Source organism: Danio aesculapii, chromosome 5, assembly GCF_903798145.1.
Source record: "Danio aesculapii chromosome 5, fDanAes4.1, whole genome shotgun sequence".
Taxonomy (NCBI): domain Eukaryota; kingdom Metazoa; phylum Chordata; class Actinopteri; order Cypriniformes; family Danionidae; genus Danio; species Danio aesculapii.
Window position 1 is genome coordinate 27956614 of NC_079439.1, and position 144179 is coordinate 28100792.

Genomic DNA, 144179 nt, shown 5'->3' on the forward strand with positions numbered 1-144179 from the left:
TCAGGTAAATAATTAAAGGGGTTTAAATAAATTTGTGCAGCAAATGGTGTCCTGGCCAAAGTCCCTCAATCGGTCCTTATGATCATGGCCTCCCAATCATCCCCATCCACTGAATTTGCTCTATCACTGTCTCTCCACTTCACCAATATCTGGTGTGTGGTGAGCGCACTGGCGCCATTGCCTTGTAGCTGCCGTCGCATCATCCCAGTGGATGCTGCACACTGGTGGTGGTGTGGCGAGAAGCCCCTCATGATTGTGAAGAGCTTTGAGTGTATGGCCCTTCACAATAAATGCGCTATATAAATACACATTACATTCCATTACATTATATAAAGGTTTTCTGTCACTGTTTGTTTAGCCTTCATTAATGCATTCCGTGTAAAGCTGCACAATTGAACATTAAAAGATCGGGATCTCAATTCAAACCCGCGCAACATGAATGATAAATGATAATGATTTGCATGTTTATTAATCCTTCAAAGCGCTGCATTCAAATCTGCTTATGATCGAGAGAGATTCCGGTTTTACACTTTTTCAGTTTGTTACAAACAATTAAATAACACAGAAGTACTGGAATAACAGTTTATAGTTCAGATATTAACACTGATGTTTATGGTAATTGCCATTTACTGGAACTTGCACTGGTGAATGTTGTAGCAATTACATTGTGTAACCAATGGGTGGTGACAAACAACCATCAAAATGATGTCACTGAATAGGTTTTCATAAATGATCCACCTATAATGAAACATAAAGCTTTATGTGTGAATTGTTGAATCATTAACAGAAAATAAATATGATATGTTGTACAAGATGTTAGATTTCGGTATTTAGCATTATCAGCAACAGTAGCAAAGATCCTTTTTCATATTAAATATTTTCCTTTTTATCAGCTGGTTCTTTCTTGATTTTTATTTTGATTAAAATTACAAGTTCTGTTTGTTAAAACTAATGGTTTGTGCAGTAATATTTTTGTATAAATGGAAAGCAAATGACCTTTGTCTCCTCCTTTTTTGCTGATTCGAAAAATGGTCCGATCCGTGACTCAAAAACAGTAGTGTGATCTGAACCGTTAGATTTGTGATCTGTTACACCACTAGTTTTAATGAGTTTCAAGTGACCAGTTGTGTTTGCACTTCATGAAGACCCTTCACTTTTACTTGAGTCCAATCCCAATTCTGTAATGACTACTGCAGATGACGTACGTCATACGAGATGACAGATGACTTAACGACCGTTTTTAATTCTGTTCATGAATAAATAAATAATATATATACACTCACTGGTCACTTTATTAGGTACATCTGTCCAACTGCCTGCTAACGCAGTTCTAATCAGCCAATCACAAAGCAGCAAAATAAAAAGCATTTAGGCATGTAGACATGGTCAAGACAGCATTAAATGGGGAAGAAAGGTGATTTAAGTGACTTTTAATGTGATATGACTGTTGGCGCCAGATGGGCTGGTCTGAGTATTTCAGAAACTGCTGATCTACTGGGATTTTCACACAGAGATCAGAGGAGAATGGCCAGACTCGTATGCAGAAGAGCATCTCTGAATGCACAACACGTCAAACCTTGAGGCGGATGGGCTACAGCAGCAGAAGACCACACAGGGTGCCACTCCTGTCAGCTAAGAACAGGAAACTGAGGCTACAATTTGCACAAGCTCACCAAAATTGGACAATAAAATATTTTAAAAACGTAACCTGGTCTGATGAGTCTCGATTTCTGCTGCGACAATCCGATGGTAGGGTAAGAATTTAGCATCAACAAAATAAAAGCATGGATCTACCCTGCCTTGTATCAACGGTTCAGGCTGGTGGTGTTGGTGTAATGGTGTGGGGGATATTTTCTTGCCACACTACAATATGTACCAATTGGTCCATTAGTACCAATTGAGCATCAAGTCAGACCATGTCCATCCCTTTATGACCACCCTTCTTCTCATGGCTACTTTCAACAGGATAGCGCACCATGTCATAAAGTGCAAATCATCTCAGACTGGTTTATTGAACATGACAATGAGTTCACTGTACTCAAATGGCCTCCACAGTCACCAGGTCTCAATCTAATTGAGCACCTTTGGGATGTGGTGGAACGGAAGATTCGCATCATGGATGTGCAGCTGACAAATCTGCAGCAACTGCGTGAAGCTATCATTGTGGACCAAAATTTCTGAGGAATATTTCCAGTACATTGCTGAATCTATGCTACGAAGGATTAAGCCAGTTATCAAGGCAAAACGAGGTCCAACCCGGTACTAGTTAGGTGTACTGTACCTAATTAAGTGGCGGTGAGTGTACACACACACACACACACACACACACACACACACACACACACACACACTCACATCTACATACATGCATTTTCAATTAAGAGTGTGCAGGACTATGATCACTTTAATAAAGAGTGATATACAGTATAGGTTGATTAAAACTGAAACCAGCAAAAAACTATACTTTTCCTTCTTTTTTTCTTTTTCACCTTGATATTTTCTCCTCATATCTTATTTGTCATTACAGCATCCTCATTTAAGGTTCCGGAGCAGTCTCTGGGGTGCTTGTCTCTTCTGTGAATTCTTGGTTTATTAATATATCATTTCTCCCTGTCTCACTCTTTACAGGTTCCTTGAGCACCATAAAAATCCATTTCTGTGTGGCCAGATAAGAATCCACACACCTTTTCCCACCTTGCTCCTCATACACGAAACAGACAAGACTAAATGGAATACAAATCAATTCAAGTGTCAACGACAATTGAATTCCTGCATTTATGGTGTGCAAAACTGAAACTCATTCCCTATAAACTCTACAGCAGTTTTTGCCACTGGAGGGGAAACGGAAAGAGATAAAGATGAAAAGTGCTCTTTTGAAAAAGAGCAATGTCCTCCCATTTTCCCCCAGAGCTGACGTGATTCCCCAAGTCCAAAAAAAGAACAAAGGGTCAACTTTTCTGTAATCACCTCTTTTCCCCCTCCAGATTGCATGACCTCTGAGGCTCACACAAAATCTGAGCAAAACCTGAAAATCCCCAAGGTAACAGAGGCAGAGATCTAAATAAGAAATAACCTTGGATTCGAAGGTAATTGGGTGCCCTTTAAATTCTCTTATCTGGAAGGAGGATGTGTGTGTGAACACTCAGATAATGTGGTAACCGGACTAATGACTGCTTTGGAGGTCTGGGATATTTCAATGGCTCAATGTAGTTGGGTAAAAGGTAACCATACAAGCAGAGCATGAGTGGGCCCTGGAGAGGCTTACCCACAGAACTTTGGGAATGGTGTTCAACTGGAACAAGGAGAGAGAGAACCAAAAGTTAGAAACTGCTAAACTTTATTCAAATTAGCGTGATATTGGAGATGGGTCTAATTGCTATTTTAATTTGCTGTACACATTCTTATATGAGAATAGATTTGAAAAGATGATTTCAACTACCAACAAAACAAGTCTGTCAACATTATCATATACAGATATATACATTCATCGTCATCGTTTATTAGGTACACCTTCTACTACTGGTTGGTCCCCCTTTTGCCTTCAGAACTGCCTTAATCCTTTGTGGCATAGATTGTACAAGGTACTGGAAATATTCCTCAGAGATTTTGGTCCATATTGACATGATAGCGTCATGTAGTTGCTGCAGATTTGTCGGCTGCACATCAATGATGCGAATCCACCACATCTTAAAGATGCTCTATTGGATTGAGATCTGGTGATTGTGGAGGCCATTTGAGTACAGTGAACTCATTGCCAAGATGGTTCAAGAAACCATTCTGAGGTTGTTCGCGCTTTATGACATGGCGCATTATCCTGCTGGAAGTAGCCATCAGAAGATGGGTACACTGTGGTCATGAAGTGTGAATTGTAGCCTCAGTTTCCTGTTCTTAGCTGACAGGAGTGATATCTATTTTGGTCTTCTGCTGCTGTAGCCCATCTGCCTCAAGGTTCGACGTGTTGTGCTTTCAGAAATGCTCTTCTGCATACCTCGGTTGTAACAAGTGGTTGTTTGAGTTACTGCTGCCTTTCTATCTGCTCAAACCAGTCTGGCCATTCTCCTCTAACCTCACTGGATATTTTCTCTTCTTTTGACCATTCTCTGTAAACTCTAGAGATGGTTGTGTGTGAAAATCCCTGTATATCAGCAGTTTCTGAAATACTCAGACCAACCAGTCTGGCACCAACAACCATGCCACGTTAAAACTCACTTAAATCACCTTTCTTTCCCATTTTGATGCTAGGTTTACTGCAGCAGATCGTCTTGACCATGTCTACATACCTAAATGCATTGAGTTGCTGCCATGTGATTGGCTGATTAGAACTTAATGAGCAGTTGGATAGGTGTACCTAATGAAGTGGCCGGTGAGTATATACAGTATTTGAAATACTCATGAATTCTCATGAAAGTGGTTACAGGGTTTATAGAAATAGAGTGTCAGGTTTTAAACAGTGGCTCAAGACAAAAAAAAAGATAAATTCGAGTGCTCAGTCTGTTCAAGAGCATAATATATCTAAACTAAATTTATTCTAAACTCAGGCACTGGTGAAAGAAATCAGTTTATATGAGCTCTCTGACTAGGGAAACAACATCTTTACTATATCAAGCTGTTTCTTTGCTTTTTTTAATGGTGGGTGCTACACATGTTTGGTTTGAGCAATGGTGATTGGGCAGAATGAGAGTGTGCTCTTTCAATTGGCTAGCAAACTTGTCACACAAAGAGAATAGTCAGGCAATTTCTCATGGGTGCCTATTTGTGCTATATTTATCTGGCATTATTATCGCATTCTTAATTAGAGATATAAATGGGTAGTGGTAATAATTACTTAAAAGGTGAGGATAAATGTTAGTAATATATTACAGCACATGCATGCAGTAATATATAAACTCAAAAATAGTCTGTTTTACTGAACTGAAATCGTGTGAATGTATCGGGGATCCTCAACAGGGAGCCTGTAACTCTTAGGGGGTCTGTGATGGCACTGCAGGGGGTCTGCCAATTATCCTTTGATATATAAATACAATTTTGTTCAACGAAAAGAGAAGCTGACAAAGTCTAAATGTAATTGTAAATGATCCCCTGACATATTTAACTCAAATTAGAATGCAATTTCCACATACTGTACAGAACGCTGCACACTTTACTACAGTAGTTCAATGTATGGTTCAACGTACAGTAAGCTGCTCATTTACTTTACACATGCATCAAAACATGGCCTTGAGGTGATTTCTTCCACACCACTGGACACATAACATGAAGCAAAGAACACCAGAAGGAATGTAACGTCCCTGCAGACACTGAGAACAGCACAAAGCACACAATTTACTCACAGCTTCTGAGCTGCTTTTAGCTAAAAAGCTAACAAATTAGCATAATAACCACTATTACAATCTACAATTAAGCTAATAATAAATAATTTCATTCTCAGCTGAAAAAACAAACAAAACATCTCTATTCATGCATTCCAACTGCTTTCCTCCATCCAAAAGAACACAAAAAGGAGAAGCAGGTAGTTTACTTATCATCATGTAATTACACTGAGCCACAGGTCGAGGTAAGTGACCTGCAATAAACACTCGTGAATCCCTGCACCAACAACAACAGAAGCATCAGGGTGTGTGCATGTGTATGTGTGTGTGTGTAGGTCCCTGTACAGCGGGTGCGCTGTACACACAGAGAGAACTTTAATAGGTTTACCAAAAGAAATGAAAAGCAACAGAGGGTCAGGTGTTCATTCACCTTTCCAACCCTCACGAGGAGCGACAGAAAGCGTAAATTGAGCACAGTGAGGCTGCCACCTCCAGCAGAGCTCTTTCCAACACTGTAATAAAAAAAATCCTCACACACACATTCATATACATGCAATACACTACATGGCAAGGTGACACGGACACATAAAGCTGACATTATGATTTTGAAAGTGATTTTGCAGTATGAAATGTTTCTTTTAGAAATTCTGTGCTGTTGTTGTTTTAGTTTATAATTTTATTTCATATAAAGAATCAAAAGAAGGGTGACACGGTGGCTCAGTGGTTAGCACTGTTGCCTCGCAGCAAAAAGGTCGCTAGTTTGATTCCTGGCTGGGTCAGTTGGCATGTCTGTGTGGAGTTTGCATCTTCTCTGAGTGGTCCAAAGGTGAAACCAGAGCTGAAAATAAATACTAATATAGCGGGAGTCAAGAAAAGTGAGGAAAATGACAAAAGCCAATCAAAACCAGAAAATCTGCTGAGGTTTTCACTTGTTCATAGTGTTTTGAAAACTAAATGTTTGCACCTTGACTTTTTAGTCTGATTTAGAATCAGATCTTAAAATTATCTCTTCCCTGCTTATTTCAATATCATTATATAAATTAATTATTTTTAAAAATAGCTAATTAGTGGGCAACGCAGTGGTGCAGTAGGTAGTGCTGTCGCCTCACAGCAAGAAGATTGCTGGTTCGAGCCTGTGCTGGGTCCGTTGGCGTTTCTGTATGGAGTTTGCATGTTCTCCCTGCGTTTGCGTGGGTTTCCTCCGGGTGCTCCGGTTTCCCCCCACAGTCCAAAGACATGCGGTACAGGTGAATTGGGTAGGCTAAATTGTCCGTAGTGTATGTATGTGTGCGAATGAGTGTGGGTTTCCCAATAATGGGTTGCAGCTGGAAGGGCATCCGCTGCGTAAAAACATATGCTGGATCAGTTGGCGGTTCATTCAGCTGTGGCAACCCCAGATTAATAAAGGGATAACGCCGAAATGAAAATGAATGAATGAATGAATGGATGAATGAAATAGCTAATTAAAACAGCATTTTACTATGGAAATCTTATATCGTAAGAAATATCATTATCGTAATACTCAACAATATTGCCTATTTTCCAGTTTCAAGCAATCCTTTATAGTGCTTCCCATAGGTTTGAAATATACTTGCAGTGAAAGCCGGATTGAAACACATCCTGGTTAACACATGGTTAACTACATGTGACACAAAAAATTATGCGTTTAGGTTTAGGTTGCTTTATTGGCAAGACATTTAGAACAGTATTGCCAAAGCGTTTTAAATGTGTATAAAATATGCAATATATTACATCATCAAATTAATAACATATACAGCAAATGAGAAATAAATTACAGGAAAAATGTATAAAAACAGATTATATCTCTAAAATTGATATTTATTAATAATTAAATAATAATTAGAATAAAAGGTGTAATTATTTAAATAAAACAAATGAGTTGACCGACCATTTCTAATGGTGTACATATATTTTGCCACCAGTTTGATGTCATTCCATCCTCTCCGAGTAACCAGTAAAGTTTTTTAATCATTTAGATTAAAGAATCTGATATTTACTTTTTGTCTCGTGGCTGTGCGTGCAGTCAGCAGTGAAGCCAAGCAGAAAGAAGTCTTTAATAAAAGAGTAATGCAAAAACGCAACAACTTGCGAAAGCAAAAGTAACTCCCAGAGATTTTAGGATGCAGGTCGCCGGATGCAGTTTAAGCCTCAAAATGGTGCATCTCTGAGGTTTTATTGTTGTTGACAGTTCTCGTGCACACACAATGAGCAGTACTAAATTTGTAGGGCGAGAGAAGATTTTTCTACTGGTTATTCAAACGCGGATGTTTGATTACATTTGGTGGATTTTTTTTTTTTAAAAGCCATCAAATATACTTGGGCAGCCGTTGATATACCTGGAGTGAAGTTTATGTATGGGAAGTACTGCAATTTTGAAAAAAGCCATTACTGTCATAATGTTTTGTGCGCGTATGTGGTTATCAAAACATTTATCATTCATTCTTTTCCCTTTGGCTTAGTCTCAATTTCAGAGGTCGCCACAGCAGAATGAATCACCAACTATTCCAGCATATGTTTTACACAGCGGATGCCCTTCCAGCTGCAGCCCAGTACTGAGAAACACCCACACGCACACTACGGACAATTTAGTTTATTCAATTCATCTATAAACCATGTCTTTGAACTATGGGGGAAACCGGAGCACCCAGAGGAAACCCACGCCAAACACTGGGAGAACATGTAAACCCCACACAGAAATGCCAACCTTCCTGCTGTGAGGCGACAGTGCTAACCACTAAGCCACCATGCCGCCCCTTCAAAACATTTATAAAATTCATAAAACCGTTATACTACCTAACAGCAACCAAATGTTTTGACTTTCCACGTTTTCCTCTCACTTCTATTTGATTCTATTTACAGTATACTGTTGTACACATTAGAAATGCTCTCCCAAATGATTTCTCACAAAGGCTGATACCATGCATTTTGGGGGCTGTCAATGTTGTGCCAGTCTTCAGCGTCTCAGGAGAACTAAGAAGATTGAAATATTCAGCATTCGAGAGAGCGGTTATATCGGACTATAAATCCATCACATCTATTCACGGGAGAAGGAGAAGGTCACACATTCAGGGCTGAATCCCCTCAGTGCATCAGCCCAGCAAACCCAATGAATAGAAACCTATTAGCATATGCATACTGTATTACTACTGAGACTGCAGTGAGATGAAGGACAAATAATGCATGAGGTGCCGCTGTTTCCATGATAAAACACATCACTGAATTATAGAAAACAGCAAATTTAAGCAGTCAAATGTATTTAGAATATGATATGAGACACGGGATTTAGAATCTGTGGTGCTAAGATGAGCTCTGATCTAATGGAATTCAGAAGCATTCATTCACAGGCTTATAATCAAACTATAGAGCGCATACAACTCTTTGTAAAGGACTGCATATGAAGACAAACTGTTTCGAAATGGAGTTTTCATTTAGCACACTCTAATGCCATTAAAACTCTAAGGGAGAAATATGCCGGATAATTATAAGGCAAAGCCGCCTTGCTAAACGAAAGGTGCTGGATGGACCATCAAACCTTTACATTTGACTTGGGGATAATTGAGGCTGATGCTATCGTTTTTTTAAATGGACTTCACAAAAGAGCTCAGATCTGGTGAGCAGCGGGCTGAAATTGTATGGTTCAGAAGCACATCATCAATCTGGAGGTGTCTTAAAGCAAACACCACAGACCTATAATGCAACATAAGGAAAATCACTTTTTTTTTATGAAAATAAAAAAAAACATATCTTTGTAGCTATAATCAGCACTGTAAGAAAAAAATCTAACTGCCTTAAATTTTATATCAAATCAAACAATCTTTTCTAGCTATCTTAACTTAATATAGTGAGTTAAATTTTGTTTAACTTAAAAAATAAGTTCAAACCAGACTGTAAAAGATATGAATGTAGTATCTGTGACGTCACCCATAGGTTTCTGAAGAATGCAAGAGAAGCTACAAGTAGGCGCGGCCAACCGTCGTCATTTTGTTCTCGCATCATCCACCGACCGGAGGATACCAAACAAGAGCAAAGAGGCGAAGCATGAGCGGAGCTACAGATGCCTGCTAGCATTTTTCTTAGACAGGATTTCTTTGGGAGACACGCTTAATACTTTATCACCTCATTTGTGTTCTGACTACATGTGCTTGGTTTTATACTACGTATATCAATATATCAAAGTGTTTAGACTTTTAAAAACACTGTTGTAATACATTGAGCCACTAAGCATTAATATTATGACGTTTTTGTACAGGAGGAAAACGTGAATTACTTCCAAACACTTAAAATATAGTCTGTGTTAGTAAATGCAAGACTATTTATGAAATTCAGGCATAACACATGACAACCCTTGAGATGACTGTTCTAGAGCCTACAGCTAATCTACCTGTCAGATTGTGGAGTGCATCCAAGTTCAAAAGAAAATTATAAATGATAAATTAATTTAAATAACACAAATATATTTATAGAGATGGTTTATAAGTATGTAATTTTACTCACCAGGGAAATGGAGGCCACTTGAATGGTCTGTGAGCACAATTAAGAGCACATAGCATGCCATCTGATAATTGTAAGAAATAATTCCAAAACAACTGTGTAAAGCCACATAAAACAAAACAAAAATGCGATGTGAGTTCAGTGGCTAATCAGCCGGAATCAGCTGAGGTGATGTGATGGCGACTAGCGAGACCTACAGTAGCTGTCATTCAAGTGGCCACGCCACTAATTATGCAGACTTAATTCAACTAAATAAAAATTAAACAGATGAGTTATAAAAAAATTCACCCCCTCACGGTTGTCATGAAGGGTATTATCAGCTATTTGAACCAAAACTGTTCTTTGTACCAGGCTGTAAACTCTATTATGGAGCCAGGACTAGCAGAATTTTGATGAATTGCAGTTTCAGTTACTTCCGTATTTGCTTCACGAGGGAGAGCAGGAGGTTGCTGCTTGGTTGAAACCTGATTGAATTATTAAAATAAGTTAAAGTAACATAAAAGCTTTTGTTGCAATGTCATTTTGTTATATTATTTTTTACAGTGAGTATGTCAGGATTCTGACACTGCATGTCAGGATAGCCTTATGAGAAGCATGTCTTTTATTAAATGAAGAAAAGATTCACGCAGCATCTCCTACCGCAGCAAATTTTGTTTTTACTGTTGATATTTGGCGAAGTGGAAGGAAGTGGCAATTTTGTTCAATTTGACTCGTTGGATAGAAACGCTGCTTCATTCGCACAGCTTTGATGCAATAATCCAGATTTGCACATAAAGTTAATTAGCATTTTTGGATGGAAAACAGTCCCTGGCTGCGCTTTGGCAGTGCGTGCTTCCGCTTGATGCCGGCACACAAGGTCCGGACGTGTTCTGAATGTCTGCTCTTGTACTAGTGTGTTTGTTGTTTCGGTCACGGCATGGTGTTTCGCTTTTAGCGCTCCAGTCTAGTCGGTTTCGGTTGGCGCTGGGATCGGAACAGGCATGTTGCATGTGTGAGTGCACGGTGAGTGTTTTCATTTATCGTGTGCTCGTGTCTTGCATTCGGTTTATGTTGGTGTTGTCTAAGGACGTGGCTCGGTGTTTACATTGTGGCTGCGTGCTTTAGTGTTGTCTCATGTGAACACGTGGTTAATGAGTTCTCTCATTGGCTGTGTGTTCTAGTCTTGTTTTATGCGAGCACATGGCTTGTCTTGTTTCTTTGTGTCATGTGCTCTCCTGTCTTTTGTCTAGTCCTACCCTCCTTGTTAGCCCATTATTAGTTTATGTTCACCTGTTTGTTTGTTAATTATTTCTGCTTATAGTCTCCCCATGTTTGCTGTCTTGTGCCAGATCAACAACAGTGACAGTGTATGTTTTTCCTCTGAATTTAAAAACTCTACCAAAACACACTTATAATAATTTGCACATTGCCCTACACAACATAAATATTTCTGTTTTAACATATAGTAGATGAATGTATAGTTAAACAGTTGAAAGTATACAAGCAAATAAAAAAGAAACAAAGAGAGAGAGAACTTGCATATATGAGAGAGAGAGGGTAAATGAGACAGATTTCACTAACAGGTCCATGTTTCCCCCTGTCATGAAGGCTAATTTACAGAACGTCCACAGACTCTCCTCCACTTTGAAGCATGAAATTCAGGGCCATCCATGCTATAAATTGCAGGGCTCTAATGAGAGCAAAAAGAGGCTCCCCAGACACTGGCTATCAGAGAACAGCCATTTCACATAGCACTCTAATACCAAGACTGAGCAGAGGCCATGCTGGTCTGCTACCCCTTCGGAAATAATATGTGGATAAATAATATAACTTGGGAAGATAAAGCCATATAGACCTCCTACAAGTGAGTACAACTTAAAAGTCTTGGTGCTGTCTTTCAATGTCGATGTTATGAATTGAATTTGATATCATGTTGGAAAATGTGTTATATTTTGGGAGGATAGATGAATTGATAGGTTGTTGGATGAATGGATCTGTATTTAAGTCAAAAAAGGATGGAAAAAGTAAGTGAAACTCTGGCACGGCTTGTCCAAAATTCAAATAAGGAAATGAGATTGGATGTGTTTTAAGTACTAACAAATCTGGTCATCTTAGTAAAGACAGTGTTTACAACCGTGACATTTAACACTTATCATAATCTTGGCCATTGAAAGCTTTAATAGAGTTCAGATCGGTAAAGTCTAGATCGGATACGCGGCCAGCAGAAAGTGCGGTATGTAGATCAATTATAGTAGCATTTTTTTATGACACTGTATAACAATAATTTATATTTTACAGTACTGTGACGGTTGGGTTTAGGGTTTGGGGTGGGGGTAGGCATTAAAAAATACTATTTATTGGGTAATTTAATAGATAGCATAAATAATACTCAATACAAATACTGTTTTTATGTTACTGTGACAGTTAAGTTTAGGGTTGGGGTGGGTGTAGGAGTTAATAAAATACAATAAATGGGAAATTTAATAAATAATAAAAATTATTTAATTAATTAACATCCGGCAGCAACCATACCCGATCTAGCAACAACCGTTCAGATCTTTTGCCCTCAGTCTCAAGGTCTGAATTTGAGAGGAATCTAATAGCTTAAAAGGCACATTACAGAGACGTTGTAAAAGGATACTGTACGATTGCCAGAGACCTTAATTAATCCATAGATCTCTGTCTACAAATGTGGTTAATTTTGTTTCTATAGCCTATACCGTAATGCTGTGCCTCCAGAGGGGACATTCTGAGAAGACCATTCAAGAAACACAACAGGCAATCCTGAAGGAAGCGAGTTAGAAATCAAGGTTAACAACAAAAGACTTCAATACTGAAGTCGTCTTTGTTTACGTTTCCACAAACCACTGAACAATGGCATTCATGAAAAGAAGACCACTGCTGTCTAAGAAAATATTAAGACATCGTTCATGTTTTCCCAAAACCACAACGTTTGTTCCACAACACTTCTGGTGAACTGTTATTAAATTGGAAAAATCCTGGAGGAGCATTATGATTTAGGACTGTCTTTCTGCCTTAGAGTCTGGACCCTTAGCTATAAAAAGTAAGTGTATTAGTACAATTTACAGGAGAATGTTACAATGGTAGTTCATGACTTCATGCTACATTAAGGCTATATGATGCAACAAAACAAAGACCAAATCACACACAACTATACCAACACAATAATTTTTGACAAGAATTAGACTATTGGAAGAAAATTCATAGTTATTAATTATGTTTGGGTGCAGTGGGTAGCACGAACGCCTCACAGCAAGAAAGTCACTGGTTTGAGCCACGGCTGGGTCAGTTGGCATTAATGTGTGGAGTTTGCATGTTCTCCCCCTGTTGCCGTGGGTTTCCTCCGGGTGCTCTGGTTTCCCCCACAAGTCCAAAGACATGCGCTATAGGTAAATTGAATTGAATAGTTTGGTCATAGACAGTCAATGCAGAAATACAGATGATTTCACAAACTTCTCACTAGTGGTGGAGAAGAAGTTGGAGATTTTGTCACTAGAATAACAACTTTTCAGACCCCTTAGTAACTTTATTCCAAAATAGTGACTATAAACTTTTAGAACAAAGTTTTACAAATGCCAGTAAAACTGAAGCCCTTCTGGGGTGCGTTTCCCAAACAACTACATAACTCGCAGCTGACCTTTATAGTACGATGCATCGGTTTGGAAAGAACGATGTAGTGACGAGTGTTTCCCAAAACCCGTAGTTTCTCTGTCGCAGATCCATCGTTTGAACCACGTTAGTTATAATGTAAAACGCCCAAAACGGGGAGGAGTAACTTCTTTAGAGAAGAAGCCTATAATTTCTTTGTGCAAATTGTATTGTTTTACATGCACACGCATTTAAAAAAAAATCCAATATTAGTTTTGCTAAAAAAACATGCACTCATTTTCCATATTAATTGAAATATATGTAAATGGAAGACATAGGGCCTATGTTTACTTTACAAATATTATTGAGAATATTCCATGTCCTATTCTAGAACATAAAATCACTTACAAAAGCTAACATGTAGTCTAATATCATATATAAATCATATAAATAAATAAATAAATAAATAAATAAATAAATAAATAATGAGGCTATTTATTAAGAAATGAAATTTATATTTATTATTTATTAGGAAATGAAAAAATCCTACTTTAAAAACAATATTAATAATATTAATGATGATGATGATTATTATTATTATTATGATTAGGTAGGACATTGTTTATTTATTTTTATATTTTTTAATAAGTCTACTTTTACAATTTGACAGATGAAAACTACTGCAGAAATGTCCATGTCATATACAGAACAGATACTTAATAGAAAACCCACAATAAATTAAAAGCAGTAACATATGCTATGTTTTTTGTTTTCCCAAGCTTTGGAGACGATTACTTAAATTAAATAGCTTTCGTCATAAGGCTGTGTTCAAAATCACATCAATGTTTTCAAAGTGCACTGCGAAAGGAGCACAATTGTAAACATGAAGATCACTCAAACTGAACTGTAAAAATACTTTGAAAGCAAATTACACCTAAGAGAGATGACTTTAATGCTTTATTATTTTTAATCATGCCAAGTTTAAATGTTAAAATGTTCTAAATGAATAGGGCATAGGGGATAAGTGAGAATAGAACACAGCCAGGAACTATGTTTCTAACTACAGCTCCAGAGGTGTAATTGCAAGTGCACAAGTTTGCGAATGTTCATTGGAACGATGGATTTGAGAAACAGCAATTCAACGAACTATGGTTGTAACAGCACAACTTGCAACCTTAGTTGGCTAACGATGTTTTTGGGAAACGCACCCCTGGTTGGCTCTAAGTCTGTTTTATGTAAAGCTCAATCTTTTACCCTGTTCATTGATAACTCCCCAGTCATTTTCTCAAACCATGTAATAAGTCTTGGGGTTATACCTTTTTTGGTTTCACATGTTAGTAATATCTCACGTTCTGCCTTTTTTCATTTGCATAACATCGTAAAACTTTGCTCTTCACTATCTCAACAAAGTACTGAAGTGCTTGTTCATGCTTTAGTTACATCACGGATTGATTACTGAAACTCTCTTCTATTTGATAAGCAACTTCATAGACTACAGTTAATTCAGAACTCAGCAGCTACGATAGCTACCTCCTCGTGTGCTTCTGATCACATAACTCCAATTCTCTTTCACCTGCTCTGGCTCCCTGTTCACTATCGTATACAATACAAAATCCTCCTTATAACATACAAAGCTCTTCATAACTTGGCACCTCACTATCTTTCTGATCTTCTTCATTTGTACACTCCTGTGCGCTCACAGAGATCATCTTCTGCTGAATTGTATGAACTTTAAGATGAATGAATTAATTATTATTATTAATTATTATTATTATTATTATTATTATTATTATTATTATTATTATTATTATTATTATTATTATTATTATTATTATTATTATGAATAATTGAATTAATTGAACTTTAAGATGAAGTCATTTGGTGGTACGGCTTTTAGTTGTAAAGCACCAAAGTTATGGAACTCCTTGCCTTTGCACATTCGCCAGGTGGACAGTAATTTCAATTTTAAATCTCAGATAAAAACGTTTGTTTAGGATAGCTTTTAATGATTTGCTGGTTTAATATCATGTTGATTGTTTTTTTACTGCTTGTATTTTTATGATGTCCATGAGTGCTTTAAAAGGCACCAATAAATAAAAGGTATTATTGTTATTATTATTATTATTATTATTATTATTATTATTATTATTATTATTATTATTATTATTAAAGTATTGCGAGCATAAGGTATTGCTTTCAGAGTACAGTCACATCTCTTCCTGCGTCAGCTCTGTTCAGTGAATGTCAACTTCAGCACGTTCTGTTGACCGCAGCACTGCTTCACACAGACATGAATGAGCTGTGCATGTGTAGGATGTATTATTCACAGAACAATGATACATCTGCTTCTCCTTTGTATTGAATTGAAACAATTTAATTTGACAGTTTATTCTTTTCTTGCACGTACAGTATATTACTCACAATAGCAGAGCTTTGTTGAAATACAAGAAATAAAGTTTCTTTATTACCATATCTACACCGTGTTTGGACAACAACAAACTTGATTGAACTGACACACATACACTGAAGTTTTAAAAACACCAATTTCTTGCTAACATTTGAGCGCTGTTTCTTAAACACTGCTGGTTGGCCATTGTGTTCACATGCTCAACAGAAATGACTGGCTGTGAAGGTCATCAGTTCACTACTGTCCACCAAGCGCAAACACACATACATAAACACTGTTTTAAAGTGGCATTGATCAGCTGGTTATTAGCTGACATATGAGAGATCCGCTGATGGATCAACTGATCTACGCGGCTTTGAAATGCTCCATGTCCATGTATCTGTATTTGCACTCAGTGAACAGTGCTGATGAAGAGTGGTGGACGATAACATTCACGGCAAATCACAGTCATTTCTGTTGAGCACGTGAACACAATGGCCAATAAGTGGTGTTTAAAAACGACACTCAAACGTTATCGGTAAATGGAAGTTTTTTAAATTTTACTATTAATTGGTACTAAAGACGACACTTTTGACAACACCATGCAAATATAAATACCACTTTAATAAACACATATGATACAACCAGATACAAAAATATGCAAATTTATCCATGGGGTCATCTAGCAACATTAGCTACTTTTCAAGCAGAGTTTCCATTAAAAACAATTGTAAACACTGTTTCTCGCATTCATTCACACTACAAAAGTAGTGAAACGCTAAAATCATTTGTCCCAAAAAATGTTGGAAATTATGCAGTGGTTAAAATTCATAACCAGATTTTTGTATTCCCAAAGGCAATTTTTGTGATTTAAGGGTTTAAGGGTTTAGTGTAAAATTGTTTTAAGTGGTGGGGGAAATGAGCTAATTAAAGGGAAGTTCTTTACATTTGTTTCATTAGCAAAAATGGCTAAAAAAGGGAAATACACATGAATAGAGTAATAAGGACTTTTCATACTATTAAAAATATTCAAGCTTGTCAAAGCACTTCGAGTACAAATTGAATGTATACTAGTGAAAAGGCAACATCAAATTATGATATTGTAAAAGGTTTCACCTTGCGTAGTGGATTGACAGCTTTTCAAAAACAGTGCAGGCAGGCAGTGGCAAAAACCAAAAATAAACAAAAGTGTATTGAACAACAGATGCTACTGATGATACCTGCCTCTCCAGTGAGATCGAAATAAGAGCAGGCATCAATCTCTACCCATCTGAGAGCAGAATCCCAAATATGCCACAAAAATGTGGAGGATCAAAGAACACTGGGAAAGGAAGTACAAGAGAAACCCCCTTTTAATCTCTTGGCTTCTCCCGCTCTTCACCATCTGCTGGAGCTGCAGTGCTCACTGTGAATGCCAGAGGCATCCATGTAAGCTCAGCTTAGAAGTGAGAGAGGAAGTGTGGATGGTGCAGAGGAAGTAGAAGTAGAAGAGGACAGCCATTTGCAAACTGGAAAAGTGTATGCTGGTATCACTGTTGAAGAGTATATACGGTACACATATTTACATATACAGTACATACATATATACACAAGGTTGGACAATGAAACAGAAATACCTGGTTTTAGACCACAATAATTCATTAGTATGGTGTAGGTCCTCCTTTTGCGGCCAATACAGCATCAGTTTGTCTTGAGAGAGACACATACAAGTCCTTCACAGTGGCCAGAAGGACTTTGAGCCATTCTTCTGGCAGAAAAGTGGCCAGTTAATCACGTTTCGCTGGTTCAGAAAAATGTTTCCTGACTCGCTCCTCCAACAACCCCAAAGTGGCTCAATAACATTTAGATCTGATACTTGTGCAGGTCAGGGGAGATGTACAACTTCAATTTCATGTACATCAAACCGCTATATCAGCAGTCTTGTTGTGGTGCATTATCATCTGGATACAACGTTTGAGCCATGGTCCTCCAAAATGGTTCAGTAGTCCTTGGAAGTGTCATCTAGCACAAGTATTGAGTCTAGGGAATGTTTGTGTCCACCCTTTGTTTTACTCTGGCAATGCAACAGACCGGGTGGTATGCTTCTTTGGGGCTTCTCCACACCGTAACTCTCCCAGATGTGAAAAAAATGAAGGTGGACCCATCAGAGAACACATGTTTCACATAGTACACAGCTTAAGATTTTTGCTGCTGGCATTATTGAAACTGGCATTTGGCATTGGCATGAGTGACCAAAGGTTTATCTATAGCAGCCCAGCCATGCATATTGACCCTGTAGAGCTCCCGATCAACATTTTAGGTGGAAACAGGAGAGTTAAGGTGCACATCTAATTCTGCAGTAAGTTGTGGTTTTATGGTGTTTGCATTAAATCCGAGTTAGCACTTGGATTAGCACATTTCTTTCAGACAGCTTCCTCTTGCGTCCACAGTTCGTTCTACTTGAAGTTACTCTGATATTACCCTGGACACCGTGGCTCTTAATACATCACAAATAAATTGCTGTCTTGGTCACAGTGAGACACACCAACAATTTGTCCTCTTTTGAACTACGATATGTCACCCATGGTGTTGTGTGTATTGTGATATTGTAATATATACATATGGCTTCAGAAAACTTAATTCATATCATGTATAAGTAGTATAAATTACTTTTTTATATATATATTTTTTTAAATCCCCTTTCACATAAGAGCAATTACAACATCCTGCTAAACTTCTCGTTTTGAAATACAGGTTTAGCAATTCAAGAGAGTGAGTAGAGGATTTTCATTCCTGGATGAAATATTCCTTTAATCTGACATTTTGACAGATGCTTGGTTTTTTTGTAACATATAACTGGTCCATATTTAAAGTTGGATTGTTACATCAGCTTCCTCCTAAATTTTTCCTTTCAATGAGTACGAATGTGAAAGACATAACTTGACACTCGAAACATGATGCATCCGGCATAGTGAGGGCAAGCAAGTAAGAATCAGTGAAACTCCCAGGGTTGCGCATGTGAAAACATTACACATATTGCAGTAACCATAACAAGCTATGTCATGCCATCCTAATCATGTCAAGACCGAGAAATCAAGTGTCACAGATCTGAAACCCCCTGACTGACAGATACTTATTCATTTCAGTTTGATGCCTCTCGTTTCTAGCACCATTTTTGACAGGAAAAGAAATTAAAACAGGGAAAGACCCAAGATGTCCTTTTTTCTCCCACACACCCCTAAAAATGTTCATTCCTCAAATGGAAAGCTCAGTCGTTTCTCCTCTTCATCTTGCCCGTGTTGCCACGACCACAATGGAACGAGGTAATTGGGGTCGCATCACTTGTCGTAGAGTTTAATTATTTCCTGATCCACTTCCTGAATTTTAAAAAGCAGCACTAAGAGAACATCTGGACCAGAGACCGGGGAGTCGTGTGGTAAAGACTGCTGGGAGAATTGTTTGTAGTGGAAGCTGCGAGGGATTTGCAGCATATGGGAACGGATTATTAGTGCAGCAGTGGGAGACTGTTGAATTAATGCCACCCTACAAGGTCACACAAGAGTGTATTCATATGAAAATCATGCCAGAGTTTTTATTCAACTCTTTTCTTACTATCAGAGGCATTAAAAGGTCAAAGATGGAGATTTTAGGGAAGATAATTGAGGGAGGGAAAGAAAAACAAGAACACAGTGATGAAAAAGTTGAAGAAATCAAGAATTTTTCTTCAGAAAGCTACTTTGACAACTGCTTAAGAGAAAGAATAACTTGAACAAATTGGAGGTCTGAACCTGGCTGAAAACCATTTAAGTTGGAAACCGCTGTGTCTCAAGCCATCTGTGAACGTTTAAATGAGAGTGAATTGCGTTACAATACAGGGGACATTTAAAAACCATTTGGAAGGACGTGACGAACAGCTTTGACACAGAAAACACATTAAGCCTGAAGTTTAAAATTCATAATTCACTGCAAAATAGACTCATACGTCTGGGTTTATTCCACAGTTTTCCATTCCAGGTTATTTACTTCTATTCCGCCACAGAAATGAAGCGCAGTCTCTGTAATAGCTGAAGGGAAAACAGTCTGAGCGCTCAAAATCGCTTCAACTCTTCTCGCCATCAACCTTCTCATCTGAAAAAAAAAACTGTACCTCAGAAAACTGTGGGGTAAAGAAAACATAAGGTGGTCAGACCTTCAAGTCATTTCACATGTGGGAGGAAACGGCAGCAGTTTGATCAGAGCTTCAATACAATGCATCTGGCTTACAGCATGCTACACAGCTGGCCTTAATGGGCTCCACAACATTATTCACCGATATGTCACGGGTTATGCTCATAAAAGCCTCAGGCTTGCTGACTGCCTCCAGGGATGTTTGGAAGGGATGCGTGTAATGCTTTCGGCTGCTGCAGACAGCCTTGGAGACTTCACTTACAGTCCCATCCTATCTGACGGCTCCTCTGAGCTTTCGATGCATATTTGCTCAAAGGACTGCACTCTTGCCCTGTTTATGCAGCATGGTTTATTCAAACTATGACACTGCCTCCAATGGGGTGACAGGGGTTGAATATTGTAAAGAAGAAAATAGCTGCAGTCTAGGAATTAATGCTATGAACCATGGAAAGAAGGGCTCAGAATATGATAGAGAAAATAACTGGTGACAAAGACAACGTATAAAAAGATGAAATTCACGACTGGGAAAGAAAGACATTTATATATTAACGTAATGATTATATCATGAGGTCTGTGAAAATGATCTTAAATAAAGATTTTATCGGCACACATGTTAAAGCTAATATAGAGCTTCTAATCATGGCAGATAAAAGAAAGGAACTCCTTTATCACATATGCTGCACATCAAACAACAAAATGATCCATGGAATCTTTCAATTATCAGATGGACACAGAATGTGAATGTTCTATTTCTATACAGCAAGCAAGAGCAAGTTTTTCAATTGAAGAGTTTACATTCATTTTCTCCTGTTTGAGATTGCAAAACAATGCTTTTCATTAGCCCTATAGTGTGAAAATTTTACTATTTTACGTATTGTGTGATAAGTAGTTAATTTGAACACATTCATACAATTTTATTCATATGAAAATGCATATATCTTTTTTTAAAACAGGTCTAACCCTAACCCTGTCCCTCATTGGGGTTGAACAAATTGTACTAAAATGTATGAATGAGATCATACAAATGAATACAAAATAGCCACTAAATCAAAAAGTTGATCAGGTAGAATAAAAAATTTCAAGAAGAGCACATGATATGATTGATCGCGGCTAGTCTCTCATCTGCAATCATTGATAAACCAATCAGATTAAACCTACAATAAATAGCCCATTTCACCTTACTTCCCTTATCTTCGTTTTTGAAGAATACCCCAATCCACCCCATCTCCCCCTTTACCAAGGGGAGCTCTCGAGAACTACCTGATCTCGGACCCTCTTATTTGCTAATTGACCAGGCGGGAGCCCTGGGCTCAACTATATCTGAGCTCAGGGTTCTCTCCCAGGACTGCATGCCAAACCTGCTCTTAATATCAAGCAATATAAGTGTGAAATATATATATATAAAACTTGTTAACACTTTATTTTAAGGTGTCCTTGTTATCCGTGTATTATCCAATTTGTGTTTTACAATTTTGGGAAAGCAGTGTGAACATTTTGTAATACATATTTACAGTATATATCTACTGTAGTATAAAACATATTTTAATATATTTAATTTCTTGTTGGTTTTTGTAAAGAATTTTAGTTGAGGAAAGGGAGATAAAATGCTCAATTTCAGTTCAACAGAAAGAACTGAAATGCAGTGTTGGGCAAGCTACTTGAAAAATGTAGTGAGCTAAGCTATTAGCTACTCTACTTAAAATGTTAGCTTAACTACACTTAAAGCTACCCTCTGTGAAATGTAGCAAGCTAAGCTAAAAGCTACTTGGCAAAAGTAGCTTAGCTACATCTAAACTATCGTTTTCAATTTTCATTTTTAAATCGAAGCAACCTAAATCCAAGTCAATCATATCTTAGTGATCGAAAAAACTGTCAGTGAAACATATAAGGCATAACTGTTCGGTTCAGTTATTTACTGCAAATAATATGTTGTACCAAACAGAAACAAATTATAGTATATAACGGCAAAAACAAAAAATACAATAAAACGAGGTGTTACACATTTAAAATACTATAGTAATTTATAGTAAAGATAAATATTAGGAATAAGCATTATATTAGATTGTATATTTACAACCCTTAATTAATAAATTACGCTACATAATGTAGTAGTAACTATCATGGACTAACAGTAATTACCATAGTATACTTTAGCCTTTACTACAGTAAACTATATATAATTCCACTCCCTCAGTCATCTTTCCATCAAGCAAATTTCTCGTGTTAGCCTAATTGATTAGCAACGTCAACGACCAGAGCGAGAGGTGGCAGTAACGCACCAAAAAGTTTGTTGCCAACCACTGTAAAACAGAAAGAATAAGGAATCATCATTTTCACAATTGTATGGATTTACTTTCATCCGCTAAATGTCGGTGCTGTCACTTATTGATCCACGATCGGCAAGTGTAGCTTATGTGGACGCTATACTGCGCTACTTGACTGAAATAATAGCTTCACTACTGAAAAGCTATTGGATTTATAAAGTAGCGATGCTACCGCCACGCTACTGAGAAATGTAGTTAAGCTAGTAGCGTCACTACTTGTAGCAACGCTACTGCCCAAGACTGAGAGCTACATTACTAACTTTAACCCTAAAATTACAAGCCGGGTTTCTAATTTGGTCCTAACATGAAGTAAATCTTTTCAAAAGTTCACAAAAAAAAAAAAATACCAAACGCAATTTAGTTTTGTTTTTTCGCATAAAGTTGTTTCAGTGGCTTACTGTAGTATTGGTAACCTAGTAATCAAAGGTAAACAAAGCAAGCATAAACAGCTGATTAATCACATACAGTTGAAGTCAGAATTATTATCCCCCTTTTTATTTTTTCCCCAATTTCTGTTTAATGGAGAGAAGATTTTTTTCAACACATTTCTAAACATAATAGTTTTAATAACTCATTACTAATAACTGATTTATTTTATCTTTGCCATGATGACAGTAAATAATATTTGACTTGATATTTTTGAAGACACTTCTATACAGCTTAAAGTGACATTTAAAGGCTTAACTAGGTTAATTAGGTTAATTAGGCAGGTTAGGGTAATTAGGCAAGTTATTGTATAATGCTGGTTTGTTCTGTAGACTATCGAAAAAAAATTAGCTTTAAGGGGCTAATAATTTTGACCTTAAAATGGATTTAAAAAAAATTTAAAACTGATTTTATTCTAGCCGCAATAAAAAAAAGACTTTCTCAAGAAGAAGAAATATTACCAGACATACTGTGAAAATTGCCTTGCTCTCTTAAACATCATTTGGGAAATATTTAAAAAAGAAAAAAAAAGTCAAAGGGGGGCTAATAATTCTGACTTCAACTGTATGTGTAAAGTCCAAAAACACCTCAATCGTGGTGAAAATCGATTCAAAATTTTACATTTACATACAGTAACTCATTTCTCATGTGATATTTCAAAATGTGCACAAACACAGGGTGATGAAAACCCACCCACTCATTTTTTAAATACAGTAACTACATTTACAAATCAAAAATACTAACTTTTATTATAAATATCATTCTTTCATTCTTGATGGTTATCACTTGTTTTTCCCCAGCTCCAACCATTTCACTACTCTGTATATTGTCCCTTTATATCTGCCATCTCTCCCTTCTCAAACTCTCTTGTCGGCTTTGTGAGTTTGAGTTAGAAAGCTTCTGATCGGGAAGCTTTCCCAAACAATCTTTCAAGCGTACAGGGAGCAAACTGAGCTATGTTGCTCTAAGACTTGTGAATTGGCAACTGGCCTCTGGAACACACACAGACAGAAAAGTGAAGATATTAGCCTGGCCGTAAAACAATATTTCTCTCAATAATGCCAGGAGAATGAGTTCACAAGGCTGACTTTTACATAATTCAAAAGCTAAGCACTAGATGCAGGATTCATAAGCCATGCTACAATCGATTGTGCTGCATTTATATTTAGCAAACAATACAGCATTTTATAAAGGAAACTGTTCACCCAAACATAAAAAACTGTATTATTATTTACTCACTTTTATGTTGTTCCAAGCCCTTTTTTTCAAATCGAATCAAAATGTTTTTAACAATGCATAAAAGTTCTCCATGAACTAAAATAAAGCGCTATCAAAGTTTGAAACATTCTCAGGTATACGATGTAGCGAATTAAGCTCATAAAATTTTTAATATTAATAATGAAATAATAACAAGATATCATTTAATTATAAATATTTGGGTTGACATTATAATTAATGGTAGCCGAACTAAAATTACATTAAATTGAACTGCTCGTCTGTTGGAGCCTACAATTTATTGTCTAATAATTCAAAAGACCAAGTAATTTCCTGGTCTGGAAAAATAACTGATCTTACTATATTAACGGATTAGTACAACCTGTTGCTTTATCTCTGAGTTCAAGTAACTTGTTCTGTATGTAAAGACAAGCGATCCGCGTGAGCTCAAACGTTTAACATTGCAATCAAAAAGATATCAACACATCTATTTCTACATTTAGAGAGAAAGATCTTCCTCCATTCCTTACAAAAAAGTATAAGTACACTGTAAAAAAATGCTGGGTTTCACACTCATGTTGTCCAAACACAAATCGATTAAGTAAACCATTTTTACAAATTTAAATGGATTGAACATAAAACAAAAAGTTGCCCAGAGAAAACCTTAAGAATTGTGTTGTTTCAACTCATTTTAAATAAGTAGTAGTAAATAAGGTCGGGCCGATAGACGAAGCCATCGTGCCTATTCATGCCAGAGTCCTGCTGAAAAAATGATTGACATGTGTTAATTATGTGTGTAACTTTTATTTATTTATTTATGATTTGTTTATGGGCAAAGTGTCACAATAATAAGATACGGGTAAGGATCCAAAGATGCAAGTAAAAAGTTTATTTGACACAGTCAAAATAACCAGACAGGACAGGGAAAAATGAGTGAGAGAACGAGGGGTAAGGGTGGTAGCAACCGGGAGACAGACAGACGAAATCAGGTTCAGCAGACACTCCTCACAGTCCTGAGCACAGACAGACATACATGAGCAAACACAACGAACTGACAAGGAAACATAGAACTGTTGCCCAGATATAGACACACTAATGAACCTCAGCTGTCGGGCTAATCAAAACAGCTGAGTACCGGCATGACACGTGACCATAACAAATACACGTGGACAACCAAAACAAAACAAACCCACGTGACAAAACAGACACTCCGGAAAGCGCACAAACCTGCAACCGTGACACAAAGACCATGCGGGTCAGGTAGTTGAAACGGTAGGCTACAATTAATTATTCATTAATAAATCATTTTTCGTTATTGTGAAAAGTGATATACAAGTAAACTTGAATTGAATTGAATTGAATTAAATGGAATGACTGCCCACAGAACAAGGCTCACAATTACGTTGATATAATACTCATTTATATTTACTCAATTAGTAGATGCTTTTAGCTAAGTGACTTAGAAATGACAATAAAAGATGCATTTCAAACCATCAGAGTGGTGAGTGGTTTGTCATGCCCACTAACCTGTGTGAAGCACACTCAGAATTGCAGAGTTTTCTAAGAAGCATAGGGTGCTTATAAGAAGGTTTCAGGTGCATACAGAGGGGAAAATAGTGTGTCATCTACAGGTGTTTTGTCAAGCCCACTCATGTGCACAAAGTACACCAAGATTTGCACAATGTTTTATTGAAACATAGAGTGTTGATAAGAAAGTGTCTGGTGCATATGGAGTGGAGAGAGTGTGTCCTACAGGTGATTCAGAAACAGAAACATCAACACGATCTCACAGCAATTCTTAACTTTTTGATTTAGTGGCTAATGAATTCATATGATCTCATTCGTACAATTTAGTATGATTTGCTCATGATGGTTGGGTTTAGGGGCAGGGTTTGGTACCACGCTTTTCAAAATCGTACATTTTCTTACGACTGAACTCGCACAAATTCGTACGAATTAGCCACTTAACTGACAATAGTTACATTTACGCACAATAGTTAGGTTTCCAGATTAGATCAGGCTGAAATGGAGTGTTGAGAAGAAATTGTTGTGCATATGGAGAGGAGAGAGTGTGTCCTACAGGTGATTCAGAAACAGAAATATAGAGTGTTTATAGGAAAGTATCTGGTGCATACAGAGAGGAGAGAGTGTGCCCTACAGGTGATTCAGAAACAGAAATATAGAGTGTTTATAGGAAAGTATCTGGTGCATACGGAGAGGAGAGAGTGTGTCCTACAGGTGATTCAGAAACAGAAATATAGAGTGTTTATAGGAAAGTATCTGGTGCATACGGAGAGGAGAGAGTGTGTCCTACAGGTGATTCAGAAACAGAAATATAGAGTGTTTATAGGAAAGTATCTGGTGCATACAGAGAGGAGAGAGTGTGTCCTACAGGTGATTCAGAAACAGAAATATAGAGTGTTTATAGGAAAGTATCTGGTGCATACGGAGAGGAGAGAGTGTGTCCTACAGGTGATTCAGAAACAGAAATATAGAGTGTTTATAGGAAAGTATTGAATTTAAAATCTTTAAAACCTTAAAATTTAAAACCTTCTCTTTGTGTATAAAGCCCTACATGGCCTAGGCCCCCACTATTTATCTCAACTGATTGTGGCCTACACTCCTTCCAGACACTTGTATTCTGCTGATCAGTTTCTATTAAAAGTCCCAAAGACCCAGCTCAAAAACAAGGGCGAACGTGCATTCGCTAACTGGTCCTCGCCTTTGGAATGCGCTGCCGCCTGAATTAAAAATGGCTTTGTCACTGCAAATTCTGAATTAAAAACTCTTCTATTTTCTAGGTTGTTTGAAGTATAATTCCCTCCTCGGTGGAGGCCAATGGTCTCGTTTTTAATCTTGTTAACTGTGGTAGCATCTTTTAATTTTTTTTAGAAGTAACGTTTACGCACAACAGTTACGTTTCCTGATGACATCAGGCTAAAAACATGGAGTGTTGATAAGAAAGTATATGGTGGATATGGAGAGGAGAGAGTGTGTCCTACAGGTGGTTTAGAAACAGAAACATGGAGTGTTGATAGGAAAGTATCTGGTGCATATATACGGAGAGGAGAGAGTGTGTCCTACAGGTGAATTGTCACTCACTCCTCTGGGGGTGTGGAGCAAACTTGATCCATTATCCAAGTCCATAATCATATATATTTTTGTTATGTTTTTAAGACTTATATTTGTTCCTTTGTCTCCAACTTTAAAGGAGCTTATGAGACTCTAATTGAAGAAAGACCAATCATTTGAGTCACTGCAATTTCAGATATTATCAAACATTTAATATTTATAATACAACTGTATCCTAATAAACACTAATTAATCTTAATAATCTTAAATAATACTCATTTAAAATGTGAAGAAGAGTAAGAGATGACAGCCTTTTTAAATAATTCCCACCGTCACTTTGATATCGGGCTAATAATTTTGATACAGACTGGTATTCGCTCCTATAATAACTGACACACTTGCAAGTCCATAAAATCTGTCCTAGATGTGTTCTCTACATGTATTCCTTAGCACCAATAAGGCTGCTGGCAGACAATATTATGATTCATGGTCTGATTCTGAAAACACATGCGCATTTTCCCATTCCTCCATTCTAATTTAGCATGCCTCAGTAAAAGTCACAATGCATTTAATCAGTGTTGAAGTAACATACTTTCCATTGGCTTGCCTGTAAAGAAGAAAACGGTGTGCAGGTGAACCAGAGGATTTGGCTAAAATATCCTACATTGGGAACACGGTCAGCTTGACAGAAGCTTAAATAGTCTTCCAACCCTAGAAAGCAAGAGTCATTTCCTGTGGCAGCGAGACAGATGAGGTGTCTAACATGCTCTCAGAGTGTTCATCTTTCTGTTTGCATGTCTGTCTTTCAGCAAAGGGCAAGATCCCTAATTTTCTTTTAGGTCTGATATTAAGCACCATCAAGGGCAACTATCAATCCTTGCAAAAGTTTTAATTTTTTTTTTATTTAAGGATAAAATGATTAATTATGTCCAGTGAACACTTAAAAAGCCTTTGACATTCAATAGATCTAAAACTGCAAACTGTCCTTTTTGGTCTTCTATTTCTTAACAACAATTATAGAACATGTGCCCTCACTTAACATCTTCTAAACTTCTAAACACCACAAAAACCTATTAGCCTTTGATAAAGGTCACATTTCATTCCCAATTCTGATCATTCACTTCATGGTTTACTTCCACTAATGAAACTGAGTAAGATGGGTCAGTCATTTCAGTAACTCTACAAGTGCAGGTAGTATCAAACATTTTATTTTCATGATATGAGCTAAATTGAGTTTAATATAAACAATTTAATATAAATAAACTCTTAAATAATATGACTGCAACACTGTACTTATTTTGCGGTGAAATATAAAATATGTAGGATTTATAATTACACTTCTTTCTTTTTTTGTATATATTTAAACTGTTATTAAAGGGCCATGAAAGTCCCAAACACGTTTTTGGGAGGTTTAAGGATACTAGGATTTTTCGATTTTTAAATCAGACGCATTATAGAAACCTGCTGAGATGGGAGTTTCATGACATTTTAAAGCTCCCAGTAAAATTGAATTATTTTTTTTTAGATCTTAGTATCATTAAAAGATATAGCGTGCAACAAAACAGTGACAAAATTCATGTTTGGAAGATACAAACCCGATATCAACATCCAAAGCTTGCAGTTAGTCACTTCCACCTAAATGTTATGTACTGTAATGTATGTAATGTGTATTTATATAGCGCTATTATTGTGTATGGCCATACACCCAAAGTGCTTCACAATCATGAGTGGGCGGACTATCCACACCACCCCCAGTGTGCAGCATCCACTTAGATGATGCAACGGCAGCCACAGGACAATGGCGCCAGTGTGCTCACCACACACCAGCTATAGGTGGAGGGGGGAGAAAGCAATAGAATCAATTTGGTGGATGGGGCCATGATGGAGGGAATTTAGCCAGGACATTCAGGTTACAAGTGCCATGGGATTTTAAATGACCACAGAGAGTCAGGACCTCGGTTTAACATCTCATCTGAAAGAAATAGATCAATGCTTTTTTTGATGTCACCTCATACTTTAGTTTCTCATCAAATCTTGACCAATCATATAGAGCATAGTGTCTGACATGTCCCGCCAGGCATGGGACGATAACCGCTTTCAAGGTATACCACCGCTTGGAAAAGTCAAGGTTTTAAAACCGCCAAAATTTTCTGTAATACTGTTCCTAAGGTATGTGTAAGATTTTTTTTATTTACATTTTTTATGACAACAGTATCTTCAGCAGAAAAAATATCCAAAGATGCCATTTTAAATAGAGTATATGCGGAAGGACTTTTAATTTGTCAGCAACCTGGGTTAAGTGCTTCCGGTGAACTGTATGCTATTACAAAATCGGCGCGTTTAGGGTCTGTTTTCTTTAAAAGCTAGCGATCTCCACTGACTGAGTTATATCCGATATATAAAGTGGGTCTCAGATTGTACAAGAAGCACTGCATTAAATTACATTTTCCCATCATGACTATAAAATATTAACATTTATTTTACCTCAGTATATTCAATGGAGCTTCTGTGCTAGCCTGCCAATCCTGACAGGACCGTGCTAGTAAATGGCTTTTTATCTCGTTTTACGCTTGAGCAACTAAATGAATACCAAAGTCTATTTAACTGATTGTATTTTAATTACATTACAACATCGATGCTGTAAAAGGAACCGTATAAAATGGAAAAAAAGTCACATTAACCGCTCACCGGAAGTTTATCAGTATAGGAAGAAACACTAGCTCTACATATACCCAATTGTAAAGAAATCTGTGTTTTTGAAACTAATGAAGACAGCAGAAGTCAATGATTCATTTGATTTATTTAGCCTGACATGTTTACTGCTCCAAAATGTTTTAAATCTTTCAAAAATAAAATATATTGTGTTCAAAGGGGGGAAAGTTTTAGTTTTTTCCCCAGACATTTAAAAAGAATATATTTTAGAGCGGTAATCACAATATCGTGATAATTTTATCCAAGGTTATCATATCGTCAAAATCTTATACCGGCCCATGCCTATGTCCCGCCCCCTTCAAGGCACTTCTTATATACTTTTCATTTGCTGCTCTTAAGCTCAACTGCTTAAGGTTTTATTAAAAAAAGGTGAGGGGCTACTCTTTGTTCCATACTTTCCTCATGTTTTAGTTGAGATTACATCAGACGCTGAATAAAAAAATGCTAATTTCAAAGGGCTTCACAGGACTTTTAAGGGAGAGTGTCCAGCAAATCTCTGAAATGCCAGTGCGCTTATAAAATTGCTCAGCTGTGAGCCCTTCTGTCAGAGATTTTAAAAGAGCACTTAGTGCAGAGCGTAAAACACATGCTCAGCACTTCACCACGCTGGACCACTTCCAATGACATCAGAAAACTTTTTAAACTTGTTTTCACAAAATTAAAGAAGATCATACTTAGACTGTCAACTAATAACAATAATTTCAGAGTGATTTATCAAACTGTTCTTGAAAAACACAAACTAGCTCTGAGGATAAACTTCCAGCTGGTTGTCATGAAAAAAGTTTGCTTATAACTAGGGTCAGACAGAATCTGCAGACATTTTTTGCTATTTCAGTGGAGAATTTTGCAAAATCTGCGGATTTATGCAGAATTATTTTGTAATTAAAAACTTACTTTATGAAATAAAAATATTAACTTTTGACTTTTATTTAATGTTTACAATGCAAATTCATCTAGATCCACTTATTTTCTAAACAAAGCAAGTCTATCATATAATATATCTACTAAAAGACAGAAAATATTACTTTACAAACTGTATTGAATAATAAATCAAATGAACACTTTCATATTAGTCAATATTATTACTGAAATTAATTTGAAACTCAATGATGGTCTAAAAATCTGCAGATTACTGCACGTGCAGACTCTGTGTGGGCCTACTTATAAGTTAACTTCCGAATGGTTAGATAATTTGATTGATTTCTTCAGATTTAGAGCAGCACAGAACCAAACAATCAACAATTTTAACTATTTGTGCTGTCGACTATTTAGATTTTTGTTATGAAAGTTCTTTGTTTTATTTTTTGACAACTTAGCTTTCCACTTGCATACTACAGTAAGCCAACTAAAGTTCTGTATTTTTATTTGACAGATAAAGTGGTTTTCATTTACAGCACTAACAAATTCAATTTGATAATGCCAAACTGCATCTGATAATGCATCTCTGAAGGCATATTGACACCAAACTTTGTGTGACCACAGACATCAAATTGCTAACAGTGTCATCTATTGGTCACAACTTAAATAATAATACTACAGCTAACACCTTATTATTCTTAGATTTTGACTCAAAATGCAGCATGAAAGTCTTCTTTTAAATGGTTGTGTAAATAGTGATCCTAATTGTTTTATCTGGTGATTTTCTATAAACCCATGCAGAAAACAAACTAAATATCAACATTTAGCTAGGTCAACATTTAGCTGAGTCAGATTATGCTTCTTTTCTCTGTCATCATGACCTCTGGCAGCCACCACTCTCTCCGTTTCAGTGACTCCTGTGATGGCTTGTGCTTTTCTGCATTTCTGGTTGTGTTCAGAGAAGCAGAAAAAGCAATAAGAGTCGCTCACCAATTTTCCAAATAACATTTTTATTCATTTCAAAAGAATGATATGCTCGTAATTAATAATTTAAAAGGTTATTAATAATTACAAAGAACAAACCATAAGGATCAATAATACTTTCATTTAAAAGTCTTCTAATGAAACATCACTACCTGAGTGGTATGATAAAAATTTTATTTCACGGTATGAGAAATTGTATTTCATAGTAATATCTTTCACAGTATAGTATTTTACAAAAGGCCTTTATATAATAAATAAGCTTGAATATTTAAGAAAAGGATTATTTTGTATTTTATTTTTAATCTTTTAAATATAGTAAACAAAATATGACTAGATGAACAACATATTCCACTGTATGTCACATTTAACAGTTTTATGTGCACAGACCTTATAATTATGGACAATTCTCACATCTGACAGATTTAAAATATATTATAATTATAAAGCTTAAATATGAAGATCTGAACATTAAGCAAATATCAAAAATGCTTTTTTCCTTCAAAAATACAAAATATAAACAATCACACTTCTTGATTCAATATTGAAACCATGTGATCTCTTTTTGTTCAAAAAATAAAGCAACTGGCATATTTACATTTTGCAGATTACACAAAATAAACAATTAGTCTAAAGCAAAGTCCATTTGAGATAAGTCATTTTATTAGGCAGCCATCTTTGAAACGCGTCTCGGGCAGTATGCTCTGACATTCTGTCTGAATGGGGATACATCAAATTCTCCAAAACTGTTAGCCAAGCTTACGATTACATTACATATTTGGAATCACCAATTAGGGCTGTGCGATTTGGGGAAAATATCTAATTGTGATTTATTTGACAGATATTGCAATTTTCATTTGATTTGTGATTTAATTTTGTAGTCCAGCTTCTGTATTTTAGCTTCTTACTGTAAGATAAATTATACCTAAAAGATATTAATGTCTATAAGCAAACAACTCTGAAATTGTACTTTACTGTTGCTTGCTACACTGGCAATACTTTTATAGCCGCCCATGGTGCTTTTTAGGTGCTGGTTCTTGTATTTCCTCATTCTGTGTCAACAATTCTGCGACAACTCTTACAAATGACCTGGTTTTGTTTGGAGTCTGTGACTTTGAAACCAAGATATCCCCATATTACTGAAGTGCTGTTTAACTTTGATAGTAATTAGCCTATTAATGCTCCTGAAGTGGCAGACGCCATCATACCACTTGTTCACGCTTTCCTGTTTGTTTGTTTTTTATTGTGGGCGTTTCGCGTTCCGTCGGTCAATTCTGATTGGGCAGAACGAAAGTGTGCTCACTCAATTGGCTAGTAAATCCGTCACACACAGACGGCAGTCATGCATTTGTTCTGAGGGGGGAAGTCAAAGGGGAAATGAAGCACTATGTCAAGTTAACCTTATTTTGTTCCTGTTCAGCGGGAGAAACTCAATGAACCCCGTGACGTCAGACGCAGCGACATTCCAAGAAAGCTGCGCCCTAGGTCTAAAATCTATAGTAAAACACGCCGCTTTCTTCTAAATGCTTACATTATTGAGTTTGTTTAATATGTTTTCATTAAAGTGGAATCCAATAAGGTTAACTTGACTGAGTGCTTAATTTCCCCTTTAAATAACATATGTTTCATTTGGCAGCCTCTTGCGATTAGCTAATCGCAACATTTCAAATCGCGATTGAGATTTGATTTTGATTAAATCACACAGCCCTATCACCAATAAACTAAGCAACATCTGTCTCATGAGTTTCATTTCTAAATGTTAGAATCAAACTAAATCGTCCTTTTTTCAGGTTGCCCCAGCTAATGCACATACGCACTCGAAAATAACAAGATCACCACACCAACCTCATTTATGGCCATTCTACACATGGGCTGCGTCCGAAACCGCCTACTACTCAGTAGATACTGCGTTTGAATTTAAATGTACTACTCGGCATTTAGAAAAGTATGTTCTGTACAGTATGAATGTGGGCAGTATGAATGAAACTCAGATGTACTACATGCTTTATTTTGTCAAAATCACGTGACCAACCCACTTGAGTTGCGTCACTTCACTCCCATTCATGAATCTTCTCGTGGGGCATTATGGGATAGCACAGCGTGCATCTGATACGCAATTCAGATTCTCGCCAGAATCTCTGCGTACTTCTCACATACTGATTTTAAAATTCAATAAATTCGGACATATACTCGGCTCGCATACTGTTTTTAGGGTACTATATAGTATGGAAGTATGCAATTTCGGACACAGCCATGATCATCCTCTGAAAAAAGCTTCTTCAGATTGCTCTGGTCTTCTGAAGTAATTCACAACTTGGTGTTGATGGTGAATCTCCTCTAGAAACAACAGTTACTCTTTGTTTACTAGTTTGTAGGTATTCGAGTAGTTGCTGTGCATAAGTGCATTTGACAGGATGCACTGTACCTCGTGTTCGTTTCATACTGATTACAAAATCAAAAACCAAAAACAAAAAGTGTAGCTGGTTAATTTTAAAGAACAGATTTCAAGCTTTATGTGGATATATTCTGTATTCGTTGAGATTCCAGTGTGTTTGTTGACCACAAAAACTGATGTGAAAGCACACGTCTGTTCTGAGCTTCTACCCCAAAGAAATGCCAGTCTATAGCGATCGACGATTGGCTCCTGTACTAGTAGGTGTGGTTTCATTCGCCATATTTACCGTTACACTTTTCCCCAATCAAAAATATACGAGTGACATGTCTTGTGTATTCTATAGTATTTATTTACGGTTATTTACTAGCTTCAATACTATTATTTCATGACCGCACTGCCCATCTCTAGTCTGCCCCAATCTTGCCAGGCTCACGCTGTCAGCACACCCTGTCCTATGGTGGGCATCTCACAGTCACAGATGCGACAGCTCCACATCCAGTTATCCACCAAGTCCAGCTGGTCCGGCGTTCTTTATTTCTCCCTCTCCTCAGCACACACTGGACCGGGCTTCAGGAGTTGGCCGAGGAGCCCGGTACATGCATAAAGACACAGTGATAGGAAAGCTGGCAGTTCATCCTGCCGCATCCAGCCTTTGACAGAGCCTTCCTTTTATTTCCTGCCCAGTCTTAAGCATTAGCAGAAAAAAAAACATTTATCTGACAGCTCCTTTATGAGAGCATTCATGCAAACCTGCATGTAGCTCAGCAATCCTGTCTCTTGCTAAAGGCTTCAATGGCCATCAAGAGCTCTTCATGTTCCTGAGAGACAGTGGGACGCCATTGGTTCAACAGGGGAGCGATACGGTAAACATCCTTTCATTAAAAAAATTACCATCATCAAATATTGATTTAATGCGAGGCAAATATTGATTTAATGTGAAGTCCAGACCTTCACTAGATATACATTATTGAGAATGCTGGTAGAACAAGATGTTATATATTCAAAACTGTTTTATGTGCTATACAATGGGGTAAAACAACAAGGAAAGCCAAGCCAATATTTTTTCATGGGTTATGTCAGAAAAAAATCAAATATATGAAACAAAATATATGTTTTATAATAATATAATATATATATATATATATATATATATATATATATATATATATATATATATATATATATATATATATATATATATATTATTTTATATATAATATAATAATATATATTTTTGATAATAAAACTTCTGTGTAAAGAAGATAGCTATATAACACTGAATTTGTTAAAATTGAATTTATGGAAAGGTATTTATATAGAAAAGGGATTATCTATGAAGTATGCTTCACACAGGTGAGTGGGTTTGACAAACCACCAGAAACACTCTTCTCTCTCTCTAAAAACAAACAAAAAACACTCCCTCCCCTCTAAACTCTAGCCCTTAAGTCTTTGAGCATGAACAGTTGATTTGTATAATTAGCACTTCTTGTTTATATTGCCTCTTCTTGTCGAATCGCTGAATGCCTCGTCCATCATTTTGGACAAAAGCATCTGCTAAATGACTAAATGTACTGTAAATTATTATTTAGATGAGAGATATAACATGCAAGGTGGAGTTTGGGTGGTTGAACAACTGCCAAAGGTCAAGAATTTGTCCTCCTTTGTCCTGTTTTTGACTGCCAACGCTATTATGGTGAAAATTATTGACAGACAAAGGCTTTCAGACTAAGCAGAATGATGGCTGTCGCTCTGGCTTCACATCAAGTGGCATTCACTCTACACTTGTTATGTCCATGTTTTTTACTTCTGCAAATCAGTTTTGACAAACGAAAACAGACATTTTTTATTAGTCCAACTTCCAGCCACATAAGAAAGCTTCAAATCTAGCTTAGACATGATTAATAAGAGAAGTCTTCTTTCACTGTTGTTTTATGGAGAAAAATATTTTTACAAGTAACTTTAAGAGTATTCTTAACCTTGGAGCTCATTCTTGAAATTAATAATATACTAATAAAATGACCAATACTAAAGAGTGAAGGACCAAACACAGCGCAAATTATATTGCATTATATTATAATGTATTGTCTATTATTATATTGTATATTAACATTATTGTAATTAATATTATTATTGTGTTACAGCTAAATTCTGATTTCTGAGGAAAGCTGAATGTGCCAGCCAGTTTGTTATTTGGCTAATGAATGACCATACATTTTTTTTTTTTTTAATCATGTTTTAACTGAAATCTAAAATATTTGTCTTTTCCCTTGTAATAGGTGTAATATATTTTAGTACTGTACACAAGTATTTTTCCCCTAACATTTCATAGTTCTTTTTTTTTGTTTTTAATTAAAACGCATAAGTTCTCATATATCATAACACTAGCTATAAAACTGTAATATAAAACTTACAGTACAGTTTAATACATCTTTGCAAATAAATACCTTATAATAAATGATTTTTAGCAATTTTACAACATTGTAGTAATACATTTAGTGCATCAAAAGTGTAAACAGTCCACCAGACAATCCAGCACAAAATGGTCTATATAATATCCCTAAAAATGCAGTATATTAACCTCATGATTAAAAACAAAATGAGAGGAATAAGTGGATTTTTGTTCAGGAAAATACCCCTATTTTTATACTTAATATGAAAATGGCCCTGAAAAGATCAGATTCTATGCAGTTTGTGTTGTTTAGTCATGACAAAAATCCCATATGGACAAAGAAAAAAATTCGGTTTTGTATTTTATTTTATGGTCTATATTTTCCTGCAGTGTAAATGTAAGCATATCTGAAAGCTATATTTAATTCTGATACAAATCTGTAGACCAGTGTTTCTCAACCACATTCCTGGAGGACCACTAAAGCTGCGGTCTCATTGCACGTTTCACATCATAAGACTTCCATTCATATTCAAGTGAATGCGACAGACTAGAAACAAAAGCTTGTGTGACAAGTTTTGTAGTTTGTTGCGTTGCAAAGTTCAAGGTTGGTGAACTCTGACATGTGAATCACATCACATGACTGCACGAGACCAATCGAAGATCAAAACATGACCTCTCTGTAGAGAAATGTAAAATATGGACCAATTGCTCGCTTTCTAAAATGTCTAATCATCTTGTTTAATCCCGCCCCTTTCTGATGTGCCGTAAGACAGAATTTTGCGTGCTCAAACTCTGGTGACCGCAGCATTACTCTGCACATTTACCATCTTTCCTTAACCAAACACACCCCATTCAAATCATCAGCTCATTAGCAGAGACTAAGGCCCAATCCCAATTCTATTTTTGTACCCCTACCTCTTCTCTTTGGCCCTTAAAAATTAGTGTGAAGGGAAAGGACTTCAAAATGTAATCTTAAGTAATGGGACAGCACTACAACACCTGTATAAGTTATCATAGTGCATGTCATCGCAATCTCTTGCTTATGAGATCATCGATGGCGACTGCTGTAGTTATTCCAGTTGTGTTCTTTTTTGGTATTTATCTTCAGGAAATCACTGAAGGCAATGGTATCATGTTATCATAATGATATAATGTGGCAATAAGATCATAACTGTACTGTGTATTTACACCATGTCCATATTCATCTATGTAAACACACAAAAACAACATTAACATTATAGCAGACACTGTAAAAAGGCAATTCTCAGCCACTAGACTTTTCTGACAGGGTATTCAAGCATCATTGAGTGACAGAATGTTGTGGGACTGCTATACAGGAGTTATTATTATGGATTATAGATCGCAAAATTTAGCGGTTTTTATTTTAGCTGTTTTTTTTTAAAGCATGACAGTAAAACACGAATGCGGTTATGAATGTATTTAAAATATGCTTGTTTGTTGTAAAAATTCATAATAATGACAAAAAAATAATAATAATTTGTGCATCTCCTTACGTCCTCGAGTAGCCATGCTGTCATTGTAGATGCTGTATTCTGGGAAATTGCCTTACCCCTTGCTTTCGAGTGTGGCCCTGAAAAATCTCAGTTTCAAGGACTATCTAGCCCTTCCCTTTAGCCCTAAGCCTTCAAGCTAAAGAGAATTGGGACGCCCCTATCCCTTCATGTGCATGTGCAAAACGAGGAGTAGGGGTAAGGGGAAGGGCTAAGGGGTAGAATTGGGATTGGGCCTAAAAGACCTGTAATGGGTAACAGACAAAGGACACATTCAAAACATGCAGTGTTAGTGGTCCTCCAGAAACGTGGTTGAGAAACACTGCTGTAGACTATAACCACAACAGAAAAAAAGCCTGTTTAGAGTGTCTAAACTTTCTTTAGTATTTCTAAAATACAAGTGGACATGAATGAAACATTTTTTTAATATATATTTCAAAATGACCTCTTTAGGAAAGCTAATGTTTGAAATGTATTCAAAATGCAGTCTTAGCTAATCCCCAGCATTTCTGGCATGGCTGCGGAGAGTTGGAGAGAGTGGCTTTGCAATGTTGAGCAGTGCTATTTCAGGGCACTGCTAATTAAACAAACCTTTGCAAAAAGACATTTCTCACATCATAATTGCATTCGGTGTACTCAAGGAGGAGGAGAAACCGGCCATAAATAATGATCAAACTCAAAAACATGAAAGTTAGTTTTTGACAAATTATTGGCCAGATTTGCAAAAGGCACACCGTTGGGAGCATTGAAAGGCGAACCACTCATCTCAACTCTGAGTGAAGATCCATTTCAGGCAGGGCAGAGATCAGGCATGCCGCACTGGGGCTCTGGGTCATGCTCCAACAAAGCTATCCAGATCATTAGGACATTCTTTTCCCACAGCCCTTCCTCTATCAGACACGGCAAAAAAAATCATTGGGGAAAAAAAAAAGACAAAAGCAGAAAAATCCATACCAACTCAGAGAATGGTGGCCCATAAAACTTTGCTTTTAGAGGTCAAAAAGTGGCCCATAATTATAAATAAAAGACTCTGCAAGCAAATATGCAAATATATCATTGTAATAGAGGATATTATTTGTGATATAGTGTTTTTGGATAATACAAATAAAGAAACTAGAAGTGCAAAAAAAAAACTGCTTTTTAAATCAATCCCAATATCTGTTTCCATCAAGTCCCAATGAAATCCAAATAAAGTTTTTTAGATGTTAGCATCGGTATGCTAGTCTTAATGATATATATATATATATATAAGCTAATGTGCTCCAAAAGAGTCACAAAATCGGCATTAAAAAGATATAAACATCCAAACTTAGAAGTTTCTCCATCTAATGGATCAACAACTGTTTTTCGACATCACCTCACACTTCAGTTTCTCATCAAATCTTATGACGAATGCTCTCTAGTATCTGACATGTCACACCCCTTCAAGATGTTATTGCTATATGCGCTTGAGCTCAACCACTTTCACTGGCAGAGCTATGATAAAAATGAAATGCTGTTGGCTGTTTTCTTAAAGGGGGAGGAGCTACTCTATGTCCAACCCCGTCTTTATGTTTCAGTTCAATCTACATCCCACATCACATTTTTGAGGGAAGTTTTCAAGCACATTTTGTCCCTAAAGCCAGTTCTAGTAATACTCCAGCATGTTCAATTCACAGTGTAGTAGTACACTGTTAACTTACACAAAAAATGGTTTCAATTTGAATTGGGGCTTAAATGGTAAATAAAGACATTGAAAAAATCTTTCTGCTATAATGACAGTTGTTTGTGTCGCTTCTCTGGTTGTAGTTAAAGCTGCATGTAATTTACAACATACTGTATAATTACATATTTTTACTCCAAACTTACCTCATAACTACAACTGAGTGTTCCATGATTCCATAGACGTGACTTCAGAGGAGATTTACTATAAATCACACCATGCTTCCTTGAGAAGATGTTAATTTGTTAATTAAAACTGTTAAATTTATTTAACATTCACAATATCTTTAAAGATACTGTATCAAGTTGACACTTGATTTGTGCTACTGATGTATAGAATTGTGTAAATAAATCACTAATCGTGATTCAAATTTTTGAGCAGGACGTTGGGATTATCAGTTATCATTATCATTATGATTTGTGGTTCATTCTGGGGCAATAAGATAAAGGAAAGTGAGTGAGTTTAACCAATATGGTTATCCCTAAAACAAACAATGATCATTTCCAACTTATCTGGAAATTTTTGCATAAATATGCCCTCTCTGGAGTCTTGCATACCCAGGTAAACTAGCATCAGCCATTTAGTTCCTGTCCCGAGGCACACATTGCAGTGTTTAACCTCCCTGGATGTTCCAGTGATTACAATTAAGCAGCTCTTATCCCTGCACATAATCAAGTCAGGGTTAATCCACACACACACACCATGACAATGACCGCAGGACAAGTCCCAGCAGCCGGCTTGGACGCTGTCATTGTTGGAACAGGGTCAAGCATGACAGGAAGCGTCCCTTCAGCCAACTAGGATGTGGAGCGAGTGACAGGAGAAGGGGTTGGGAAATAACTGGAAATTTCCACCAGATCACATTTTCATAAATCAAGCCCTTGTCCCGGCACAGTGCAGAGCAGAAGGGATTGGGAAAAGAGGATTAGTTGGGTACAGCCCAAACACAAGAGTTAAAATGTTATCCAATATCATTCATAAGAGAACGTGAGGACAGATGGATGATGACTTCACTGTGCAGGAGCAGAAATGGGAATCACGGGAAGTCTAAACTCACAGCGCTAGTATTCTTTTGAATAGAAAATATAAGTTCGTGGAAAATATCACATGACGCAATATTCTCTCGGTATTCGCATCAAGACATCACTGAGAGGAAATAAATTACATAAAGGGATTAATGTCAAACTCATCCAAAAATAGACAGATTAGACTTAATGTGTGTTCATTCATTCCTGTTTACTTTTGCACTACTGTTAGATAACTACTTCAGCTCAAATTTAGCCTTGTTTTAGCCAAAAGATCCATGTTTGAATGTCTATTATATGACTTTTAAACACAAAAACCTGCTTGCAGGGTAAGGGACACATCTTTCCGTTTGAAAAACACTCCTTTGCTTTGCTGTTGTAAATGAATCAACCATTTTGAATGAATCATTTGAATGAACAAGTGAGTCACTTATTAAGACATAGGCTGTTTCTCAATTGCAAGAACACAAAGAATGGACTTTTTTCGGTCAGATTTTAGGTCCAACTCCAATTAGACACACCTCAACTAGCTAATCAAGCTCTTACTAGGCTTTCTAGAAATATCCTTGCAGGTGTGTTGGGGCAAGTTGGAGCTAAAATCTGCAAAACACCGAACCTCCAGGACCGAGTTTGAAAATCCTGGCTTTGAAGAAAGAACTCAGAAGACCCCGGAAGAAAGAATGTATGCTGTGAAAAATTAACTGTACTTGAACTGCAGTTTGGCACTTTCACTTTCATTCACGAACATTTCCTGCATGCCCTCTGTGACAAACGAGATATTGGATGCAACTATGAACTGCTGGAAGAGTGTTGTTTTAATTAAAGTTCATACCGCATGCTGAATGGAAGAAAAAAAAAACCTCTGCATTTCACTATTCGGTAGGTGCAAAGAGTGTCAAATAGCCATGTGCGCGCGCGTGCGTGCGTACTTGCGTGTGCGTGCATGCGTGTGTTGTACTATCCTGTTGCAAAATGCTGCAAAAAGTCCTACATGACGGTAATAATTCGATTAAGGTGTTTACATGTCTGTAATGCACTTCAATAATGCAACTAAAATCGGCATACTCCACATGTCTTAATTCGATTTCTCTTTAGTTCGATTATGACCTTAATCTATTTTAATTTATAAAAGAAAAGAAAAAAAAGAAACGCTGTTTACATGGTTGACATGATCGCATTAAAATCAAATTATTGGTGTCCAAGTAAATGTAGTCATTAGCCCCTTTCACACATACAGACCTTTCCAAAGGTCTGTATGTGTAAAGAGGCCCCTTTTGGAAATACCGGTAAATTCGTTCCGCCTATTTTCCGGAAAGAGAAGTTGTACCATTATCGGTAATTTGCCGGAATGCTGCGCTATTCACGTCCACGCGGTTTATGGAAATAAAAGCCTTTGAATATTTTCCCAGACACATTTAACTGCTAGCAGTTAGTCAGATAACGTTTATATGTCCATCTTAATGCCAACAGTGTAAATAATTATCGATAAGATGCTTAGCCGTTGTTTGTTTACCTTCAAGCTATGCTTCCTTCGGTTACTTGATGAGTCGCTTGTGCCCTTGAAGCAGCCTGTGAGCGCCAGCACACACACATATCATCTACATTTCGACATGCAAAAGTATTGCTCTATTTGTTTTCATCTAAGTTGTTCACTATACTGATCCATCCACAGAGTTTGTAATGTAGTCAAATGTTTACAAATACAGGCCCAGCCGTTTAGAGCTCATTTCTGGTTAATGATATCAGAATTTATTGGTATTTTGGAATGGATGTGTGAATGGTCTTTTCCGGAAAAATTCCGTAACATCCTCGCCTGTGTGAACAGCGCTTTTTTTAATTTACCGGTAAAGTCGTTCCGGAAATTTTCCAGATATTTAGCGGTATCACTGTATAAAAGGGGTTAAAGTCATGTTCAACAAACCAGTCTGAGATTATTTGTGCTTTTTGACATGGTGCGTTATCCTGCTAGAAGTAGCCATCAGAAGATGGGTACACCGTAGTCATAAAGAAATGGACATGGTCAGCAACAATACTCCCCCACCCCATTAGACCACCACCACCAGCCTGAACTGTTGATACAAGGCAGGATGGATCCATGCTTTTGTGTTGTTGACGCCAAATTCTGACCCTACCATCTGAATGTTGCAGCATAAATAGAGACTCATCAGACCAGGTAACATTTTTATAATCTTCTATTGTTCAATTTTGGAGAGTCTGAGAAAATTGTAGCCTCAGTTTCCTGTTCTTAGCAAACAGGAGTGGCACCCAGTGTGGTCTTCTGTAGCCTTTCTAACAGCTTAAACCAGTCTGGCCATTCTCCTCTGACCTCTGGCATCAACAAGGCAATTGTACCTACAGAACTGCCACTCGCTGGATATTTACTTTTTCTGACCATTCTCTGTAAACCCTAGAGATGGTTGTGCGTGAAAAATTCCAGTAGATCAGCAGTTTCTGAAATACCCAGACAGCGTGCCATGTTTAAAGTCACTTAAATCACCTTTCTTCCCCATTCTGATGCTTGATTTGAACTGCAGCAGATCATCTTGACCATGTCTACATGCCTAAATGCAATGAGATGACTGGCTGATTAGAAATTTGCGGTAATGAGCAGTTGGACAGGTGTACCTAATAAAATGACCGGTGAGTTTATATAATGTTCCTGTAATATCCTGAAGGGACTGATTTATCCAAAATAAAACCAAACCAGCACAAAAAAGACACTTGTTGAAAAATATTGTTTAATTATCATTATCCAAAAAAAAACAGACTTTCAATATCAATATCACATACTCTTACTGAAGTGAATTTTTAAAATATATTTTCTGAATATAATTTTTAGAAATAATTCTAAATATTCTAAATAGCTGTATTGCTCTATGACTATATGACCAAAAAACAACAAAATCATCTACACAGTTGTTGACCTGCTGGCATTCAAAGCTAAAACTGATGCACTGTGATGCTGATGACATTTAAAAAAACATCTTAAAACAGCCTACCACTGACCAATGCATAAGTAATTTAGTGAAAACTCTCAAGCTGGAGATGCAGAAGCAAAATTTATGCCCGCACCATTCCTCAACTTGAAGTGGGTGTGACATTTCATAGACCTTCTCAATCAAACCAAACAGTCCCACAGCAGCACAAACAAAAGAAACGTGTGCTCAACATACTAATTTCCTGCTCCCTGAAAATAAAAACCAACCCTTTTGCATGGTTTATGAGTTGATGAACATAGATTAATGATATTTAGAGCAATGAAACATCAAGTCTCTGCTCTGAAATGCCACGAAAAAATCTATTTGGTAGGACGGATTATTCAAAGCAGGTGCCACAAACTGTGCCAAGGGGAGTCAGTATCACCCAGTCGTGGATTTTTGCAGCATACCAAATGGCCTGTGAGAGACGAAGCAAGCAGCGCTATCAAGCAGGTGTTTGGCCATAAAGACCCATTCACTCTCACAGGGAAACCTCTCACTGTTTCTTCTTTTCATCCTATCGGCATTTTACTCAAACGTGGTCAAACAAACTGACGAAACAATTTACTGTTATCCTGCCGCGCCATGGTGTACATAACTACATAACAATGTAGTCGCTATTGGGTACGGCTATTGTCAAAGCAAAGATGACAGCATTTTCCATAACAGCTACAAACAGTGAACACAATTTGATATCACAACAAACTGAGGCAGGGCAACATACGGCCAAAATATCAGTATAGTCATATTTCTTTCCATACCGTACAATATTAATATTTATGTTACCATTTATAGAGAAGGAAACACCTTTTAGATTCTTTTTAAACTAGCGTCATGAAATTTTATTTAAATTTTCACAAAATTATGTGTTTTCCATTCTATTCTATCTGGATTCTGTGTTTTATAGTTTATTATAAATAAAGAGGCAGGGTGGCACGGTGGCTCAGTGGTTAGCACTGTCGCTGCACAGCAAGAAGGTCACTGGTTCGAGTCCCAGCTGGGCCAGTTGGCATTTCTGTGTGGAGCTTGCATGTCCTCCTCGTGTTCACGTGGGCTTCCTCAGGGTGCTTCGGTTTCCCTCACAGTTCAAAGACATGTGGTACAGGTTGGGTAAACAAAATTGGCCGTAGTGTATGAGTGTGTGTGTGAATGCAAGAGTGTATGGTTTCCCAGTACTGGGTTGTTGCTGGAAGGGCATCCAATGCGTAAAACATATGCTGAAATAATTGCCGGTTCATTCCACTGTGGCGATCCCTGATAGATAAGGGACTAAGCCGAAGGAAAGTTAATGAATGAAATATAGAGAAGTGATGCATTAACATTATTATGACTACTTCAAGAAGCAGATTGTGTGAAAACACCTCAAGCGTCATGTGTGTTTGAGTTTGTATACACAACTATGCCATTCATTTCGACAGACATGCAGACTTAATAACATCACAAAATGACTGGCTGTTGTAGCATTTTATCTGAGTGTATGATATGCTGCTAGGTAAATCTATATCAAGTAGAAGATTGTATAAAGTTTGTTATGGTTGGTTGGGCGAATACTCAAAATGAAATCGTAAACATGATAAAGTAAATCTGTGATTGTCATGCACATCTTATCAGGGAAGCACAGCTGTGTGATCAGCATTAAACAACCAACAAAAGCCAGAGGGCGATCTTGTGCAAAAACTACCAAGATGAAGAAACCTAGTTTAGTCCTATTAGCACTACAATAATCACACAACTATCTCACAGAAAGATTTTTTTCAAACATTCGACTGAAGTAATTATACAGTGCTCCGCATATATGAGTACACCCCTTACAAATCTCATTTCAATTATTTTCAACAGGATGCTTTACAATATTATTTTTGTGTATTTACATTAGATTAGTCGGTGTGAAGCCAAATCTGGAGCTAATCTATCAATCTATTTTACGATAATGATCCAAATATTAGTAGCCTAAATTTATATTCAGGGAAATTTTTTATTTTTTTTTTAATCAAGAGGAACAACAAAAAAAAATTTGTAAAATTTTGTAGTTTGTCATATTTTTTTCCAATATTTTGCATAAATTTAAATGTATTATATTTCTATTTCTAAAGGTGTTTGGTGACTAAAATATTATTTTAATAAATGTAACTGTTTAACAAATCGATTTTGTTCAAAAGCACCAAATATATTACCGATATTCACTGAGAAATGGATAAAAATATTCATTTTTAAAATGTGGTGTACACACTTGTTGCGCACTGTATATGTTATTGTCATGTGCATATTCAGATGCAGCACCATTTGCTACATAGAGTCATAGTTCACTGACAAGCTATGCAAATATCTGTTATTTTGACATAATGATTTCTAGATTTCATTACCCTCTGTTTTAGTTTTGACTGCGATTTTGCATAGCATATCAGTGTGCTACAGCTCTGTTTAGTAGGACAAATGCTGCTACATCTGAAAGCATGTGCTGGAGCTACACTAGAACTGGCTTTACTGACAAAATGTGCATAAAAATCACCTTTAATTAACTGTCTAGCCCTGAAGCTTTTTATCAACACTGTTATCAACCAACTTTCCTTATTAAATATTGTCATACAGCTTAATCGCAAAAAAAAAACATTATTAATTGGCTTTGTTCAAATAGGCAGATTATTTTACACATTTAATTTAAAAGCAGAGAATGTCTGCTAAAAAAAAACACTGTTCGAATAATGATGTGATAAGATTAATTTAAAATTCATCAAACTTATATAGAAAGAAATTCAATTCAAACTATTTGTAGATTTCAACAGTCAAAGTGTGCAATATTATTGTCCAGGATTGAATACACTCATTTTTTACTCACTATACATTATACAACACTCGCTCACTATGTAGTGAATGAATCAAGTCAGCGTTTTTCAACACAGTATATACACATGAATGTGCATCTCGTTAGTTCAGCATTGTGTCGAGATGTCATAATAAGCATAAACTCCTTTCCCACAGCGACAGCAAATCTCTTGCACTGCACTGATGCTTACATCATTACTATAGCAACCAATGCAGATATGGTGGATATAAACCACACTTTCCGAGCAAACAGATCAGGTCGCATGTAAAATGACAGTGTGTGGAAACAAACTAAAGATTGGATTTTGAAAACCAAACTGATTTTGTGTGTGGTGGTGCAAACAGAGCGTTATATGAGCATACAACAGAGACTCAGGCCTGAAATGAGATTCAGTAATAGAAAAGCTTACATAATGAAGACACTTCATTAACATATGAAATGAGTTCAAGGCAGGAGCTTACATTCCACAGATATTGTTCCAAAGATCTGAAAAAAAAAAAAAACTAAAAGAGTCAAGGCTAACACAATGATGGAAAAGAAACCGCAAGAGAATAAGACAATCTTTCGTGTCTACCCATCAAAGAAGAGCTCAGTCTTCCAAAATTCACAATGTTTACCATATTCTAAAGTGAGAAATTAAAAATGTATCAATAAAGCTCTTTTATGAAGAGTTTCCTCACACAGTCCCTCTAATTTGACACCAAAAACGCAACTGACCACCACACGAAATAAAATAGATACTAAGTTAGCAATTAATTTGCTTCACTGCATGTGTTGAAGCAACACAATCTTTTTCCATGAATAAATTTTCACCTCATAAAAATATAATAAATACATAAATCTATAAATCCATCTAATTGAAGTTAAATTAACTCTTTGTCACTGCCTTCCTTTCAGTCAAGTTGTATGTCTGTGGTGGTCTAAATCAGTGGTCCCCAACCTTTTAATCACTGCAGACCGGTCAACGCTTGAAAATTTTACAGTAGCCCGGGGAGAGGGGGGTGGATAATTCTACAAAGATTGCTAGGCAACTATCAACAATTTTCCCAAGAGATGACAAGCTGACAAAACATTGCTGCAACTCTGATCCAAGTTTTATTTATGGAGAAAATTAAGCACTGCAGTGTTTTGGGTGTTCTGTGTTTGTCTGAGGTTATTAGTCTACCGAAATGTGTATATTCCTTTCAAACTATGAAGCTGCTTGGTCAGTTTGTCACGTGACTCAGGTGTGCTCGCAGCATTCAGAAAGATGTTTTCAACTGATGCCACATTGCTCCGCTTGTGCGCATCGCTCCCAAAATGTGCGCGCAAGCCGCGTGCCTTCATTGGAAATAACTTGAGCATGGAAAAGACGTGATATGTGAACAGCCTTTAAAGCCGCCGTCATTTGCGATCTCCAGCAGTTGACCTTTTAGCACAGACATGCTGGATTCATTTGTTGACAAATGGTTGCGGATCTATTCCTTGGTAGTTCGTGGGTTCTTCACTGGGCCATATTCCCTACACAAAGAAACTTTCCAAAGGCGTCTTTTTTTGCTAGTTTGTGGGTTAAATTTTGGTGCTCAAGTGATCAATATATAACCGAGAGAATACGGTTATTGTTCAAATTAAAAGATTTTTCAAAATAAAAGATTGTTCAGACTAATAAATATAATAAAGATAATAAATAAAACGGTAATAATTAATGATTTCTTGTAGGCCTGGTACCAATCGATCCACAGACCGGTACCGGTCTGTATATATTTCAATTTGCTAACCTGGCTTGCATAGCTTCAATGTAATTTTTTTTTGCATTCTTCCCATAGTAACAATATAACTTTTTTAAGATAGTCATCATCTTTAAATAATCTTTGAAAAGAGGACTTGATATGAAGCAATGAGCTTCTCCACAACGTTGTCTGTAGCTTTAAATTGAGCGAGCTCTGTGTTTCAATGTATTCTCGTTGGCTGTCATTTATTACCAGGAAACCAATGCGCTTGTTAAGTCTGACGTATGGAATACAGTTTCCGGGTCCAAGCCGCTACTCATTTGAATTGAGGAAATATTCATTTATGATTACTTTTAATCATATCACACATTAAATTGAATTTTACATAAAATCATCTTGTACACTACAGTCTATGGATTTGCTGCATCACAGACACCAATATTTTAACAATTTATAAAAAAATTTATCACTTTCTGGCCATCAGATATTAGGCATGGGCATATATATTGTGATCATGATTTAGTACATGTGTTGTATTACATCACCTTTTAAACATTTATTATTACCATTTTTTGATTCATACAGTCTGATGCACTTGGACCTGGAAGCCACTTCGTGTGACGTCACATTTAACAAGTGGATAATTCTGAAAGTGATTCAAAACTATATAGTTTCTCTACATCTTTATCATTGTAGCAGTGGTCTGAACTCTGCAGTTGTTTTTATTTTAGAACTCTTATGTTTATCGTTATCTTTATAGTTATCGTGAACGGCCCTTAAGAATGTTAAAATAGTGACCCAATCCCAATACTCATGTTCCAATAAAGCAATATAATGGATTGAACACTTGATCCCTAAAGCAGCACTTTAAGTAGAGTGTCAGATTGAGAGTATACACTCCTTATGATTTGCAATCCAACATAAGATGAACGAATCACAGATGAAGTCCACTTCACAGGGAGTTACCACCCAATGAGAACGTATCCTGAGGCTCATCTTGTCTTCTATGTACAAGAGCCCTTTTTGCAGACTCAAGCTCAGCTCTGTCAGCTCTCATCGTTTTGACTGAAGCAACATCACAACATGATGAACTGCAAAATGCTGAGGAGCAATAAAAACACAAGCATATGCTCCCCACTGGCCTGCTTTGCAACACTTTTGTTGTTTTATGAATCCATATAAAAGCGCAAAAGTCTCTCCCTTCTGATGAAAGAAGCAACAAAATGCCTTTGACAGCACTCATCCTTGAATCACATTAAAAAGTTTTGGAAAACATGCACAATATATATTTAATTATAAAATGGAACAAAGGGTAGCTCTTTGCATAGAGCTGAAATTCTCCTGACAAGCAAAGCTGCTCAATGTGCCATGAATGACAGCGCGGCCTAATTTAACAAGCTCCCCATCTCAACTGGGGTATAAGAGTTTTTAAAGAACTAAAATAGATCGCTGAATTGTTTTAACATGTCATCAATATGACATTATTTTCCCCAATGAAACGGAACATGAAGCTAGTTAAAGGAAATTTATATTTTATGAGTCCCCATTAAAGTCAAGTTGAGTGTATTAAAGGGGGTATGTAGAGTTCATAAACTTATGTTATTCACAAAACTGGTGACATTTAAGTAAACTGTGAACTGCAGCCAGGTGTAAAAAGATCTAAAAAATACCTGTGCAGAAACATGCCGCTATTGAACATGTTCAAATGTAGTGATGACATTAGCTTTTTTCCCTCCTCCTGTTTTTATGCACATTTTGGAATATTGCTTTTTTTTTTATGGAAACACAACGATAAAGTGTGAAAATCTGTATAAAAATGTATGCGTACAATTGAGTTGGATAAACTCTTTATCCGAGCATCATAGCAGCACAGAGGGTAGCACACCTCACAGCAAGAAGGTCGCTGGTTTGAGTCAGTTGGCATTTCTGTGGAGTTTGCATGTTCTCCCCGTGTACGCATGGGTTTCCTCCGGGTGCTCCGGTTTCCCCCACAGTCCAAACACATGCCTATAAATGAATTGAATAAGCTAAATTGGCCGTAGTGTATGTGTGCGAATGCAAGAGTATATGGGTGTTTCCCAGTGTTGGGTTACAGCAGATTAATAAAGGGACAAAGTCGAAAAGAAAATGAATGAATGAATAAATACAATTTTTATCTGATAAAAAGGTGCATAAACTGATGGAAAGTTGGAAATACATTTATAGTAACAAATAAATTACTGCATAGATATCAAAAAGGCATGTGATTTTGACTTTTAACAAAATGGGCATAATGGGATGGAATTAATGAACAAACCAGTTAACCGGCCACATTGTGAAACATCTGAAATGTTGTTTTGGTCATTCTAAAATCCCTCAGTCAATGTCTGTCATCAAAGTGTTTCTGTATATTACCTCCCAGAACGGTTGAGTAGCTGTGCTCACAAAGCTCAAAAAATGCCTCCAAAAGCCACTGCATGTTCATTGGTTGTCTTTGTTTTTTTTAATTTAATATATAAGAAAAAAGACCCATGTTGGCTTCTCCTATTGCAGCAAATTCAGTTTTTTTCTTTTGATATTTGGCACCAGTTTATCAGGAGGTGATGATTTGGTTCTCTTTGACTCATTGGATGAAAATGGTGCTCTTTTTTTTGCAATTGGCTGCTGTATAAAAAAGGGCTATTTGCATAAAGCGATCTGACTGGCTGACACTGGCTGTCAATGCCTGAAAAGATGAGAAATTCCCAACTGTGTGTTCACACCGAAGGCGGCGAGAGCATCAAACTTCGCTCTGCCCGCCCTGGTGACAACGCTGCCTTCACAGCTCCAACGGCGAGTGGTCAAAAATTTGCTACATTGATCTCATCTTTAAAGGGGCCGTTGCAGCAAATCACTTACACTGCGCATAAAAACATGCTTTCTAGTGTGAAAATGGTGTGCACCTTTAATTAAATTCTTTTAACTATAGAAGAGCAAGCTGTTCCATGTGGTGTGGCTTTGCTCCACTTACCCAATATGTCCATATGTCTGAAATATTCTGAAGCAGCAATACGGTTTTGTACTGTCGTTATAGTTAGCATGAGTTTCCCGAACAAGAATGTTTCTAGAAAGCCTAGAAAGAGCTTGATTAGCTAGCCCAGGTGTATCTGATTGGGGTTTGATCTAGACTTTGCAGGACACCAGCCCTCCACGACCGAGTTTAGGGGTTTAAGCATGAATTCAATTAAAAGACTTTAAAATTTTACTTCCATGAGGAGACAGCAGCTGAGCACTGTTGTGTACATACATCCATAGAAAATACTTTCTTTGTATTTTAAAGACGTGATATAACAAAATTCGATTTGATGCAGTGCTCCTTGTCCGTGTCTGACTTACTTCTAATTTTGTCTCACTGAAGCAGTGTATTTTGAACAAGGCAGATCTAAAATGCAGGTGTGTCCATAAAAGACCCAATGGCAAATGGAACCCTAAACCCCTTTGTTTCAGTCCACATTATTTCATGACAGAATGTCACAACTGTTTTCCAGTAGTCTGCTCAACAGTCAACTCAGTGCACTCTCAGCAGGTACATGCTTCAAGGGGGTATATTGGCAATGAAGGGGATGGCCATGATGAACAAGACACCCTACAGTCCCGTAGACTTGCACACTGATCCACTGTGCATCCACAGGACTCCATGTGCAAATGAAGTGGGATTAGGCCAGAGGCGCATTACACAATCTTGCTGCCTGTAGTAAGTCATTCTGGTACTGTTACATGAATGCTATAAATCTGAACCTACTACTCGCCCCACATTCTGTTTTATTCCACCCACTGTATAGTATGAAAGAAAGCATATTCATACACAAGGGTATGAAGTCAAAGGTATGCAGCGTAAAATATTTGGCTTACTTTCAGTGTTGAGCAACATCTACCAAACTAATTAAACAGCTCTTACCTCTTTAACATTCAAGTCGCAGAAACTTTCAAACTGTGTTAAGATTCAGGGTCTACACTTCACACTTTACAAAACAAGCTGTTATCAAAACAGGTCGCGAGAATGCAGCAAGCTGTTTTCGTCCAATCAGCATTATTGGTCTTATGAATATGCAAATATGGGTGTTCTTTATTGTTTACAAATGTACAACCATCACTTAAGAATGGTATGAACCCCATGATTTATGGTTAAATTCACTCAAAAAAATATATAATGTACGAATTTAATATATATATATATATATATATTTGGTAAATACCAGCATCAACACATTTTTAAAAACAGTAAAGTCGACCTATTGGGATTCAGTGAGATCTGTACATTCAATCATTACAATCAATCAAGATGGTCCCCAAAGAAAACACTTGTCCAGACAAGTCAGGCATTAAAATACAAGCAGTTAGGCTATATAAAAAAAGACTGTAACCAAGACCAACTCTTCCAGTAACGTTACTATGGTATATTTGCTACAACTGAAATCGAGCCATATGCACTAACACCAGTAACCCTCTTTCTGACAGATGTCGAAGCCTCCAGCTGTATTTTAAATGGTCATTTCAGTTATCATGAGCAAATCAGAACCACTTTGTGCTTATTTGCACGCATTATACCAAACAATCCCACAAATTCGCAGACATGGGTGTGAAAACACTGATAAACGCCTCCTCGTGCATAACCAAAAGCGATCAAATCACGGTCAAATTAAAAGGCTGCGTTTCACGAGCGCGCGTGTTACTATCAAGCATGACGCGCTGCCTGAAAACACTGTAGATCATTAACAATCGTAGCCAAGTGATACATCTTTAAATGCTTGAAAGTAAACTATCACAACGAGATATCAACAAACGCACTAGAGCACAAATGTATCTGTACTGGGAGCCGAGCAAATGCACTCAATTGATAGACAGTAAATACGCGAATCTCTCGATCAGCTGAGGTGCGCGTACACGCGAATGCAGCAATAGTACACATACAGCCTTTTGGGTTTGTGAAGTAAGTTTCTAAATTTCGAGTTTAAATCATCGTAAATAGAAGATATAGCGGCATAGAAGACTGAATAAGCTTACCTGTCTTCTCTCTGTGAGTGAGTTGTAGGGACAGCATCAGCAGCGGCGGCGGCGCGCTCGTTCAACTTGTCAACAGTAACAGCGGATGATTCCACGATTAGCTTCATTCATCTCCGCGGGAAAACTCACTTCTTACTTCTTCGAATCAGCTTTGTGATCATTCAAACGAAATGTTGCGGTTTAAACGTAAATAACGGACTTTGAGAAATGCCACAATGCTTTCCATCGACACAACAAAAACCCTCTCGGTGTTATTATTGGACTCTTCCGAGGGTGGCTGTGCACACTACTACAAGTGCGCTGAGAGAGCTACATCTCTGTGATGCTGCTGCTGCTGCTGAGTCTACAGAGAAATAGAGTCATTGTGTTATGAAGGACTGAAAATGCAAAGAGAGATTAAATAAATGACTGGAATGCCAATGAAAAATAATATAAATTAAATCGTTGTTAAAATAAGGCAAACTCTTTTTTTTACAAAGCTGCGGGTTAATAATGTTGTAAATAAAGTACATTTTACTGTACAGATTGTTTGTTTTATCTCTCAAGTCTATGGAGGACGAAACCTGCAAAACAATAAATAAATAAATATGCAAATTAATTATTTTATTAATTAATCCTAAAATGCCTGCTATATAAATATATAAATTTATATATATATATATATATATATATATATATATATATATATATATATATATATATATATATATATATATATATATATATATATATATATATATATATATATATATATATATAAACCCACAAATTCCTGCATAAATGAAACAATAAATATATATGCAAATAAACAAAAATATCTCACAAATTCCTGCACAAATAAATATATAAATCGTGCGGGCAAATAAAGATTTTAATAAATTACACAGATGTTGGGGGAATAAAAATGCTTAACTGAAAGTAGATTTTTCCTCCTTTCACAGCTCACTATTAATTGTTTATGTATTTATTAATGTAGGAATTTGCAGATTTAAACATTTATTTATTTATTTGCGTATTTATTTATTTATTTATTTATTATTTATGCAGGAATTTGTAGATTTATTTATTCGTTTATTTGAGTATTTAATTAAGTTATTGTTCTATTTATGCAGGAATTTGTGTATTTATTTATTTATTTGGACATTTATTTATTTATTGTTTTATTTATGCAGAAATGTATGTTAACTTTCAAAGACTAAATTTTGATTTTTTTAATTACAAAGGAGCTAAAACTGAAAAATATTCTACTAAATAAAAAGTCACATTTAATTATCTGGAGATTTGCAAATTAACAAAACAAAATATTTTCACTTAATATTTTATCATATTAAATATTATAATACCAGCAAAATCCTTAAATATGATAAAACAAATTCGCAGAATAAGAAATGACCAGAAAGTTCATACATTACAGGTGACAGAATGAGAACGTGATTACGATTCTGATCTGGGTTCAGTTTCTTTCACCCTCTAAATACAATTATGCTTCATAGACAAACATGAGCGCTGTTCCCTGTGCAGTTGCAAATGTGTGGGCGGTCCTGCTCTTGCTTTTAGCCAATCAGAGCTGGATTTCTCAGCCGACGTCAAAGCGAGGTTGGTTTAGCCCTTTGTACAGTGCAGAGTTAGCCTATGCTCAAAGTTACCTCTCACACTAGCGGTACAATGAATTATCATCATTGACAACACATGGATCCGTAAGTAATATTTCACATACCCTCTTATGAACTAAAGAGAAAACTCAATTTTTGTTCGTTTTTGTTCGCTGTCTTCAAGTTATCCGAGCAGTTAGCAAGATTGTTAGGCTACTGCTAACCTGCTGTCAGTTTCTGTCAGTTGACACAAGCTTTACATTAAACCTGCTGGATCATTCTGTAAGAATAAAGCACTCTGGGAGACAAAGACAGCGTTTTAAATTCAATCAATGGCTAAAGAAATGCGTTTATAACATAATAAGGGTAATACATTTTAACACTTATACTTACTTCCTGTCTAACACTGTCAGAATACAACGTTACTAAAATGTGGAGTATATAATTTGTATATGACTTTGTGTTAGTAAAGATGTGTTCAAGATAAATGAAACGGAATAAAAACATATGTGTAATGTCATCATAATTGTAGTGTAGTTCTTTATAATATATAGTTATATAAATTACCTTGGGGTCTGAAATAGTAATACCTCCATCATTTGTCTAATCGATCATGCATGATTTTATTAATCTTCTGGCTGAGTTCTTGTTATATATGTGAGGATTGCTGCTGGTATAATGTTTGATTGATGGCCTTCAAGAATGTTCCCTAGCTCACTGTCACATCTCTTTTTTTTCTATCCAAAAGTCATGGTCTCATTCTCTTCATCCAGCACCTAGCTCATCCTGTCTCTGACCCCACTGTGATTGAAAACTCCTGCCATCAGTGACCTCCTCATGTGCATCATCTTCTTGAAGTTTGACCCTCGGCCTGCATCCAAAAATGCCTACAGGTACATTAGTAGCTCCTAGAAGATGCTTTGTGTGAATGTGTTTAATGCAAATAAGGATGCAGAACATTTTCATACATCTTCTGTGTTTTGATTTAATACCTGAAGTAGTATTAGATGTCACAGTGTTGCCAGGCACATCTAAAGCAAAAACTAAATATCTGCACTTTATTTCTGATTTTTAGTCTTCACATTTATTGTTTAACCTGCTAATTTGCTTGTATTGGACTTAGTTTGACACTGTCCAGTGGATGCTAAATCATGCGAAATATAATTAAGCGAATGATGTTAGTATAAGTTTAAATTCCACAAGCAAATGTGTCCAGCAATAGAGGAAAGTGGTTTTAATATTTACCAGTTTATTAAGTTCATTGTCATCTTGACAAAAAATAATCCTAAATACCTTTTCTTTTACATTTATTTATTTATTTATTTTATTTGATTTTGATAGCAATACCAGGGTTTATACGATCATGAAAAATCCAGGCCTGGAAAAGTTTTGGAAAAAACGTAAAACCCACAAACTTTTGGAAAAGTTATGGAAAACCGATATCTGTATACTTGAATATAGGATTGTTGTCTTTACTTCTTTTTTGTGCTTAGCAAATCACATACTCTCACATTAAGACATGCGCTATAGATGAATTGGGTAAGCAAAATTGTCCATAGTGTATGTGTATGAATGAGTGTGTATGGATGCTTCCCAGTGATGGATTGCAGCTGGAAGGGCATCTGCTGCGTAAAACATATGTTGGAAAAGTTGGCGATTCGTTGCACTGTGGTGACCCCTGATTAATAAAGGGACTAAGCCGAAAAGAAAATTAATGAATGAATAAATATAAATTAAAACAAAATAGATTGTTGCGTGTTTTACGATATGCTGTAATAAACTTTATAATGTATTGTTTATTACCACGCATATGTAGACATTGCATGAAACATTAGGTCATGAAAATTTACTTAAAAGTCTTGGAAAAATCATGGAAAAGTCTTGGAATTTTAGTAGTTAAAATGTGCATGAACCCTGCAATACATTTTTGGGGGAGTTTGTTATTATGTCTGTTATGACTGGTCCCTGTAATAGATAAATAAATACAGCACAAAAACTGCCTTTTTGTTTTGGTTTGTTTAAATGGCTAATTCGTTTAGAAGTTAATTAAGCAAGTGACTTTATGATACTATTGAGCGAGTGCCTTAATGAATGGATCATTGAATTATTGGCACAAATGATTTGTTCAAAATAAGATTAATGAAGGAATGAAACACCACAGATCCACAAATGCCCTACAGACTTTGCTTGGAATCTTTTGTGTTAATGAAGTTTAAACATAGAAGTTAAATTAAACTCAAATTAATGTATTGGTTATTGAATTAAAATCACACTAGCAATTGCACTCACAATATTCAGGAAAATGACATCCTAAAATTACTTGCTTGTGTGATATCACTTATATCATATATTATTATAAAAAACAAAAGCTCATGCAGTAAAATTTTAGCTAGGTTAATTTTAACTGCATCAAACTTTCCGTAATCTCTGTAATCTGGAATCTTTTTGTAAGACTCATAAGACATGTTTTTGCTTCTGAGTCATGCTCAATAAGGTGAGCTTATATATTGTTGAAACAATCATGTTTTCCTATTTTATATATATATATCTATTATTCTATTTCATTCATTCATTCATTTTATTTTCGGCTTAGTCCCTTTATTAATCTGGGGTTGCCAAAGTGGAATGAACCGCCAACTTATCCAGCACATGTTTTACGCACTCATACACTACAGACAATTTAGCCTACCCAATTCACCTATACTACATGTCTTTGAACTTGTGGGGGAAACCGGAGGAAACCCACGCAAACATGGGGAGAACATGCAAACTCCACACGGAAACGCCAACTGACACAGCTGAGGCACGATTCACTGCGCCACTGTGCAGCCCTGTATTCTATTTGTTTTATTTTTATTTTTTGGCAAACATGAATTCTCAGCATGATTGCATCTGTCGTCTCTCAATAATAGTCTTTCAGAAATCTTCCCTGTATGCTGCTGCTTGAGAAAAATATATTATTATTATCTTATCAGTGTTAAAATCAGGTCTTTTTAGTTTGTGTATTGCGATTGTTCAGGATTCTTTAATTTAAAGCAATCGTTTGAAACTGAAATCTTTACCCTCATTTTTTTATAAATTGTATGCACCTTGGTTGAGTAAATGTATCAATTTCTTAGAAAAAGTTCAGTAACAATTTAAATTATTATTAATCATTAGTTGAATGATATTTTATATTTTAGTTGATGCATTTATTAACATGAACAAACAATTAGTTAGTAACAAATAAACACAAAATTATTACAGAATTTATTTCTCTTTGGTAATGTTATTTAAGTTAAATAACATTAGTTCATGTAACTCACAGTGCACATTAACTAATATTAACAATAGAGATGCTCAAAAATGAAAATTCTTGCCCGAAACCAAAAATCAAAAAAGAGAAAACCAAAACACCGAAACAAATTATGCCAATTATTAGTTGCATTGGATTTATGGCTATGACTGTGTGCTAAACTTCCTAAAATCGAGACACTGCAATTGCATAAATCAAATTATTACGTTTATATGTTAAAGAATATTAAAGTTTCAAAGAATAAATCGAGAACAAATTATGAAAATATTTATTTAGCACATTGCAACAATGGATTATCACTTCTGTGGATGTGATCCAGAGATAACCATTGATCTAGCTGTTGATCTAGGATTCATCTAGCAGATAACAATTGATCTAGCTGTTGAGTGGTTGAGCTTGTCCCACTGACATTTGAGAGAGTAATTAGCACAACTTTTAATAGTAATTCATTAGTTAATTTTGATTTATTATTAATAAATGCTTAACAAGATTGGTCATACTTAATGTTAGTAAATACTAGTGCTGTCAAATGATTTATCGCATCCAACAAGCTAATATTTACAAAATATATTTCTGCATGCTGTGTATATTTTTGTGTATATAAATATATGCATGACTATATTATATAAGATATTTGTCTATATAAATATATATGAAGAGTTCAGATGCAAAAGCCGCTAAATGCCACTTCCGCCAAAAATGAGATAATGGCATTGAGCGAATGCTTTGGTCACCTAGTACATGTTCAACAAATAGTTTTGTGTGAAATCATCTAAATCGCAGCGTCAGCACATTCAGAAATAACAGTTTGTTTGCAAAAGCCGTTAAACACCACTTGCCTTTTGACAGCAAAAGCCGCTATATACAGAGAACCAATCAGACCAATCAGGCGAGAATCGAATCATATGTTTTCAATGTAGCAGCGTGCTGATATGCCTGCTTTTATGAGGAGACTGCTTTATTCTGCTTCCGATTTAGATTTTAAAAGACGGTGTTTGATGAACTGCATGAGCCTGTCCGACTGTCAATGAATGGCAAATCAAAACTTCCTATACCTCAAAACGGCATTATAAGAAAAAGCTTGCTTAGTCCCTGGTTTATCAGGGGTTACCACTGCGGAATGAACCACCACTTACCTGACAGATTTATGTATATTTAATTTCAGGTGGTTTGTGTATGTGTATGTTTGGTAAAATAATTTCTATTCGCGTCTTTAGTGATATTTCAACTAATTACATTGTCTTGTCCCAATAGGTGGATTTAGAGGTTTTTGCAAAAAAAGCAGAAGTGGATTTATCTAGTTTTGACTCCAAAGAAAATCTACTTGTTAAAGACCAAATAATTGTCTACAGTGACATTTATGCAATAAAGTTATTTTATTTACCAGCTAATATCCTTATCATTACATATAAAATAAATGAATTTTCTAAACCTAATCAGAGGAGCCTGATGGAAAATGCTTATTTACAAGAAAGGAGGTCTGATGGATTTAGAGGATTTTGCATCTGAACTCTTCATATATATTTATATATAACACAAATTATATATAAATATATATGTTGTTATATTTCTTTTGAATATTTTAGTATTTTATGTACAGAATGTGTGTGTATTTGTACATAAATATACACAGTACACATGTATATAGTATGTACAGTAAATACAAACTTTTATCTTGGATATGATTAATCGCTATTTATCGTTTGAGAGCACTAGTAAATACGTTAACTAATGGACTATCATTTAAAGTATAACCAAAGGAAATCTTGCTGAATCCAAACGGTCTGGTTTTATTCTAAAAAATGTTTTGTTTGCATTCATTTTACGTTATCACATTCTTTTTTTCAACACGTCATATAGTCATAACCACTAAGTTTGTTTAAGATATGGCATTTACTTAAAAAGCCATAAAAGCAGTGAATGAGCAGCCCTACATTAGGCTTACGGAGTGCCATGGTGAAGGTCGACATCTGCCACAATTTTAAGCTCAGTCCCTATAAAGGACATGTGTCTAGATAAGGGTTTGATGAATGTTAAAGAGCTACAGTATAGTAGAAACCAAATCAGTGATTCAGAGCTCTGAATCATGTGTATGTAATCAATTTGCATGTGCTAGTGTTCAACGTCTTCTTTCCCCTTCACTGCTGTGAGGTTACCTCCGCTAATACCGTCAGATTGAAACACGCTACGCTAATCAGGATTATTGCCCAGCAAGCTGTAATTTGATTATCTAATATCGAGTCAGTCACAGTGGTTCAGTGTCACAGATGACTCAACCCAGGATGTAAAATCTAATCAATGATGCTGCTGTGTCTTGTCTTATGCTGCATTGGTTACTCTGATTTAGTGTAGCATCAACTTGTTTACAAAACAGACGAAAGATGTACTGTCATTAAGATCGGGGAATTGCGTAAACAATCTTACAAAATATACAGCTGTGTAGCGTGCAATTATGCTTGTTTTGCATCCGGTAACCAAGCAACACACTAAATGGGTATAAAGGGTATTTATAGAGGTTGATTGATTGATTGATTGATTGATTGATTGATTGATTGATTGATTGATTGATTGATTGATTGATTGATTGATTGAGCTTTTACTTTTATGGGCCATTAAACCCCCTGTCTCAGCAGCATGTTTTCACACCTCTAGTTTGAAAACTAGTGACAACTAGCTGGGTGAGTCCAGCTTTGTTTAGGTGGGAGTGTCGAGTGGCGAAAGAGTGAAGGGTTTGCATGAATAGGGTTTTCATTACATGCACGCTCTGATTTTTACAGTGGCAACACAAATACAGATGCAGGGGAGATAAACAATGACTACGTTTACATGGACATCAGTAATCAAATCATTTGCCTTAATCTGAATAAGACGATAAGATGATTAATGTGTTTACATGAGTTGCTTTTTGAATGTTCCTCACGTTATAGCACATAATTCGATTAATGTCATTGCGTCACCACGCTATCCACGTTTCCTCTGGAGTTTCATGTAATTTCGGGTGTTTCATTCTTAATTTGTCGACTTTAACTGCAGTTTGGCACTTTCACTTTCATGCAGGAACAATTCATGCATGCCTCTCGTGACAAAAGAGATATTGGATGCGAGTATGAACTGCTGGAAGAGTGTTGTTTTAATGGAATTTGAGACCGCACACCAAATGGGAAAAAAAACCTCTGCTTTTTACAATATAGTTGTCTGGTGTCCTTTACTAACTTGGTAGGTGCAGAGAATAGAATCAAACAGCCATGTATGTGTATAAACTATCCTGTCACAAAATGCGTCGAAAATTCTACACAATTTTATTAGTTTGATTAAGGTGTTTACATGTTTAGATTCGGAGAGCAGCATTTAAAGCAGAATTTACAGGCCATAATATTGTAGTGATATTCCTGTATACGTAGTAACTAAATAATTTTGACTAAAGTAAACTGAAAGAGTACTGCTGGTGATACTAACTAACTTTGCCATCTTAATAAACATAAACAAAAAACAAGGATCGCACACTTGCCAACTTTGTAGATACCGTACTATCAACATCAACTGAAAACGCATCTTTTTTTTTTTTTTTAAAGATGAGTGGCAAATCCGAATTTCACCATTTCCAGATTCGAAAAGCTTTTGGGTAAAAAATGTTCCTTACTAACATATTTATGTCACGTGTTAGCAGACCACTGTAATCCAACTGCTTGGGTCCTCGAGCTGAGCTTTCATTGCGGGGAAATGGAAACAAAAACTTTGTTGCGGCACATTTTTACATGCAACACTGACAACCCATGTCTCCGAACAATTCTTCCTCTCCTATTTGTTTGAATTACGGTTGCCAACGCAACGTGGCGTCTCTCTGAACACAGTAACGAGTAAAAAGAGTCTTCGAAGCTATATCATGCGTGAAGTTGCATCCCGTTCACTATAGAGCGCACTGATTGGTTTGAACTAAGTCTTTCTCATGAATTAATGAACAGATGTGCTGAAAACCCAATGACATCATTTTGTACCGGCCAGTACAGACAGCCAATCTCCACGCTGGAATTTACACAATGATCTGATCGCCGTGATGGTGCTTCAAAATTTCTTTTTAAACTGGAAAAACGAATTTGCTCTAAACAATGCAAAAACAACCAACTGTAAGTGAAATTTACTTGTCCTAATAGTGTTTTTAGCAACGTGGGACATTTAAATGACTGTTAACATCTCAAAAAAATGTGTTTTGGTGTTTCGTGACCCTTGAAATTGCTTGTAAGAAAATGAAGGGTAATTTATTTTAACATTTCTTGAGATGTTTTACCAACTGAGTGTCTAGCAATATAGAAAACTATGCAATTAGTAAGGTTAAATAGTAATTTTGTTTCTTTTAACCTAGATAGATAGATGCATGTTTTCCATTTTTAATATACAGATAGCTCAAAAGAGCAATATTTATTTGAAGCCATAAACATTTCAGTAACATTAAACATTACTGTCAGTGTTGATCAATTAAGCGCTTTTCGCTAAATAAAAGATATTACTTTTGAACAGTGAGCAGTTTATCATATTTTAATAGTTTTAGCAATAGAATAAATATATATATATATTGATTAGTTGTGTCTTTTTAAACTGTTCTTTGGCGCATCATATAACATTCAGCCTTGCATCTTTTAGTCTCCTGCAATTGTAACAGACTATTTATAACATGCCATCCTACCAGACCAAAGTGGTTCTTGAGATTCTACCTTCTCTTCATGTTGCACTTCACCTTTTTGTGAGCTCATGCCTGGTTGATGTCAGGTGATCAAACCAAGGCTTTCAAGGCCAATTAGATTCCATGTCATTTAGGCAGCCAGACTTCTTTATTTTTCATGGGTTTCTTCTTTAATGGATAGGACAGTGGAGATTAAATGCAAGATAGTGAGGGATGCAGTGAAAGGGAGGCAAAGGACCTAGAGCCGGGACTCTAACTCGGGTGTCTGTGAACATTGCTATGTGTCGACTCACTAACCACTAGTTTGTTGGTGCTGACTTATCATTTACATATGTCTAATTTCAATGTTGAGGGTGTTGATGATACTGACACCTTTTTAAAAAATGTATAAATTAAGGCATGTGTGGGTACTTAATATGAAACTATTGGGAAAACACTGACATAACCTTTGACTGTAATCTGATATCATTAGCGCTGACCTTTTGAGTGCATGTCACCAAAAGAGGCTACAATTTGGATTCTGAAAAAAAAAATGCACGGATCGTTAACCATCATGCTCTATGATTCACCCCATTCAGGTCAGTTGCATTAATCCAGCTTTAAAACATAAGTTTCTTTGAAATTAATGAGGGTTTCTGCCTAAATACCCAGAAGAAGTGTACAATTTTTACAAAGTTCATAACAGTTCAAAACTCCCATCGTATACTGTTTGTGGGAATAAACGCCTCTTTTGGAACCGTTTAATCTTCATCATATTAACCCCTGACCTCACATTCCCTGCCAGCTGCAATGAAGCCCCTTTGAGAGAAAAAAGGCCGGAGGTCTGTGTCAGTTTACTTATATATGGCCCTAATGACTTTGATGTCACTAAAATGGATCCACTTAGGGCTAATATTTAATCTCTGGAACAGATGGAACCTGTCAGAGTGGCTGAAAAACTGAAATACAACACACTGTAGTCTCAGATTTAAGCTAGAAATTGTTTGTATAAAACTGTATAGATTGTTTGAAGTAGAACATATGATAATATTTCGTCACCTTAGAATTACAAGGTTCTATCTGACATTTTTGTCAAAATTGAGTTATTGACATTCTTTTTAAATGACAACTTATTTACATTATGGGATGTATTTTTATTAGTTGTTTACATTTTACGACTTTTTATTTAAAAAAACAAATGTTACACACATAATGTATTGTTTGCTATGGAATGCAAAAACTTTGAAGCTCAATATCTCAAAATCATTTAGAATGCAGATAGAACCTTATAATTCCAAGATGACGATTTGACATTTGAGTATGTACAGTAGTAGATTAAGAAGTATTTACTGTATGTCCAGAAAAACCTTAAAGGTGAAGATTTGTATTTTGGAATGAATATGTCTGCATAAAGGCAGCATGATTTGGGGTTTGTGACTAATTTTACTTGTGTAACCTACTAATGTTACTAATTACTAATGTAACCTACTGTTCAAACATTTGCTGTCAGTAGGAGTTATTTAGAAGAAAATACATTATTACCATTTACATTATTACATTATTTAGCAAGGATGCAGTAAATTGATGAAAATATGCTTTTCTTTTCTTGAACTTTCTATTCATCAAATAATTTAAAAAAAAAGTTTCCACAAAAGATTCTTTGCAGCACAACATCTTTTATCCTTAATAATCATAATGAATGTTTCTTGAGCAGCAAGAATTAAATTAGCACATTGGAATTATTGCAACATCACTCAGAGACTTTTCTGCTTCCCCAAAATTGCCTCCTGATCTGCCCTTGACGGTTTTTTCAGCTTTTTCTGTGTCCAGTTATTTTTTGCCATTTTTCAGTTTCAGTATGAATGAATATCTCTCCATTTGGGCTGACAAAGAGGGTGATAACCTTGCCCAAGGTCTGGAGTAATTGACATTGTCAAGCCAGTGAGTTGTTTTCAGATGGAGAGGAGCTTTTCTGCTTTGCAAGCTGTCTCCAGTACAGAGCACATTTTCCTGGGGTTCATCAACCATTGCAGATCAGTCTGCAAAGCCTCCAGGATATTGCATCACTCTTTGTCTCTCTGATTTTCTTCCTCTCTGTCAGCCTGTCAGGTTCCACACACTGCAAATGCAATGGACATGTGACTATCCGTCCTGTTGTTACGCAGCTATTGCCCGCGTTGGCTTCTCTGTAAGCAAGAAGGCAGAAAAGTAAACTTGTGCAAAGTAAAAATGAGCTGCATTTTTCAAGACTTAATGCACTCATCCTTTGATTCACACTTTTCTATAGTCCTGAATGATTACATTAGCTCGGCAGATAGTGTTTACAATAATGACCCACCAAGGTGCAATAGTCTTCGGCTAGCACTGTAAAGAGTTTGAAAGAACTTTTAAGAAAGGCCCAATGATCCACAATGGTGTTAAGAGAGGTTTGGATGAGTGCTTCATTTATTGATCTCTTCGATCGATATTTATGCCTTGCAAACTTAAAGGTGCCATATAAAGTAAATCTGGATATACGCAAGGATAGCTAAATAATAAGGCTTTATTACATGGAAATGACATACCGTGAGCATCAGACACCATTGTTTCCTAGTTATCATGTAAGTCTTTTTTACAAATTCTGGTGATAATCTGACCAATCTGAACAAAACTGTTACGTTGCACAAGGGATCATTATTATGCAAGCACCAGGCTGCTTTTGATTGGCCACAGCATTTTCTAGTGAGATTACAACAATTACATTTATTCTTATTATTTTTAAGTTTATCTAAGCTTGTATTAAACTTACGATGTTCTGTAGGTGGTTCTTAAGCCTGCCTCGCCACATCTTAACATTGTTTTATTTGCGTTGCTAAGTGACACGGACATACCGGCTGCACCAGTGATGCAGTTTTTGAAGTGGCTCAAAGTTTTCAAGAAGTTAATGAATACAAGTCTTATCTTGGCATAACTTTAGACATTAATTTAAAATGGAATAGTTATGTTAAAAATATGTGTACGAAGGTCAAGCCAAGTCTAAATAGTTTTTGTTTTATTAAAAGATTTTTAACATTTCAAACTGCAAAATTATACATGCACACAATGATATTCTGGCACTTGTCATATTGCATTACATCATGGTCACAAGCCCCTTTAACTACATTGAAGCCTATTGACTCTATATAAACAAGCAATTAAAATTATGGACTTAAAGCCTATGCCATGACGTCATAGTGAGATTTTGTGTAAACATAACCTTTTTGATAGTTTTATTAAATTTAATCATCTTATTTGTTTTTAAATAATATAATAATTTTAAATAATTAAAATGTTTAAATAATCATGTTCCAATGGTGTTTTCAGATTTAATCAGTAGACCTCCCACAGAGTCGCATGAGCAACTGTTAAGGGTGAATATCTTGCGCCAAAGTGCAAGACCTCTTTTGGTCAATCTGTTTTTTTCTGTTAAGGGAGCCAAATTTGGGGAATGATTTATCTGTTAGCCTGAAATTAGAAAGTAATGTAAATGTTTTTGTAGTGTTCTGAAGAAGTGGTTAAAAACAAAACAGCAGTGTATGCACAAATAGTCTACTATTAGTTTGTTTGATCATGCTGCCATTGCTTTTGCTTTACAGCAATTTTATGTAAAGAATGATAATGTTGTGTATATGTATCTATTCTATTTTCATTTTGTCAAGCTTTCCGTAGACATGTGTTAAGAATTAGCAAGTCTGCTTAAACACTTAAACAAATACATTTGGTTGTCCAGTGCAGTTGTGATGTCCATGTCAAATAAATAAATGAATAAATAAATAAAACCCCCTGGCTATTTGAATATAGCAGGTTTTGTGTCTCCTGTTGCAAATTTATTGCTGCTTGTTGTGACGATTCTCTCAGACCAATCTGATCTGCAGTCCATTCTTCGTACCTCGCTTAAATGATCTAAGATGATTTGGCAGATCCTGGATCTTTTAATCTTGATAACTGATCACTGGCTAATTTAGTTCTTAAAACAAACACGTGAATCAGATTAAAATATCTAGATGAACTGATTTGAGATTGCTACGTGTGTTGTGAAGGACAGATTTATCGATCCTCGAAATCATGATCAGCAACGCAACGATTGACACAGCAGCGAAATGACATCATCTGATTAATATTCAATTATCCATGTGAGCAAAATTACAAAAAATCATAGTAAACAGTTTGTTAAATATGATACTAATAACTTTCCACCTTTGATGTGGACTTCATTCTTTACACTTTCATGTGTCGAGTATTTAGCAATTTATTTAGTTTTACAGTTAGAGCAAATTTTCTTTATTATAGTAGCCATAGTAGTATTATAGTAGCCGGTTTCTTAATATCTGGATGTTTAAATAAATTTTGCATCACAAAAGCATTTTGATATTGGTAAAGGTGTTTACAACATTTGTGAAGCATCAAAACTGTCAAAACATGTTCATGACTGCATAAATGTATTATTCCTTTGAAAAAAAAAAAGTTGCATATTGTGCATGTCTATTTTCATACACAAATTGTAGTAAAGTGTTGTATCTAAAAGATTCATATCAATAAATTTTCTCTTTAAACCACCAGGTGGCAGTCTTTGTACTTTTATTTCGAAGTGCAGATTGCATAAGTTTTATTAAAATATATATATTTAATAGGGATGTCCCGATACAACGTTTTAACTTCCGATACGATACCGATATTGCAGCCTTCAGTACGAACCAATACCGATACAATAATCAGCACAAATCATGAATACTTTACTTTTACCCATTTCGTTGATTGGAATGTATGAACGGCTAGATCAAACTGAGAACAAATGTCAGCAACACTAAGTATGGAAAAAAAACGACCAATATATTAACTATTGGTTGCATAAAAGTGAACTTTTTACATAAGAATATGTAAAAAAGAATTAAAGAATAAATATTAAGACCCTGAAAAATATCTTAATTGAATAAACAAAAATATATTTTTTAAAGTGCAAAATACTAATTAAAGGTCACTTCAGTTATTTATTTTTTACCATCAGCAAATGGTAGAAACAGCTGAGAGCAGGAACATAGGGAAAAAAATATTGTTAACTGACCAACTGCTAAAGGTTGAGTGTCCAACGTTTCAATTTCACACACAGCTTTTTGATGAAGTTTTGATCCAGTTTTGAGCTGAAAAATATCTTTCACACTGGGCAGCATAAATAGGGAGTTATTATTGGAAGTTATTGTTAAATTAATAAAAATATGCAGTATGGTTAGTACAAACATTTACATGATCAGATCTATTTAATCTGTGTTTGTATCATAAGTAGACCTATTTCCGATATCAATATCGGATCGGGACATCCCTAATATTTAACTTTATTTATATATATATTTATATATATATAATATATAGTTAAAATATTTTATTATTTTCCCAAGTGTATATAACTACTACTGTAAGAAAATATCAGAATTTGGTACATACTTTCAGTATTACCTTTGCTTGAACTGACCCGATCTAATCCTGTTTATATGAAATGAGCCTGCTCTGGAGCAGGTTTGAGCTACCAGAACTGTTGCTATGACAACAACTCTCAGATGAGTTTTGAAGAACAAGACGATCCTGGATCATGTCAAATCGTCAATAACCAAATCCAGCTAACTGAGTAATCCACGTACAAAGAATAGACCCCAGCAGTGTGCATACATCACATTGTAGTATGATACAGCTTGCTTAGAACCTCACCCTAGGTAGTACTAAAAAGTATATGGAATGCAGTAAAAAGCCCCTAAAAGTGAGCCTTACTAAACTGAAACGTGCCATTATTTTAATACTCGCATGAAGCACCATCTGACAGCTAGCTTATTGTACACTCAAAGTAGTTCAAACAAGACTAGACACGACTTTAAAACGCACACAGATGTTTGGTTGTTTTCACAGTAAAGGCTCCACCCTCTCCTGGAAAGTGGACAGCAAAAATTAACTCATTTGCATTTAAAGAGATGCATATAAAATACAGTTTATTTTGCTTCCATGAAAAATCCACTGTATTGTTTAACATGTGAACTCGACAGATGCGTTCTAGAGACATTTATTTATTTATTTTTTTACATCTTGTAGAAAGGGCCTAATAGGACTGCTTTAATGACAGAGAGGCATCTACTGCATCAGGCCTGATCAGGGACAGTAAAAGCACACACAGCTGAGCCTTCTCTGGGCCTTAGGTGTGTAGCTGGCGCAGCAGTCTATGTTCTCCTGGGATCAGCTAGATAAACACATTTAGATGCACATGTGACCTCTGAGCCCATTCAACAGTGCCAGCGTCACTCTCTTCCCCTCAAACACGAAGCCTGACTGAAAATCACCTTTTTTATTAGTTTACACAATTCCTATTACACATAAATAGCACGTCACAGCTTGTGTTTTCCACATTATGAGGCTATAATGATGTCTAAAGGTAGCCTATTAGAGGTATGTGTCATTATACAAGTGATATGTTATCAGTATGATGTTAATGGAAGAATACCGAGTTTGCGTGATGTCACCTTTATTATTAAAAAATCTTTTTGAATGCAGGCTTATTCTGGCTGCTAACAGAGATGAGGTCTACAGCAGACCGTCCAAGGCTGCAGAATTCTGGGGCAGCAGCAGTGAGATCCTCAGCGGTAAATATCGTCCTTATTGTTCAGATTCTTTGGTGGACTTTGTGTCACTCATAAATTCACATGTTGGTTTCAGTTTCAGAAGAGTTTATCTGAATTGCATATAATTAGGTAGTTCATTTTAGGATGAACAATAGTTTCTTCACAAGTCCCTTGCTTAGAGACAGCCATTGTTTAATCTCACATAGCCACTTTTTGATGTTTTTCTGTGCGGTGTCTAGTTATTTTTACAGTTTGTTCTCTCATCAGCTAGTTTTTTTTTTGTTGTTTTTTTTTTGCACAATCTTTTATTGAGATGTAATAAAAATATGACAATATAACATCACAATCATGTTTACATCTTTGTTTGCAATTTGAAGGAAAAAGCAACAGTAATAAAAAAATAAAAATTAATAACCATACAAAACTGAAAAAAGGGATAAAAAAGAAATAAAAAAAGGAAAACAGTGGGGAGAGGGCACAGGTTGTTTAAATAACGGATTATTTAAAAAAATAAAAAACATTAGGAAGAAATTGTTGAAAATACAAATCATCTATACAAGACATGCACCAGATCATCAATATGACAATGGTATGTTTAAATAAGTCTTTGGAAATTGGGAGAATATCTAGATAGGCTAAGCCAGTGTCAGTTTGTTTAATCTTTTCCTGTTTTGGCTGAAATTTTAATTTAAAAGAAGATATATGAAGGTTGTCTACATTTTCTCAAAAACAGCAAGTTTACCTTTTAATTTTTTCCATAGCTAAACAGAAGGACATATTATTGATTCACTGCCTTTCCATTTTCCTCTAGTACAACGCTATTAGATGCTTTGCTTAGAGCATACTTATCTCGATAAGTTTATGAGCGCTGCTGTGGCAATCAATATTTTCACAAGTAATTCCCAAAATAAACATTTCTGGTTTCATGGGCAGTTTTATAGATACCATTGCAAAAATGCCACATCTTTCTAAAATTCCTGTACCTTCTGAGCTAGTTGTTTTTTTATCTTATTTATTTATTTATTTTTGCACTGTAATATTTGGATTTTTGTCAAGCTTGTTGAGCGATTTGGCTGTCTAGTTAATCATTTTTTTGTTTCAACTTGTTTTAACAGTTTGTCCACTCACTAACTCGCTATTTTTTCTGTAATATCTATTTTATATTTAGTTTTATTTACTGAACGTTTAGAAAATTATTTGTTGGATTTTTTTTAATCCAGCCTGATCTCACACGAAAACGTAAGTATTTTACATTTTGTCAGTTTAGTGGCTAATTCGTACAAGTTCATTCGTACGAAATTATACGATTTTAAAAAGGAGGCGTGGCACCTAACCCCACCCCTAAAACCAACCGTCATTGGGGGATGAGCAAATCGTACGAAAATGTACGAATTAGATTGTACGAATTCATACTAATTAGCCACTAAATCAAAAAGTTACGATTTGCCGTGAGATTTTGTTGGTGGATCAGTTCAAGCGGTTAGAACATGAAATTGACACAAATGTGAATGTTTTTTCATACTCCTAAACTTAATTTCCAATAAAAAGGATGATCTAATATTAATTTTCCTAAGGAAACAGGAGTCATGAAGAAGAGAAGCTGGTGGCATCTACTGCTTGACAGGTTAATCATAACCTGTCTAGTCTCTTGCATTATGCCTTAGTGGTGGAAATTCACTGCTAATCAAACATGGATGATTACCTTTTCTTCTTCTAGGGCTCTATTTAAACGATCCAAGTGCAAAGTCTAAAGCGCATGCTGCAAAAGTATTAAGGGCAGGTCAAAATCCACTTTTGCTATTTTAAAGATGGAAAAATACATTTGGCACCCTGGCGCATGGTCTAACAGGGTTGTGCTTATTCTCTTAATGAGTTATGGGTGTGTTTTGAGTATACATGCATTAAAACAATCAGAGTCTCATGTCATATTCCCTAAAAGAGCATTTGCTATTTATTTTGGACTTTGTAAGTGGAAAAAATAAATGATTCACTAGCGAGAAAACCGTTAAACAGACCATCTGTGCAAGGATAAAGAACAAGCCTCCTCCATCCAACCTCTTTACTTTCTCTTTACTTTACTTTTAATCTTTACTACTTTACTTTTGTGAATAAGGAAACGGTATTGTACTCACTCCACTGAAGACATCCATCAGCCTACATATTTAAATAATTTTAAGCGCAAAGATTTGTTTCAAAACTATTTCTAAATTCACATTTAGATAGCATAAGAAAAGTGTTGTTGGCTTTTTCATATTTTTTAATTATGTATTTATTTATTTACTGTAATATTTAGACTTTTTCAAGCTAGTGGAGCAGTTTGGCTATCTACTTAATCAGTTTTTATTTTATTTTAATAATATTTTCACAGTTTGTTCAGTCATTAGCTAGTTATTTTATTCTCTAGTTTATTTATTTTTACACTGTAATATTTGGATTTTTGTCAAGCTTGTGGAGCTGTTCAGCTGTTTAGTTAATAATTTTTTATTTTATTTTAATATTGTCACAGTTTGTCCACTCACCAGCTAGCTATTTTTTTCTGGAATGTCTGTTTTACATTTTGTTTTATTTACTGAACATTTTAGAAAATTAATTGTCGGATTTTGAGAGTCAATTTAAACTGTTAGAACCTTTATTGCCAATGGAAAGAAGGATCTAATATTATTTTTACAGAGGAAACACAGAGTCATGAAGAAGAGAAGCTGGTGGCATTTAAACAGACCATACGTGCAAAGATAAAGAATGAGCCTCCTCCTTTCAGCCTCTTTACTTTCTCTTTACTTTACTTTTACACTCAACTTTACTCCTTTACTTCGTGGAGTAAGAAAATGGTGGAAACTCACTCCAATGAAGACACCATTAGCATATTTAATTTTGTCATTTTGTTTAAGCGCAAAGATTTGTTTCTAAATTCAGTTCTAATTTCCAGCAAACGGATAAATGAAGAGTAATAATGAAGTGTGGTAAAAAAAAAATCATAGCTTACATGCCAGGTGTATGATAGTGCCCCTAATGTTACATTGATTAAGTGTTCATTGTAAGGACTGACCACCCTCAAGAAGTAAGAAGTGTTCAAAAGACTGATGACCCACTGTATGCTAAACCATACATCGCAGTACACAAATCAGCCATTCTCTCGGCTGCAGAAGATCATGAAGATTTGGCTTTGTTTTCTCTGTCCATGTTCCCCGATTCGATCTTGGGGTCAGACAGAACGGATCAGCCTTTAATTGATGAGTGCTTTTATGTGCAGTGGTAGAAATAAATTCGACTCTTAAGGAAGAAGCCCTTATCTGTCCGTAGGAGTGAAGTGTGAATGAGCAATGATGGAGTCTTTGGATGATGATGATGAAAAAGCCAGAAGCTTTTGGGGGTTTGTGTTTTGTTAAACAGGCAAGATGTTCCCTACGTTAATAGAAAAAAATGGTTGTGAGCCCTGAAAATATACCATTTCTTTGAATTCTGTTGTCACATAAATAAACAACATGTGTTAACACAACCATACTCAAATACACAACTGCCAACCATATTGTGCTGCTGTGTTGAATGTACTAGCTTTTGTGATTCTGTTCTTTCCAGATCAGTGTGCTCGGGCATATGAAGTACTGTTTTCCTTTCACTATCAAGATGGAAAATATTATTTTGTACTTTCAGTCCTGAGCTCTTTGGTGCATCCAAATCTGATCTCCTGTTGCTTTTTATTATTACAGCCTGCAGACTGGATTTAATGGCACTTTGACATTAAGTCTCAAAGTGACTTTTTTGTTTTCTGTCATTAGGTCTGGACATGGAAGAGGGGAAAGAAGGTGGTTCATGGCTGGGAATTAGCAAACGAGGAAAACTGGCTGCACTGACCAATTACCTGGAAGCACGGCAAAATCCAGACGCCCAGGGGAGAGGTAGCGCAGCTCTTTCAGCCATTTATATTAATGCACTCTGCTATTACCGAGCAGTTGACTGGACACACTTAATCAATGTGTTACTCTGACAAATTACTCCTAATAGTAAAATAACTCACTTTTGAAAAGCCTTGATCATCAGTGCACTTTCTTTTCAAGTTAGCAGGCGTATTGACTTTATTTTCCTCTATTTTTGTAAAACGAGCTCAAGCAGTTTTCAACAGCATGCAAACATGCATCATAGACTAATATTCTGAACACGCAGTGTTTTGATGGCAAGATCCACCTTGTAAAAAGCTGTTCTATACACTCACAGTAAAAACATCCCAAATGGGGCTTGTAAAAATGTTATGTAAACTCAAAATCAGAAATGAGATTTTTCAGATCATGTATATGAGTGGTGCTTGCCTTTGCAGAACACACGTGTGGCAAGGACAGGAATGATCACACTAACATTTTCTTATAATAGTCCTCCAGTATCTCTGTAGCGTTCTGGATGTGGCCAAAAAATGGACTGGAGTTTACTTTTGTCTTATAGCTTTCTGTTTTGCTTTTTTATTTGCTTGTTACATCTATTTTACCATGTAATTTTGACATGTTGTTTTAATTAATTTTTATCTGTCATTTTAATATTATGTGTTAATTATTTTTGTTTCTTCAGGAGATTAGCTAATATGTACTTGCACCGAAATTAATAATTCAGTAGATTGTATTTATTGTGTAAATACATGTTTTTACATTGTAGTTATGCTGGATTAAACACATGCATCAAATACATTTTTTATAATTACATCAGGGTGTCTGGGGGGGTCTTAAAAAGTTTTAAAAGTTGATAAATCATTTATGAGAAAATTAGAGCCCTTAAAAGGTATTAATATGTTTTAATCGCGTTTTATGATGTCTTAAATTTTGTTCAACCATTGTCCAAAGTGTTTGACTCAAAAAAAAAACATAAATATATTTATTTTCCACAATTGGTTCGGGCCAGGGCACATCCGGCCAAGCTCCTCCGTCCGGTTAAAGCAGTTTCAATATACTAGAACTTCTATGTTAAGCTGCTTTGACACAATCTACATTGTAAACGCGCTATAGAAATAAAGATGAATTGAAATGAAAAAACTGAATGCCAACAAACCTTTCACTAACCAGACCCGCATCCCACCTCAAGAGCACCAGACATATTCAGCAATACATTTTGAACACAATAAGTACATTGTATTTATATTTTGATGTAAATACATGACAATTAAAGACACTTAATAAAAACTGGGACCAAAAGACAAATAAAAAATCTTGTATAGCCAGCATTAGATTTTTCCGAAGTCTGCAAATAAGATCTACATTTTGTGGTGACTGATCAGTCTGAAGGAAAAATCATTCAAAGTAGGGCTGGGCGATTCATTGAAAAGTAATCGATTATAGGTTCTGAATGTCAATTTGATTTAATTTTTCCAGGTCAATTTTTTCAGTGACTTTGCCTACTGTGTGTGGGGTCACATAACCCCACTTTTTAAGGCTATACTTATTACATTATGATTTATACTTATTATATTATTCTGATATTTTACTTCTGCTAAGTGCACACGCACGGTCCAGCGCAGCCTTCGCATAACTGCACACCTCTCAAAAAATGTAACTATATGTCACAACAGCACGTAGCGCAAGCGTTGTGATTGGTCGGTTTGGTAACAATGACGAGGATGGGTGGCAAGGAGAGCCACTTTTTAGGCAATGTTAGAATTTTAGTTGTTCAAGGTTGATGTTCAATAAATAATCAGAGATAATAGATAGTGTGTGTTTCCTTCAATTATTTAAAATCAAGTAATGCTTCCTTCATTCAAAAATCTCTCACTTGTCATATGTGAGCATATTTACTGTTCAAAACTTGTCAGTGAACTATGAGGGTAAACGCATAAAATAAATAAATAAAATAATCACTCATTATTCGCAGTCGAGTTAAAATATTAAATTAATCGAGATTTTGATTTTAGGCCAAATCACCCAGCCCTAATTCTAAGAGCTTAGCATTTGAACACAGAGTGAATTTTAAGCGGGAACAGAAAGGTGTGGGATAGGACTTAACAAGAGTGGGATTAAAAAACAAAAAAACACCTGTGCGGACCACTAAATGCCAAATGTGAACACACCAAAGTCCCTGATCCCTTGACAGGATTCTCCTTCAATTAAAGTCTGTGAAAGATTTTCAAAAGCCAACACTTCACTGCTCAGTTAAACACTGTATAATTAGTGGATTCGTTCTTCAGAGGCTTGGAACAAACCTCTAACCCAGAGCAATAGTACTAGAGATAGCAGTCTTTTGAAGAGTCATAACAATAATTATAGTAGTCATTTAAAAACTAAAAGAAATTAAAAGAATAAAACACTAGCAGAATGCATTGATATTTAATAGAGCAGTTTCAACAGACCCAGTACATCATGGCAGATTTCGTTTGCAATATGACCTCCATTTTGAGATTTCAGTGCTTCTAAATTAACCCAATTTTAACAACAGAAGCGACTGATGTGGTTATTGGGATTATTAATTGGGGTTGCCTAAATTGTGTAATTGTTAATGATTGCTGACATGTTCACATAAACACATGCATGTGGGGAGTCTGCAGACAAGAGCAGCTGTTCACTGCAGATCTCCATCAGCTGAGCTAGACTCTTCACTGTCATCACTCCAAGGTCTGTTTAGGTTCTTCAGGGCCTCTTTATAGGCTGACACCTCACTAGCACTTACCATCAAAAGCATGTCCAACACACCCCATCGCTCTGTTCCCATGCCATATCCCTAAATATAATGCAGACAACTGAGCTGTCATTCTGATGGTTGTACACAACAGCTGCATGTGAAAGCTTGGGTAATACACAGTAACCCAGTACATGTTGTTCAACAAATTGCATCCAATGTTCAGAATCTGCCTTACTCGTCTAAATACTTCACTTTAGTAACGAAATAGTGACTTTTACAATTCATGGTGGTAATAAAGTGGACTATTGGTACTGATGCTTGTCTTTTATGTGTAATTTTATTCAGGTTTTTTGGTGTCCAACTATTTGACGGATAACTTGGACAGTTTGGCATACCTCCGCAAAGTGTCTTCAGAAGCGCATTTATATAATGGCTTCAATCTCCTCACTGCAGAATTCAGGTGAGTGGTGGAAGGCAAATCTTGGTTGGTTGTTAAGTGTGTGTGTACCCTCTGTGAAATTTTCAAATATTTCCCTAGTTGTTTATATACACACGGACGATTATTAGCCTTCTGTGAAGTGTTCATTTCCCAAGTGATCTTTGTATATATATATATATATATATATATATATATATATATATATATATATATATATATATATATATATATATATATATATATATATATATATATATATATATATATATATATATATATATATATATATATATATATATATACTCACACACACACACACACACACACACACACACACACACACACACACACCCACACACACACACACACACAATTATTAACCCTCCTGGGAAATTGTAAAATATTTCTCGAGTGATATTTTATATATAAACACACAAAAAATGATTAGCCCTCCTGCAAAGTTTTTCCCAAGTGATTTTAACAGTGCAAGGTATTTTTTCAAAGTTTTCCTATTATATATTTTTTATTCTAGAGAAAGCCGTATCTCTTTAGGTTTGGCTGAAATAAAAAAGTAAAAATGTGAAAATTGCTAAGGTCGATATTATTATTATTTGTTATTTTTGTTTATTTTTAATATTATTATAACCTTTTTGCAGTTTGCCTTTGATCGTTTGCTTTTTGTAAGGTAGGGTTATAGGCTTACATTTAGTTTTCATAATACATCATCAGACACTTACTTCCATACTATACAGTACGCTAAAATCAGTATGCGAGCCGAGTAGTATGTCCGAATTCATAGAATTCAAAAAACAGTATGCATGAAGGACCCGGATGACTTACTACTTTTGGCGAGATTCTGAAGTGCATATCCAATGCACGCTGCGCTATCCCATGATGCCCTGCGAGAGAATTCATGAATGGGAGTAAAGTGACCATGACTAAATGGCGAATATAATATGTCCTAATTTCATTCATACTTCTCCCATTCATACTGTGTAGAATATACATTTTTAACGGCTAAGTAGTACGTTTAAATTTAAATGCAGTACCTACTGAGTAGTAGGCAGTTTCGGACGCAGCCTATTAGTAGGGCTTAGCGATTAAATAAATTTTTTCGATTAACTCGAGTGTGAAGTTCACATCGATTTTGTTTGAATGAAAATCGGTTTTCACCCTAACACGTCACGCTTCCCTTTGGGTTACCTATTTCCTCCTGCATTGCCATAGAAACACACAAACAACAAGCAGCGAGCAGACGAGAACTCAAAGAAATGTTGCGCTCTTGAGATGAAATTAAATGAAATGAAAAACAACACGGACTCACAAACATACCTGCCAAGAAAGCAATAATTCAGAGCTCTTCGTCAGGCATTCACCACAAGATGCACATTTGAAACTGCACGTCACATCGTGTATTTTCACAGTGAGAGGTAATGTTAATGGATAAGACTATTAATGGAGAAGACATATACTTATTATACATATGAAACATATGAAAGGAACTGTTACCCATAGGTATTCATTCATTCATTCATTCATTTTCTTTGCGGATTAGTCCCTTTATTAATCAGGGGTCGCATCAGCGGGATGAACCGCCAACTTTCCAGCATATGTTTTGCGCAGCGGATGCTTTTCCTGCTGTAACCCATCACTGGGAAACACCCACACACTCTCATACACTACGGACAATTTAGTTAATCCAATTCACCTATAGAGCATGTCTTTGGGCTGTGGGGGAAACCGGAGCACGCGAAGAAAACCCACGCAAACACATGGAGAACATGCAAACTCCCCACAGAAATGCCAACTGACCCAGCCGAGGCTCAAACCAGCGACCCTCTTGCTGTGAAGCGCCATTGCGCCGCCCTGCCCATAGGTATATACAATGTAAATATCTACAGTATCACTGTTACCAATCTAATGTTGGAATCCAACGTTGCTGTTTTCGGATAAATGACGTGGCCCAGCTGCGTTCTTTACTGTAAATATTAACGCGGAGAAAACTTCCTCAGGGCACAAGACTAATCTAGCAATGCAGCTACCACACGCAAATAACAGCAATAAAATATAACCCACTTGCCTAATTTGAGTACTTTTATATGATCTCTAAATGCCTGTTCGTTGAAAAAAAAAAATCATCCTGTAAAAAATCACCCTTTTACAAATCATTATGAGTTTACTTTCACTGTAGATTACTTTCATTGTAATTGTATAAAATGGTATCATTTTTAAATTATTATAAAAATCTTGTATGCAAATATAAATGGAACTTTATATAAATAGAAATTTGATCTTTAAATGACAACTTTTTTTTCTTTATATCCTATAATTATGATAAGGTTATATAGATTGATAATTTTTTTACTCCAAGCATTTTTTTTTTGATTGATTTTCAGGGATTTTATTTTTTTATTTATTTATTTATATATATATATTTTTTAAAGGCCATATCGCCCAGCCCTAAATATTATGTAAATATATAATGTTGAATATTTCATGATTTGATCTTGTTCACATCTGCTTTTTAATAGTTAATCTAAACAATTCTGTCATCAAATTAATAAAGCATAAATTGCAATTGTTTACGGAGGCATAAGGTATTAAGCAATAATATTAATTGTTAAATAGTCAAATAATGATGTGTTGCAGAATAAGTTAAATTCAATCAAAGCATGTGCCCTTCAGCTCTGAGGTCACATATTTAAATAACTTCTCTCTAATTATAACTGTTTTGGTGCTAACACCACACATCAACCTGTCAATATTTTGAGAAATTGCTCTAAAATTACTAGGAGTGAGTTGAATCTAATTTATAATCTCACTTTCTTTTCTTGAGTCTTTGGTAGTGGTGCTGCCACCTGCTTTTCATGTACCTAAGCTAAAGAAATGTATTTACAATATAGTTTGAACAGATGACATGTTTTCAGAAGCGTGATACTCTTATAGCTTGGTAATGTGAGGGGATTTAAGTAGATGGAGTTTCATGATTTCACATATTAAAGGTCAAAAATAATAATCTCTTCCTGAAGAATCCAATAATACACCATGAAAACCAGAAAGCATTGCTTGCAATGTTGCCCTAACGAAAATTATAAAATGCAAAATATAGATCCTGTGAGCCTCACATGAGCAATTTTCGCCAAATGTAATAACCACATTTCCACTATTGGTCCAAATGGTTCTGTTTAATTAACTGTTCCATTTTGTGCCGATCCGGTCCTGTCAGAATGAAAACTGATTAATTTGTCCACTGTGGTGCTGAAAACAGAATTCGTTGCAATGTAATACAAATGCGCCAGTCGTAATGTAAACAGCAACATGGATGATGATCAGATATATCTCTGTTTTTGGGATTACTACAGCTGTGGCCTACTGGTAAGAGTGAATAACCAGAGCTCTCACCACCTTCAATAACACAGCTGAGATGAGCCACTTTAGCAAGGCACCAATCCCCCAACTGCTCCGCGGGTGTTGCTGCAATGGCTGCCCATTGTTCCCGGTGTGTCTTCACTTGGATGAGTTAAATCCATAGCACAAATTCCAAGTATGGACCTCCATACTTGGCCAAAAATTGCAACTTTGACTCAGACATCCCCATGTCACAGTCAGTGTCCCAATGTGTACTGAGCCAGGTTCTTTATGGTCTTTGTAGTCCTTAAAAGTGCTCGAATTCATGCACACAACATTTTTTAGCAGTGACACTTGAGTTTAAGCATGTGAAATTCTGTCATACAGTGCAGCGAAAAGCGTTGGGATAAAACATGATGATGTGACACTGATAAAATCAGCAATTGCTCCTTACCATCATTTCATTTCTGTACTCAGAGGTCACTTTTTTTGATATTCAATTGGTCTCAATTAATCGCATGATGCAAATTTGCAGGTCAGAGTTCAACAAACTTGAACTTTGGAGCACAGGAACATGCAAAACGTGTCGCACTAACTTGCGTTTCCAGCCTGCTGCATTCGCAAACGTTTGAAGATAAGTCTATGAGGCAAAAAGTTCAGTGTGACTGCAAATTTTGGGAGCCTGAGAGCTGATTGAGATGCACCCTCTGCCATCGAGGTCCACTTTCCTGCAGTGTTCAGCTTCAACTCTTATCAAACACACCTGAAGAAGCTAATCAAGGTCTTCAGGAAGCTACAGAATTGATAGGTTTGTCTGGGATGGAAGCAAGAAACTGGGTCTTGAGAACCAGAGTTGGGAATCCCTTATTGAAAGAGAACTGTCATCTTCGTTTCTTTTCATTTTTCCCCTCTACATTTTTCGCAGCAGCTAGCCACGTGTTTGAGACTTGGGGCAAGACATTCTTTACCCCATCCTTTAGCTTGCTGAAAGCCTGTCTGCTAATGTCGTGATGTATTACTTAAGCCCATGCTGTCATCTCAAAGACTGGAGGGATAATATTTGTCCATTTGTCTCTGTCTCTTCAAGCCCATATTTATAAGCCGAAAATACATTGGAATGCCACTTGGACTCCCAGAGCTGGTAATGAAACCGAAAGGGATAGCCGTGAGGGAGTGTTGTTCATTTGTTTACCCTTTTAATAAACAAGATCATTATTGAGCTTATCGGACTCACTTTCCTGGCCACAAAGGACAAAATGATACATGTCCAGATAAACTGAGAGAAATTACAATGGGCATTTTGTGGTGAAATCAATACAGCTGTCTCCTGTAAATAGAGACGGCCTTTGCAAAGGAATAAAGAGATTTTTGTTTGTTTCTCTACAGGGATGTGACTGACAACACTTAGAATAGCTTCATGTTTTATATGATTTTTAGCCTTTGAAATGTTTCTTCCTGCTTGTTTTTTTTTTCTGGTTTGATATTGCGATGCTCCTTTGAGTGCTTCTTAAAGCTTTCACATATAGAACATAGAGATTCTTTTAAGGGCTCATTTCATGAGGAATCAAACTTTCTTTGATCTTTAGAGATTAAAGTGTTCATTATGTAAATTTCAGAACTGGCGCTACATTAAAAAAAACATTCATTAGAAAAAAAACGGCAAAAATGGCTCGTTCTGTACTTAAGCAACTTTTTGGGGGGTCACTAAGATTTTTTTGTGAGTGTTTTTTAAAAAAGTGTGTAACGGAGGCCAGCTAGCGAAGGGCTATGCAGGTAAACCTCACTTCTCTAGCCACAGACGCTTTTTAGAGAAACCAACTCCCACACAAAGAATTAACGGTTCGATCCTAGCTCTGAATGGGATGGGTGCAGTAGAACCAGGGGGTTACACAAGGGGGCTCGTCCGGGATGGAAGTGAGGTTTAGGAGGGGTGAGTGTAACGGAGGTCAGCTGATAAATTGCTTTGCAGGTAAACCTCACTCCTCTGACCTCAAAATGTGCTATAGTGAAAGACGTTAGAGGCCATGGTCTTTAGCCTCCATGTTAGAGGAACCAACTCCCATACAAAGAATCGCCGGTTCAGTCCCAGCTCAGAACGGAATGGGTGCAGTAGGACCAGTGGGTGAAATGTGGGGGGCTCGTCCGGGATGGGGGTGAGGTTTAGAGGGGGTGAGTGTAACGGAGGTCAGCTAAAGAATTGCTATGCAGGTAAACCTCACTCCTCTGACCTCAAAAGATGCTCTAGTGACAATTGTTAGAGGCCATGGTCTTTAGCCTCTATGTTAGAGCAACCCACTCCCATACAAAAAATTGCTGGTTCAATCCCAGCTCAGAACGGGATGGGTGCAGTAGCACCAGTGGGTTACATGTGGGGGCTCATCCAGGATGGGAGTGAGGTTTAGAGGGGTTAGTGTAACGCAGGCTAGCTAACGTATTGCTCTGCAGGTAAACCTTCTCTGACCTCAGAAGGTGCTCTAGCGACAGAGGTCTTTAGCCTCCTTGTCAGAGCAACCAACTCCCATACAAAGAATCGCTGGTTTGATCCCAGCTCAGAACGGGATGGGTGCAGAAGAACCGTTGGATTACAAGTGTTTTAAACCTTTTTTAATAATTTAATTACAAAATATTTTGTATTTTAAAACGTAATTTAATTGTATGATATCAAAGATCCATTTTAGCAGCCATTATTAAGTGGTACATGAAGAAACCTTTCGAATCATTATTAATGGTTTTTATTACCACAGTTTGGCTTTGTTTAAATTTTGATGAATAGAAAGTTTTAAAGAATGGGAATTATTTTGAATATTTTTTTTTATGAAGTCATGGTTCATTTTGTTCTATATAATGTGTCCTTGCTGAATTTTTTATTTACTTATAGTTATTTTTTATCTTACATATACAAATTTGAACATTATTGTAGATTCTTGCTAGTTATCATCTTATGAGGAATCAAATGTTCTTTGATCTTTGAAGATTAAAATGTTTATTTTGAACATTTCAAAATTTCCACCCCAGTGAAAAAAGTCTATTTACTGAAAGTAAGCAGCAAAAACAGCTCGTTCTGCCCTTCTGCAACTTTCTGATGTCGGGTAGATTACTTTATTTGAAAACACGCTCGCTTGATCGCCCACATTTGCATGTCAACGATGCCTAGTCAGTCACAGTGGAGTAAACCCAAGAAAGCAGGATAGCGACTGTCTGTCAAGCCTTGTGCTCATCCCAGCTGTCTGTATCTTTCAGCTGTTGGAGAGACTGGATGATGTAATGATCACTGATCATTTCGCTCCAATTTTACTTCACAGTTTGAGTGGCACATTTCAGAATGTCAGAATGTAATTCAGGCTCAGGACAGAGGATGCTTTAGGCTACATCTATACTAGTCCGAATACATTTGAAAACAAGGATTTTGTTTAAAACCACTACACCCACACTAGTGTTTTCAGGAATTTTCAGAAGCCGCAAATTTCGCAGTCCACACCTCTGAAAAATGGCATATTAATAGTCAGCTATTTGTGTTTGGATATTGGGTAGGATTAGGGATGTAGAAAGGATCATACTTTATAAGTACTATTGGAAATTAGTCATTTTAGTCTCTATCCGGGTCACGGCACCAAATTATAGGAAATTTTAGGCCCAAATCAGGAGACTTATTTCAAGCTAAATTATTTATTGATAATGTATTGATTGTTCTGCAGGCAAACAGGCATCTTCAAAGAAGTCTACAAGAGATTGACCTGAGCAGTGTTGTCCTGTATATTATATATGTTTTAGGGGGGCAAAGTTTATAGGTGGAGTCAGAGAACTGGCAAAACAAGCTGTTGAAAGTCTTGTTAGATCCAGACGTTTCACCTCACCTGGGTTGTCTGAAAGCATCACCCAGACATTCATGGAGACAAAAGACACAGCTGTGCCTCAAAGTTACAATTTTTATCACTTTGGAGAAATGATACTGTCTCTCACACCTAGGCAACCAGACCTTTTGAATGAAATGACATTTTTAAAAACCAAAGAATATAACACTTTTCAGTTATATATATATTATTGTTAATTTGGAGTTAGATTATAAATATTTTTCCACAGTACCAGTGTTCCCAACCTTTTTTTGCCTGAGAGACCCCTTTTTCCCCAGAAAATATTATAAGGCCCCCCTCCACATTTAATGATATTATCGCTCATATAAGTTTGCAGTAATGATGACAAGAAATGTTGTTTTCAAACAAACGGAATGTTTATTACTATATCTAGATATGTTTATGCACAAATAATAGCCTAATGTTTCCCAGAGAGGGGTTGCAGCTGGAAAGGCATTCGCTGCATAAAACATGTGCTGAATAAGTTGGCAGTTCATTCCGCTGTGGTGACCCCGGATTAATAAAGGGACTACGCCGAAAAGAAAATGAATGAATAATAACCTAAGGTAAAATATGAAAGCAAAACATCAGTAGGCCATTTGTAACTGAAAAATGGAAGCCTTTGGTCTTTAAATTGGCCCTTTTCAATAACAAAAATATCAGTATTCACAATATATAAGGGAAAAATCATTTGGGCATTTCATTGGTTTCATATGCGACCATCAACCCATTTTCTCAGAGGATCACAAACTGACAAAACATTGCTGTCGCCCTGATACAAGTTTTATTTATAGAGAAAAGTCAGAGCACTGCAGTGTTTGTGTGTTCTGTGTTTGTCTGAGAAAATTAAAAATTAGTTTTACCGAAATGTGAATATTCCATACAAGTTGAAGCTGGTCAATTCTTGTCACCTGACTCACGGCCGGGGTTCATTGGTACGAGCGCGTCATGCCGCTTGTGCGCGCAAACCGCATGTGGACAAGTGGGTTGCGGATCTATTCCTTGGCAGTTCGCGGGTCCTTCACTTGGCCTTTTCTAAAGATGCCTGTTTCTACTCATTTTGCAGCTTGTGGGTTAAATTTTGGTGCTTAAGTGACCGAGACGTAGGCGAGCTCATTTTTCAAAATAAAAGATCGGTCAGACTCAGATAATAAATAAAACGGAAATAATGAATGATTTCTTGTGCAGATTGGTACCAATTGATCCATGGACTGGTGGTTGAGGACCATTGAGCTAGGGGATAATATGAACTAACGCAACATGATCATTCTAATTGTCCACTGCTAAGGATTTTTTTAAAATATGGCGCGACCCCCTTGTTGGGAACCACTGCACAGTACTAATAAACCACTAATATCTTATTGTTATGCAGGTAATAAAGGAGTTTTTAGCAGTGGTAAATGGTACTTTAACTAAAGAGTTATCACCTTTTTATATAATATATTAAAATACTTAACTTGATCGTTTGAACAACTGTTATTCTTGCTTGCATTTTGTTTTTTTATAATAAAAGCCTTCATGCATGGCATGGATGGGTGTAGCTGGGTAGTGTTACTGTTATGATTGTGGTTAAAATTAGATTCTTTAAAATGTGATTAGCTGACCAGCTGTTTTGTGAAGCTTGGTATTTAGAAATTCACAAGCAAAATAACCTTGACTTGGTGGTTCAAACCAAAAAAAGTTCACCATGTTTGTTTATTTTTCCAAGTAAAATTAGTGGAAATATTCAGCAAATGTCTCAACTGTGCCAAAGCCTCTAGTTCATTTGTAACTTAAGCTAATTGTTGTTTTCCAGGCAGTTATTGAACTGCATTATTACATCATTAGAAGGCTCTATGCCTTGGGTTTAGAGTGAAATCAATACATTAGTGGAAATAGATAAGGCCTTTATTAGCTGTAATTTTGTTTGCACCAGTGTAAAATTATTTTTATAGACTCGACATGATGGGGTATTTAGTATAGTTTAACAAAAAGCACACAATATGCAAAAGCTTCTGGTGTTTTATGCCAAAGGAATGTTTTATTGACCAATTTACAATAACAAGCCATTTTATAAGTATAATAGAAACAATATTTTAGCCTTGTAGAATGAAACTGAACACAAAAAGAAAATAAACTCCATGTTCGCATCTACTCATTGCAGTTATACTTTCTAAAGAAAGTAATGCAGCTAGGTAATATGTCATTTCTAAACATTCAGTTGAAACTTCCTAAAACAGATGTGGTTTTACTGCAAGTCAGCATTCTGCATACTATTCCTCATACTTCTTTTATCCCAACTTATACAACGGGCTCTAATCTCTAGAGTTCTGAATCCTTTCCTCAATGTCTCTATTTCTCTCCACCGGCATTATTGATGTCCTTCTCAAAGTGCTTTTCAAAACCCTAAATTGGCCATTTCTCCTTTCATAGCTGTCCTCCTGCGCCAATAAAATTCCGATTCTGTCCTCTGAACCACACGGCGACATCATCATAGTGCCGTCAAGAGTAATGAGCTTCATTGTGGACCCATCCACTAGAAGTGTGTGTCTGAAAACAGGAACATGTCTAATCAGATGAATTAATGTGAGAGTGACTGCGCTCATACATACAGGAGATTTACTCTCCTCCCTAATTACAGGCTGCTTAAGGAAGGTTTCATTCCAAGAGCTGAAGAAGGACACAGAGACCCGTCTATCTCTCTTTCTGTCTGTCAGTCTATCATATTATATATTGTTTTATGTCAGTCTAGTGTTTGTTTATGATAAGGCCCACACGGAATCTCAGAATGCAGACAATTTCGGCCCATTGAGTCTATTTATTTACTTGTGTAAATGTGTGTAATTTTATATTTATTACGTTTTTTTAATTATTTCAGTAAAGTTATTGACTAATATGAAAGTGTTCATTCGATTTATTTACAATATAGTTTGTAAAGTAATTTCTGTCTTTTGGTACAGTAGATGTATTATATGATAGACTTGCTTTGTTTACCAAATAAGTGGATCTACTGAAGATGGATTTGCATTGTAAACGTTAAATAAGAAAGCTGTTATTTTTTATTTCATATATTAAGTTTTTAGTTGCGATACTCCCAAAATAATTCAGCATAAATCTGCAGATCTTTTACAAAGTTCTCCACAGAAATATAAAAAAATTCGGCTTTACGAGCACTTCCACATACACCCCCCCCCCTTCACCTGGGGCCCCCATCTATAGCCCTTGCAGGGGGCACGCATTTTGCGCTACGCCACTGTTCAAACTGGTTTAAAAAACAATGCTGACAGAAACGAAACGGGCTGAATAAAGCATAGATGGCATCAAACAGATTGAAGGGTGCATGCGCAATGAGATTGTCGTGCATATACTACGTCATGCACATTGAAGATGCACAAGATGTTCATTAGTGGATGTTGAAACGTGCATGCTTACTTTGATGGTTGGGGTAGGTGTAGACATAAATAACACACATTGTAATGTGTAGCTAGCGAGCTCTCTGCATCTTGTACATAGTCACCCACTGAAGCTATGCAGCGCTCTGTCCGGTCAGTACCTGGATGGGAGACCACATGGGAAAAATAGGTTGCTGCCAGAAGAGGTGTTATTGAGACCAGCAGGGGGCACTCAGCCTGCGGTCTGTGTGGGTCTTAACGCCCCAGTATATTGATGGGGACTCTAAACTGCTCAGTGCCCATCTTTCGGATGAGACAGTCCTGACTCTTTGGTTGTTAAAAATCCCAGGATGTCTTTTGAAAAAGAGTAGGGGTTTAACCCTGGCATCCTGGCCAAATTTGCCCACTGGCCTCTGTCCATCATGGCCTCCTAACCATCTCCATATCAGAATTGGCTTCATCACTCCACCAAAAAGCTGGTGTGTGGTGTGCGGTCTGGTGCAATATGGCTGCGGTCGCGTCATTCAGGTGGATGCTGCACACTGGTGGTGGATGAGGAGATTTCCCCCCAAAAAAATGTGTAAAGTTTTTTGAGCTACCTGAAAAGAGCTATATAAATGTAAGGAATTATTATTATAATGTGTAATTTAGTAAATAATACAAATAATTATTGTCTTTAGCGACAGCTGCTTGTGCATGCACGTCGACATAATACACGTAACTGCTAACTGTTCTACATGCATTCGTTCATGAAATCAAAATACTACAGGGCACTACGCTGAAAAGACATGCCTGCTGAGATATACATGTGGTTGTCACTGCGCTACAGAATGCAGAGAAAAGCTGCTGCATGACACACAAGTAGATACATATGAATGCACATGTAAGTATATGGATTTCAGTGTATTTACTGACAGTCAAGTAAATACTGACAGTCAAGGTGATTCTAAGTTTTTTGATGAGCCTGCGTTATGTAGAAGTTGTTAACTGGGAATAAAATACCTTGGAATGTTGCGAATGACCAATCAGAATCAAGTATTTCAGACAGCTGTGCAATAACAGTAGTTAATGTACTGTGAGTTAACATGAATTTCCAATGACTAACTTTATTTTCATTAACTAGCATTAAAAAAGATGAATAAATACTGTAATGTTCATGTTTGTGTGTGTGTTTGTGTTAGTACATAAATTAACTAATGCAACCATATTGTAAAGTGTTACCATTTTGTCATTCTATCAATCTTTTTGTCTTTCTATTTGTATTTCTGCCTGTCGATCTATATATTGTTCTAACATTAGTTTTTTTATCAGTATATTATAGTGTATATTATTGTTCTGACTTAATATCTGTCCTTCTATCCCTTGTCCTAACATCCATTTTACATCAGCTTATACAGTATTATAAATTTCATTGTTCATCTCCATTATATCTGTTGTTCTATGAGTCGTTTTATCTGTTATTTTGTCTGTTTAAATGATATAAATCTATTTAATTGTCTTTTAGCATTGAGGACTAACTCATTTTTATTTCTCTCTCTCTCTTTCTGTGTGTTGTTGGATGCAGGGCCAACGAAGACACTTTGTGTTACTATGGAAACAAGGGCAGTTCAGAGCCCATTCATCTCAAAGCAGGTTTGTTCAGTCCCTCGGTTTGCTCTCTGTGTTTAGACGCCAGTGTTCCTGCATAAAGCGCTGCTGTTTGCAGAGTTACACTGCAAATGTACACCACTTACACTGGTTCAGCAGCAGATTGGTAGGTGTGTCTCGCTCAAAGCGCACAGGAAGTGATGGATGACTGTGTTGGTTTCAGCAGGAATCTATGGGTTGAGTAACTCTCTTTTGGAAACTCCGTGGAGGAAACTGCAGCACGGCAAACAGCTGTTCAGCAGTGTAGTGAGCAAAACGCTGCCCCCCGATGGCTTAGTGCAGGAGCTGCTCCACATCCTCAATAACGAGGAGCTGTAAGTGTGCACGATCCTTCATTATGAAAATGACAAGCCTCTTTCCTTTATCTTTTCTGTTTCCTCTTTCTCTTCCATCTACCTTTATCTTGCTTAAACAATTGAACCGCCATCCACCCTTTTTGATCCTGAAGATGCGCTTCAGATAAAAAGCAAATACACTATCAGAAAGTTACTTCTTTGAGTCTTTGAAGTTCAATCAGTATGATTTTTAAGCCTTTTTTTCCTCAAGTCGTATGAGATGAATGCTGGTAGCGTATAGTGAATTTAGATATTAAAAAACTGCTCTTCAGAGAACTATACTAAATGAGTTGAAAGCCTTTCTTCAATGATTAGCATTGTTGTTTCTATTGCATGCATTTTATTTTATAAAAAATTAATTTATCAGAGACAATATATTGAATATATAACAATAATATATAATAATATCGACCGACCGACAGATAGATAGATAGATAGATAGATAGATAGATAGATAGATAGATAGATAGATAGATAGATAGATAGATAGATAGATAGATAGATAGATAGATAGATAGATAGATAGATAGATAGATAGATGAGCAATATTACACGAGTAGCAGTGCAATACGGCTATATATCGGCACTGGTGGGAGGCATGCATTGGCTTGAGGCCGCAGTGCCTTAGTAGCCCCCCCACCAGTGCCAATATACAGCCTTATTACACTGCTACTCGTGTGATATTGTGTTTATACAACAGTTTGACAGCCTAATCATGTATAAAAAAGAAAATCAAAAACGGAGAGTCTCAAAATTCTTGTATGAGAAACTACTTTCTTGCGCCACTCATTTACATCTGCAGCTGACCATCAGAACAGCAGAAACCATTGCTACTTCACACACATCACTTTAGAGCTAGTGTTTGAATGATTCTCTAGCGTAATGTCTAAAGTCAGGGGCATTGCTAGACATAAAGCTCCACTGGGGCACGCACCCCCTTCCCCCCACTAACCTCAAAAAAATAATAATAATAATAAAATAAATAAATAAAAATGATTTGGGTCTAGCGACGCCCCTGTCTAAGGTAATGACAAAACAGTTGATTTTGCTGACATATTTAGATTATAAGGCTGAACGGCATGAAATGTCATCAATCTACAGAGATTTCCCAGTATTTTTCTGTTGCTATCAGGATATCACAATAATTAACCCTGAAAAAGCCAAAGAAAAGCAAACACTACCAGTTTCTGTGTTATAAATACAGCACTACAAAAGAGAGAGATCGACTTAGAATGTCACTTACCAGATTTATAAGGATTTGATCAGCTGTAGTTTGAAACTTACTTCTCCCTGTAAAGACATATTATGCAGTCTCTGTCACCATCTTGTGACAGAACATCAACAGTCACTTTTTTGGTCTGCTCAGACAGGCTGATAGTGGCCGATGCAATGAATCTCTGAAATTATAAATATTTTTAAATAGACACTATCCTTATAAGTAAATTATGCATATGCGTAGTTGCAATCTAAGCAACTACATTCCCGACTAAAAAAAGACTCAAAATGACATTATGTTGTTCAACAGCAGCAATATTTGTCAAACTGTGAAGTGTCCTCTGCTTGTCGCTGTATGTGGGCGGAGAAATAGTGTGAAGAGGCTGTACAAGTGCTGTTATTTGCTGATTATCGCACTGCTATCAGCCAATCATATTCAAGAACCAGACAAAACTGTTGTATAAATGGATAGATAGATATGGTCTTTTTTTTTCTAAATACTTTTGTTTAGCAAAGATGCATACAAATTTTATATTAACAAGTAACTGTATAATGTAACAAAAAATCTTAAAAAAAACATTAGCCAAACACTTGAAGATTCATAGTAACAAATCATCTTATTAGAATGATTTCTGAAGAATAATGTGACACGAAAGACTAGTAATGGCTCCTGAAATTTAAGTGAATTAAGTTAAGCAGATAATTTATTTTGTAGAATGGGACTGTATTTTCACGTGACAAAATCTGTATTGATATGATAGAGAAAAAAAAATGTATATTTTTGCCAAAACTGGTTTTCACTTCCATAAATGACTAAACTGTGACAGTTTCATAGAACAGGATTTAGGACTACAAGCTGAACGAACAGACAAAAAAGCTCCAATTTTCACAATATTACTTTTTACTATTCAGCCAAATGGATTTATTTTTCTAACTCTTCCATTTCGTGTAGATCCAGGTCAGTCATTATGGATATGGTTGCATTTTTTTCCATTGTGATGCTGATAACAGTGCTCATTGGAGGTTGTTGCTAGATCACATATGGTTGTGGTTGGAAGTTAATGAAAATTATTTATATTATTTATAAAATTTCCCATTAATGGTGTTTTATTAACGTCTGCCCCCACACCCACCCTAAACCCAACCATCACGGTAACGTAAAAACAGTAGTTATACCGAGTATTTTTTTGTTATCTATTAAATTAGTCCAATAATTTGTATTTATTAACGTCCACCCCTGACCTAACCCTAAACCCAACCGTAACAGTATTCATTCATTCATTCATTTTCTTTTTGGCTTAGTCCCTTTATTAATCAGGGGTCACCACAACGGAATGAACCGCCAACTTATCCAGCATATGTTTTACACATCAGATGCCCTTCTAGCTGCAACCCATCACTGGGAAACATCCATACACACTCACTCCTACACAAACACTACGGACAATTTTTCGCTTTCCCAATTCGCCTGTACCACATGTCTTTGGACTTTTGAGGGTAACCGGAGCACTCGGAGGAAACCCACGCTAACACGAGGAGAACATGCAAACTCCACACAGAAATGCCAACTGACCCAGCCAGGGCTCGAACCAGCGACCTTTTTCCTGTGAGGCGACAGCCCTACCAACTGCACCACCGCGTCGCCCACTGTCACAGTACACAGTAACAGAGATATGGAAGATGATCAGATATTGATGTTTTTACTTCATTAAATAAAAGAAAAAAGAAATGGCACACTTCAATTTAGCCAGCTAAACTGCTAGCCAGCCAAATGAGTGGTAATGCCACACAAACACACTCTACCAGCACGACTTGGCACAGTTGTCTAACAGTACCTAGAATATCAGACCAAAAAACATTCTACTCAATAATGGAAAAGCAGCTTTTGCCAGAAAAGTAGACGATACCAGTAGAATACTGACCTTTTAGGCACATTGTTTTGGTCCTAAATGCCTCATAAATCATTCAGATTAAAGTATTTTGAAAAAGTAGGTTTTAGTGATGGGTCGTTCTTGAACGACTCATTCATTTTGAATGAATCTTTTGTATGAGAAGGATGAGTTCTCTCAGAGAGTGATTGGTTCATTCGCGCATGTGCACATTTGTGCAGGTAGAGTGGAGGATTGGTTCCTTTTTTTAATCTTCTATCGGGTTTGAGTCGTTTATTCATCACGTGAAAGACAGAAGTCAATCATATGCAGTCAGAGCCGGAAAAAGATTTGGATAGCATTTTATTTTGATGATCCGTTTGAATGTTAGTAGACTGTCTGCTTAATATCTGTTGATACTGCTTCTTCAACAGACATTTAACTGATTATTAGAAACTTTGTAAGTACATGTTAACGTACACTAACCCTAACCACAACCCTAACAGTCTACTTGATCTAATGAAAATTAGTTGGCATGTAGATGTAATGTAACTTAAATTCAACAAACGGACCATCAAAATAAAGTGTGACCAAAGATTTGATGCGTTCATTTCTCGAGTCCTCAGGTTTGAGTCATCTTTCTTTACATGCTGTCACGTGATAAACAAACGACTCAAAAACCAGAAGACTCGAAAGGTGAACTAATTATGGCTCCTTTCGGTTCAGACTGTACACGTGCATAGGTTGAGCTTATATGTCAGTGTGACATGAACGAACTACTCATATTTGAAGACCTGTCAGAAGAGGTGAGCTGACATAATCATAGACAAAAGACCAGGTAAACAACGAAGGATTGTTTTCTCTTTCTTATAGCATTCTAGTTATGACTTGTTTGTAGTGTGATCAACGTTTGGTGTAGTTGTAAATGAGTTTGGAAGCAACTCATTCATTCATTCATTCATTTTCTTTTCACTTAGTCCCTTTATTAATCAGGGGTCACCACAGCGGAATGAACCTACAACTTATCAAGCATAGGGTTTATGCAGCAGATGCCTTTCCAACCGCAACCCAACACTGGGAAACACCCATACACTCTTGCATTCACACACATACACTACGGCCAATTTAGATTATTTGATTCACCTATACCGCATGTCTTTGAACTGTTGGGGAAACCGGAGCACCCGGAGGAAACCCACGTGAACACAAAGAGAACATGCACACAGAAATGCCAACTGACCCAGCCGGGCCTCGAACCAGCAACCTTCTTTCTGTGAGGTGATCGTGCTAGCCATTGCACCACCTTGAAACCTGGAAGCAACTCGTAACATTTTAATAATATTTTGGCAAATTGAACAAAATGACTCGAAAGATTTGTTCATCTCAAGGAACGAGACTCAAAGGTTCAAGTCGGTAAATTAATCCAAACTTCCTGTCACTAGTAGGTTTGGGATAAGGGGACAGAATATAAAGTCTACAGTATAAAAAGCATTACATCTGTAGGAAATCCATCTTAAATCATGAAAACCAACATGTGTTTGTGTGTATATCTCACCTCTGTTTCCTCCAGAAACAGCCCAGACCCTGCGCAGGAGAGTCAAGGTGTAGGCTACAGTAATGCCATGCTAAAAGCGCTGTCTGCAGTGTGTGTTCGCTCACCGGGATACGGCACAAGGTCCCGTCATTCTCTTCCTATCGTCATCTCCATAACCAATTCATGCACTTTAAATCTCACCCTGCAGTTCTGAAATCTAACCAATGTCATACCTGTGTGTCCATTACAGGACCAATACAGTCATCCTCATTGACCGAGAGGGAAACGTCAGCTTTACGGAGCGCACCATGCAAAACTGTGACATCACCCAGTGGAGGACGAACAGCTTCCACTTCAGACTGCAGGAATGAAGGCCAGATTCAGGGCCAATGGAAGAGATCTTTCACGGTGTGCCTTTATCCAGCCATTATCTGCTCAAGCCATGCAGCACCACTGTTTCTACCAGTATGAACGTCAAGGCCTTCCTGTTTACATGGGAAAGCATTTAATTATTATTATTATCATTATTATTATTATGGCTCTTTTCTGAGAGGAAGCTTGATTGCACTTTCTTTTTCTCTTTTGTTGTTTAAAGTAAATCTTCTATCTAATTTAGCTCAACAACCAGCGACGTCCACACTGAATACATGTCCATAACCTCATTTTTCTATACAGTATTCAATTCCATCCACAGATTGTTTTCTCGCAAATCAGTTGAAATGATTTCACCTGGATGTCATTACACTGTAAAAAAATGCTGGGTTCCACACAATTGATTTGTGTTAAGGCAACATGAAAAAATTAATGTTTTTACAAATTTAGGTGGATTGAACATAAAACAACCAAGTTGTCCCAAAAAACCTCAAGAATTTTGATTTTTCCAGTTCGTTTTAAATAAGAAGTTAGAACAAACTTCATCGTGTTCATGAGTGTATGAGGTGTAGTTTTCAGAACATGGTGTTCTCTCTGCTTCTGCTAAAGGTGTAATTCACCCTAAAATTATCAATTCTAAATTTTGTTGTTAATTTACTCACCCTCAGGGCATCCATTCTTCTTTTTTTAGCTGAAACCATTGTCATGGATTATTAAAAATGCAAGTAGACACATATCTTAGTACTTTGAGATTAAAAAGAAAACGAAGCAATTTAAGAGTCATGGCCCCTGATGATACATTCAGGTCTAATACAGCAAAAATGCTAGCCCGTGCAAGAAACCGCACAGTATTCACAACGTTATTACTATTATGTAAGTCACATCCTCTGCAAACAATCCAGAGAACATTCACAAGCACCGTAATGAAGTTGGTATAAAAATATATTGGGAATTAGTAAACCGTTAGCCTCCCCAGTAATAATAGAAGCCCATTACTTTTACATAATATAAATATATAAGCCTTCGTGATAACACTCTGCACAATTGTCAGAGTATTACATTTGATTTGCTACAGTAGTTTATGTTTAAGGCGCCTACATCTTTGGCCTGAGAGTGAGTAAACTAACAGCACTTCACTTTCCAACTATCATAAGTGGTTATTTATGAATAATGTAAAACAATGTTATTTATCATCCACTGAATACAGTTTTATCCCAAACTAAACTGTCATTGGCATGAAACGCTGTTGGGCACGAATTGTTTGAGGATTAAGATGTTTACTGCCAAAGATTAATTGTTACAGTTACATTCTTGGAACACAAAATAAATGGTCTTCATAATTGTGTACATTGTAAACGTGGAATGTTATTGGGAGCGGTGGGGATGCACTGTAGTGACTTTGACTCAGGAACACATTGAAAGCTACCCAGCTGGCACACAACGTCATAAGACATTAATATTAGGTTAGATTTAGGTCGTGATGTAAGGTGACCAAAATTCAATGTCTAGCCAGTGTATAAGGACAACGTTATTTTGACGTCCAATAACAACATCAAATGACGTTGATATTTGGTTGATTTTAGGTTGTGTTGAAACGTGACCAAAATCCAACGTTGAGCCAACATCTTAAACCAACATCATATTACGTTCATTTCCAAACAAAATGCACCGTCAACCATGACGTTGGGGTACAATATCAATCTGACGTCATGTTGACGTCTTGTGCCTACTGGGAATACTGCCAAATAAAAAATGAAGCTCTTTTTTCAATAATTTGATAAAAAAATTGATGAATTCATCTTAGATTAAAAAAATGTTCAGTCATTAAATGTAGCCAGTTTGATTTAAGTGTGTTTAGTTAAAAGTCTGTATGGTTTGATATCGCCATTGCTGCTTCTGGTTGTCATGCTGTCTGAGTTTTAAAATCATTGAATCGATGCATTTTGTTAGCTTTCAGGAATATGATATGAATATCAGTTGATTACAGTGTGCCTGAAATTTATTATTTAGCTTTTAAATGACTTTTTCGTTTGCATCCCTTCTTGTCTGAAGCCGCCTTTCCACTGCACATGACAAAGGAAAAGCCACAGTCCAGAAGTCATTCATTTTCAATGGAGAGTAGTCTGGGAGCTCCAATCATCTCCGTATGGGGAAAATTCGGATCCGATTTGAGCTGCGGAACTGTTAAAATATTTGAACTCCTGCGACTGGACTGTATCAGGCCCGTAGCCGGGGGGGGGGGGGTTTCGGGTGGTTCGAAGGACCCACCTCTCACTGACATAGGTCCACAATTTGTCCCAAACATAAGCTCATTTGCTGCACCATCGTAAGTAGTGAAAATAACCCATCAAAAAAGGCTTTAAGACCAAGCAGAATGTTAGCCGTCACACCGGTGTGACATCAGCTAATCAGTTTTGACCAATGCAAACAATTATTCAACATCTGGCTGTGCAAGAAAACATGCAATATGATGTATGTGAAGTAATTTTTTGCTACTGTTTTATTGTTAAATAGAGAAAACATTTGACAAGTAACTTTTATTCTAAATCTGGGACCTTATTCTTGAAACTAAATTTTTTGTTTTTTTTATTTTTTTTTATTATTCAAAGTGGCAAATTCTAACTGAGGAAAGTTGAATGTACTGATTTGTTGTTTGCCTAACAAATGACAATAGACCACAGTTTTTTAATTTAAAACTTTAACAGATTGCTATTTTTTATATATATATTTTTTGATATATGATGTAATAAATTAGTATTTTAAAAATATTTATTCATATTTCATTATTCAAAATCTTTAAGAAATATTTTGGTACATTAAAAATTGTGGTTAAAAATGTCTCTAAATTAAATAGAAAATGAGGCAAATAACTGTAAAAAGGTCCACATTTTGAGAAAAAAAGAACCACCCCTTTCACCAGGCTGGCTACGGGTCTGCGTATGCGACCGGCCGAACAGATGTGATGTATTCCAGAGTTGTCCAAGCAGGTTCATGTGCGCAAGATGAGAAATGCTAGTTTCTTGTTTTTGTTTTTTGTTTTGTCAGAAAAGGTCTATATTTTAAAAAAAACACTTCTATTCATAAATATGTAATAAAAATACTATTATAATTAATACATTCCCTCCATAATTTTTAGCAGTCCATGATGAGTTTCTAGTATTCATTCATTCATTCAGCCATGGTGAACGCACGGAGAATAAAGGCTCTTGCTTTTACCCTTCTTTATTTCGGACACTACCATGAGATTCAACTTCCCATGGTGCACGACAAAACTGAATTTTCTGTGCGAGTGCCACAAGGGGGCGTATTCTGACAGTTGTGTGCAGTGGAAAGGCGGCTTAAATCTGATATTATCACCTTGGCACTTGCAAACAGTTGTTTTTGCTCACCCTAGATTAGATGGAGGACTATGCTTGAGGACTAATGAATGAGTTAAAGGGATAGTTCAGCTAAAAGTAGATTCACTCTCCCTAATGTGGTTTTTAAATCTTTATGAGATTCTTTCTTCTGTTGAAAACAAAGGAAGATATTTTGAAGAATGCTGGTTGCTGGGACCCATCCACTTCCGTCATATATTACAGTCAGTGGGTTCCAGCATTTTTCAAAATATCTTCTTTCGTGCTCAACAGAAAAAAAAGGAACTCAATTTTGTTTGAAAACAGATGTCAAACTCAGTTACTGGAGGGTCGCAGCTCTGTCAACCCTGCTTTAAAGCTAGTTCTTTATGTGTTGTGTTTCATTTTACTGAAGTTTTACTACAAAGCTAACTGAAATCAAATGTGGGAGATGAAGTATTCAGTTCAGTGCAGTGAGCCGTGTTGGTTTCTCGTTTTCATGTGTGTCAAGAATAAAGCGTATACTGTGCTCAATAATAGAGATGCAAATTACTGCACGGCATGAAAATAAGCTTACAGCTGACATTTACTGCAGAGATCTGGCTTATTGTGGTCTGCTGCCATCTAGGGTCATGTTCATTTATTTTACAGCCTGCTATATACTCTTTGTCTATCTATAGCACAAGTGTCAAACTCAATTGCTGGAGGGCCGCAGCTATGCACAGTTTTGCTCCAGCCCTATTTAAACACAGCTGAATCTTGAACACTTTGATTATTAGCATCAACTGTGTTTGATTAGGTGTGGAGCAAAACTGTGCAGAGCTGAAGCCCTCCAGGAATTGACACCTACAGTACGACCTATAGCAGGGAGGACCAACACTGTTCATGTGCATCAACCTTCCTGCAGATTTCAGTTGCAACCCATATCAAACACACCTGCCTGTAATTATCAAGTGCTGTTGAAGTCCCAATTAATTGGTCCAGGTGTGTTTGATCAGGGTTGGAGCTGAACTCTATGAAGGTATAGATCTCCATGAACAGGGTTGAGCACCCCAGGTCTATAGGCATCTTTATACAGCAAAGGTGGCACAGAAATCGAACCTGAAACTGCAAAACACTTCAACATTATAAATTTACACAGACTGTTTAAAGCAGCATAGCATCTTACATAGAATTAGCAGAATCAGTTCCTCTTTTAGGGCCACCTTAAATCGGTTGTGTGAAGATAATTTCTGGCTCACTATACAATGTTATTTACTTGTAAAAAATATATATATTTAAAAGGGGATTGGGGGGTCATTAAAATTTTATGCTTTTGAAATAAAGCTGCGGTCACTGGACTTATTTTTTAATATATAAACTATAATTATTTTTTTTATTTATTAATTCAAGAACGACTCATACAAAACAATGGCAGAGGTATACAATAAAATATGAAAAGCAAAATAAAATTATATAGAGGTACAAAAATCAATAGGTAAAAAAAATAAAGAACAATATATATTACAAAAATGCTAGGCCTTGCTAACTCACAATAACTTAAAAGTGTCAAACAAATACACAGATTTATCAGCTTTTCTGTTTGTACTCTCCTTAATGGTATTTATAAAAATATTTAGATCTTTAAGTACCACTAAAAAAAAGAAGTTTCATATTTCTAAATTTATATCGATGTATATGACATCTGGTAAGTATAATCAAAAGATTGATAACATAAGCATTTTCCAACTTATCATAGATCAAAAAACTAAAAACAACATATTCATACAGTAAAAGAAAAGTTGACAGCACTTTTGTCACTTATAAATTTAGATACCTTCCACCATAACCGTTTTGTATACAGACAATGGCAGGCAATATGAGGTACTGTTTCTGTGTATAATGAACAGATTGAACAATTGACATATATGTCTTCAATAAATGGTTAAAAAATGCTTAACGGTCAAATTTGTGTAGGATCTTAAATGACATTTCTTTGATTTTATTTGTAATTAGATATTTATTAGGTAATACCCAAACTTTCCTCCAATCAATATTTTGAATAAACTTTGAATAAAGACCAATAAAAAATAGCATATGGTTTACTAACCAGTTCTTTTTTAATAGTAGATGTATGTTCTAAATGAAAAACAATTTTTTCTTGCAAGCTTGTGCGACAAGTTTCGCAGTTCGCAAAGTTCAAGCTTGGTGAACTCTGACCTGCGAATATACATCACTTGATTGCGTGAGACCAACCGAGGATGAAAACATGACCTCTCTGTAGAGAAACTTAAAATATTGACCAATTGCTCGCTTTTTTTAATGTCTAATCATCTTGTTTAATCCCGCCCCTTTTCACAGCGTACAACAGAATTTCACAGAACCGTTCAACAGATTTTTTCATGCTCAAAGTCTAGTGTGACTGCATCATTATGCACACTATTCTATCCAATATTAAATTATATATACAGACAAGCAAGGACATTTTTCACAGTATTTACTGTTATATATTTTTTCTGAATAAGAATAAATGACCTAAAATTTACCTTTAGACCTAATTTACCTAATTAAACTAGTTAAGCTGTGTTTGCCGTGGGTTTCCTCCAGTTTCCCCCACAGTCCAAAAACATGCAGTATAGGTGAATTGAATAAACTAAATTAGCTGTAGTGTATGTGTGTGAATGTGAGAGTGTAAGGCTGTTTCCCAGTACTGGGTTGCAGCTGGAAGGGCATCCGCTGTATAAAACATATGCTTTATAGGTTGGCGGTTCATTTTGCTGTGGTGACTCCTGATGAATAAAGGGACTAAGCCAAAGGAAAATTAATAAATAATCCATTAAATTGCACTTTAACGGAATACTATCTTGCTAAATAACTAGTAAAATATTACTACTGTCATCATTAACTTATTCAATGACAAAATAAGTTATCATAGTTATTAGAAATTCATTCATTCATATTTTTTCCTTCGGCTTAGTCCCTTTATTCATCAAAGGTCACCACAGCGGAATGAACTGCCAACTTATACAGCATGTTTTACTCAGCGGATGCCCTTCCAGCTACAACCAAAGTCCTTTTAAGGCATTGGTCTTTGCTACAACCCAGTACTGGGAAAGTTATTAGAAATGATTTATTAATATTGTGTCTAAAATGTGTTGACAAATCTGTCTCTTCCTTAAACAGCACTCATGGGAAATATCTGAATAACAATTGTTTTCAACTGTGTGTCTGTCTGTGTGTGCGCATATTATTTTTCTTCAGCCGCTGCCATTACATTTTCCAATCAACTCATTTATTTAATTGTCAGATAACAAGACTGTGATAATAATTAAGTGGATTAAATGTCAATCTTAAGGTCAATGTTACTGTCTATATCCAGTCTGCATTTCCAAACTGCAACTGAGGAAGAGTGTTTTACAGAAAATGTAAAGATGAAGCAACGAACAGGTGAATTTTCACAAAACTCAGTAAACACACAATTTAATTAGCAGTATTTAAATATGTCATATTACTATACAATGACCAAACTTTTGATATGACAATTAAAAAAATTTTGTCAAAATTTAAAGAGAATTGCTGTTATTAGCTCATATCTGCTGAATGTAATTAAAACATTCTCAACCCCACTGATTTTGAAAGCATTATAAAGAGTTCATTTAATGTGTTGTTTCATTCTTACAGCAAAATGAGAACAAAGTAAGGCCTGTTATTAATGTTAATATGCTTTTTACCATATAAGCAAAATGACCTGCCATTCGCATTAATATTATGATAGGTAATAAAGTACGTTACACAATGTAGCCGACTTCACGTTGAACAATCTGTGGACATAATATGATTAAAAATTTGTAATAATTGTACAAAATTAATAATACACTTCTTAGTATGCTACATTAAACCATAACCATTACACATAGGCCTATGTTAAATGCACTATGACTAAACAAATTCATAAAGTAATTGAGAATGTATTATAATTATTATCATTATCGTCGTCGTCGTTATACATTTTAAAATTAGTCATATTTTTCGCTTTTAATAACCTCTTGTAGTTACGCTGTTGTGCCTTCGAATGTCGCTGCAACACTATTCTTAACGGTTTCGAGCTCCACGGTCGCCGTACATGTGCATTGTGGGTAATGTAGTCATGATAAAAATAGAAAACACCAATTACATTCGTTTTCTTTAAACAAAGAACTACAATTACAGTGAGGCGCGAGGAGCAGGTTTGGCAACAGTGCCTTATCTTAAAGGAACAACCAAGGTTGTGTGAGGTTGGAAGCAGGGAGTAGCAGGACCTAAGGTATGTAAATATGACTGCCTCGTTTGTTTGTGAGATATGTAATTATCGCGATTTTTTCCCGGCAGAGCTCAATATGACCTCTTGATCTGTTAAACGTTAAGAACGTTAAGGAATTTGATTCTCCGACGGAACCAGTCGTTTCGAGATTTAACTGGACTCATATGTCTCTCTCTCTCAGAACCGAGCGAGCCGCCTATCTAGACAGCATATTGGGACATCACAGTCACGTTCGAATGGTTTCCAGAAAAGCTGCTAAGGAAGTCAACACACTAGGTTTAGAAAAACAACATCTGTTAGCTTCATTGCTAGTGAACTCATAATTGCTTCACGAGAATTGACAGTAAGCTAATGTTAGTAAATTTAGAAACGAACCCAAAGACATTTTAAACTCGATTTGTCTACGAAACATGCAGTAAAGTAAGAAATACGAATGACACCTGCATGACATTTTAGGTTCTGATGCAGGCGAGTGACCTAAAGTCAGCAGCACAGTTGTTGATAACAGTGACAGCCCTTCAAGTGCTTATTCTGGCTGTGTAGTTTATAAAGTTTGTGTTTTCTTATTACACACTGCATGTACCTGTCTAGACAGCATTGCAGGCATCATACCACAGCTTATTAGTGGTCTAACGTTACCACTTATTGGTATTGCTATCCAAGCATCCAGACAGCATCATGTGGCAGTCATGTGCAGAATTCCAGTAAAGCTTATGTTTTTACAACAAAATCACTGCAGCACACACACATACACACTCAAGACTGCAGGATGTGACTTTGAACAAGAAGTGCTCTTGGTTATTTAATCAATGGGTCAGAAGGGCAAAATGTGTGAGAGGAAGAAGCAACAAAAACAATGAGACAGCAAATATGTGTGTGAGAACTTACATTTGTTTTGTGGCTTTAAATAAGGTAAACTTGACATTAAATATTCGCTTTCTTGTGTGTGAAGTGAAAATATAGTATTTAAAATGTATGTTATTTTGAATGTTATTATTATTTTCATCCAAAAAAATATTATGATCTCTTAGTTTACTCACCCTCAAGCAAGCTTTCTTTTCCAAACCAATGCAGAGTTTTAAGTTTTATCCTAGCTCTTTCGTTTTCTATAATGGTGTTGGGTATTCCCAGCAAACACGTTGTCATAAGATGTTAATATAAGGTTAGACTTAGGTCACCAGCGTCTAAGGACAATGTTATTTTTATGTCCAATAATGACGTGAAATGACGTTAATATTTTGTTGATTTTATATTGTGTTGGAAAGTGACCGGAATCCAATGTCATATTGATGTAAAATACATTTATTCATCAGATATGGCAATCAAAATCGGATGTCTTTTATACGTCATATTTATGGGATGATAACCGTTTTCAAGGTATATTGTGGTTTGAAAAAGTCTAGGTTTTAAAAATCACCAAAATTTTCTGCTATAACGTTCCTAATGTATGTGTAAGTTCTTCTTTTTTTAATGTTTTGTTTTAAGTTTTTTTAAGACAACAGTATCTCCAGCAGAAAATATATCCAAGATGCCATTTTGAATTGTTAAGAAATCTATGTTTTTGAAGCTAATGAAGACAGCAGAAGTCAATGATTCAATTGAATTATTTAGCCTGACATGTTTACTGCTCCAAAATATCACGAAGTTTCTTAAAATAAAATATTTGTGTTCAAAGGGGAAAAAGTTTTAGTTTTTCTCCCAGATATTTCAAAAGAATATATTTTAAATGTGTAATCACAATACAGTAAAACCGTGATATTTTTATCCAAGGTTATCATACCATCAGAATCTTATATATATATATATATATATATATATATATATATATATATATATATATATATATATATATATATATATATATATATATATATATATATATATATATTGAAGTTAGAATTATTAACCCCCCTGTTTATTTTCCCCCCAATTTGTTTAACGGAGAGATTTTTTTCAACACATTTCTAAACATAATAGTTTTAAGAACTCATTTCTAATAACTGATTTATTTTATCTCTGCCATGATGACAGTACATAATATCTGACTAGATATTTTTCAAGGCACTTCTATACAGCTTTAAGTAACATTTAAAGGCTTAACTAGGTTAATTAGGCAGGTTAGGGTAATTAGGCAATTTATTGTAATGTAATGTAACGTGTATTTATATAGCGCATTTATTGTGTATGGTCATACACCCAAAGTGCTTCACAATCATGAGGGGGGATTCTCTCCATACCACCACCAGTGTGCAGCATCCACTTAAATAATGCGATGACAACCACAGGATAGCAGCACCAGTGCGCTCACCACACACTCTACACATATAGGTGGAGTGGAGAGACAGTGATAGAGCCAATTCAGTGGATGGGGATGATTGGGAGGCCATGATGGTTAAGATCCAAGAGGGAATTTGGTCAGGACGCCGGGGCTACACCCCTCTTCTTTACGAAAAGTGCCATGGGATTTTTAATGACCACAGAGAGTCAGGACCTCGATTTAATGTCTCATCCGAAAGACGGCGCCCACTGACAGTAAAGTGTCCCCTTCACTTTTACTGGGGCATTAGGACTCACACAGACTACAGGTTGAGTGCCCCCTGCTGGCTTAGTTCAACTGCAACCTAGTTTTCCCATGTGGTCTCACATCCAGGTACTGACAAGGCTCAGCCCTGCTTAGCTTCACTGAGTAACCGGTCTTGGGCTGCAGGGTGATATGGCTCACACATGGTATTGTATAAGGATGGTTTGTTCAGTAGACAATCAAAATAAAATAAAGCTTAAAGGGGCTAATAATTTTGACCTTAAAATATTTTTTGAAAAAATTTAAATTGCTTTTATTCTAGCTGAAATAAAACAAATAAGACTTTCTCCAGAAGAAAAAATATTATCAGATATACTGTGAACATTTTCCTTGAACATTACTGTGAACATCATTTTGCAAATATTTAAAAAGAAAGAGAAATTCAAAGGCGGGCAATATTTGTATGAACTGGAGTACATCATTATCATCATCATCATCTTCATAATACATCATACATGAAGTCAGAAGTCAGTAATTTGAGTTTATAATAAAAAAATAGAAATATCTTGTTACAAAAATACAGGGAACTGCTTCATAGGACACGTTGACACCTAAAGTTCATACACTGGATAAAACGTAAAATTACTCCGACTGTGTTCGTCTGAAAAAGTCATATACACCAAGGATGGTTAAGTGTGAGTAAATTATGGGGTAATTGACATTTTTGGATGAACTATTCCTTTAAACCTCCGCTCTCTCCATCAAATCAACAACTGGATAGACCCAAAACCCCACTCTCCATTTAGTCTTCATTTCAGTAAAGCTGTTGCCCAATGTGTGCACAATGAGGAAGGAAAGATTTTCTACTGCTTCCATTTCTTCCTCAAATTAATGCATGACACTTTTTTCCAAAGCAGCTTAAAACAGAAACAATGTAACAATAGTCCTGAAACATAACGTCACAACTTTAAATTTCATTTGGGCCACAACTGAGAGCCGGTGAAATGAGATCAGGAAGGGTGTGGTGTGGTTTCTATTTGGCTGATTAAAGGCTAGACTATCAAAATCTAGTAGGAATCTGTACTGGTAGGAAGGCCTGCCACAGTATTGGACTACATCAGACCACAACTGAAAGTAAACTATTGGAAAAGCAACTGTACAGCATATGTTGCACATTTTGTATTTCTATGGTAATTCAGTATGTTTAAGTGATTATGAAGTTGTAATAACCTTCTCCACTCTGAAAAGACTTTTTGTTATGGCTAGTAATATTAAACATTATCTTTAATTGTTGTCTTTAAATGTGAAATATTTTTAAAAAGAATCAAAGGGGGGCTAATAATTCTGACTTCAACTGTATATTCATGAGAGTACAGTTATGAAGTATGATTAAGAAAAATCCTGGATATACAAATGAATTCACTGTTTTAAGATGGATATTAATACAAATTTTAAAACTCTATGGTTTCTGAATCACATTAGTTCAAATTTAATCGTTTACAAAGTTTTAAATAAACAAAACGTTTTAAAGTCGCATTACTTTGAGAGGTTTTATCCACTACACAGTCATATATTTTGGTCTGCAAAATGTCATTTTGTAAAAGTAAAATGAATTAGGATCATGTTTAATTCCTTTAAAGTTTGTCTGCTGTGATGTTTATTTTCAACATAGGCTCATTCTGAAAATGTAGCCCTATATACATTTCTGGTGATCGTGAATTATGTAGCCAGACGTAAGTATGGCTGCATTTCATTTTTAAAATGAACGATACGGGGCAGTATGACGGCGTTCCTTTTCGCGCTTACCAGCTGAATGTTTACCTCTGTATGGACGGCTTTCCCGCTGTTACCAGTTTGTCCAGTTAGCTCGCCATGTACGTCAGCGGACATGAGACGCGAGAGGAGTTGACCTTGATGACGGGATTCAAGATAGGTGAAGAACGGTTCCAAAAAGCGGGTAAGACGAAAACAGAATCCAAAAAATAAAATAAACAAATAAATAACAGGGTAAGAACATGGTAAAATCTGAAAACATGGTAAAAATCAGGTGTGGGCTTTTGTTTTTCTGAATTGCTTTTTAAAACTGACGATTGGGTTTAGGAAAGTGGGTGGGCGCAAACTGTGCAAACACTATTGGTTGGGTTTAGGGAAGGAGGAGGGTGGGTCAGTCAATCGGTCAGTCAGTCGACAGCGGCCTCTGGTGAATTTACACCAGAACAGCAGACGCAAATGACACTCGCGAGAGAAATTTGAGAGCTCAAAAAGCGTACACAGCGGCCTCTGGTGGATTTGCGAAAACAAAACTGCAAAATAAACAGCTTCTGGCACTCTCCTAAAATGTGTACATTTTCAGAATGAGCCTGGGTTGTTTACTTTAATTAAATATGTCAATAACATGTTTTCAAATTTTCTTTTTATCCCCCCCCCCCCCCCCTCCTCCCACCACACACAAAAAACACTGATCAGGCCTGGATTTGGCGGCCGGAAGGAAGGAGCAAGCGTGGCATCCCTCTCCTCCTCTCATGTCCCCTCCCTGTGTGTCCTTGCATGTCAGTGCCCCCTCGTCATTCCCCCCGTGTCTCACCCTGCCAGCCCTCTGTGTTCCTCCCCCTCATGCTTGGGACAGACCGGCCCCACCGTCAGACCAATGACTGCCTGGATCATACTGCCTGTCAGCCTGGCTGCCTTCTCCATCACTGGCATATGGATAGTGTGAGTTTATTATGCTGTAACCTGTGACTATGCAACAGCTCAAACCCTAGTGAAGGGGCTATATGAAGAGTATTAATGTTTTAATCAACTTTTTTTATTGCCAAAGTGTGAAAAGCTTGTAATGAAGCAAGACCTAACCTGACTGTCTAGGCCTAGGGGTGCCCTGCATAGTTTAGCTCCAACTTCCTTCAACACACCTGCCTGGAAGTTTTTAGTATACCTAGAAATACCTCGAGTTCCAACCCTAATAACCTGTCTTATTGAGGTTGGAACTAAACCCTGTAGGACACCGGCCCTCCAGAACCCAGTTGTGATCCGGGTCTAGGTGTTCGTTACAACCCTGTTGACTGTTTAATAATCTGTCATGGGTGTAAGCGAAATAATCTTGTTTTTCTTTTTGACATAAGATTATTTTGCTTACCCCATTGGCAGATTATTTAGCTTGTTTTAAAGAAAAACTCACTTAATTTTGGCATATTATTTTTGAAAATAACACAATGAACTCTATTTTAACAATCTAGGTACAAAGTCTAAACTGCATGGTGCAAAGGCATGTCTGAACCCACTTTTGATATTTTAGGTACAGAAAAATAGGGTTTGCGCCCTGGCGCATGGTCTAACAGTGTTGTGCTTATTCTCTTAATGAGTTATGGGTATGTTTTGAGCATAACATCCATTAAACCAATCAGTGTCTCATCTCCCATTCCCTTTAAGAGTCAGTTGCATCGTGCCATGGCTTATTTGCTATTTACATGGCAGACTTTGTAAGTGAAAAAACTGAATGCTTCACTTGTGAGAAAACAGTTAAACAGACCACCTGTGTGAAGATAAAGAATGAGCGTCCTCCATTCAGCCTCTTTACTTTCTCTTTACTTTACTTTTAGTCTTTGATCCTTTACTTTTGTGGATAAGGAAATGGTGTTGTGCGCACTCCACTGAAGCCATCCAATAGCCTACATATTTAATTTCGTATTGTTAAGCGCAAAGATTTGTTTCAAAGCTGTTTCTAAATTCAGTTCTAATTTCCAGCAAACAAATAAATGAACAATAATAATGAAGTGTGATCAAAAAACTGAGTTATATCCAAACACGTCCTATTCTTATGCCCTAAATAGTGATGCATTCATCTGCAAAATCCAACAGATGGACAAATCTAAACTTTTGTTAAAACAAATATAAATATGCATATAATAAATAATACTACTACTACTAATAATAATAGCATTATACAAATGAAAATTTTCACGAATAAACTGAAAAAAAGGCATGGAGGCATGAAGAAGGTATGTAGGCAGTGGTTTTTATATTAATGTAGAAAATAATAATTTCTGTAACATTTTAATTACCAGACATCTTAAATTTTTTATATGTAAAGATATTCGTGTATTGCTGTACATCCTGTGTGTATTAAGCAATGTGTAAGCGTTTGGGCCCACACAAGCTCATAACTAGCGCGCTCTGTGCTAGAGTTTAGACCAGCTTTAGTTAGCGCTTTTTTGAGTTCCTCAAAATAGTAACGCGCCAACATTGCGCCTTAACACACCTCCTTTCTAGAATGGCACATTTACGAGTCTACAAAGTGGCGCATATGGATTTGCTATTTAAACAACGTGGCAAAAAAACTGAAAAATTAGGGTTGCACTGGTCTGAAAATGGCAACAAATTGCACCAAACACGCTTTGCACCGGGTGTATGATAGGGCCCAATATGTTTTGCTTGTCTATAAAATGCATCTTTAGATATTTGGACTTAAAACAAGACAAAAAAATCTAGGTAAGAAAACATTGTTGCAGTGTTTAACTTGAAAACATTTAGGGTAACACTTTAGTTTAGGTCGCAATTCTTGCTATGAACCTATTAGCTTATAATCTGCCTATTATTAAGATATTAACTGTTCATTAGCAGTTATAAAGTATTCTGCATTCCTAATCCTGCCCAAAACCTAAACCCAACTTCTACCTTATTAACTAAGTAGTAGTGGTCATTAATGGTTTGCTAGTGACCTAAATTAAAGTGTTACCACATTTTGCTTTCTCCTCAGATATGCTATGGCTGTAATGAACCACCATGTTTGTCCTGTCGAAAACTGGTAAGCTGCCCTGGTCTTGCTCCGTTCACAAAGAACACGTGGTGTTTATGTCATTTGACTGTCGCTCTTTTAAAGGTCATACAATGTGACGTGCACAGAAGAAACAGCCAAACCGGGCTTCCCAAAAACATGCTGCACCCTTCAAGACATCCCCCTCATCAGGTAGCACTTTATTTTAAGCCTCTTCCTCTCTCTTTCCAGTCTGGGTTTATTTCCAGCACGATCTAACAATGCCTTTGTCTTCACTTTGATGCAGTAAATGTGGATCCTACCCTCCCGAGAGCTGTCTGTTCAGTCTTATCGGTAATGTGGGAGCTTTCATGGGTAAGACCACACATTCTCATATTTCCACATATTCCACACCGGCAGTGACATATTAAATAACAGAGAACAAAAGCATGAATGGAAGCAGTGAGCAGGCTTGCGTTCAATGCTGATTGTCCTTTAATAGCAGAGATGCTGCAAAAATATGTACTTGTTTAAGCACACTTGCTCTTATTGTGTCATCATGTATTGGATGTTTTGACTGTGTTGCTTCATTAAGTGTTATGTAATGTTTGAGCTGATTTTTGTGTTTCTGGGATTAGTTGTAGGGCTGCACAATATTGGAAAAATCTGACATTGCTGCGATTTATATATTGCAATACAAGTACAATTTCACCAGATGATTTTATCTCGATTTGGAAAGAATTTCTGGTTCTGTAAGGGAGTGCATCTGCATAAAATATATAATAAACAATCTACAAGCATAGATTAGTGCAATAAAGAATAAAATGCTAATGAAATAAACAGTGTTTTGTTAAAGTTGTTAAAGTTACAGATGGTACAATTTCTTAAAATTGAATGCTTTTAAAATCCTCATACAGTCACAGGCCTCAAAAACCCATTCAAATGATAAATTATAACCCAGACTCAACATCGCAAATCCTGCAATGTGACTATTATGTATGATTACATTGCAATAACAATGCTGAAACCATATGTTTTGTGGTCCTAATTAGGAGTTTAATTGTCCTTGTCTTGTTGAAGGTTGGCTTTTATCTGCTTCTACTTGTGTTGTTGTGGATGTGAAATTGGTTGGTGCTTATTACACAGTTTTCACAGCACACCATAACACATAAGATATCCAGATCTAATTAATAGAACTTAAAAAGCATTCGAATTGTATTAGTTAGTACAGCTTAAAGAGTAATGTATAATGCTAATATTGTGGTTACAAAAGCCCCTGCTTTAAATGTATGGGCACTATTTTTGCATTATATAGCAAAATATCAACTCATTCATTTATTTATTTTCTTTTCGGCTTAGTCCCTTTATTAATCTGGGGTCGCCACAGCGGAATGAACCCCCAACTTATCCAGCACATGTTTTACGCAGTGGATGCCCTTCCACCTGCCACTCATCACTGGGAAACACCCATACACTGCGGACAATTAAGCCTACCCAATTCACCTATACCACATGTCTTTGGACTTGTGGGGGAAAACTGGAGCACCTGGAAGAAACCCACGCAAACACAGGGAGAACATGCAAACTCCACACAGAAATGCCAACTGACCCAGCTGAAGCAGAAACCAGTGACCTTCTTGCTGTGAGGCGATCGTGCTACCCACTGCGCCACCGATACGCCCATAATATCAAATCAAGTAACTTTAATTCAGTGTATTTATACAGAGCAGCAGTTCTTTGATTAAACAAAAAGTGAAAACAACTCAAAACATTTTTTTCTAGTAATGTTTGATTATTTTAATACAACCCCGCATTTAAACTTTATGTAAATCAAGGATTACAGATCCCATTTTTGGTGTCTGCATAAAATCAAATAGATGAAAGTGAATTTATGTACATGGTTATCATTAAATGCAGCTGAAATGTCTATTGGTTCAAATAATTTTTTGTGTAAACAATGTCAAAATTTGTATCAAATACTGTTTCATCGTCATTCAGAGTAACAGACATTCATTGAAGGATAGTAGCAAAGTATAAAGACTTTAATTAATTAATTAATTAGTACAAATAATTTGCATTTTGCAGCTGCAATGCCACCCTCAAAAAAAAAGTTCAAAAATTTGCCTGACAAACTTGTTGGTATATATTGGCAAAAATATATGATAGGCAGTGTTTTTTTTTTGCTCATGTGACAAAAACAATTAACCTGGACATTCTGGACTGGATATTGAATACAAATTATATTAATACTATATTTTAAAAACTATATTGCATATAGTCAATGCTCACATAAACATCTATGCTATATATAAAAAAACTGCGAGGGAAATTTGATTTAAATCTGATTTCTTTACTGTATTTTTTGTGTGTAGTGGTGATGGTGTGTTTACTACGGTATGCTCAGATCATCGAACACAGGAACCACTGCTGGCTCAACACCAGTGGACTTGTGTCCGGATGCACCAATGCTGTGGGACTCGTCATGGTGGGCAACTTCCAGGTAAGTCCCTCGGTTTTCCCTTGACTCTGTGTACAATGGTTTTTGTCAGTGAAGAGTACTCGAGTAATGAAATAGGTGCATATATAGGTGCCAATTTGTAAATATATAGTGTATAAGTAGTGCATTCAACACTGAAATATTCTTTTTATTCTCTTTTTAAATACCTGGATGATGCTTTTATTCAACTGTTGAAAAGTGTGGAATGTTGGACAACCCGCAATAAACAGTTGCAGCTTTGCTCATGTAGCCGTAGGGGTGGAGCTATGTGGTGCTGAGTTTACTTTATTTATTTTGGATTGTGTAAGCAAAATTCTCCTACATAATTGGTCATGCTGCCTCCTGATCATGATTGCGGTTATACTCATGACAGGTACTATTTGGAAGTTCGGTTCACTAATTTGGCAACCGTTAAATGTCGTGTGGGAAACAGCTAGAATTTCTGTTAAGTTACAAAACGTTAGCGTTCCAATTTGCATACTTATACTATGCCATAAAAGTATGTGAAGAAAAAGTACAGCTTTGTAAGCTTTGGGACATACTACTTCCTCATTAACGGACTCATTGTTGCTTAGTTACATACCATGTCAATTATGTCAACACATCATCATCCACATTTCTTTCATATTCAATTATCTACCTTATTGAAGAGGCAGCAGCAGGTTAATCTGGCATTTATGGGTCTTTCATGCAGAGAAATGTCTTCAGGTCTTTGGATAATTATGCATCCAGAAGTTAATTTCCAAACACATCCTGTTGTTGCAGATGAAATCTAACACAGAAAACCTGATTTAAATATTTTACAGTTGGCTAGATATTAATTAATAGTCATTCAAACAACTTTTCCAAAGCCTCGCTACTTGACGATTAATCTCGCACTTCCGCCATGTTTGTAGTTTGTTTACCCGAGTTTGTAGTTCTAATTAAACTAATTTAAACTAAATTATGTGCATTGTATTGTGGGCAATATTAGTGGTTACAGTATGGACTAGTAGTTCCACAAGAAATAGTAGACCATCCAGAAACCTTTGGCATACTCTTTTCAACTTACTATGGTTTGAGACAAACTTATTTCAGTGTTTCCTTTAGGATTTTTTCTAGCTGTGATGGCAGGCCTTTTTACACTGATCTTCCAACTACCTATGGCATTATTCAATGATAAATGGCAGTAAAAGTGCAGTATTACAAATCGAGATCGCATTCATGTAATATGAGCAGCAAATCTTTTTGCTTGTGCACAGATTTCGTCTAGTTCATGCACAAAACTTCTTGCACGCTGCTCAAGTGGAGATTTTCTTGTGCGCTCTCAAATAAACGCTGCTGAAGTGCGATTTAGTGCGTTTAGGTAACGAGTATGTCTCCCAACATTATTAGATTTGCTAGGAATATTTATGAATGTCTCCAATAGACCTAAAAACTGCATTAATGCGTCCTGAAGTCAAGTGAAACGGCTTTAAACTCCAGCAAGATGAAGTCATTGTATGCAAAAACATAAGCCTTTATCTATAAATAAAGTATAATTATGGAAACTGTGTTCATCATATCTTAAAGCTACGTCGTGTTTGACGGCCTCCCCCATCGCGCAGCCAGTCAGTCAGTCAGCATGTCAGCTTAAAGGGTTAAACAAATAACACACAGCACCACTACGATTACAGAAGAGTTCACTCTGTTATAATTCACTTACATTTGAATATGTTTTGGTGTGATTATAACCCTCTATAAAAAAAAATAAAACAGCAACAACTGACGATTTTGAACGAGAAGCTGTAATTTAGCCGTGGTGGGAATGAATTTTGGTGTGGCGCCCCGCCATGGAAGAATGAATATATAGGAAACCATGAATTCTATTTTTGAGTACTATTAAGGATGGATAGTATGCGAATTGGGATGCATCAATGCAGTACATGGTTGAATGTACAAGTACAAAAATCTATAATGTATAAGTGTAGTGTATAGTATGACATTTGGGACATGACTTGTATAAATAGTACTCATTTTCCAATTTACTAAGAAGTACAAACATAATAAGGGCCACTGCTGTAGAGGCCCATAGACATGAAGTTTCATTAGTTTAACCTTTATTTTAGTTAAAATAAACCATTTTCAATTCAGACAGTGATATACTAATATGGACATACATTGAGCTTAATGTAAGATAAGTAATAAGATGCACACTCTCATGCTTTGAGGATCTCCTTTGTCTTGGCTCATTCTGAAATACACCCGTTAACTGATCACACAGGATTTGTTGAGTTGTTGACTTGAGAAAAAATGCAATCGCTGCAGTCCAATTCACATATGACTCATCATTGGAATTTGCAATCTAGTTTATTCGGTTAGCTCAAAAGAATCATATTGTTTGTGAATCAGCTATCACGTCTCAGTGTATGTGTTTATTTCTTTAACTCAAGATAAGGAACAACTTGTATGCAACAACTAATATGTATATAACTACTATCAAAGAGCACAGAATCACCAAAAGGCGACACTCTTTTGCTATTTGGGAAACAGCAACTAGATGCCGCTAGTGTCACGCAGTGGCCATTTTGGAATGAAAACTCCAATAAGACAACAGAATGGATAACTTATAGAATAGAATAGAATAGAATAGAATAGAATAGAATAGAATAGAATAGAATAGAATAGAATGAATCAAAATGTTGAGTTAAATATGAATTAAAATATTATAAAGTCTGCGAAACAAACTATTTAAAGTGCTGATGATCGCCAGTCTTGTCATTGTAAGTATTGTATTGTCGTCTCTCAGGTTGTATTTCAGCTTTAATGTCGATCGTTTCACTCTAAAATGGCGGAATCTCATGGCTTTGCTACTATATACTTGACCTATTATTCCACTTCATTCCAAAGTACAGGAAGTTGGAAAATCCCCATAAAAAGATAGTTAACCCAAAACTGAAAATGTCCTCACCATTTACGCATACTCAAGTGGTTCTAAACCAGGGGTGTCCAAACTCGGTCCTGGAGGGCCGGTGTCCTGCAGATTTTAGCTCCAACTTGCCTCAACACACCTGCACGGATGTTTCTAGAAAGCCTAGTAAGTGCTTGATTAGCTAGCCCAGGTGTGTCTGATTGGGGTTGGAACTAAACTTTGCAGGACACCGGCCCTCCAGGACCGAGCTTGGACATGCCTGTTCTAAACTGTTGAACACAAAACAAGTTATTTTGATGAATGTTGGAAAAAGTAGTCATTGACATCCTTAGTAGGTACAAAAAATACTATGGAAGTAAATGGCAGGTTTTTTCCTAACATTCTTCAGTATATCTTCCTTTGAATTCAAAAAGACAAACTCAAACGGGTTTGAAACAAGTGAAGGATTAGTAAATACTGGTAAAGTTGTCATTTTTGGGTGAACTATCCCTTTAAGTACTGAAGTAATGACGTAATTATACTTTTCCACCAGTGGTTATTGTCTGATAACCATCATCTAACAATAATTCCCATACACATCACTGAAACCAAAAACGGCATCATACTTTTGGGCTTTTGGTAGTGCTGTGTGAGAAGACATTAGGGGCTGACTCTTCACTCTTTCATGGGCTGTAAATTCAGTGCATCAGTCTGATGCGCTGATCAGCACCAGAGTGTTTCAGAAAGGCTGATGTTCTCAAAGTGATTAGTATTGATCCATGCATGCAGCCGTCTCATTCTTCACAATGGATTTTAGAGGGCATTCCACTCCCTCATCCTTAATAGCACTTCCATCCGTGTGCTGAGTGTGCAGCAGGCAAGTTTCTCATTGCAGGAAGACAAATTTGAGTTTGTCTTTCAAGTTAGATGTTAGCTGTCACGTTTCAGTGTCTTGGTTTGTTATATTCAGTGCTTTGATTGTATTATTATAATTAGAATAATGATCCATTGTTTTTTTCACCAGGTGGACCACGCTAAAACACTTCACTATGTGGGTGCAGGCGCCGCCTTTCCTGCAGGAATTCTGTTCGTGTGTTTGCAGTGTTTGCTGACCTACAGGGTCGCTGTCACCGCTCTGGACTACTGGATGGCTCATGTGCGTGTGGCTCTGGCTACTGGAGCTCTCATCACACTGGTTCTCAGTATCCTTCCTTGTTGAGCGTGATGTAAAAAAAGTGACTATTTGACTATGTAGATCTGTGCTCACAACTGAACTGTTGCTATTTAAGACAGTGTTCATTCCAAAATGCAAATTCTTCATCCATTTTGTTAATCCTTTGATCGGAGGAATTTTGGACTGTAGACTGTACACTTACCGGCTAATTTAATAGGTACACCTGTCCAACTGCTCATTAACGCAAATTTCTAATCAGCCAATCACATGGCAGCAACTCAATGCATTTAGGCTTGTAGACAAGCTCAAGATGATCTGGTGCGGTTCAAACCGAGCATCACAATGGGGAAGAAAGGTGATTTAAGTGACTTTGAACATGGCATGGTTGTTGGTGCCAGATGGGCTGGTTTGAGTATTTCAGAAACTTTTTATCTACTGGGATTTTCACGCACAACCATCTCTAGGGTTTATAGAGAATGGTCCGAAGAAGAGAAATTATGAGCAGCAGTTCTGTGGACGCAAATGCCTTGTTGATGCCAGAGTTCAGAAGAGAATGGCCAGACTGGTTCGAGCTGATAGAAAGGCAACAGTTACTCAAATAACCACTCGTTATAACTGAGGCATGCAGAAGAGCATCTCTGAAAGCACAACACGTCCAACTTTGAGGCGGATGGGCTACAGCAGCAGAAGACCACACCGGGTACCACTTCTGTCAGCTAAGAACTGAGGCTACAATTTGCACAGGCTCCCCAAAATTGGACAATAGAAGATTGGGAAATCATTGCCTGGTCTGATGAGTCTCGATTTCTGCTGCAACATTTGGACGGTAGGGTCAGAATTTGAAGCATGAAACAGAATATGAAAGCATGGATCCTTTCTGCCTTGTATCAACGGTTCAGGCTGGTGGTTGTGTAATGGTGTGGGGGATATTTTCTTGGCATACTTTGTGCCCATTAGTACAAATTAAGCATCGTGTCAACACCACAGCCTACCTGAGTATTGTTGCTGACCATCTCCATTCCCTTATGACGGCCCATGTTCTGATGGCTACTTCAAACAGGATAACATGCCATGTCATGAAGTACGAATCATCTCAGACTGGTTTAATGAACATGACAGTGAGTTCACTACTCAAATAGCCTCCACAGTCACCAGATATCAATCCAATTGAGCACCTTTGGGATGTGGTGGAACAGGAGATTCGCATCATGGATGTGCAGCCGACAAATCTGCAGCAACTGAGTGATGCTATCATGTCAATATGGACCAAAATCTCTGAGGAAAATTTCCAGTACCTTGTTGAATCTATGCCATGATAGATAAAGGCAGTTCTGAACCAGCACCAACCATTACTAGTAAGGTGTACCTAATAAAGTGGCCGGTGAGTGTACAGTCTAGTCTATAAAGGCATTTGTTTACTTATTAAAAAAAGTTTTTTTTAACTCTCCTTTAAGTTCTAAATCTGTGACCTATATATCTGTGAACCATTTTTGCTGGACATCACAAGTATTTGGTCTGGATAAACTCGTCTTTTTTTAATTGACAACAAGCCCACTGCCTTTGACAGTACTTTCGTTTCCTCACACAAAGACAGTTCCTCACACAGACAAAACTTATTGCTCAAGAAAACTAGTTTCATGACAAGTTTATACTTTTGTAACTTCACTTTTTTTTAATGCATGGATAGCTTTTTTGTTTGTTACCCTAACTATTCTATTTGCATCTCACAGAACGGGTGCATCACATCTTTACATGGTTTTCTATTTGCAGCAGACAGACACCGAATTTAAGTTAGAATGTTAAAAAACGTAGCACCATGTGCTGGCTCTTCTCGTCCAGCGTGTGACCCTCCCTTTAAAACCTTTCCCCGAACGATCATACATCATACATCTGTACCAGTTCTGCTGCTCAACTCATGGCAGCTAACTTGGTGTTGTTGTTTCGGATGTTGTTTTCCGGTTTCAACTTGGTGGAAAGAAGATTCAAATCAATCACACATCAAAGAAAGTTGTTCTCAAACACACCCAGGCAATTGCATAATTGTCATGGACCAATGGTAGCTCAAAGAGGTTTAGGAGGCAAAATAAACTCCCCAAAAATTTCACTTTGGTGAGCTGTTTTCAACTCCCAAAATGAACTTTATTCGAAACTTTGAACAGATTTTGTTCGAAATTACGCCTTTTTAATTTGTTCTTTGATTTTGTTTGAAGTATACGAGAGGCTTTAAAATGTTTGAAAAGAAAATGTTCCTTGTCCAGGCTGATGTTTTACTGTGTTTCAGAAAAAAAGATCACTGTGTCTACACTACGCAGCCTAAAATGAACAATGCATGACCAATCACACTCAAGGCTGATTTATACTTCTGCGTTGAGTGATCGGCGTGACCCATGGTGCATGTCGTAGTCGTGCATTTATACTTCTGTGTGCTGTTTGTGTTGCTCTGCAATAACACTTAAGAACCTCTAGCTGGCAGTAAGTTTTTATGTTCCTCTGTGTCGAGTTTCTTCGTGGGTTAAACTCACTTATTCTGAGGCAGGAACCGGCAGTCGTCCAACAACTTTCATAATAAGGTAAACACAAAACAAACGTTTCTATCTGGAGCGCTTCCACAGGACACAACACTTGTAAACACTCGTTCCAACGGGCTTGCTGCTCTCGCTAAAGTCTAATTTAAGCGCACACATATGATCCAACGCAGCTTTCGTTTTTTTTCCAAACGATGCACCATACTATGATAATTATGTTATGTCGTTGTTTGGGAAACGCACCCCAAGCTGGCATTTTTCCTGTTTGAGAAAATCGATTGCTGTTTCAAACGTTTTGAGAATGCTCTGTTCTTGTAGGTCAAAGTTGCCGTAGTGTGGACACTAGCATAACCGTAACAAAACATATGCAGTAGTATAAAAGGCACCTTTAGTGTGCCTCTTGAGGCTCGGGGGGTGAGGTTCATTTGCACTCTTACTTGCTGACTACGAAAAATTTTCTTCAATTACGGTATACAGGTTTGTAACAACATCAGGATGAACCGATATCTCAATTGTCATTTTTTGGGGGATGAACTCTCCCATTTAGCTTGAGCTGTGAATAATTCACCACACAATCAGAGCAAGGAAAGCCCTAGTGCTGAGCTTTTATCTGTTTCTCTTCCTGCTGAGGTTCTAGTCACGATCACCAAGCCCCTGACTCATGTTGTAGTAGAGGTATAATCTAATTGCTTTGGTGTAAATGTCGGCATGGAGACGGGTGAGTCCAGCTGGAGTCTCCCGGCCTTCCTGCTTTATAACTGCTGTGTTTGTCAATGATTTATGAATTGTTTTTTTCTCCACTCTGAGCGAAAGGAGGCGGCTAAAGGGTTGCCAGGTGATGTAACTACGAGAGCAGCTAATTAACCAGTCGTTCCATAAATAATCCACGACTTTCCTCGCTAAATCTAATTCCGTCAGGACCAGCTGTGCCTTGCATGAATTTTGAAAAGGTTTTTAGTCCTTGACGGTTTCTCTCAGGTGGGATATTCTTCATCCACGAGAGCTTCGTCTTACAGCATGCAGCAGCCATCTGCGAATGGGTCTTCACAGTGGTCATCCTCATCTTTTACGGGACTTTTACCTACGAGTTCGGAACTGTAACAACAGAGACCATGTTGGCCGGCCTCCAGCGGAACCTCTCGCATGGGCCCGGCGTCATGATCGGAGACGATGTCCAAGCTGGCACCCTGGGAAGCAGCACCACAACAAAGAGTTTGAAATCTCCAGGAGGAAGCAGCACCTCCACCCATCTGAACTGCACTCCTGAGAACATCGCAATGCTTTAAACACAGAAGTACAAACACACACACAGTCACATACTGCCACGTGAGATGCCGCCTCACGATGGTGCTCCCACACAGAAATCAAACTGATTTAGAGGACGTTTACATGACACATTTTTCTAAAACTGGGAAATGTCGTTTGCGCTTTGGCTGTTTGTTTACATGACAACAGCATTTTGAAAAAACATTTAAAGTGCAATTTTTGGAAAATGATGGCACCATCTTTTTGTAAACTTTCAAAAACATGAATTTGTTAAAAATGGGGACATCATGTAAATGCATATTGATAAGGATATATATGGGATACCCATTGCCTTCAAATTACTAATTAAATGAGCTACACTACCTGACAAAAGTCTTGTCATCGATCCAAGTTTTAAGAGTAACAAATAATAACTTGACTTCTACTTGATCATTTGGAAAAGTGTCAGAAGGTAGATTTTCTCAGATGAATCGTGTTGAGCTGCATCCCAATCATCACAAATACTACAGAAGACCAATAGGAACCCACATGGACCCAAGATTCTCATAAATACAATCAAGCTTGGTGAAGGAAAAATCGTGGTTTGGGGTTACATTCAGTATGGGGACGTGCGAGAGATCTGCATTGTGAATAGCAACATCAACAGCCTGAGGTATCAAGACATGTGTTGCCCATTACATTACAAACCACAGAAGAGGGCAAATTCTTCAGCAGGATAGTGCTCCTTGTCATACGTCAGCCTCCACATCAAAGTTCCTGAAAGCAAATAAGGTCAAGGTCCTGCAGGATTGGCCAGCCCAGTCACCAGACATGAACATTATTGAGCATGTCTGGGGTAATATGGAGGAGGAGGCATTGAAGATGAATCCAATGAATCTTGATGAACCCTGGGAGTCCTGCAAGAACTTTTCTTTGCCATTCCAGATGACTTTATTAATAAGTGATTTGAGTCATTGCAGAGAGATATGGATGCAGTCCTCCAAGCTCATGGGAGTCATTAATTCATATTAATTCTTTTTCCACTGCACCATGAATTTATATTCTATACTGTACATTATTTCTGTTAAGTTACAAGACTTTTGTCTAAGTAAAGTCAGACCTTACTGTCCTAATTAAAAATCAAGACATGATGGTAAAATAAGCGTAATCTAGAGGCCTTTGCCTTTCATATAAGCCAATTTTGATCAACTAGAAGTCAAGTTATTATTTGTTGTTCCTAAAACTTGGATAGACGCAAGACTTTTGTCAGTTAGTGCATGTGCATAATTATAAAAAATGAAGTTAAGTGAATGTAACACTTCTAAGTTACAACAGAAATACTTTTAGGTAAACCAACTTGTCATTTTTAAGTGAATGGTTTTACTCACTTTATTAAGTGATTGCTTTTTACAGTGCAGGCTCATATTGTTTCTTTACGGTGACAGCCATACATAATACCTCTTTTTTGGTAATTTACACTTATCCATGGGAACGGGAATCATGTTGACAATGGTATAATCTACTACAGCTATGGAAAAATGAATGGTCTCAGTTTGTCTGGGTTTAAATTTTATAGTCGTTTGAGTCGTTGACAATTTTGAACATTTTTCGGATCAATTAACAATTTGTTTATATACATTTTTAGACAACACAGTAACAATGTTTTAACTTCAGAAATTAGTATTTATAGATATGAATCAATATAAACTCACCGGCCACTTTATTAGGTACACCTTTCTAATAAGCCAATCATATGGCAGCAACTCAATGCATTTAGGCATGTAGACATGGTCAAGACGATCTGCTGCAGTTTAAACTGAGCATCAGAATGAGGAAGAAAGGTGATTTAAGTGATTTTAAACATGGCATATTTGTTGGTTCCAGACGGGTCTGGTATTTCAGAAACTGCTGATCTACTGGAATTTTCACCCACAACCATCTCTAGGGTTTACAGAGAATGGTGATAAAGAGAAAATATCCAGCGAGCAGCAGTTCTATGGGCGCAAATGCCTTGTTGATGCCAGAGGTCAGAGGAGAATGGCCAGACTGGTTCGAGCTGGTCCAAAAGCTCTGAGGAATATTTCCAGTACCTTGTTGAATCTATGCCACGAGGATTAAGGCAGTTCTGAAGGCAAAAGAGAGTCCAACCCGGTTCTTGTAAGATGTCCTAATAAAGTGGCTGGTGAGTGTAAGGAATAACCCTGATTTTCAAACACAACAAATGAAATCATTAGTTAATATGATCAATTGTCCTTTTCTGGAAAACTTTTGCTCTAAATGACAGTTTTATATCTGAAATTTGGAAGACAAGAAAGCTCAAACTCATTTGTAATAAGTCCAGAGAAACTGAAATTTCAAATAATTTTTCCATTACTCTATAAATCAACCCTTTTTTTTTTAAAGCGCAGAGCTTTTCCATTTTTAGTGCATTGTTGTCATGTAATCGTACCCTTAAAGCAGTGTTTCTCAACCATGTTCCTAGAGGACCACCAGCTCTGCACATTTTTCTGGTCTCCTTAACCAAACCAAACTTGATTCAGATCATCACATCATTAGCAGAGACTGAAAGGCCTGTAATGAGTGTAACAAAACAAAGGAGACATCCAAAACATGCAGTGTTGATGCTCCTCCAGGAATATGGTTGAGTAACACTGCCTTGAGGACCCGTCCAGTCTGTGTTGTCGTTAAGAGTTGTTAGGGTTTACAGGTGTGACTGTTGTTGTATATTACCGTTTGAGTTTCATCTCACAAATTTTTTTTTTTTTCTTCCTCTTTTGCCTTACAAGAAGCTTCTGTTGGGTTGTTTGGTTATGATAAGGATAGAATTACTTGTTTTTTTAACGTTTTGAACGGGGATTTCCAGTGTTTTTGGCACAGATCCAATGGTTTGTGAGGTTACTTTCCTGTTGCGTGAACTGTTGCACTGGGCGGTTAGGGGAAAAATGTCTATGGTCACGTTTGCACAAAATGTTTCAGGGGTATCTCTCTTCGAGTTTGCTACTGTTTGCCCACCCTTACTTTTGCAAATGAATGATTTGCACGTAACACAATGAATGAACTCGTAATTTTAAGTTCAAATCACTTTTATTTCAAATTGCAGACTATCAGGATTCGAGTATTATATCTTTTTGTTTGGAAAATCGTGAATGTTTAAGATATAGAATCGAACTATAGCCTTCGAGCACATTTTTTTAAATTCAAATATTTAAAATTTTAATTTAAATTGTTAAATTAAGTCATATCACCCTTTTTTTGTAATAGTGGCCTTTTTTAAAATGATGCAGTGGGGTTTTTGTCACGCTGGCTTGCTTCTGTCCTGTTTCATTCTTGTTTTTTATTCGGCGAGGTGGGTTTTTGCTCTTCATTTCGAGCAGGAGGAAGTTATGTAAGGTGACACCAGCTCTTACCTTGCCTTCCTGGTCAGTGAAATAGTTGTAGAACAAGTATATTTGCATTTATGTACCTGTATCTTTTATATATCTATTTTTGAATCAAATTCCTTTATATTTCTTTCTCCGAAAATCCTCACCAGTTCAGCGTTTTACACCGTGATTTTGCTTACATATCTTTTTTGGATTGTTTAGTGTAGGTTTGTTATCAAACTGTAATCATATCGTTTTGTTTTGATTTCCTCCATTGCCAAAGGATTCATTTCGCTAAATATGTACTGTATGCCTTTGATTCATTAACTCTCGTTGTTTTTGGACACATAGCCACATAGAAAATGACTGCAATATTATCAAGATTTGGAATGATTATATGATTGAAACTGTCTGGTCTCCAGGCTGGAACCTAGGAAACCGCATGTGAAGGTTGAGTGGTTATGGTGGCCTTAATGTTACTGTATTTTGAGTGATGTTTCCAATTCAAAACCGTCAATCAAATGGGTCTGCTTTTGACAGATGTATCGCGCTTTAACATTTCAATTTCACACAAAGATGTGCCAGTTACGTCTGTTTTGTTTGCTGCCCTTCAAACGGTCAAATGCTTTTCATGCCAATGATTAGGCTGTAAATTTAGATGTGGTCTCCTGGCATCATTACACGTTTATCTCTGTTGACTTCTCTATTATTGGAGAGCTATTTGAAATATTGTTTCTAGCTCTTCTCGTGCGAGGGAAGTTTCACAGGGCTGCACTTGTACAGCTGAAACGCCATCCATTATTATATATGATTTTGAAAGTTTTGTTTTTCTTTATTGCTACCTATAGAATACACCAAACTGCATACGACGGGTCAAACTAATGTAAGGCATGTCCATGATTTTTTCGTCATATCCCAGCAACATTTGATTAGAAATTGACATGCAATACTTGGCAGTTCATATAGGTCAGTCATTGATAGGTCACCCATGGTTGTGCGAGCACTACTTATTTCATGTCAGATATTATCAGGCCTGTAGCAAGGAGGGCTTCGGGTGGTTCGAAAGACCCAGAAGGGGTCTAGAATTTGTCTCTTACATGAGCTCATTTGGGCTATGTTGACTGCTATCATGCCATAATAAATTGTGAAGATAACTCATCCAAAAAGGCTTTAAGATCAAGCGAAACCCTGTGTTGGCTGTCGATAAAGAATTTGCAACACCAAATTTGGCACGGTGTGACTTCAGAACAAGTCACGCTGTGACAAATTCGGCGTCCCAAATTGTGACTGAGGAAGGTTGAATGTGCTGGTCAGTTTGTCATTTGCCTAATAAATGTAAAACTTTAACAGATTCTTATTTTTGTATTTTAAAAATAAGTATTGTTTTCATATTTCTTTATTCTAAATCTTTAGGAAATGCATCAAAAAGTATGGTTACGATGACAATGCGACAAGCTAATCCAGCAAAAAATAGTGCTCAAAATGTGATTAAAATACAGTATTTAAACCTCATAATTAAATAGAAAATGGGGCGAAGGACTGAAAAATGCCCACATTTTGAGAAAAAAGAACCACCCTATTCACCAGGCTGGCTACAGGCTTGGATATTTTGATTTTGTTGCCAACTTTTGCGATGTATCTGTTATCGTGAGACAATGTTGACACGTCGTATCCTAATATACAGGATTGAAGATCCCCACACCTTGCAAAAACAAGGAATATCGGAGTCATTGTTATGTTTTTTTGGTTTCCTTAATGTTTCATGATGTTCTGCTGTTCTCTGGATAGAAGTTATTTTTCTGATGCCTTTAAATGATGTAATCAAAGTGTTTTTTATCGACACACGTTGCGTCTTTCGAGAACAGAACGATGTTCACACTCCAAAAATCGAAATAAAAACACTGCAGAGGATATTTTTATTTTATAAATTACTTATGTAAATGAGTAAGACGTATGTATCATTTCGATGACGTTTCTTTGACAAGAGATTTATATTGAATAATTACCAAAACATCCGATGGAGAATAAAACAAGTGTATCTGTACGTCTGACTGTGGTGATTGGACGAGACATTCTTCCGCACACATAAAACTAATCACACGTACAATGTTTAGAGAAGCTTGATGTTTTTTTTTTTTATTTAAAAAATATGAAAAAGACAATTTGACATTATGAATTCAGACAGTTTTCCTGCTCCATTTATTACAATAACTTTACATAGACACCTAATATTCACATATATTTTTCATGAGGTAGAGTTCTACCATATTATATAAGTAGGGTTTTATTAAAGGGATTTTTTCACCCAAAAATTAAAACTGATATCGTTTACTCGCCCTTCACTTGTTCAAACCCCTATCTGAGCTTCTTTCTTGTGTTGAACACAAAAGAAGATATTTTGAAAAATGCTGAGTGCTCATTGACTTCTATAGTATTTTTTTCTTATTGTGGAAGTCGATGGGTTTCTTCTTTTGTGTAACATTAGAAATATTTTAGGTGAACTATTCCTTTAAGTCAAGTCCACTGGCAGAAACCATGTCTAATGTGTCCCAGTGCACTCACTATGAATTATTGTATTCACTATGGCAACCATTGCTTATTATAATGATAGTTTATTCAGCACTTGAAGACGAGAAATCTCAGGGAGCAAAAACGAATTAGCATAAGATAATGGAGCAAGACGATTCAATTTCACACTAAAACACAAACGGCTTTAAAACATTTAATAAAACCAGAAATGTATCCATAAGACTACAATTCTCAGTTCCCAGTGCATAGCCATACAAAAGCCTTAAAAGGGATAGCATTAAAAATTGTGCTGTTTTTTTTTTTTGTTTGATCCCCCCACCCCAAGTACAAGCAAATATACTCGTTTCAAAGCCTGGTCCCTGCACAGTAAACTCTCACTTTCGACAGACTGAAAGCTGAATTCATATATATTTATGTCAAGTATTCTGTGGTCATGTGTACATGGCTCCATGTAGATCCTCTAGTCTGTGTTCTCGCTGTCTTCTCCGTTCCTGTAAACAGACGCACAAGCAGTGAACCCTCAGGTACATTTTCTTTAAGGTGTTGCAGAATGATACTAGGTAACACTTTACTTGAATGAGTGTCTATAAGAAGATCACTAAACCTTTATAATCATGACAAGTAGGGATGCTGCGATTGATCGACTGGAGATGGGTATTGGCCGATAATCAGATTTTATGACTTGATCAATACTCGCCAATCTGGCCGATCTCATGAACCGATCACAGGTGTTTTGAATTAGATAAAATACCCCGTAAATCATGGAGATGAGAGTGAATTAGCATATTGTAAGAGGCAGGGTGATGTTTTTAGCTTTACATTTGTTAGGTTAGATGAATAGCACAGTAAGTGCACATCCCTGTCTCTCATCGAGCCATCAAAAGAGCAAAATATTGGAATGGCCTTGCATGTATTTAGGCCTTTGTACATGTATAAAAACTGAAAGTTCTGTGTTTTTGACTATTTTATCTATTATTTTCTGTAAAGCTTCTGTAATGTTTAAGGGATTTTTTGGATCATCCTTCATTTATTCTCTTAGGTAAGCAGATATCTTCACCTAAGGTTCATACGTAGAGGGAAAATGTGCTTTATGTATTTTAAAGCTTGAAGCATCAGAATCGGAACTTGCTATCGGCCGATCACGGTACTCGCGGGAATCGGTAGTTGGTATCGGCTGAAAAAATCCTGGTTGGAGCATCCCTAATGACAAGACATGTCATGAATGTTAATGAGATCTCATGCATGTTTCTAACTTATTAATTGTTATTTGCTGAGTTTTTAAATGCAAATATGACACGTTTATGACAACTTGACATCACAACGTGTTTTTGTCTTTGTCATGACAACATGGCATTACCAAGACAAAAAAACTTGTCATAAACATGATTGTCATGAAGCCATTATAAATGTGGCAAATTTATGTGCCATTAATATATATATATATACATACTACATACAGTTGAAGTCAGAATTATTATTAGCCTCCCTTTCAATCTTTTTTCTTTTTTAAATATTTCCCAAATGATGTTAACAGAGCAAGGAAACTTTTACAGTATGTCTGATAATATTTTTCTTCTTGAGAAAGTCTTATTTGTTTTATTTCGGCTAGAATAAAAGCAGCTTTTAATTTTTTTAAACCATTTTAAAGGTCAAAATTATTAGCCCCTTTAAGCTATATTTTTCTTCAGTAGTCTCCAGAACCAACCACTGTTATACAATAACTTGCCTAATTACCCTAACCTGCCTAGTTACCCTAATTAACCTAGTTAAGCCTGTAAATGTCACTTTAAACTGTAAAGAAGTGTCTTGAAAAATATCCAGTCAAATATTATTTATTGTCGTCATGGCAAAGATAAAATAAATCAGTAATTAGAAATGAGTTATTAAAACTATTATGTTTAGAAAGGTGTTTAAAAAAATCTCTCCGTTAAACAGAAATTGGGGGGAAAAATAAACAGGGGGGCTATATATATATATATATATATATATATATATATATATATATATATATATATTCTTTTACCTCAACCACAGTAGTACAAGCTGAATTTGTCATTACAATGTCGTTAAATATTGAAGCTGTTAAAATGTTTGTCAGAGTAATGTCACTTTTAATGAGACATTTGTATGACAAATAGTTTGTTTTACTGAAAAATTAATCAGAAATATTATCATGACAATTATAAGGTCTCATGACAATCATGTTTATGACAGATTTATGACAAGTTATGTTTGTTGACAAGTTATGTTGGTAATGTCAAATTGTTTTGACAAAGATGAAGACTGCATAAACAAATACTTCACAACCAGAGTTGTCATAACCAACAATATCATAGTTGCCTTTAAAATTACATATCTGAGGAAATGACACCTAACATACACCTAATAGTTGTCAAAAGCATGCATACAATCTCATTCACATTCATGACATGTCATGATCATAAAGGTTTCATGACCGTCTTATGAACACCCCTTCAAGTAAAGAGTTACCGAATGGTGTAAACCAATTACTGAAATATCCTACAGTAAAGAGACGTGACAGGTGAGACAGCTTACCTTGTCTTTTTTGAACTCTTCATAGTCTGGGTTGTCAGTGGGCAGTTCAAGTCGACACAAGGGACATGAATTGGTCTGTAATGAAATGTCAAAACACTACTAATGCCAATGCATGTACACCATCATTAGGGGGAAAGGTTACTCAGAGTGGGACATAGTTGAGAAAGATGGAGATTTATGCTTCTGTAAAATAATGCACACATCACATGGTTGGCTACAGTACAATTGATTAGGATATTTCTTTTGACCAAACACTACTACTAGCAGTCAACAAAGAAGAATTTTTAGAAAAGCTACAAATACAAAACATTATATATATATTAACCATTATATACCATTATATAACCATTATATAGCTAAAACACAGCCCAACAAGTGGTGTGACCAATGTAAGTTCACTCATAGAAAACAATATGTGAATTTTCAAGGTTGCATCAAGGTTTAACTTGGCTCTGTGCATCTCATCTGGTGTTTTGGTTAGAGAATATTAAAATCACATCTAAAAATACCTTATTAAGCCAAGGCAAGATGCATCCAGTGTGAAACAGATGTTTACAGGGCATCTCTCTAACCGACTCCTGCTCCTCAAACTCCAGCAAACACACAGGACACTTCACTCCTTTATCTGACAAACAAAGAAAAAGCTTCACAATTGACTTGCTGCCATTGACCCCACACAATCTACCAAATGTTATTAGCACTTTTCTTTACTGCCAGTTCCTTCGTGCAATAATGTCTTCTATCAAAGTGTGGTTTGAGAGTTGTGAATGAATGTTGTGTCACCTGCTTGTTCAGGGGAAATGATGACCACAGGAAGACTCTGAACCACAGCTTTTGCAGCAGGAGGAGGAAGACGCTGATCCCAGTCCGACAAATCAAATGAACCCGAGTCTATGTCAAGACCCTGCATCAGAGACCTGCAGCCGCAATAGCATAGAAAAGTGAGCTCTATTGTGTCATATTCATACACATTTTAGTACAGATGATACCAATTCCAATGCTAACTCACAGTTTATATTATTACTGTCTAATTACAATTATTTATTCATTAAATGATCCTTTAGTAATCATTTTAATATGCTAATTTGCTGCTCGAGAGAAACTTAGTATAATTGACGTTGAAAAAAGATACTTAATATTTACATCAAAAGTGAAATTTATTTGAAACCCTCTTGTTTCAGAAATTCCTATGAACAGATTGTTTAAACTTGTTTTAGAAGTATTGTGGTGTATATTCTATATCATTTAATGCATCTTTGCTAAATATTTTTTTTAATTACGGAGCACAAACTTTCAAACAGTACGGTATCTCTGAAGAACTGAAAAGAAACATTTATTCTTTTTTTTGACAAATTTTTACAGAGTTTACTAAAGTTAATTAAACAAACTGCATTATCAGTTGTTGGACCTCATAACGTATTGAAAATATATGATTTTCTTTTTATTTGATCACATTCCAGGTTTCTTTGGATTAAAAAATATTTTAGATAAAATTAAAGAATCAGCAACTTCAAATTTTTAAGTTAATTAAATAAAAAAATATATGTTTTACCATGGTATTACTGCAATTACCACCTTTTGATTAATTTAAAAAAATTTAATTCTTTCAACATGGATTTCAATACATAAGAAATTTTGTTTGAATATATCAATGGATGGCATTTATAATAACATGAGAATTCTGTCATCATTTACTCATCCTCCACTTGTTAAAATTTAGTTTGAGTTTCTTTCTTTTGTTTAATAGAAAGGAATATATACTGAATGTTGAAAACAACAACCACTCACTTCCATAGCATTTTTGTTCCAACTATTGATGTCAATTCAACATTCTTCAGAATATATTGTTTCATGTTTAACAGAAGAAAGAAAAATCAAACGAGTGTAGAACCACTTGAGTGAGAGTAAATGGTGAGGAAATTGTATTTTTTGTGAACAATCCCTTTAATATTGTTTTATTCAGTTATTTATCTCACGATTTGCTCATGATTGCTCAACAACAGTTCAAAATTGTTTCTAACACACAGTGAATAATATTTTACAAGGTTTCCTAAAGGGATGCAAACATGTTATAGTGGTTTAAACTGATAGTTCACCCAAAAATCAATATTAGCTCTCCTTGAAATGGCTATAAACTTTTATGAGATTCTTTATTCTGTTGCACACTGAAGACGATATTATGAAGAATGTTTTGAACCTATAACTACTATGGACGTCAATCGTTGCAGGTTTTCAGCTTTCTTCAAAATAACTTCTTTTGAGTTCAACAGAGGAAAGAAAGTCAGACAGGTTTGAAATAAGTAACGGAAGACTAAACAATGTTTTAACAAATATTTTATCGAGAGTTGAATGTGTTTAGTTCCGCTAGATGGCGCTGTGGTGTCGGTTACCTCGCCAGCTCCAGCAACGCGTTCTGTCTGTACTGTTCTTCAGGATTCGTGGGCTCACAGTCATGCTCATCAAAATATGAGGCCATTTTCTACTTCACCTGAGAAAAAAAGACAATACACATACGATTTGAATGACTAATACTTAACAGAGGATAATGGTAACTGAGAAGTTCAAGACCTGTCCAAGACTGAAGCTCTTACTTTCACAGCAGCCCAGAGAACTCAAGTAACTTACTGGACATTGTAGAGTGTAGACAACTACATTTCATACTAATTTTAATACTTTATGAACCAACGTTATAATGACCCAAGTATGTAATCGGAAGTCACGATTTTACGAGGATATAACTGTATTAAAAGCGATTTCTATTCCAGAGCAAACATGGTAAACTCTTATATAGCACCTCTCTTTTCTGACAAAGAATGAAGCATATTAGCGTAAGGTGTCCGTCAAGTACTTACTGGGTTTACATTTTCTGAGACTGAATGATCTTTTTTAAAGATACAAGATGATGACATCAGTTACAATACTATTCTGCTAACTGGTTAGCATACAAATTCAAAGTAAATCTAAATTTACCAAACATCATACTCGCGAAAAGCATATGTGCTAGCCTTATACGTTTGACATAGAAAATTTAATATTCAATTCAATTCATCCAACGGTAAATGTACTTACTGTTTTGAAATTGCTAATCATCAGGGATGAAACTTGTTTCACTGCACTGTCAGTGCGAGCACATCAGCTCTATCGCGATATTTGCGAGAGGGCGGCAGTTGCCAGATTGTAAGTTAAAAACTCCCCACGGCTGTTTAATTATTTTTTAGTGGAGTGAAGATACACATTATAAAGTCGATGTGTATTTCTTCTCATTATATGTTATTTACATATTATATATATATATATATATATATATATATATATATATATATATATATATATATATATATATATATATATAGATAGATAGATAGATAGATAGATAGATAGATAGATAGATAGATAGATAGATAGATAGATAGATAGATAGATAGATATTATTTAAAAAAACACTTTACTGCTTTGCAAACAAACCAAAAGCATAAATCTCCTCCAGTTTGCGGTGCAGCAGGCAGTTGTGGTTGCCATGACTCTGAGGCTAATGAATGTGTACATGCCAACCGATTTCTGCTGTCCAGGCTCGTTTCTAAAGAGAAAAAACGTCAAGTGGAGAAACGTACGTAAGTGTAAAACCTAAAACTTATTAAACAACCCAATTAATGCTTGCGTAATGATATATTTGAGATTTCTGAGGAAAAATTCAGCTTTAATTGCTGATAATAAATCGATTGAGAACTAGTGTGGTGCAATATGTGATTTCTCTGGGGAAAAAAGCTATTTTCTGTTGAAACACGAGAGTAAGTTAACCTAGCTATTAGTAAATATTTAAGATGGTGCGTTTCATTATTTTCTTGTGAAATCTGTGATATGTGTTGGCTTCTGTTTACTTCATGAGGGTCTTTTTAACTACTTTGTTGGGGACCCTTTCTGTTGTGTTTCCTTGGCAACCAAAAAACCAGCCGCTCTCCCTTAAACAGTCTGCCTCTACTCTAGCTCATAAATGAAGACAAATGTTCTCATGATCTCTAAAATTCTCATGCATGAATGAATTTTCTGTTTTTTAGGACAGTCATGGAAAATGATGGATCTGGAGAAAACACAGATGAGCTGCTCTCTGCAGGTCAGACCACCTGACATTTGCTTTTCGTGCCCATGCATTTGTTTATTGGCAAAATTCATGTCACGTTTCTTCTCAGATGTGGATGATGGTGTTGATGTTTATGGCCTCATACCTCTGGCATTGTCTTATGATTGCTGTGATGTGCTTCTGGACACCATTGACAGTCAGCTAAGTCACCTACAGGTCAAGCACTGTCTGATGAAATATTGATAACCAGGAAAAATGGTAAAGAATTAAACCTGATTTTGTATTTCACCAATAGATCCACAAGCAAACACAAGCCTATGGAGGAAATGAAGAAATATATGAATCTCCTATTTTGGGTTAGTAATTTTGTAAAATAAACAACAATAAATCATTTTTAAAAATTAATAATAAAAAAAAACATTTAAAGTGAAATTTTGTCTGCTTTATTTATGCAGTTTTATCTTTTATATGTATTATTTTTTAAACCAGCTATCCATTATAATGATCTCTATATTCCAGGCTTTCTTGACCGGAGCCAGTCTGTAAGTAAAGACACAGGCTTGGGGAGCACCGTTCCAACTAATGATAAAACACCATCCAACACTGACTGGACTCGCTCAGGTAATCTGTTCTAGTTGAAGTCAGAATCATTAGCCCCCCTGAATTATTTTTTCCCCAATTTCTGTTTAATGGAGAGAAGATTTTTCCAACACATTTCTAAACATAATAGTTTTAATAACTAATTACTAATAACTGATTTATTTTATCTTTGCCATGATGACAGTAAATAATATTTTATTAGATATTTTTCAAGACACTTCTATACAGCTTAAAGTGACATTTAAAGCCTTAACTAGGTTAATTAGGTTAACTAGGCAGGTTAGGGGAATTAGGCAAGTTATTGTGTAATGATGGTTTGTTCTGTTGACTATCAGAAAAATATATAGCTTGAAGGGGCTAATAATTTTGACCTTAAAATGGGGTTTAAAAAATGAAAAACTGCTTTTACTGTAGCCGAAATAAAACAAATAAGACTTTCTCCAGAAGAAAAAATATTTTCAGACATACTATGAAAATTTCCTTGCTCTGTTAACATCATTTGGGAAATATTTAAAAAAGAAAAAAATCAAAGGGGGGCTTATAATTCTGACTTCAACTGTACATAAATCACTTATAGATAGAAATATATTCTCAAAAAATGTTCAAACTATTTATCAAAGTCTCTTTGTCTCTTATCTCACTGACCACTCTCAGTTTGTCTGCTTGGGTGCTATTAGATCTCGGACTGTCCCATTGCGTCAAGGTGTTTCTCAGGGGTCTGTCCTTAATCCTCTGTGGTTTAGTATTTATATGTTGCGTCTTGGCCAGATTTTGAATAAATTTGGCTTGGGGTACTACTGGTACGCTGATGACACACAAATCTATGATAGTGCTCGCCCCGATCTTAACACTGCTACGTCAGTTTTTAACTGCCTGTTTATTAGAAATGAAATCCTGGATGAATCAAAACTTCCTTAAATGAAACAGTTCAGAAACTGAGGATTTACTAACTGGCAGTCCTACTAATGTTAACCAGAATAAGGATTTCATGCTTTCGGTTAATAATGTTCAACTGTCTCCTACCCAGGTGCGTAACCTTGGGGTGCTCTTTGATGCACAGCTCAGTTTAAATTCCCACTTCAAACACTTAACCAAAACTGCCTTCTTTTATCTCCGCAATATTACACAGATTAAATCATTTCTCTCACGACCTGATGCAGAGAGGCTAATCGATGCCTTTATCACATCACGTCTTGATTTCTGAAATTTACTTTTTGGGGGTTTACCTACAAGTTCTCAGGGAAGATTACATTATATTCAAAATTCCGCTCCACAGGTTCTGACACACACATCATCATGCGACCATATTACTCCTGTACTTCAACAACTACACTGGCCTCCTATTAAGTCACGGATTGATTTTAAGACTTGATTTTAGCCTTTAAAGCAGTGCATGGGCTAGCACCTGGTTACATTTGTGACCTGGTGACTCTTGCCACTCCAGCCTGCAGTCTTCGTTCGGCATTAGGACTTACCCTGCATTAGCCACGTTTTAAAATCAAGACCATGGGTGGTAGGGCTCTCTTAAACAGTGTGCCTAAGCTGTAGAATGCACTACCTATCAGCATTAGTAATGCCGCTTCTCTGGCCTTAAGACTTACCTTTTTAGCTTGCTTTTAACTTAGGATGATAATATTTGTTAACTTTTTTTATTCTATCTTATGGTTCATATTTTTATTGTTTTGTTGTATCTTTTTATTTTTGTGCTGTTTCTACTGTTGTGGGCATTTTGCCTTGTATTGTTAGTATTTTGCCTTTTACCGTTTTGACTCTAAGAAAAGCGCATTACAAATAAAATGTATTATTAATAATATTATTATTATTATCAATTATCAATATTAAAACTGCTACAAACTAAAACACTTAAACTCTTTTCTAAATGCAAACATAATTTTTTTTTGTATCTGCTCATAATAAAACAAACAACTATCAATATTGGGGGCTAAAATACATAGAAAATTTCCTATTCTAATTCTCAGAAGTCAATGATGAACAAGTAGACCACCAGTCGATGAAGAAAAACGGAGCCACAGTTACAGAAGTGTGGTTACAGAATCCTGAGTTAGATCCATCCAGCTTGAGCTCAATGTCCAGGGTTGAGCAGTGTCGGTGGAGGCTCGAGAAGCTTCTTGGGAGAAATACTGAAGTGGCAGGAATAAGAAATGAGGAGGACGACTTCACGATGGACAGCGTCTGTACTGAGGACTTCTCAACACGCTTCAGAGACGAAATGGTAGTCCTGCCGACCTCAGGTACAAAGACTGAGCAAGAGGTCGTAACCATTGATTATGTAAACAAGAACTGATTACTGATTATGTAAGCAAGAACTGAAATTTAAACAATTTGAGTTTCGATATTTATATCAGCTGTGCCTTCTTAAACCATCTTCTCACACACAAACACACACACACACACTCAAGATTTGTATAAAGATATTTTTAACAAAATATAAGATCTTTTAATTGGACGTTGTAATAAAATAATAAATTTTATTATTAAATAAATTATTAATAAATAAATAATAAAAAAATAAATAATAAAATGTAGGAGCCATAGTTTCAATGGATTATCTTACTAGGTGCTTTCATATCTGGCTCAGATTTGATAAAAAATGACTGTTGAAAATAAATAGTTTTATATGCTTATTATTTATACATACCTTTTCTCACATTGTACTAACTCATTGATTTTTATTATGTTTATATTGCAAAGCACACTGCCCATCTAACGAAAATGTCACGCACTGTAATATTTTGTTGGACCGCCTTTAGCTTTTGATTATAGCACACATTCACTGTGACATCATTTCAATATGTTTCTGCCATATCACAACATTTATTCCCATTCAGAATTGCATGAATTTTCCACCAAGCTCTTCTATTTACGATGGGAGAGTCAGACCACTGCACAAAGCCTTCTCCAGCACATCCCAAAGATTCTCAACAGGGTTAAGGTCTGGACTCTGTGGTGGCCAATCCGTGTGTAAAAAGAGTGTCCCCATGTGCTCCATAAACCTCTCCTTCACAATGTGAGCCTGATGAATCCATTGTCATCTTGGAATACGCCTGTGCCATCAGGGAAGAAAAAAACCTTGCTGGAATAACCTGGTCATAACCATTTTTTAGAGAAAAGAGTATTTCTATGGGTGGTTTGTCAAACCCACTCACCTGTGCGATACTCACTTCATAAATGCAAACTCAGAATTGCATGTTTTGCATGAGTTTGTCAGAAATCATAGCATTACCCCCACAGTGTTGTATGAATATACTCTTTACATTAGTTAGGGTTAAATTAATAACTTGTGACCAGCTGAAACATAATCACCCATGCAATCACCAAGGAAAGCTCTTACCTATTTGGTTACTTAAATCCATGTGGTGACTTTTTTGGACGGGTAGTGTATCAGCTCAATTTAAAGTAACTGTTGTATTTGATCAAAGTTGAAAACAGATGCTGCTTTATAGCTTTACCATGAAAAACTCTATTCATCATTAACTATAATTTATTTTTAGGCTTCAGTGCATGTGCATCTTATAAGTATTAATTTGTTCTGTAGCCCCTGATGCTTTCATTACCAGCAATACCTCTGCAGACCTCAGTGTGGAGCGGTCAGGAAAACTACAGCATCAGTCCAGAACACCAGTGAGACACCTGGCAGGTACAAGAGTAGTACTGTAGAATCATTAATATGATCATTGTGATAAGCACTAAATTGTTGTTGTATTCAGAAAATATATAAGCAATCAATGTCTTCTGGCAGGAATTCCCATGCAGAGTTTTGATTCAGTCACTATCGACACTGATCTGGACACCGTATGCTCAGAACAGGTTCGACAGCACCTGAAGTCTGCACTTAGCAACAGGACAGGTGTGTATGTGCGTGTGTGTGTGTCCACCAAATTCTATTCTAAATGCATTTGCAATTTCATTAATGCTAATCCTTTAATATTTTGCACAATTGTTTAATTTGCTGTATGTCCATAATATGTTAACGTAACTGAATTATAAAAATATCCTCATATTTTTTTCAGCATTACATCTGAGCCGAGAAAATGGATACTGTACAGGACAAATCATCCAAAACAATATTCAACCCTTCAGGTACTTGTCAGTTTTTAACAAATGAAGTTCAATTTGAAAATCCAAGGAAATCACTTGATAATTTAAGCAATTGAGATCTCTTATCATGATCTTTAATTCATGCTACAATTTCTGAGAGTTTATTCTGAAACCCATCAGAGCATCTTTGGATCTTTGGAGTTGTAGTAATCTTCAGGTCACTTACCTTGCTATATTTGAATAAATCTAAATGGATTTACATGAAAAATACATTTGAAAGTTGAAAGAGAACAACACATTATTCATTTTTCTCATTTTCCTTCGGCTAAGTCCCTTATATATCAAGGGGTCGCCACAGTGGAATGAACCGCCAACTATTTCAGCATATGTTTTACACAGCGGATGCTCTTCCAGCCACAACCCATTGCGGCTGGGAAACACCCACACACTCTGGCATTCTCATACACACTCATACACTACAGCAAATTTAGATCATCCAATTCACCTATAGCGCATGTCTTTGGACTGTGGTGAACACCAGAGCACCCAAAGGAATCCCACATGAATACGGGGAGAACATGCAAACTTCACACAGAAATGGCAGCTGGCCCAGCTAGGACTTGAACCTGCGAGCTTCTTGCGGTGAGGCGACAGTGCTAACCACTGAGCCACCGACAGCTCATTATATTGATTTAAAACAAAAGACAACACACTATATACTATAATAATTACCAAAAGAGCTTCCGTATATATGTACTTTAATAAACGCAACCGTTCCTCAAGATCCCTCTGTGTGTTTTAGCTCTGATGATGAGAGAACTGTTGAGGAGACGAGCAGTGAAAGTGCCAAAACAAAGCTTTACTACAGAAGGAGACATTCATCTGGCAGAAAGGGGAAGAGAACTTTATACAACAGTCGAAGGAATGAGCCCCACATTGTGAGACCTCAGTGTGTTTTACTGAAATGAAAACTGTCAGTAGAGTAAATGGAATGCATTATTATCATGTATCGCATGTATTTGTAGCAAATAGTTAAAAAAAAAATTTCTAATTATTTTTAAAAATATATATTTGACTTTTCAGGGCACAGAAAAAACTCTGGACACGAGCAGAATTGATTGCGACCAGCTAAGAGAGCTGAGGATTTCACTTACTGAGCTTCAGCACCAAAAAACAGTATGAATGAACACTCTGTAATTTTCTTAGTTATCCACAAAGCTCGTTCATTAAGTAAAAGTGGTATTATTTTCTCAGGCTATGCTTCACACTCTGCAGAATCTGAGAGAGAAAGTGGATCAATCTGAAAGAGAGCAACTCTCTGTACAGCTCAGTGTGAAGGACAGCAGAGCACAGGTCCAGAACATCATGTATGTGCTACTCACTAGAACATTCATCTCATTTGCTTTTATACACACTCTTTTCACTAAGTTTTTTTGTAAAAAATCTTTGTATATTGTCAGAATTGTTTTTAAAGCACTGTGTGTGTCCTATAGGAGTGAGCTACACAGACTGCAGGCCCAGAGGAACTTATGTTTGGAGGAGGTCAGGGTTCTGCACGGGCAACAGGTCACTCTTGTTGATATATTTAAAAGTTGGCGAAAAAAAAACAAGTGTAAATGTTAGAATTTCATGTTAGCCATTAATAAATGTATCAATAGTTTACCAAAAATAACTTGATGATATATTAAAATACTGTATTTAGGGATCACAGTCCAGCCCAAAAAACAAATTGGGACTTGTGGAGCTGCGCATCGATGGATGAACTTTCAGAAGTGAAATTTAACCACACTGAATTGAACTAAACTAAACTTCAAATCTAAAAACTGGACTGACACAGTTTCAATTTACTAGAACTTCTATGTTAAGCTGCTTTGACACAATCTACATTGTAAAAGCGCTATAGAAATAAAGATGAATTGAATTAAATTTAACAAATAAATTGTCATTACTTTGACAATTAATACTTTCACACCACCCTCAAACCGCTAGGTTTTAAGACATTTAATGTGTGATCACCCAATTGTTATTGTGTGTTTTTTTTTTCTGTCAGTGTGTAAGCCGCAGCGTGTCTGTTCTGGAGAGGGAAGAGATGGACAGACTGCTGGAAAATGCCAAATCTGAGCTGTTCTCAGAACAGCGGCGTTTCAGGCACACACTGGACTCTATGCAGGAGGTACTGTAGATCATTAGTAATACAGCACACATGACACTTTGCCATAGGTAGTGGGCCCTGTACTAAAACAACACTGTAAAAATAATATTATAATCGAACAACCGTATAGAAATATTGTACAATTTCGATTCCTAGTTTTAAAATGAGTGTTTTACATTTGTTTGATTTAAGCAAAAGTTTGGAGAACCATGTTCACTTAGACCACAGTATAAAACAATTGGCACAAAGTAGTCTTTTTTGAAATATAAAGCTTTACTTGTAATATAAATTCCCAAAGGCTGGGATTCAAGGAACCCCTATTTTTAATCAAATCCAAACCCTATTTTTTTACATTCTGCCTTGAAAATAAGCACAATTTCTTATCATATTTTGCAAAATTCTAGTTTTTTTAAATAATCAAAGTTAAGACTTAATGAAGCTAATTTGATGGCACAATTCTTAAGTAACTTAATGATCAAATTAAAAAGGGCATTAACATGTTGCCTACATTACTTTTGCCTGCACAATAAATATAAATGTAAATAAATTGTAAATACAGACATAGATATAGCCTACAATTTGTCCACATGCAGCTATTTTGATTGTCTGTTTCAGAGGCTGGATGAGGTGAATCAGGAACTGGAGCAGAGAGAGGAGGACAGCAGGAGCCTCCAGGAGAAATACAGTGAGCTGGAGAAGCAGCTGCTTCATGCCATCAGAGAAAAAGAACAGATAAAACTGGTTCTCAATTATTTAATCTCCTCAATCAGCCATGTCAGTGCTTTAAGTATCTGATACATGGTTCTAATAACTGTATGTCTGCAGGCCTCACAGAAGCATCTAGAACAACAAGTGAAGCGTTTTGGGGCACTGGAGAGAATTGTTGCCCAAAAGGAATTGCTTTTGCAAGGTACACAAGAAGCGAAGGAAGGCCTTCTTCTGGAGCTCTGTTCACTAAGAGAGGAGCACAGCTTAAACCTGAGAGAAATGCAGAACAGAACTAAAAAAGACATGGTATGCAAATTAAAGTCTCATTTTTTTCTGTTGTTGAAAATATATTAATTATTATTTAGCAATATTACATTCAGTTTGTCAAAACAAGTAGAAGTGACTTTTAAAGATTTGTATTTTGAACATTCTCTCTTTAATACTGAAAAAACAACGATTACTAGTCCATGGAAATCAGTGTTTTTTTGTGATTATATACATATACACATGATTATTAATCTCTTCTCAGGAGCAAGAGATTGAGAAACTGACATTGCAGTTAACCAAAAGCCACAAAGAGGAGCTTCAAAATGTAAAATTATTTATTTACTGAAAGATTTTCACAAATTATTCTGACATGATGCAAATCTCTGAATTAGTTTGGCTTGGTTTGATTGTGTGATTCCAGGTGTGTAAGCAGGCGGATGAGTTGAGGTCAGCTACTCTCAGTGACCAAGCTCAGATTCACAAACAAAGCCTGGACTCCTTACACAACTGCATCAAGGTCAGCTTTCCCTCCGTGTGTCAACTGTATCTCAAAAGACGTCAGCGCAGTCTTGAAGGGGTGGTCAGTTGGTTATTTTTGAAGGCACGATTGTGTTTATGCTTCGCTTTTTAAGAATTACGTTATTTTTCACTTATTTTTTTACCTTTAATCTAGATCGCAGTTTCAGTTTTTCTAAAAACGATCGATTGACTTGCTGGTTCTATGAAGCCCCTCTGTCAGAAATTGGCTAACTTAAAGTAAAGGTCATGCCTAAAAGCAGGGTTTATGTACATTTTATGGTTGGTGATTTCACAAACCCAGGAAGAAGCTAATGTAGTCCCTTCCAGTATTTTTTTGTAGGTCTTAAAGGGTTGTTTGCCCAAAAATGAATATTTACTCTCTCAAGTGGTTACAAAACCAGTATGAGTTTTTGCTAAATAATATATATTAAATAAAGCTAAAAGCCTGTGACTTACAAAGTAGGAAAAGCCAATACTATTGAAGTCAATGGTTACAGGTTTCCAGCAATCTTTAAAATATCTTTGTTTGTGTTCAACAGAAGAAAGAAACTCAAAAAAAACTTGAAACAAGTAAAGAATGAGTAAATAAGATCTTTAAAATGATTGCTAACCCAAACATTTTCACTATTTACTCACACGTAACTTTACTAAAGTTTGGTGTATGTACGTGCTGCTGTAGTGGAGATGCACGACTTAGGGTAAATAAAAACTCATTTAGATAAAACTAGATTTTAAAAAATGTATTACGGCTGGGCAATATGCAAAAATCTGAAATCACAAAATGTCATCTTGTGTCCTGATAACAATATATACATACAGATAGAGAGCTCTAAAAAAATTACATTGTATTGAAATTATAATGAATAAAAATTGTATTGTAACATATTTTCAAAGCTAGTTTTAGCTAAATTCGTTTTTTTTTTTTTTTTTTTTTTCCGAGTCAAAAATCTCGACTTCAGCAGCACATACACTTAACCAGTGGTTCTCAAACTTTCTTCATCAAGTACCACCTCAGAAAAAAATTGTCTCTCCAAGTACCACCATAATGACGAGGCAGATTAATTCCTATTATTAAGAATATGTATTATTGTCAGCCACTTTAAATATAATAAATAGTTTGAATATTAACACTGTACTGTGCTTATAGGTAGGGCCAGATGGAATCTGCTGACATTTTTTGCTATTTCTGCGCAGAATTTTGTTAAAAATCTGCGGAATTATGCAGAATGATTTTAGAAGTATCATAACTAAAACCTTCATATATGAACTAAAAAGTAATACCTTTTAAAGTTTTATTTAATATTTACAATACAAATCGAATTAGATCCACTTTATTTGGTATACAAATCAAGTCTTCTATATAATATATCTTCTAAAAGTCAGAAAATATTACTTTACAAACTGTATTGTAAATAAATTATATGAACATTTTCATATTAGTCAATGATGTTACTGTAATTAATTAAAAAACTTAATTAATATAAATTTACACACATTTACACAAGTAAATAAACAGAATCAATGATGGGCTAAAAATGTATGGAAATCTGTGGAATTCTGCGTGCGCAGATTCCGTGTGAGCCTACTTATAGGTAAAAAAATGAATAAATAAATAAAAATAGTTAAAAAGTCAACGTTAAAAAATGCATATTTAAAAGTTCATTAAACATGGTAGACTATGGTTCTTAAAGTAAAAAGAAAACTGCTGTACTTAAATGTAAAGTATTAACAAAGAGTAACCTATTCATCAAAACCTGAAAATGTTGCTTGGACCTCATAAAGATAGGCTAAATGTTATCATATTCATATATAAACCATTTTTTTATAAATTTTGAAATATATGTTGCATGTACACATAAAAATCTCTTTAAAATCTAAACGTTAACTTGTATTTTATTTACCGCACAAAGAGACTAACTTTAATTAGTCTATATTCTAGCTCCAAGCTTCAAGCATGGCAAAGTTGCTTGAGTCTATGTTTTGTGTCCCACGACATTTAAATCACATCCAGATAAAGTAGCCTATCTGAGCTAACAAATTAATTAAAAGCTACGCTGCTTTAGAAAACAAATAACTTTATACATCGAAAACACGCATTATTTTACACAACTACGAACACACATCTAACACATTTGTGATAATTATTTTACCAATGATACAGCATGCAGTTACTGAAATGCCAACACAACAGCACTGGTCTGCAAAAGAGCGTCTCTAGTGTGTATCTTCTCCACAAGCGCCATGTCCGCGTGCCTCTTTCTCTGGCTCTGCACCAAAGCGGGTTGATTTTTTAGCACCTGATAATGCGATGAACTAAAGTAAACATTCTAAGCACACTGATGGCATCGTATGCTTCAGGGAACAGCCGGTGCTGATCACATCAGTGTAATCGTTCAAGTCAAAGGGTTAAAAGTGTATTCATTTTTTTTCATTGATTATTCAGTATTCCTCTGTGTACCACTAGAAGTACACTAGTGGTTCATGTAGCACAGTTTCAAAACCACTGCACTAAACTTTACAGTTTTATATCCAGAATCCCAGAATGTGTCAGTTGCATATTAAAGCATAACATTGTATATAACTTGAAATTTGTTTGTTTGTTTGTTTGCAAGATATTTTTTACCCTATTCACCTGCAGTGCCTTGCCTTAAAAAGCTAATTCTGTAATAAAAAAACTAAACGTGTGATGTGACATTACACTCAAGTGAAAAAATAACTGCAAATCCTAGTCAAGAACTCTGTTGAATATACATTTACATGTTTGCATTCACATATGTTTAAGATGAAAGATGAGGAGGTGAAGCAACTAAAACAGGCTCTAAAGCAGCGCGAGGAGAAGATGAGAAGGCAACAAGAGGAATTCAGAAGAGAGACTGAGGAAAAGGTTCCATCACTATTAACACATTTTTTACAATGACTCTTGTGTGCTGATGACAGATTGAATAAGGAAATTAAGTATTACCGTCTTAGGCCGTTAACTTTGATGCTGTTAAGATTCCTATACGCCCTAAACAACAAGAGCATCTCGTGTCATCTGAACAGATTGTAAAGGCTGTGAGTCAAGAGAAAAGGAAGTGTGAGGAACAGAGAGAGAAGGCTCTCCAAGAGCAGCGTTACGCTCTAGAGCAGAAAATAGAGGATGCAGTGAGGAGAGGGAGAACAGAATTGGACAAAGAGAGAAAAAACACTCTGGCATTACAAAGTAAACTGACTGAACTTCAGAAGGTAAGAGGAATCAGAAGTCATCTTTTATTTTGACAATTAATTCAGATGCAAACAGGCATGTTCAATTTAATTTATATAGATCAATACATAACATTTACTTACCTCTGCTTTCTTGTTACAGGAGGCAGAGAAGGAGGCTATGTGTCTTAAGCAAACTTTGCAGAGCTCTGAAAAGGAGCTTCAGGAGCTTAGGACAGCACTCCGAGAGAAAGAGCAAAAGCAGCAGAGAAGAACCGCCAGACATGAGCAGCAGAGCAGACGCTGGGCTCAGGACATACATGCTGAGTGTGTTCACTTGCAGGAGCTGCTGAAACACCATGGCCTGACTGTGGAAAGCACACACTCATCAGACAGGTTGTCATGAATAAATAAATACAACACTAAAATTACCAATAGATGCCAGCATGTGCCTGTTTTAAAGGGTTAGTTGACCCAAAAATGAAAATGCTTTTATTAATTTTGTCGTTCCAAACATCTGAGACCATTGTTCATCTTCAGAACACAACTGAAGATATTTTAGATTAAATCAGAGAGCTCCCTCATCCTCCGCAGGCAGCAACAGTAATGAGAACCAAAGCAACTGTCAAAACATTCCATGTGACTTTAGTGGTTCAACTGTAATCATGAAATCCAAAACCTTAAAATGACAAAAAATATGGCTCTGTTTGCCTGAATCTTCAGTCCCCCGCAATGTCATAAGAGCGCACCTGATCAAATACAGAAGATATTAGCAAACAAAGTGAAGAAAAGGGGTTCTTGGAGCTTTGTATATGACATTTGAACCACTGAAGCCACATGGAATATTTCACATTTTCTGTACTTTGACTTTGACACGCTTGTGTTCCAAAGATGAACAATAGTTTCAAGGGATTGGAACTGCATGTGGGTGAGTATTTAATATCAGATTTTCCATTTTTGGGTGAACTAACCCTTTAATAAGTGATTCAATGAATTATTTCAAAATGGCAGATTGATACACCCTTATAAAGGTGAAGCATTTCTGGATAAATGTGTCTGACCTGATGCAACACTATGCTTACTGAACATTGGATGCCATCAATAGTGATTAGAGAGCTTGCTGTGATTTATTTTTTCCCTATTTTGATTTTTATG

At 36.3% G+C, this 144179-nt stretch overlaps 5 protein-coding genes and 1 long non-coding RNA gene across 12 annotated transcripts in view; 4 read left to right on the plus strand and 2 right to left on the minus strand.

Moving 5' to 3' along the window:
- The window catches only part of arvcfb (ARVCF delta catenin family member b), a 430881-nt gene extending 377719 nt beyond the window's left edge, over positions 1-53162 (minus strand). For 2 of the 4 annotated variants that reach the window (XM_056457811.1, XM_056457810.1), the window contains exon 1: positions 53085-53161. The gene's annotated coding sequence lies outside the window, so the exon portion shown is untranslated. Of the gene's footprint in view, positions 1-53084 lie in introns of all 4 variants that reach the window. The other 2 variants (XM_056457809.1, XM_056457813.1) reach the window with 2 other exon arrangements.
- A 1517-nt stretch (positions 53163-54679) lies between these two features.
- tango2 (transport and golgi organization 2 homolog (Drosophila)) lies at positions 54680-95172 on the plus strand. Of its 4 annotated transcripts, none has more exons than XM_056457815.1 (9): positions 54680-54781; positions 55425-55569; positions 69178-69266; positions 73022-73141; positions 76182-76296; positions 88410-88477; positions 88656-88806; positions 93481-93585; positions 93695-95172. In XM_056457815.1, exons 2-9 carry the CDS (start codon positions 55514-55516, stop codon positions 93813-93815), a joined length of 825 nt encoding a protein of 274 aa, XP_056313790.1. In that variant the 5' UTR covers positions 54680-54781; positions 55425-55513; the 3' UTR covers positions 93816-95172. The 4 variants fall into 4 exon arrangements, with proteins under 4 accessions (XP_056313790.1, XP_056313792.1, XP_056313791.1 ...); XM_056457817.1 differs by having other exon boundaries at positions 88659-88806; XM_056457816.1 differs by having other exon boundaries at positions 55450-55569.
- Positions 95173-101346: 6174 nt separating this feature from the next.
- On the plus strand, positions 101347-120348 carry tmem150aa (transmembrane protein 150Aa). Its single transcript, XM_056457819.1, has 8 exons — positions 101347-101433; positions 106418-106663; positions 108705-108752; positions 108828-108914; positions 109009-109076; positions 111074-111201; positions 115092-115269; positions 118745-120348. Exons 2-8 carry the CDS (start codon positions 106599-106601, stop codon positions 119050-119052), a joined length of 882 nt encoding a protein of 293 aa, XP_056313794.1. The 5' UTR covers positions 101347-101433; positions 106418-106598; the 3' UTR covers positions 119053-120348.
- A 4134-nt stretch (positions 120349-124482) lies between these two features.
- On the minus strand, positions 124483-130596 carry rnf181 (ring finger protein 181). Its single transcript, XM_056457820.1, has 6 exons — positions 130528-130596; positions 129849-129946; positions 128242-128375; positions 127968-128083; positions 127459-127533; positions 124483-125393 (listed from the first exon to the last, which is right to left on the minus strand). The coding sequence occupies exons 2-6, from the start codon at positions 129932-129934 to the stop codon at positions 125334-125336; spliced, it is 471 nt and encodes a 156-aa protein (XP_056313795.1). The 5' UTR covers positions 129935-129946; positions 130528-130596; the 3' UTR covers positions 124483-125333.
- Positions 130597-131513: 917 nt separating this feature from the next.
- LOC130228744 (uncharacterized) lies at positions 131514-131856 on the plus strand. The gene is made up of 3 exons (XR_008837801.1): positions 131514-131569; positions 131646-131752; positions 131832-131856. It is a non-coding gene; the product is annotated as an uncharacterized LOC130228744 (long non-coding RNA).
- Positions 131857-137452: 5596 nt separating this feature from the next.
- The window catches only part of si:ch211-102c2.8 (trichohyalin), a 15534-nt gene continuing 8807 nt past the window's right edge, over positions 137453-144179 (plus strand). The window contains exons 1-10 of the mRNA XM_056456784.1: positions 137453-137562; positions 137689-137761; positions 138246-138368; positions 138963-139088; positions 139173-139361; positions 139585-139647; positions 139744-139839; positions 142624-142725; positions 142884-143066; positions 143188-143420. Of these exons, the coding sequence (XP_056312759.1) occupies positions 137453-137562; positions 137689-137761; positions 138246-138368; positions 138963-139088; positions 139173-139361; positions 139585-139647; positions 139744-139839; positions 142624-142725; positions 142884-143066; positions 143188-143420 (1298 nt within the window). The remainder of the gene's footprint in view (positions 137563-137688; positions 137762-138245; positions 138369-138962; positions 139089-139172; positions 139362-139584; positions 139648-139743; positions 139840-142623; positions 142726-142883; positions 143067-143187; positions 143421-144179) is intronic.

What these genes read in the sequence shown, in the direction of transcription:
- tango2 (XM_056457815.1), top strand. Translation starts at nt 55,514, where the DNA reads ATGTGCATCATCTTCTTGAAGTTTGACCCTCGGCCTGCATCCAAAAAT. An exon ending in CTCCTCACTGCAGAATTCAG is followed by an intron (nt 76,297 to 88,409) that starts GTGAGTGGTGGA and finishes TGTTGGATGCAG; the next exon opens with GGCCAACGAAGACACTTTGT. An exon ending in ATCCTCAATAACGAGGAGCT is followed by an intron (nt 88,807 to 93,480) that starts GTAAGTGTGCAC and finishes TGTTTCCTCCAG; the next exon opens with AAACAGCCCAGACCCTGCGC.
- rnf181 (XM_056457820.1), bottom strand. Translation starts at nt 129,934, where the DNA reads ATGGCCTCATATTTTGATGAGCATGACTGTGAGCCCACGAATCCTGAA. An exon ending in GCGTTGCTGGAGCTGGCGAG is followed by an intron (nt 128,376 to 129,848) that starts GTAACCGACACC and finishes TTGCGGCTGCAG; the next exon opens with GTCTCTGATGCAGGGTCTTG. An exon ending in TCTTGCCTTGGCTTAATAAG is followed by an intron (nt 127,534 to 127,967) that starts GTATTTTTAGAT and finishes ATTTCATTACAG; the next exon opens with ACCAATTCATGTCCCTTGTG.
- tmem150aa (XM_056457819.1), top strand. Translation starts at nt 106,599, where the DNA reads ATGACTGCCTGGATCATACTGCCTGTCAGCCTGGCTGCCTTCTCCATC. An exon ending in ATCACTGGCATATGGATAGT is followed by an intron (nt 106,664 to 108,704) that starts GTGAGTTTATTA and finishes CTTTCTCCTCAG; the next exon opens with ATATGCTATGGCTGTAATGA. An exon ending in TCATGGTGGGCAACTTCCAG is followed by an intron (nt 111,202 to 115,091) that starts GTAAGTCCCTCG and finishes TTTTTTCACCAG; the next exon opens with GTGGACCACGCTAAAACACT.